Here is a 144179-nt window from a genome sequence, read left to right as displayed (position 1 = left end):
TGGATTACGTTGATGGATTTCCGTATATTGAACCATCCCTGCATCCCTGGGATGAAACCTACTTGGTCAGGATGGATGATTGTTTTGATGTGTTCTTGGATTCGGTTAGCAAGAACTTTATTGAGGATTTTTGCATCAATATTCATAAGGGATATTGGTCTGAAGTTTTCTATCTTTGTTGGGTCTTTTTGTGGTTTAGGTATCAGAGTAATTGTGGCTTCATAGAATGAGTTGGGTAGAGTACCTTCTGTTTCTATTTTGTGGAATAGTTTGTGAAGAACTGGGATTAGATCTTCTTTGAAGGTCTGATAGAACTCTGCACTAAACCCATCTGGTCCTGGGCTTTTTTTAGTTGGGAGACTATTAATGACTGCTTCTATTTCTTTGGGGGATATAGGGCTGTTTAGATCATTAACCTGATCTTGATTCAACTTTGGTACCTGGTATCTGTCTAGGAACTTCTCCATTTCATCCAGGTTCTCCAGTTTTGTTGAGTATAGCCTTTGGTAGAAGGATCTGATGGTGTTTTGGATGTCTTCAGGATCTGTTGTTGTGTCTCCTTTTTCATTTCTGATTTTGTTAATTAGGATGCTTTCCCTGTGCCCTCTAGTGAGTCTGGCTAAGGGTTTATCTATCTTGTTGATTTTCTCAAAGAACCAGCTCCTTGATTGGTTGATTCTTTGAATAGTTCTTCTTGTTTCCACTTGGTTGATTTCACCCCTGAGTTTGATTATTTCCTGCCATCTACTCCTCTTGGGTGAATTTGCTTCCTTTTGTTCTAGTGCTTTTAGGTATGTTGTCAAGCTGCTAATGTGTGCTCTCTCTAGTTTCCTTTTGGAGGCACTCAGAGCTATGAGTTTTCCTCTTAGAAATGCTTTCATTCCGTCCCATAAGTTTGGGTATGTTGTGGCTTCATTTTCATTGAACTCTAAAAAGTCCTTAATTTCTTTCTTTATTCCTTCCTTGACCAAGGTATCATTGAGAAGAGTGTTGTTCAGTTTCCACGTGAAGGTTGGCTTTCTATTATTTATTTTGTTATTGAAGATCAGCCTTAGTCCATGGTGATCTGATAGGATGCATGGGACAATTTCAATATTTTTGTATCTGTTGAGGCCTGTTTTGTGACCAATTATGTGGTCAATTTTGGAGAAAGTACCATGAGGTGCTGAGAAGAAGGTATATCCTTTTGTTTTAGGATAGAATGTTCTGTAGATATCTGCCAGATCCATTTGATTCATAACTTCTGTTAGTTTCACTGTGTCCCTGTTTAGTTTCTGTTTCCACGATCTGTCCATTGGTGAAAGTGGTGTGTTGAAGTCTCCCACTATTATTGTATGAGGTGCAATGTGTGCTTTGAGATTTACTAAAGTTTCTTTAATGAATGTGGCTGCCTTTGTATTTGGAGCATAGACATTCAGAATTGATAGTTCCTCTTGGAGGATTTTACCTTTGATGAGTATGAAGTGTCCCTCCCTGTCTTTTTTAATGACTTTGGGTTGGAAGTCAATCTTATCAGATATTAGAATGGCTACTCCAGCTTGTTTCTTCATACCATTTGCTTGGAAAATTGTTTTCCAGCCTTTCATTCTGAGGTAGTGTCTATCTTTTTCTCTGAGATGAGTTTCCTGTAAGCAGCAAAATGTTGGGTCTTGTTTGTGTAGCCAGTTTGTTAGTCTATGTCTTTTTATCGGGGAGTTGAGTCCATTGATATTAAGAGATATTAAGGAAAAGTAATTGTTGTTTCCTGTTATTTTTGTTGTTAAAGTCGGCATTCTGTTCTTGTGGCTATCTTCTTTTAGGTTTGTTGAGGGATTACCTTCTTGTAGTTTCTAGGGCGTGGTTCCTGTCCTTGTATTGGTTTTTTTCTGTTATTATCCTTTGAAGGGCTGGATTCGTGGAGAGATAATGTGTGAATTTGGTTTTGTCGTGGAATACTTTGGTTTCTCCATCTATGTTAATTGAGAGTTTGGCTGGGTATAGTAGCCTGGGCTGGAATTTGTGTTCTTTTAGTGTCTGTATAACATCCGTCCAGGATCTTCTGGCTTTCATAGTCTCTGGTGAAAAATCTGGTGTAATTCTGATAGGCTTGCCTTTATATGTTACTAGGCCTTTTTCTCTTACTGCTTTTAGTATTCTATCTTTATTTAGAGCATTTGTTGTTCTGATTATTATGTGTCAGGAGGTATTTCTTTTCTGGTCCAGTCTATTTGGAGTTCTGTAGGCTTCTTGTATGTTCATGGGCATCTCTTTCTTTAGATTTGGGAAGTTTTCTTCTATAATTTTGTTGAAGATGTTTGCTGGTCCTTTGAGTTGAAAATCTTCATTCTCATCCACTCCTATTATCAGTAGGTTTGGTCTTCTCATTGTGTCCTGTATTTCTTGGATGTTTTGAGTTAGGATCTTTTTGCATTTTACATTTTCCTTGATTGTTGTGCCGATGTTCTCTATGGAATCTTCTGCACCTGAGATTCTCTCTTCCATCTCTTGTATTCTGTTGCTGATGCTGGTATCTATGGTTCCAGATTTCTTTCCTAGGGTTTCTATCTCCAGTGTTGCCTCATTTTGGGTTTTCTTTATTGTGTCTACTTCCCTTTTTAGGTCTAGTATGGTTTTGTTCATTTCCATCATCTGTTTGGATGTGTTTTCCTGTTTTTCATTAAGGACTTCTACCTGTTTGATTAGGTTATCCTGTTTTTCTTTAAGGATTTGTAACTCTTTAGCAGTGTTCTCCTGCAATTCTTTAAGGGATTTTTGTGCTTCCTCTTTATTGTCTTCTACCTGTTTACCAGTGTTCCTTTGTATTTCTTTAAGTGTGTTATTAAAGTCCTTCTTGAAGTCCTCTACCATCATTAGGAGATATGCTTTTAGATCCGTGTCTAGCTTTTCCGGTGTGTTGGGGTGCCCTGGACTGGGCGAAGTGGGAGTGCTGGGTTCTGATGATGGTGAGTGGTCTTGGTTTCTGTTAGTAAGATTATTACGTTTACCTTTCGCCATCTGGTAATCTCTGGGGTTAGTTGTTGTCGTTGTCACTGTTTAAAGATTGGAGCAGAAGCTGTGTTCCACTCACCAGCAGTCTCAAAATCCTGTGGCGGGGGTCGTGGGTAGCTGGCGGGTGTCAGCTGACCCTGCGCTCTAGCTACACCGGTGCTGTTCTGGCCGGATGAGGCCTGTGGCCCTACTCAGGCCAGTTTCTGCTTCCCTAACTAATGCAGTCTCAGGTCCCGCGCGCAATTGGATTGGAGCAGAAGCTGTGTTCCACTCACCAGAAGTCTTAAGATCCTGTGGCGGGTGTTGTGGGTAGCTGGGGAGTGTCAGCTGACTCTGCGCCCTAGCTTCCCAGGTGCTTTTCTGACCAGAAGAGGCTTGTGGCCCTGCGTAGGCAGGATTTCTGCCTCCCCAACCAGAGCAGTCTCAGGTCCCGCGTGATTGGACTGGAGCAGAAGCTGTGTTCCACTCACCAGCAGTCCCAAAATCCTGCGGCGGGGGTCATGGGTAGCTGGCGGGTGTCAGCTGACCCTGCACTCTAGCTACACAGGTGCTGTTCTGGCCGGATGGGGCCTGTGGCCCTACTCAGGCCGGTTTCTGCTTCCCTAACTAATGCAGTCTCAGGTCCCGCGTGGAATTGGATTGGAGCAGTAAAGAAACATCTTTAAGAGAGTATCCCAAAGTGGGCAACTTCCTCTATGTAGTATGGAGTGGTATAATAGTTGGTATTAATTTAACAGACTCTAGAATCACACGGGAGATGGGCCTCTAGCTCCTTTGGGGTGTTATCATCTAAGCTAAGCAAAATATACACAGAACAGAAGAAAGTAAACATTTAAAAGTGTTTTCTTATCAAAACAAAAACACAGAAGAGGAGGAAGGATGACCTAAGATTCTTTGAGGGTAATTTTCTAAATAAATACTCATTTGCAGTCAATTTCAGAGGACAAATGCAAAATGGATGCCTTCATTTAGACAAAATGTTCTTAGGGTCATAACTTTTGCACAATTTCCTTCCTTCTCTGACAGGACAATTACTTTAGCTCAGTACATAAATCTACTTTAGCTAAATATAGTTCAAGTGGATAGTCCATTCTGTGGAGAAATTAAAAACCTATTTTATATACAATTATTACATATGCACTTATACTTTCTCCTTAGTAAATTTGGCATGTCTTAAAATCTCTACTAATACTTGTGAAGATTTTCACCTCTTCTCTGAGCCCAAACCTTGGAGGCAGTTCATTCATTCATTCATTCTTTCTTTCATGCTTGTGTTTTAATGATACAAATGTTATGAACCTGACACTGGGCATTTAAGAAACATTTAGAGAACTACTCAGCTCTTCTAATGGCACTGCAGGCTGAGACTCAGTTGTCCACTTAATTTTCAGAGTACCTGAAGAAATAGCATTTCCTATATCTAGATTCAGAATTTTCATTATCCTTTTATGTAACCTTAAGTCTACAAACTCTGCCCACAAGAATCTTCAAGACAGAGACTGTAATCACCTCACTACATCCTAAATGAACCGCCTCACATAATGAGAATGCAAGTCATAGTCCTTTGGTTTTATACCCATATGTAGAACCTATTATGCCCACTTATCTATGAGGCTTCCTCAGCCTCAGAACAACTCTTACTGTCCAAGCCATTCCATCCTAAATTCAACCATCCTTCCAGACATCAGAAGCCTTAGGTGTGTTGTGTAACAAGTCATTTGGGTATCTGCCCCAGGAATGTCCAGGATGTGATTTCCCTTCCAATCCTGAGATGGCATTTCTAAGAGCCATGCAATTTCCCCTCTTCAGAACCTGCTTCCAGGAACAGCACACTTTTATTTCTCTCTCAGAATGAATGGAAACTAGAAATTTGATGTTTGTACCCAAGAAATGCAAATTTCCACCCAGCACTTCTAGATGGTCAAGGTGCTGACTGAGAATGAGCTAGTATGCCCAGAAATAGAAGTTGCTATTACCCAGCTCAAAAAACCTAGGGATTCTGGATTAAAGGACTCTGTAGAGGTCCTAGAGTCTGGTGCCATAAGAGGCAAGTACAGTTGAGTTTTGACCATGCTGCAAACATCTGAAAGCTGGTAGAGCTAATAAAATTGTAGGCTAAGAATCTTCATTTGACCTTGACTGACAGCCAGTATATGGACCAGCTCCAGGCTTTTCTCCTTGTTGTAGGTGACAACATAGATCAGGTAGTTATCAGAAGCCAGGCTTAGGTTTTGATGCCATAAACAATGCTCTGCTTCTGGAAGTCTGCATCTACTGTTTGCTGAACCTGCTGGAGCTCTTCCTGTAGAGTTTCCATCAGACTGAGACTGGATAAATCCGTACCTCATCACAGCTCCCCAAGGCCGCTTGGTGGACACACTGAAAGAGGTACAAATCTGTTGTTAAGTACAAGTCAGCGTTCTATTCCTACCTGCCTCTGGAGGCTACCATATACATAGCAGGCATCGAAGAAGAAACAGCCCAGTGCCAGGAAGTTCCTGAAGTCCCTCCAGATCCAGGATGATTACCTTGACCTCAGTGAACTAAAGGGGAAGATTCAGTCATAGTGAAAAGCAGAAGGCAAAACTCCTGCATGTACACAAGCTAGGCTCTTCTTGAGCAGGTGCAGATATACCTGCTGTCATCTTCCAGACACCAGACCCTGACTCTCCAGCCCTTGAACATGGTTTCATACCACCAGTTACTCTCCAGGGGACTCCTGGGTTTTCAGCCTCAGAATGGGGTTGTATCGCTGGTCCCTCTGATTCTCTGGCTTCAAGCTTAGACTGGGTAACTGTTGTTTTCCCCCTTCACCAGACTGCAGGTGCCTATTATAAGACCACCCAGTCTATGAGTATATAAGTCGACCTAATACATTCCCCTTTTAATTGAGCATACTTTCTATGGATTTTGTGCCCTTGCAGGAGATATAAAGCCTGGCTTTTGACAAGGTTAGCTGGTTGTGTTAGAACCTAGTGGGGAAACCCCCACCCAATTCCTGATTCGGCTTACACCCAAAAAATCATGAAGGACCATCTTGATGTATTTACATGAGGACGTTTAATTACGGAGCTCCAGACCGACATGCATCCCACACAGAAGATAACAAATGTCGGCCATGAGGCTCGAAAGCTAGGGGTTTTTGTGGGGTAAGGGGCTTAGGGATGTGGAATTCAGCATAGCGATACACTATTGGCTTATTCAAACATCAGCAGAAAAATTACATGTACGTGCAGGGTGTCAGAGTTCTGTGAGTTGTTGACTCAGTTCAGATAGCCCTGTTATGTCTTCACATTCCCCTTTATCTTATGGTCAAGATGTTCCCAGGAATGTTTTAACTATGGGGCATACCCAGGTTTGTTTTTCTTTATTCTCAGCCCCAGGCAGCCTCTAGGCTCACAAACAACCAGCAATTTCTGAGTACTTTATATGACTTACAGGACTTGAAATTTCATCTTTCTTTCAGTTGCTCCTACTAGTGCTGGCCAAATGGGCAAAATGGATTCAAATCTCACCTTAAGAGCATTATAAATTACCTAAAATCTCTGCGGTTTCCTGTATCCTGGAGCTGAGAGTTGGCCCTTCTTAAAGAGAGATGGAGGTCTTTTATAACGGGCTGAGTTACAGCTCAAGTTGAACTCCCTGCCCATGAGAGGAAAGAATAAGATCCTCTAAAAAGGTGGGAACGTGTGTGAAAATCCTAAGAAAGCAATGACAACAAGGCCCTCAATTCTGATGAGTCCTCTCTGACAGCAGAAAGCACCTCTCCACAACCTTTGGGAGCAGAAATTCCTGCACTTTGGGAACTGTCCTTAGGATAAACAGTACAGTCTTGTTTGACAGCTGCCTCCATGGTAATCATTACTGTCTCTTCAGACAATGTAGAGCTAATTTGCTCAGACAGGAAAGATTTTTTTGGTACTTGCTAACTGGCACCACCAGCACCAATCTGCCTGCACACCTCCCTCTGGGCATATCAGCTCTCTAGCCTGGTATTCAGATCACAGGGATCTTGGTTACCCTTGTTTTATACAAGACATACATTGGCCCTTTGCACTAATTAGGTGATTAGACCTAGTGAACAAGAAATAGCAAACTCTGGACATAAATGTAAGTCATGTGTACTAAGAATAGAAATAGATCTAGCTAAATAGATCTCATATTAATACAGTGGATAATATTTTCTTTTTGCTGTCTCTGGCCACCACAATTCAATCTTTACAAGTATTGCAGATATTTATTGGGAGTTCATTGTGGGCTAGGTATTGTTACAGACATGAAGGTATTGAGTTGAACTAATAAATAAATGTGGTGCTTCTGCATTCTTTAGCATCAGTTTTCTTCCTGTGGCTTTTAGCACACTCTTCCCATTTTACTCTACCTAAACTGCTATGAACCCAATAAAAAGTTAGCCTAATATAAATTCTCAGAGATGTTTATCTCATGCTAGGTTAAATATGATTTTTTTCCTACTTCAGTAAAACAAGCAAAATAACCAAGACAAAATACAAGCTAGATTATTGCATAGTTTCAATTTAATTTAATTTGAATCATACAGGAATAGTCATACTTTTCAAAGTTGCTTAATTTTACATTTCGCTCTATGTCCCCTTGGTCTACATTTAATTTATCAGGCATCAATCATTCTGAGCTAATTAGCTATTTAAATGACTATAATCTCAATACTTCCATTGTCTTGTAAATTATTGTAAAGACAAATTTGTGATACATATAGAACAAAGTGTGTGTTAAAAATTAATTGTAGCCACCATGACTCACATAGTCAAATAATTTTCCTACATTCATAGAGCTATTTCTCAGAAGAGTCCAGGCCTCAAGCCTGGTCCTTCTTGCCTATATTTCTATAAAATGCAAGGTGAAATTTAAACCTTGCAATGTCTAATTTATATTTATGTTTGAGGTACTTTGTTTATTCCACTGAAGTTGGTGGGAAATCATATCAAATGTGACATGAAGTAAGCATCTCAAACAAAATTGATGTGTGTGTGTGTGTGTGTGTGTGTGTGTGTGTGTGTGTATGTATGTGTGTGTATGTGTGTGTGTGTGTCTGTTGTACACTGGGTGTCCATACACATGCAGATGCACCCACCCCTGGCAGCATGGCCCTGGACATCTGCTTACATCACTCTCCACTTTATTTCTTGAGTCAGGGTCTCTTGCTTAACCTGGAGCTCACCACTTGGGTTAAACTAGCTGACCAGGGATCCCCTGAGAGCCCCCTGTCTTTGCCTTTCTGGAGTTGGATTCACAGTCTCATACCTGCACTGACTTTTACATAGGTGCTGAAGATCAAATTCAATCCTTCATGCTTATATGACAAGTGCTTCAGCCACCAAGTCTTTTCTTTAGCCCTACAACTTTTATTAGATTATTAGACGCTATTTTTGTGAGCTATTATGTATCACTATATATCTCTAGAACCATCAGTATACACATCTAGACTAGTGCACTGTATTTTTCATTCTTAGAATCACTTCTAAGAAATAGTGGCAAACCTGATATACACCATGTGAAGCATTATATCACTTTGTAGTGGTACTTCCTATATCATACCAAAAGATGAAAATGTCTATGAAGGAACCAACACCACAATCAGTCATTAATCACATTATCTTGAATTATTCATATCAATATTATCAACCCCATAAAATCTCAACCCCATAAAATTTTCTCGGAAGGACTGAAGGAGCTGAAGGGGATTGCAACCACATGAGAAGAACAATATCAACTAACTGGACCACCCAGAGCTCCCAGGGACTAAACCACCAACCAAAGAAGTATACATGGAGGGAGCCAGGACTCCAGATACATATGTAGCAGAGGATGGCCTTATCTGACATCAATGGGAAAGGAGGGAGGCTTGATGTCCCAGCGTAAGGGGATGCTAAAGGGGTGAAGTGGGAGTGGATGAATGGGTGGAGAAACACTCTCATAGAGGCAAAACAGAGGGGGAAGAGGGATTATGGGATGGGAGGTTGGTGGAAGTGTAACCAGGAAGTTACAATATCATTTGAAATGTAAATGAGGGCTGGAGAGATGGCTCAGAGGTTAAGAGCACTGACTGCTTGAGGTCCTAAGTTCAAATCCCAGCAACCACATGGTGGCTCACAACCATCTGTAATGAGATCTGATGCCCTCTTCTGGTGTGTCTGAAGACAGCTACAGTGTACTTACATAAAAATAAATCTTAGGGCCAGAGCAAGCAGAGGTCCTGAAGTTCAATTCCCAGCAACTATATGATGGCTCACAACCATCTATACAGCTATAGTGTACTCATAAACATAAGATAAATAAGTAAATCTCTAATATATATATATATGAATAAAATGGTTAATAAAAATAAATAAATAAACATTAGTAGAATTATGAAAATGAAAAAAGAATATTATAGGAATAGATTAAGTATAAAATAAAAAAGTCCTAGTCTAATAAAATATAAAAATTCAGTGGTCTTTGTACATATAAAATGTTATCCAAGTATTCTCTAAAATTAAGTAAAAAATTATTTAAGTACTAATTTATTGAATTATTTCTTCTATGTGTATTAATGAATGAATGAATCAATGAATGTATCAATGTCACAGTAAGGAATAAAGCCAGAAGCTTCCTCTTGGAAGAGTTTGACCAAGAACCTATATTTGAAGCCTCTACTCTTGCTCTGTGTCTTCAGCCATGTGTAGTCTGTGGTCACAGGCCCAGCTTGGCTGTCTGTCCCTGTTGCTTACCTGCTGCACCTGTTATGTGTGTTGTGCCTGTCTGAAGCCTTGTGTCTCTCCCTAACAATGGGCGTTGCTCTGTATTTATTGCACAGCACAGAAAACACAGTATGGGAAAAAATGAAAAATACCTTTCTCTAGAAACCTCTAACAGAGTTTTACAAAGTAAGAAAATACTTTGCTGACCCCCACTGGCCCAGAATAGTACTCAAAACACAAACAAAATAAAAAACAAAACAAAAGCAGATGTTATCAACTGATGTCCACACATCGTCACCATCATTTATGAAATATTTGTTTCATTTAAGGTGCTTACTTTCAGTAAATGATTACCTTAACATTTGTACATTCTTCTGGGTTAAAGGGATGAAAGATCTGCTGCGTAATATTAAAGCTATGCATTAGTTAGGTTGTAAAAGCTGATGATATGGACAATCCAAGGCACCATAGGTTGGTTACATTGCCTTCTTAAAGGCAAGTTAAACGTTTAACAGTCTGAGTACACAGTAGGATAGTATGTTAAGTACATAATCTTAAATTACCTCCATGATTATTACTAGCTTGGACCAAAATCTGGTGGAAGTTCAGTCTCTTTAAAGGTGTAATGTATTTTCAGAAAAAAAAATGTATCATCAGATATTACAAGCATTATAGTTATGCCCATGTACATTGTAGAATTATCAAATTAAACTGATGAAGTAAAAACAGAAAAATAGGAGAACCAATATATAAATAAAATGTTGGCATTTGGGCAAAAATGTTGTTAAATATTAAATAATAACTTAATAAAGAATAATATAAACACAAAATAAGAAATGAAAATGATTCAAATAACCATACGGATAATTCTATCACTTGTATGTGTACATGTTTGTGTATGCAGTTACAGGTATACATGCCAATGTGAATGTGTGGTCATATGATTATCTTTAATGTGATCATTGCTTTCTGCCTTGTTTGAGACAAGGTTTCTGTTGTTTAACACTGTGCATGCCCAACTACCTGGCCCGCAGTCTCCTGTGAACTCTTCTACCCGTGTCTCTCACGGCATCACAAGAGCATCAGGGTTCCAGACACCAACTCAGGTTCCAGACGCCAACTCCCATGTCAGCTTTGTTTAACAGAAACTTGGTTGCAGTGATCCAAACTCAGGTCTTCACATTTGCCTAGCAAGTGCTTTAGCCACTGAGCCACCTCCCAACTTTAATTTAAAGTGTTAGCCTTAAGACTACTTTGCACAAGTATAAACAATAAATTTAAAAACTTGTGAAATGAAATTTACTCTAGTGCTATTACTATAATAGAACACAACTGCCAAAAGAAGAAATGAAAAATTCTAAAAAGACTAATATTCACCCCCAAAATAGACTACAGTCGTAAGATAACTACTCCGTAAAGAGCACAAAACCCTAATATTTGGGTGCATGGGAGATAGATTTCAACTAAACTCTTTTAATCATGCAATTCCAATGTCACTTAAATTTTTTCAAGGCATGTATAAAGGGAGAATAGACTAATTCAATTTCAAAGTGCAAGAAAAACATCAAAAACTAAATTCAGAAAGTTTGCATGGGAAGAAAAAAACACAAATTAATTTCACTTGTGATTATTCTAAATACATTTGAACAAGCAGCAGCTAGTAGTACATACAAAGAAATAAAAAACATGAAGACCAGGGGATGCAAAAATAATTATATGGATGCAAAAATGGTTCAACATTACAAAGTTGTTAATACTCAGTGGATGGGGAGGGAGTTATGCAATTACCTCCACAGGTACAGAAAAGGCACTTAGCAAAATGTAGCCAACTCTCTGGCTTCTAAAAAAGGAGAAAATGGTTTACAAAAACAAGCCTCCCTGGATGCTTCCTTAATTTGTTCTTATTCATAATGGGGGAACATAAAGTGAACTTCTGCACACCAGAAGTCAGGTTGTTTGCTTGTTAATACCATTCCCACTCAACATCTCATGGAAGTTGGATGACTCAACCTGCATCCCAAGGAGGAGTTACCAGCACTAATGAGGAGAAGCATTTGGAAGGAAGACAGAATTCTGTAGACCAAACGAAGACCTGGAGGCTACTGGAAAAATTCAGGTATGAAAAGGCAAGAGCCTAAACTAAAGTGGGGGCGGAATCAAACTGGAGAGACTCATACTTCCAGATTTAATAGAAGGCAATCCAGCTGGATTCATTTCTACGTAAAATAAAGCAAGGTGTCCAAAATTTCTGACTTGGAAAAATTGGCACAGCCTATAAAGAATGCAAGCCAGGTGTGGTGCCACCCACCTGTAATCCCAGCACTCAAAAGTCAGAGACAGGGGTGTTATTGGCACAATCCCAGCAGAGACAGACAAGAAAGACTCTGCCAAAAGATACAGAACACAAAACAATGTCCATGTGTGAAAATTATGATAAAAGAAATAGTGAAAATCAAAAGGGGTGTCTATGACGTGGCCAGATACACATAATCAGGACATATCCTAATACAGGAAATCTAGACTGCTTAATTACCTCCTCTCTTTATTGCTGTGACAACTTTGTGAGCTCAGTACTATGCCCCTACACATGCAAATGAGAAACCAATCAGGAAATTACACAACAACACTAGAACAAGGTTTGTAAAAGGTTTTCTCAATACTTCATCTTCCAGAGTATTGATGGGAAGAGTGGCCAAGAACATAAACTCTTTACCAGCGATAAGTGCCTGATCCTAAACGGATTAAGAACCAGAGAAATAACCATTAATTCAAGAGCTGATATGTCAATTTCAATTATCAATAGTTGCATATAATACAACTAACATAGCTGGAAAACCCCTAAAATATTTGCCAAGCATGCATACTTTGATATATATCATTTTATTTAATATTAGTGAAAATACCAGGCTTTATCATTTCTACCTTGCAGGACTGGAGAAGCTTAATGACAAGTTCTTTCTTAAACTATTGCTATTGTGTGTGTGTGTGTGTGTGTGTGTGTGTGTGTGTGTGTGTGTGTGTGTGTAAAACGGGAGTGAGCATTCGTGTACCCAGACACATTAGTGATATGCATAGAGGACAACTTTTTCAAGCTGGTTCTGTCTCTCTACCTTTACATGGGTCAACTAACTCAGACATGCTAAGTGCAGAGCTATTTCTCTGGCTGTTAATGGCAAGCTCTTAAGTCAGACTGTTGATACATCCTAGAACCAAATGCCTCTGACTTCAGTGTTCATTCTATGAAAATACACTACCTCTTCTATCAGTACATAGAGCAAACAGCACTAAATCTTTTAAATTCAACTCAATTTGGGCCAGTGACCTAAAGGGTTTTCTGTTAGAGATCAATGTGATGATGGAAAGAGTGTTTTCAACACTCAAAGAAAAAATAGCTCTGAAGTGAGCCAGGCCATCGTACAACACACGCCGGATACTGGCTCTCCGCTGCTGAATTAACATGAGAAATGACAGCACACAGTGGATTTTAACTTGAGCAACCTTGAAACCCTCGTAGGGAATGGAGAAGGCTAGGGCCACAGGTGGTGTTCCTCCTGCTTCTATCAAAGTTTGTGATTCTATAAATGAAAACTCAACAGCAGATATACAAACCTGTGCAAGAATAGGGCTTTGCCAAGTCATAAGCCCCATTGTGAGAGTCTTCCAGAGAGCACTGCGAGGGCAGAGAATGAAGAGGAAGAGTGGTGACATCCCAGATGATGTCATCCTGTCTAAAAACAGGCGTCTTAAAAAGAGTGACAATTCAGAATAAAGGCAAAACAGCAGTGCAAGGATTTCTGTTATGTGAGTGGCTACTAAAGCCAATTTTTTTTTTTTGAGAAACAATCATGCTTCCACCAAATTTATTGTCAGGATCCATTTTTCTGTTTCTTTGTGGGGGTCATGATAATATGGGGGGTCTTGATAATATCTTCATACATAAAATTAAAGATGTTTAACTGCATCCTCTACGAGGGCTTGAAGGTTGCTCAAGTTAAATTAACAGTTTTAGCCTAATCCTTTTAAAGTGCTTTGTAGTATAAACATGATAAATTAAGGTAGGAAATGACTTTATGATAGAAACAAATAATAGCAAAAGAAATACTGGCTCTTATAGTCAAATGCTGTCAAACTGTACATTTATAAATGTGCTGAGAGAAGAGATAATATAATAGAGTGGCTTACAATTTTTATATACAAACATCCCAGACCTTACTATATAAGGCCTTAAAACAGATCTAGAGAAGCTTAAGCACAGAATGGGCTGAAACAATGGAAAAACTGAAAACTACATAGGGAAGAGTTGTATCCTTTTTGAGGAAAGTATTAAACAAGAAGTAATGGTTTCTTGGCCGGAGGTGAGTGATGAATGCTATTGGATGATAAAGGGAGGCAGAATGATTCATTAAGCAATTTTATTTTCTTCTTCTCCAAGAAGTACAGTCCTTGTGAATATGCTACACCCTGAAGTTTACCTGCACCACTCAAATCCCAACTGGAAGGCAGTAAAGAGGACTTCTCCCAACAGGGGTGATACCCTAGGTCATTCCATTTCCCTCACACATACTTCAGCAGGATATCTGTGAAAGAACAGCATTCTCATTAAAAAATAAAGTCTCTAAAATATAACAAAAATCAATATTATCAAACATTTAGTCACTACTCAATCCAACTATTTTTGGTTTTTGTACTCTATAGAATTAATTTGTCTCTACAAGGAGCCAAGCTGGTCCAACACTTCTTGAGCAGGGTTGGGGGTTCTCTTTTACTGTTAACACCCCACCTCCTCTTTCTCCTTGAAAATATGGTTGTGATACTGGTGTTTGGGTGTTGTTATTGTTGTTGTTGTTTGAGACAGGGCAGGGTTTCTCTGTGTAGCCCTAGCTGTTATGGAACTCACTGTAGTAGACCAGACTGGTCTTGAACTCATGGAGATCTGTCTGCCTCTGCCTCCAAGAGCTGGGATCAAAGGCATGTGCTACCACTGCCAGACTGGAAAACTTTCATAATCGAAGAAAGAAAAGTTTTATTCATATGCAATTTTTTTTTTTTTTTTTTTTTTTTTTTGGTTTTTCGAGACAGGGTTTCTCTGTGTAGCCCTGGCTGTCCTGGCACTCACTTTGTAGACCAGGCTGGCCTCGAACTCAGAAATCCGCCTGCCTCTGCCTCCCGAGTGCTGGGATTAAAAGGCGTGCGCCACCACGCCCGGCTCATATGCAATTTTTATTACTTTCTAGAGTCCATGTTCTTTCTCCTATAAAGGGGTAAACAAATGCAGAGGTATGGCCAGCTTCCGGTCACTATTTTGGAAGACTAGGTCCCTGTTAGCTTTGTGTACTTCCATTAGGAAGTATAAAACGCCTACTGTGAGTTTAGGTGTTGTTAGCCTGATGATTTCACAAAATGTTTTGAGCAGCTAAATCTATTCATTTGGTATTTATTAAAAATGAAGAGTGGAGAGACAGCTAAGCGATGAAGTGCCCACACTGCTCATTCACAAGGCCGGAGTTCAGTTCCGAGCGCCCATGTCTCTCTCAGCTCACAACTGTAGTAACTCAGCTCCAGGAGCTCAAACGCCTGCGCCCTCCACGGATTCCCACCCTCAAGCACAAGCATAGCACAGATATACACACACCTGCACAAAATTGAATGGCATTTGGTTTGTTTGTTTTGTTTGTTTTCAGACAGGGTTCCTCTGTGAAGCCCTTGCTGTCCTGAAATTCGATCTGTAGACCAGCCTGGCCTGCCTTGAACTCAGAAATCTGTCTGCCTCTGAGTCCTGAGTGCTTGGATTACAGACATGTGCCACTGCTGCCCGGCAAAAATAAATTTTTAAAAAAGATTTTTTTTTTTATTTTGACATTTAATACAAAACATTTTAAGAACACATTAGCTTGGAAGCTGTGAAGAATTTTAAGTTATTTTAATAATTTTGAATAATTAAAAATGTAAAATGATATGTATGTGTGTATGTACACATGCCTGCAGGTGCCCAGAGGCCACCTGTGGAGCTAGAGTTGTCAATAATCATAACCCCGCAGTGTGTGCTGGCGATCAAATGTGGGTCTTCCAGAACAGCAAGCACTCAACCCGGGAGCCTTCTCTCCAGCCTTGGGGTATACGTTTTTAACTCCCTAAAATAATCGTAGGCTTTACATATACCAGACAAGAATCTCCATCCTTTTACTTTTTTTAAAAAAGATTTTTTAAGTGATGTTTTACACTTTCTTGTTTGGGTACTAGATGAGTTGGCATGAGTTCATTAAAAATATGTCTGCTAACTTCCTACATGGCTTTGCTAAATCTTCTAGAAAAGACAGATTAAATTATTTGGTATTTCTCCATACTTAGCAGGATTCAAAGCAGAGTTGGCTCTGCTGCATTCCCCATGGGAAATGAATGAGAGTCTTGCTAGCTCTTGTTGTAAACCCATGTTTGCTGTGTTTTAACCCAGTAAGGGTTGTTGATCTTTGTGTTGGCTTTTCTGTCATAATCCAGGCTGGCCCCTAGTAACGACCTGATTCCCCAGCATTAGATCTTTCCGGTTCCTTCTGTGCATTTTCTAACCAAGATTTTGAAGTCTTCATTCCTACAAGAAAGTTTTATTTCCCCCCCCCCCCATGGGAAGAAAAGTATTTTAGAGACCACAGTTTGGGTACTATGTGTCATTTTCTCAGGACCTTCTCAGCAGAAAGAGCTGGGAAACACTTGTTTTAAGAAAATTGTATCAGGCTGAAGCTATGGCTCAATGGTTACAAGTATTTCCTGCTCTCATGGAAGATCCAAATTAGGTTCCCAGTAGCCCATGCCACAACCACCCTGAGACTCTTGGCTTCTTTGCTGGCTTTGTGAGAACCTGAACTCACATGCACACACACTTACACACACACACACACACACACACACACACACTAAATAAATAAATAAATAAATAAATAAAATGAATCTTTTAAAAAAAGCATAAATTCATGTTAACATTTCCAGCCCAATTTACAGTGAGTTTTCACTTGACTTTTATTTTTATGCAAAATATGGGTTCCTAATTGCAACAGTTTAATTACTGATTGATTCGTTTTACTTTCTAGAATAATGTCAATATTGATTTTAGAATGCTGATATGAGAAAGAAGATGCCTTTGTAACCTTCTTACTTAGAGAATACTCACTACAGATATACAGTCAACTTACTTTTAAAGCCACTTGGAATTCTGTATGCCGTTAGCTCACTTGGTTTTTATTGTAATTTTTAGAAGCTTTTGGGGAGGATAATTTACTATACAATATGTAAAACATTTACAAAGTTCCAGATCATTCTACACAAAAATAATAATGACAGTGTGAAAATTTAATTTCTGTTTCCTCCCTCCACTAACTACAGTCATTTTCAAAAGAAGACAAATCTGTCCCCCAGGGGACATTTGACAATGGCTGGTTTTCACAACAGATGCTAGCTATACAAGGAGGTCTTAGATGTTGTCATCCATCCTCCCAGGCATTCTATGACAAAATACGATCCAGTCACAGCTACTGAGAAGCTATGCTGCCATGTACATTGAGAAGTCCTGGCATGTATGTAAGTCATGTCCTCTTAGATTTGGATACTCCTTCCTTTATCTTCTTTTTTTATACTAAGGGTATTTATTATAATGACTTACAGTCTGTAATTCAACCCAACAATGAGCAGCTGTGGATGGGAATTCCAGGGATCGAGTAGTTGCTCAGTTGTTTCAGCTGGTCTTCTTTCTTCCGATGTCCTTATGTAGGTCTCAGGCAGAAGCTGTGGCCCAGATTAAAGGTGTGTGCTACCACACCTGGATTTGGAATTTGCTTTGTTCCAGGCTGACCTTGAACTCAGAGATCTCTTTGCCTCAGTCTCCTAGTATTAAAGGTGTCATGGCCTCAAGATCTATGCCTCAAGATCTCCATGGCAAGATCCAGGTCAGAAACCTATCTTTCAGCCTCAAGATCTGGATCACAAGTATGCCTTTCAATTCTGGATTTTTTTTCTTTGTAGTCATGATCAAGTTTATTATTCTTAGTCTGTTTACAAAATCTTTATTAAAAGTTTATTGCCATGTGAAGCCTTGTGTCAACAGTGCTTTATAACCATCTGTTGAATTGGCCCAGCTAATGACTTTGTAGTAAATTTCTATTTATCGTATAATTATTTTTTCCTACAGTTTTAATTAGGTATCTTCTTCATTTACATTTCAAGCGCTATCCCAAAAGTCCCCTAGACCCTCCCCCCGCCCTGCTCCCCTACCCACCCACTCCCACTTCTTGGCCCTGGCATTCCCCTGTACTGGGGCATATAAAGTTTGCTAGAGCAAGGGGCCTCTCTTCCCAATTATGGCTGACTAGGCCATCTTCTGCAACATATGCAGCTAGAGACACAATTCTGGATTGCAGTTCTTTCTAGTCGTAGTCAAGGAGAGAGCCAGGAATAGCCACCACAATCCACCCCTTGTCTACTTGACATAAATCCTATCTCATGTCCAAATGAGACAATGAGCAGCTCATAAGTACGCCTAACATGATGGAGCTATTCCTCGTAAAACTGAAAGATCCTGACAGAATGTAAAAGGTCACAGAAGCCCTGAAATTGGCAAAATAGATTTCTTTGTTAGTAGAACTAGCTTCACTGGTTTAGAAAAATAGAGGTGCACAATGCTCTGGCGGCTCCTCTAACCTTTGTGTCTGCCAATGTTCTGACCGTTCCTTGAATCCAGGTGTGTGCCCACTGCTGCACCTCACTGCCAGGTGTTTGTGATATTGGTTGCTATATTGGTTGTTGGGATAGAGTCGGAAAATCTCCCCAGCAACCACAGTCGGGGCCAATCCAGAGTTGCTGCACCTTTATTAGACTCCTTCCTTGTTTCCCTCCCATACCCATTTCTTTTTTTTTTTAATTTTTAATATTTTTATTATGTATTTTCCTCAATTACATTTCCAATGCTATCCCAAAAGTCCCTCATACCCTCCCCCCCACTTCCCTACCCACCCACTCCCATTTTTTTGGCCCTGGCGTTCCCCTGTACTGGGGCATATAAAGTTTGTGTGTCCAATGGGCCTCTCTTTCTTTGATACATATGCAGCTAGAGTCAAGAGCTCCGGGGTACTGGTTAGTTCATAATGTTGTTGAGGAATCAATCATTTTAGAATAGACATTGTTTAGATCTGGAAATCCCCTACTCCCTCCTTCTCCTTTCCCCCTTAAGGACCTATAAAAACTGGGACCCCTTTTCCCTCAGGGTCTACTCCTCTACCCCTGCGTGGGATATGAATCATCCCCAGAACTCTGGCTCCCCCCCCCATAAAGTCTCATGTGATTTGCATCAAGCTTGGTCTCTCATGAGTTCTTGGGGGTCTGCTATTATCCCGAGGCCTGAGCCAGGGGCTCCTCATGGAGTCTTTCACAACCACAAACACATTGTAAACTTAGAATTGGCCAATGGCCCTTGAGAACATCATTATAGTATCTCAACTTAAATACCAATTGATATTCTCTTAATTGATGTTAAAGAAACCGGAAGAAAGTACATCTATACATCTTGCTAGCAACCAAAAACGTAGTCCTTCAAACAAAAAGCATCATACACACAGTTTTCTCCTTGATTGTTCTACTCAGTATCCAGAGAGCCTTTCAAAACTGTCAATGGATGTACACGTCAGTGCTTTTCTTCCGGAAGACAAGATGTCACTGTGCAGACGTATGATACTTTGTGGAACTCTTGGTTTGGTTTGGTTTGGTTTGGTTTGGTTTGGTTTAGTTTAGTTTTTCCAGACAGGGTGTCACAGAGTCCCTCTGGCTTTTCTGGAACTCACTGTCCTCAAACTCATAGAGATCTGCTTGCTACTGCCTTCCAAGTGCTGAGATTAAAGATGTGCTTCACCAATGCCTGCCGAACCTTTTCTTTCTTTGTGGATACATATCAAATTTTGTATCTTATTGTCTTCCATGTGGAAAAATAGTTCTACAGTGAAAAATCTTAGCATATATACCTTTTTGTATTTCTGCAATATGTATATGCTTTTGATGAATTTCTATAAATGGGGCTAGTGGGTTAAACAGAATACAACTACAACATGATAGGTTTAAGGGAATTGCAATGCCCTTTTGCTAAATGACCCTCATCGCTCTCCATAGGGCAACAACATTTTGTGCATTTTGACCTAACTGAGTGTACTGTTAAATATTAAGTTACTGCCATCCTGCTAACTGAGAAAATTGTATATTATATAATTTGAATTTGAATTTCTCTTATTTGTAAGTTTGGACTTTTATTTTATAGAGGAAATAAAAGTTCTTTAATCTGACTCTTTTTCTTCTGTTTTCAGAAGCTCTTTTTTACAGCAAAGCTATTAGGCTTTTAAGACAGAATTTACAATGTCTTTCCCGGGTATTTAACTGTAATTTTCTTGTCCTTTGTGCTTGTGTGAACAGTATGTGCTATTTCCGTGGTTTTGACTGGTTTGCCTTTACTTTTTTTTTTTTTTTTGGACTTCAAACTTTATTGAAAAAGCAAGCAGTAAGGGAATCAAACATTTATAAGATATATTTATTATTTTTTCTGACCAAAGTGCAATGATTTTTAAAATCTTTTAAAACAAGTAACCATGAAAAACATATTCCAGAAAATAAAATACAAATGGGAATTTTAACCATTAGATTGCTTTATCTAATTTACTCTAACCCTATATTTAGTCTAAGAAAACAAAACAAAAAAACTTTGAACTATTATTAAAACAAAAACTGAATCAAATTACCATAAACTAGTGAATGCGTGTCAAGGGTCTACTGGTAGGAACTCTTGTTACATCAGTTTATGATGACTAGTCCTGTGTCACAGGGCACAGGAATACAAGTCACTATTTGCGACCCTTGCGCCACAGACTATGTCAGCAGAAAGCTGACAATCCTGCCCAGGCTCTGAAGCCCCGTCCCCGACTCAAACCTTGGAAGCAAAGACTATGCCCTATCACACAACGTTGCACAAGCTGAAATAAATCAGTCTCTAAGTTTTAACTTTCAACAGGAAATGGTCAGTCATCTGATAAACAGAGCATTGCTGGAGTCCATTTTATGAGTATGTTTACTAAACACCTTGAGCAAGAGCCAGCTACACATAAAATTCCTTTAAATTTGGTCCACAAATTCACTTAGCAGGTTGAAAATATTAAATGTGCAGCAAGAGGAAGTGGAAATCCCAAATCCCAACACACTGCAATTACAAAAGGGATATACGTGCATACTAAAAAAAAATTAGCTCACCGAAGGCACAGACATAAAAGGGATAAAAGGGGTAACACAAACAAGAATTAGCTGATACCTTCTTCATTTTGTGAGCACCATAATACCTAAAATGATTTAAACCTGAATTCACTGTGTACTGTGACCACAAATTTAAAAAAAAAAACACATAATTTGTCTTACTATATATTTCTAGACATTAATTGAGATGTAATTTTGAAAGGTTAAAGCTGCCTTAAAAGGGGCTGTGATAGCAGCTATCAAAGCAATATTCGAGCATGATTTCAAAGATGTCTTCAGGGTTAGTTAGCCTTCTTTGTCAAAAATCTTCACAACTTCACCAAAAACTTCATCAACAGACTTAGAAGCATCTATCTTCTTGACTTTCCCCATTTCTTCATATAAGTCAATAATTGGTTTTGTTGATTCAAGGTAAGTCTGAATTCTCTTTTCCAAGCTCTCTCTGTTGTCGTCACTCCTACCACTACTTTATCCCCTTTGAAGACATCGTTCAATACAGATCTCATTATTACAGTCAAAAAAACAGAACATAAGATACATCTGCTTTTCCACCCATGGTTTTGTTCCAACCTTGAAGGTTGTCTTGAGTTCTTGGAAATTCATCAAGAATTTATTCTTCTGAGCATTGGCAGCCATTGTTTGGTCCATTTCCCTCTTTAATAAACTGATGGTTATCTCAACTGGTATAATCTTTCCTTCTTTAATGTACTTTTCAATAAGTTCACCATACTGTGAGTCTGGATTCTTCCTTTCATCACGAAGAAGTGCTCCTGTAGAAAGGTGTGTGTAGCCATATTTCTCGACAATGCGCGCATACTGGGTCCCCTTGCTCGCACCGGGCCCGCCCAAAACGAACACGACCAAGGGCTTCATGAGGTGGAGAAGGAAGAACCGCAGTCCGCGGGTCAGCGGCGGGCGGCTCGGAACCAGGACGTGCGGCAGCAGGCGACAACAGCTGCTCAGCATACAACGCGCCTCTGACAGAGGCCAGCTCTTTTTTAAAGATTGTCCATTTGTTTACACGTGGTCTAACTTTGCAGTCCTGATAGGCCTGGGAGTGACTTTGGAGCCTGGGTGACCTTGAATTCATGGCAATCCTACACCGTTACATCACAAATGTTAGTGTTGTAGGCATGAGATACCAGGCTGGTTGGTTGATTGCTGCTCCTGTTTTTGTTGGTTGGTTGGTTTTTGTTTTCTAAATTTTTTTTTTTTTTTTTTTTTTTTTTTTTTTTTTTGCCTTTTTTGAGACAGGGTTTCTCTGCAGTCCTGGCTGTCCTGGAACTCACTCTGTAGAGCAGGCTGGCCTTGAACTCAAATATCTGCCTGCCTCTGTCTCCCAAGTGCTGGGATTAAAGGCATGCGCCACCTCTGCCCAGCTTGTTTTCTAAATTTTTAAATCCTTGTCAAGAAAGTGCTCCTGAGCTGGGCGAGAAACCCTGTCTCAAAAAAAACAAAAAAAAAAAAAAAGAAAGTACTCCTGAAAAGTTATAAAGGAATTATACCAGATTTTTCCAGATAATAGCATGACTTCGTTTTTAAGTTTCTGATCCATTTACAATACTATCGACAAGGACTAACATCCCAATGATTTCTTTTCATGTGGTTTTCCTGTCTATTTTTTTTTAATTTTAATAAAGTACTTATTTTTTATTTCATACAGAAGAACCTGAAGTCTGCATTTTGACTGAATACGCAGTGGTTTACAATGTGTCCATCTCAACAGTGGGGTGTTGGACTCTGGGTTCCACACAAACACAGGCACGAGTATTGGGGAACAGAGGCCACAACAGCAATGCAACTCAATCATTTCTCAACGAAAAGGCAGCAGAGCATCCTGAGTCACTGAAAATTTGTGCAAATGGGCTACTAAAATAAACACCAGGCCACGAACTCTTAAGGAATAATGAAATGTATAGAGATTGTTTTACCTGAAATTTTAGTTAATATGTATTGGAAACAAAATAAAAGGGGGGCCCTGGGGAAAAGTGGGGGAGGAAAGGGGGCCTAACGTCCAGCCAGAGTTCCTGTGCTCTGGGCAGGCAGATGAAGGCAGAGCTGCCGGATGCTTTTCCACGCTGCCGGGGTGAGCATGCCTGACCCACACGGCGGGGGTGGAAAGGGCAGCCCCTGACCGGGGACCCCAGAGCTACCTTGCTAAAACCCCAGGGTTGTAGGAAAGAGGTAATAGGGAAGAAGATCCTAACACTGGTGAGAGTGGCGCAGCGGACCTAGATGGAGCAGAGACACTCTATGGTTTAAGAGCTTTATTATAGAAATGCTGGGGAAAGAGAGAAGAGAGAAGAGAAGAGAAGAGAAGAGAAGAGAAGAGAAGAGAAGAGAAGAGAAGAGAAGAGAAGAGAAGAGAAGAGGGGGAGGGAAGAAGAGGGGAGGGGAGGGGAGAAGACAAAGAGAAAGGGAAGAGGAGAGAGAAGTGAGAGAAGTGAGAGGTAAGAGGACAAAGGAGTAAGAGTAAGAGAGCGAGGTGGGGGCTTAACAGCCCCTTTTATGGTCTTCACTGCTAGGTAACTGGGGAGGCGTTTAGCCTGAAGGTCGGAAGTTTGGGCCATTGCCTACATGACTACTGACCATGCTTCTCTTGTGGGGGCTGTGGGAAGTGGTACCTTAGGCAGGGGCTAGAGTTACAGGAGCATGAGGGAACACTTACCCCATGTCATGAAGGTGAATTATGACCATCAGACCTCAGCTCGACTGGATTCCAGCCTTCAATTCCCCACAAATATGAACCATTTGAACAAAAATAATTTGCCTGTAGAGGCCATAACCTAGTACTTGAAGTTCTGGCTTTTGATAGAGGGTGAATATGGGTAGACATCATCCAAAAAGGAAAAGTGAGTTCAGCATACTGAAGTTGTTTTAAAAGCTGTGCTTGTAAGAAATAGTCACACATAACATTTTTGTGTGCCACCCTACCTATTTTAAAAAAGAAAGGGGTAGATAGCAATGCACTACAGTTTTAAGGACAACACATCTATTCTTCAGTATGCATCCTTTGCTGCCGTACTCTAAAAGATAAACCAATATTCCCATATTTATTTGTTTCAAGATGTCTTTGTTGTATACCCCAACTGCACACAGGCCATTCATCACCAAGCAGTCTGGGAAAAGTTAATATTCATGGTATTTAAAAACAAAACTGGACAGCCAGCAGAGGTGAGTTATGAGCTCCATTGTCAGCCCTAGGGCTTGGTCTGCCTCCCCAAGGAGTCCTGCCAGGATCAAGAACATCCAGCCAACACCGGGGATAAACAGATGGCTAAAGCCAACATGAGAATACAGCCAACAAGAGCTAGGGTAATATGAGCCTACCAGAGCCCAACTATTCTACTTCATCAGGCCCTGGATGTCATAAAGCAGCCAACACACAAGAATATGACCTTAAATAGAGTCTCATAAAGATTATAGAGTCCTTTTAAAAGGAAATGAATAAACCCCTTAAAGAAATACAGGAAAATACAATCAAAGAGGTAAAAAAAAAGTGAATAAAACTGTGCAAGATATGAAAATGAAAATAGGAGAAATAAAGAAAACACAAACTAAGGAAATCTTGGAGATCAAAAACCTAGGAAAGAAAACAGGAACTACAGACAGAAGCCTCACCAACAGAATACAAAGATGGAAGAGAAAATCTCAGGCATAGAAGATAAGTTGAAGTAACTGATACATCATTCCAAGAAAATGCTAAATCTAAAAACTTCCTGACAAAAATCATACAAGAAATCAGGGACACTAAGAAAAGACCAAGCCTAAAAATAATGGGAATAGAAGAAGAAGACTCCCAACTCCAAGACCCAGAAAACATCTTCAACAAAATCATAGGAAAAAAATTTCCCCAACCTAAAAAAAAGAGATACCTATAAACATATAAAAAAGCTTACAGAACACCAAAGTCATTGTTCCAAAAAAGAAAATCCTCACCACATAATAATCAAAACACTAAATGTACAGATCAAAGAATGTTCAAAGCTGCAAAGGAAAAAGCCCAAGTAATATATAAAAGCAGACCTATCAGAATTACACCTACCTTCTCAACAGAGACTCTGAAATCAGCCTGGGCAGATGACTTGTGGGCTCTAAGAGACCAGAGATGTCAGCCCAGGCTACTATACCCAGCAAAACTTTCACTCACCATAGACAGAGAAAACAAGATATTTTATGACAAAACCAAATTTTAACAATTTCAACTCACAAATACAGCTCATGGATTGGTAGGGTTATCAAAGTAAAAATGGACTGAGATTACTTGTATTAATTTAAGAATTCTATAAAATCATTATCAGGAATTATGAAATCATTGATTCATCTACATAGCATTACTATATGAACCTACATCTTCCTATTGATTCATCAGGAGATCTGCCCAATAGAAATCATTAGACTATGTAATAGTGGCAAAAAAGGCATATCAGCAACAAAAAGCAATCCTGGGATAAAGTCTCTGAGGACCCTGCATCTCAGAGTGCACCCGTTACAGCCAGGCAACATGTTGGGCCATCTCCAGAAAATTCACTTGCTTGCCATAGCATTTCCTAGATGTTTTCTGAAAGATCCATATTTATCAACCTACACAAAACACAAGACCAAGTGGATCAAAGACCTCAACAAAAAAATCAAATACACTAAATCTAATAGGAGAGAAAGTAGAGAATAGCCTTGAATGCATTGGTTCAGGAGACAACTTCCAAAACAGAACACTGAAAGCTCAGGCACTAAGGCCAATAATTAATAAATGGGGTCTCGTGAGGCTGGAAGCTTCTGTAATGCAAAGGACACCATCAATAGGACAAAACAGCAGCCTACAGAATGGGAAATTTTCTTCCCCAACCCTACATCTGACAGAGAGCTGATATCCAAAATATATAAAGAACTTAAGAAAATTGATACCAGCAAGCCAAACAACCCAATTTTTAAAATGGAATACAAAGCTAAGCAGAGAAATCTCAACAGAGGAATCTCAAATGGCCAAGACGCACTTAAAGAAGTGTTCAACATCCTTAGTCATCAGGAACATATAAATCAAAACTACTCTGAGATTTTATCTTATACCCAACACAATGGTTAAGATCAAAAACTCAAGTGGCTAGGAACTGGATGGGAGAGGGGATGGAAAGGGGAATGGGGGAATCAGAGAAAGTGCCGGGAGAGTGAATAGAAATGAGGGTAGGACCCTCTCTAGGATGTGCCAGAGACCTGAAATGGGGAGGCTGCCCAAGAGTCTATGGAGGTGACTCTAGCTGAGACTCCTAGCAGTGGGGGATAGGGAACCAGAAGTTCCATATAGGAGAGAGCCAACCCCTGACACTATTAATGATACTCTGCTATTCTTGCAGATAGGAGCCTGTCTTCACCCAGAAGTGGATGAAGACAGATGCAGAGACCCAAGGCCAAACATTGGATGGGGCTCAGGGAGTCTTGTGGAAGAGTTGGGAGAGAGCTGGAAGGGTCAGGTACACCACAGGAAGACCTACAGAATCAACCAACCTGGCCCATCAGGACTTATAGAGTCCTAACTACCAACCAGAAAGTATACAGGGGCTAGACCTAGGTTCCCTCATATGGTCAGCTTGGTCCTCATATGGGTCCCCTAACAATTGGAGCTGGAGCTTTCTCTGGCTCTATTGCCTGCCTTTGGATCCCTTTCCCCTAGCTGGGCTGCCTTGTTTCGTCTAAGTAGGAGAGAATTTGCTTACTCCTGCTACTACTTGATGTGCCAGGGTGGGTTGGAACCCGTGGGGGTAGGGCTCCCCTTCTCTGTGGAGAAAAAGTGGGGCAGAATAGGAAGAGGGAGTTTAAGGATGGAACTGGAAGGAGAGAAGGGAGGGGAGCCGTGAATAAATAAACAGGATGTAAAGTGAATAAATAAATAGATAGATAGTTAGAGGGATAGATAGTTGGCAGGCTATGGACATCTGGATTTCCATAATAACCAGGGAATATTGCTATCCTTTCATGGAGTAACATCACAGATAACACACATCCACCAACATATAAAGCTATACCCTATGACAAAATATTATCCTGCCCAACACTTGAGTAAAGAATGTTGAAAAACACTCATTCAAACCACAGGTATGCTCATGGCACTTTCAAATACTGAAATAGTTTCACATTCAAAGAAATGTCATTGTAGCTACCTATTACTACAGTATCCCTTACATGGTTCTCGGCATTATTTTGCTGTTTATATGGCTCTACTATCTTGACTCTCATCCCATAAACTCACGTGTGCAAGTTCTTGCATGCTCAACTAAACATGTCTTTAGCTCCAGCTTACTGACACACACCACCTCTCACTGCAGCTTGTAGAGTCCCACTCTTGACCATGTCTCTGCCTCACCCCACCTCCACCTTTCTTCAGACTTGATTGACTTCACCACATCCTGTGACACCACAGACTCTCTGTGCCAGACATCCCCCAAATGGTTTCATTTCCCAGTTGTGCCCAAATCCCTTATTTACATTAGGAAAGGGTCCGCAGACTACATAGCTGAGGAGACCAACTGGAAGTAAACAACAAGCCCACTGTTGTGTTTCAACTTCTCCAGGCTCACAGAGATCATCTCAGCCTCGTCGTTTTCACATGCTATGACTTCCTGTAATAATTTTACCAAATGAACATATCCCTTCATCAGTAGGATAATAAACCATGAGCCTTAAATTTCTGATGCTGCTGCTGCTGTTGTTGATACCTGCATTTTTTTTTCCTAAAAGAATGTTGTCTTGTCAACAGTGCCACCTCCCAATCAGCTCTGCCTTCTATTTCTTCTTCCATTTCTCACACCCACAGCTAAAAAGACTTGATTAGTTTGTGGGGCTAATTAAACTCCTTTTGGGTAACAGGTGGTTCAACAGCTGTTGACATTTAATGAATCATTTGTTCTCATTCCAGACCATTTTGTGTATTCTTATTAAATGCAAAGAAGAAGGATGAGGGGGAATCCAGAAGAAAAACACTGCATGAAATTGTTCTTCAAAGGACTTTTTAGCCTATGGACAATGAAACTAGTAGTGTATGCAGAAGCATAAAATTCTACTATTTAAAGAGCTTAACAAGATAGGCGTAGAGTAGAGATACACAAGTTATTGACATAAACTGTAAACGGACTTTCTAAATTGCTAAGATTTATGGGCCAAATACAGTCTGCCACCTATCTTTACATGGCCCAGAAACTAATAACTGTTGTTTACATTGTCGAATATTGCAAAAAAAAAAAAAAAAAGCAAAAGGACAATAATATTGTGCAGTACATAAAAATAATAGACAATTCAAGTCTTGTTTTACTCAAGTTTTATTGGGACAGTATCAAGACTATTCATTTGTCTACAGCTCTTTCTGGACTTTATGACCAGTCTGGTATAGCTGCAACAGAGATTATCTGGCCCTCCAAGCCTAGATCATGGTCATGTGCTACAAGTCCACAAGCCTGTCATCCCAGCTCTTGGGAGGATGAGGTAGCAAGACCAAGAATCTAGACCAAAGTAGGCTATGTGACAACGCAAGACTCAGCCTCAAATAATAAAGCAAGTAAATAATCAATTAAAAAAGGATATCTAAGCCAGTTATTATACAATCTTTAAAGTAATAGAAAGAGTGAAAAACAGTTTAATCATCAAATAGATGCTAAGTATTTCCATCTGAAAGCAGCAGCAACAGCAACAGCATGACAGAAGCTCTCAATTCACACTTCATTGCTGACTTGACAGAAAATGTCTTCTAAGTTCAGTTTGCTTAACCATAAAACAAAGATTCAAACACGACTGGTCTTTAAAAAAAAAATTAGTGTCACTGAATCATAATACAGATAATATACAGAGCACAAGGATACAGTTAGTATCCTTAATCATCAGAGAAATGCAAATTAAAACAACCCTGAGATTCCATCTCACACCAGTCAGAATGGCTAAGATCAAAAATTCTGGTGACAGCAGATGCTGTCGAGGATGTGGAGAAAGAGGAACACTCCTTCATTGTTGGTGGGATTGCAAGCTGGTACAACCACTCTGGAAATCAGTCTGGCGGTTCCTCAGAAAATTGGACATAGTACTACCGGAGGATCCCGCAATACCTCTCCTGGGCATATATCCAGAAGATGTTCCAACCGGTAAGAAGGACACATGCTCCACTATGTTCATAGCAGCCTTATTTATAATAGCCAGAAGCTGGAAAGAACCCAGATGCCCCTCAACAGAGGAATGGATACAAAAAATGTGGTACATTTACACAATGGAGTACTACTCAGCTATTAAAAAGAATGAATTTATGAAATTCCTAGGCAAATGGTTGGACCTGGAGGGCATCATCCTGAGTGAGTTAACACAATCACAAAAGAACTCAAATGAAATGTACTCACTGATAAGTGGATATTAGCCCAGAAACTTAGTATACCAAGATATAAGATACAATTTGCAAAACACATGAAACTCAAGAAGAACAAAGACCAAAATGTGGACACTTTGCCCCTTCTTAGAATTGGGAACAAAACACCCATGGAAGGAGTTACAGAGACAAAGTTTGGAGCTGAAACAAAAGGATGGACCATCTAGAGACTGCCATATCCAGGGATCCATCCCATAATTAGCCTCCAAACGATGACACCATTGCATACACTAGCAAGTGTTTGCTGAAAGAACCCTGATATAGCTGTCTCTTGTGAGACTATGCCGGTGCCTGGCAAACACAGAAGTGGATGTTCACAGTCAGCTATTGAATGGATCACAGGGCCCCCAATGGAGGAGCTAGAGAAAGTACCCAAGGAGGTAAAGAGATCTGCAACCCTGTAGGTGGAACAACATTATGAACTAACCAGTACCTCGGAGCTCTTGACTCTAGCTGCATATGTATCAAAAGATGGCCTAGTCGGCCATCAGTGGAAAGAGAGGCCCATTGGACATGCAAACTTTATATGCCCCAGTACAGGGGAACGCCAGGGCCAAAAAATGGGAATGGGTGGGTAGGGAAGTGTGGGGGGAGAGTATGGGGGACTTTTGGGATAACATTGGAAATGTAATTGAGGAAAATACGTAATAAAAAAAATATTTTAATAATAAAAAAAAAAAGGATACAGCTAGTGAGCATTCACAAAGTGGCATACTGTCGTAACTCCGAGACTATCAGGAACTTTTCCCAAAAGAAGCAACCATCCTGCTTCTAGACCTATGGATGTGCTTCTTTGCTTGACATCATTTAAGATGACATCAGCCATCTGTAGGTCTGTGCTTGGCTTCTGCTCAGCACTGCTCAGGTCCCTCTGGTCAACTCACTGTGGGGAGTATCAGTTCTCCTGTGTTTCAGGGAAGACCCCATTTTCTCTGATTACTACTGATATGTTTGATTCCAATATGATATTCAACCTTTCAAAACATTTTTATGTAATATATAAATGTATATGTATGTACATGTATATTTGCGTATATGTATAAGTGTGTGTGTGTGTGTGTGTGTGTGTGTGTGGTACATGCTGTATGTGCAGCAAGTGCTGAATGAATACAAGCCACCAGTGCATAGGAATCTCTAAGACAAGGGGCAGCCGCTCAGTGTTTCACATCCTCTCTCCTACAGAAGCCACTTGGAGTAAAACTCAATAGCATAATCTTACGAATATGTAAAATGTGCTCCTGAAAAATAAAAATCTCCAGTAAATCAAGCTTGATAATTGTAGTGTTTAACTTTTTCACTTTTAATAAAACTTTCCACAGAATTCATCTTTCTCATTTAAAATTCTATCACTTTGTTTTCTATATTTCTGATCTATTAATTCTAGTCAAATTATAATTCTAGTCAAATTAAAAATAGTTAAATAATTTTTACTACTTCCTTCAGAACCATAGGATGCACCTTCATGAGCCTATTAATACTTTTGTCATAAATTGTAGTTTGTTGGATATTGATACTGTTCTATGATTGACTATTGCCAACTAATATGCCGTATAGGATAAGGAAACTATGTTCATCACTGTATGACAAAATTTGATTTTATTGTTCTGTGATTATAAAAATAAAATGATGCAAATAATGATTCCAAAAAGGAGAAAGTAGATGTGAGACATAAAATCAAAACCTTATAAAAGGTGACTTAGCTTTTGCTACCTAATAGTTAAGAACATCTCCTAGAACATAACATCCTAGGAGAAATGACAAGCAAGCACAAGTATTTTAAAACGATTTAAACTTGGCCTTTACAAAAGAAAAAAAAAAAACAAAAACAAAAACTAAAAGCATAAAGCAATCAGATTACAAACGCATTCCTATTTCAGCATTACCTGGTCCAAATTTTAAATGTGTGTCCATATGTATGCTCATGAGCGTGTGCAGATACATACACACTACAGGCAATAAAATTATAAATCAAACCTCTTAGTCCAGTCTGTTATTAAACGTAAAGGAAGAAAAAAAAGAATTCTTTTCTTTATGCAGTAGTGGGATAATGGGATTTGAACTTGGGGAAGATGACGGCCCTTCACTTAACTTTAGGCAAGAGCTCTGTATCTCCACCCTCCTCTTAAATTTTTACTTTTATTATTTTTAACCTATGATTATTAACTTTTATATTTCTATTAATTCTTTGATAATTTCATAAAATTTGATAATATTCACACTCCCTCCCTACCTCCCCTCCTGCCAACTTTGTTTCTTAAGAAACAGGCATCACTCAGTAGCCCTGGCAAACACGGCATTTGTTGCATAGTAATATGTGATCTGCCTGCCTCAGAAACATCTGAAAACACAGGCCTGCACCTCTGAGCACAGCTGAGCAAGCTCTCTGTCTGGGCTACATTCATCTTTGAATTTGGTAAGGATTTGTTGTGTACACTAGGCTGATGCTGGGCACAGAGCTGGCCACAATGACATCGTGGTTTACAGCGAGAAGAGTTAATGGCTTGTCTTTTCGTTCAAATACATGGCTCCTGTTGCTCAGGTGGGCTTTATGTGGTCGGCGAAATTCAGCTCGACTTCTTCAACGAATTTATCAAGGAAAGCAGCTAAAGAATTAGGTCTGACAACAGCATGATTAGATATTTCATGATTTTTATTAGTGTATTGATGTGACCTTGAAGGAAAATAAAAATATAATAACCGTTTCAACCAACTTGGTTCTGGAAAAGACTGGACCAACGGAAACTGCTTTATCCATCTAGAGCTGACTTCTCTAGCAGCAGGCGGCCCCTACACACATAGCAGGGGAGCCACACTCCGTTTTTGTTTTTGTTTTTGTTTTTGTTTTTTTGGTTTTTTTTGTTTTTTTGGTTTTTTTTTTTTTTCATTTTCTCCTGTCGGCAGACCTCTTCTGTGTTGTCTGCCAAGAGATGTGATTGCTCAGAGCTCAGCCTCCACAAGGCAGAGATTCATAGAACGTCACTCCATGTGATGGACAGGAGGGATTTATTCTTGTCCTCCTTTCTGACATCTCTCACCGTAAACCATGATGAAATTGGGGCTAGCTTCCTGCCCCGCACCAGCCTAGTGTACACAACAAAGTCTGACCAAAGTCAAAAGATGGGTAGGAAGAGAAGGTAGCCCAGACAGAAATCATTCTGGCTTGTTTTTAGTGAATCGTATTCCTGTTGTGATCACAGAGGCAAAACGGGGTTCAGAGACAATTCCACACATAAGAGAACCTGAGAAATCCTCGCTTTCTACGTTCATTCTTCTAAACAGAGAGCTTTCCAGTCTGCCACACTGGTTTTTAGAAGCAAAATGGGGGAGATCTGCTTGAGGAAGCAGCTGTATTAACTCTTTTATTTCTATTTTATCAACTTTATGCTGTTTGAGATCTGCCCTCACCCCCATTTTCTTCAGACAAGTTATGCCTACCCCCAGGTGTTAGCTTACAGCTGACTGTACCCCGGTTACTATGGCCATGCGTTTCCCGGCTCTCTGGGATCCCTTTGCTCCACGATGGTTGTAGGCAAGCCCTGCTCAGATGGTTCTCTTGTAGTAGCTCTCCATCTATTCGATAGACAGCCACGCAGGCATCAGTGCACAGCTTGGCTATTTGTGGATTCATTTTATAAATGAGGTTCTGTGTTAATGAGATGTTGCATGTTCCGAGTACAGATCAAGTAGTGTTTAAAATCTTAAAACAGAAACTAGCCACCTCTCCTTCAAGCTTCTTCCTAATCTTTCACACACTCCCACCCCTCAGGGGAACCCACTTTTAAGTCTCCTAATGTTGTAGTGAGATTAGTTCACTTTATATTGGATTCATAAACACCTAAATAGCACTCTTACTAATCTTTATTTCTTATATAAAGAAAAAGGATCCGTGGGAGCTTAGGGGTGAGTTATGTTTTCAGAGGTTCTTTGGATCGCCTTTCGGTTTCAGATAGCACCCCAATAGTTTCTCACAAGGAGTCAGGTAGCTCAGAAGCAATGAGAAAGCCCAAATTACCAACCTGCTGAGAAGCTGAGTAAACAACCTGTTTACAAACAAACAGCAACAACAAAGAACCAGGCAGTGAACTCCAAGAATTCAGTGTTTGCTACAGCAACGTGTACTATGGGTTCCCAAATAAATCTACATCGTTATTCTGAGTACCAAGCAATTTCTGCTGTCTTCACAAGTATGTTTGGAAGTGTTCAGAAAGCGACTTTCAAATTCCTAACCAAACATGTAAAATTAGAGCAATATACGTAACGGTGACATTAAACCCAGACGCTTCACTGCTGAGTAGACCTCATAATTCAACAAATGTAATTTTTATTATAAAGGTTTAATGTATAGTCACACAGTAGGGTATTGTCTTAATTGGGGTTTTACTGCTGTGACCAGACACCATGACCGAAGCAACTCTTATAAGAACAACATTTAATTGGGTCTGGCTCACAGGTGCAGAGGTTCAGTCCATTATCATCAAGTGGGCAACGTGGCAGCCTCCAGGCATGGCATGGTGCAGGAGGAGCTGAGAGTTCTACATCTTCATCTGAGGGCTGCTAGCAGAATACTGGCTTCCAGGCAGCTAGAATATGGGTCTTAAAGCCCACACCCAGAGTGACACACCTACTCCAACAAGGCCACACCTACTCCAACAGGGCCACACCTTCTAATAGTGCCACTCCCTGGGCCAAGCATATACAAACTATCACAGGTATGTACATTTATAGTTGTCAGTTGAATCTCTCTCTTTTTCTGCCCCCCTCACAGGGGAAACACTATAGTCATTCTTACCCACCATAGACAATGGAACGTACATGTCCTGATTGTCAATATGCTCTGCCAATTACACATAGAACACCCTTCATGGATCCTAAAAACTATATGGCTGTCGATATAATCATACATGTATCTCAGAGATGTCATAGTACCTACTCATGCTAATTACTCTTACATAGCTGTTACCAAAATACCTAACAGAAATTTAAATTTAAGGTGAGGGGTGTATTTTAGCTGACAGTTTTAGAAATTTCAGTACATATCCTTGTGTCCATGAGTTCTGACCCATAACAAGGTAGACCATCATGTCAGTGAGAACCTAACAGTATAGTTTCTTCACCTCCTGTCAAACAGGAAACACGGGAGTAGTAGCAAAAGGGGGCTAAGAAAGGCACATGCTGCAAGGACGCATCTCAAATGACATTCTTCCTCCATTCATACTCCATCTTCCACGGAGCCTCCACATCCAAATAATGAATAAGGTTCTGATTCCATGAATGGATTAGACAATTTATTATGTCCCAGCCCTCAAGCTCTAACCATCTCTGAAAACAGCATCATACATACATGTAGATATACTTCACTAGTCTTTTAAGCATTTTTTTTTTCAATCAAATCAAGCATACAGTGAAGATTGGATATCACAAATATCATAATGCTTTTAGAGTTTTACATATTAGAGCCACTTCAACAATTACCATTTTCAGGAAGTGACTTCATGGATATTTTGGCTAATTTTGTCTGTATAGGAACTTCAGTGGAGAACAAGCTTCAAGAATTTACAAGTATTTCACTTGTTCTGTTTCTTGTTATAGCATCAAGATCTCAAGAGCAAGATCCCTACAGCCAGCTGATGCATCAAAAGATGCACATTTAAGCATTTTAAGAATTTAAGGAAACTATGATTTAAGGGAAATGAGAATCCTACATTCAAAGAGCTCACTGCTGACCAGGTCCACGGGTCAGTCAATGGGGTCTACAAGGAAAAGAGTGGGGATGGAGGGGCAAGAGACTCGAAGGATGGAGACAAGACAGTCTATCTGACCAAGTTCTTTTATTGAAAGGCAACTATGGGTATATAAGCACAAGCTGGGGAGTGCAGCTGGAGACACTTAACCAAAAATCCAGGATGTGTAGGAGAAAAACAAAATGTTATCACAGTGTGTTCAGCTGTGGTGGGCTTCTTTCAAAAACATCATTCTGGGAAAACAAGTCTCTCGTCAGGGTGGAAAAGTGCCAACCTGTAAATAAACAGCCCGAGATGGCTGCAGAGATGATGGCCGCTATCTGCTAAGAGTTGGCTCCCAACACACTGCACAAAAGAAAAGCTTTCCATTGCTTGAAGTCATAAAAATAGCAAAGCATGAAGCTATGAGTACTCAAAGGATAAACATGAAAGCTTTGGGGAATGATATTTGAAATGATTCTTTTTAAAAAAAAAAGATTAGATTTCTCAGTTGGCAAACATTTGGAATGCAAGCAAGCAGACACAAGTTCAATTCCCAAGCCACAATTTTTACAGCCAGGTGAGATGAAGAGAGGTGCATCCCTGGGGTTTGCTGACCAACTAACCCTGCACTACTTAATGAGCTCCAGGACAGTAAGAGGGCCTGCCACAAAGTGGATGACTCTTGAGAAAGGACACCTATGGTTGACCTCTGACCTTGCATACATGAATACAAACACAAACATACACACACATGCTCACACAAATGCATACACATAAACACACACTCAAAAAGGAATTACAAAAGAATAAATGGAAATATATCTATCATATACATCATGCAGGGGAACACAAAGGTTCAAAAATATTTAGGGGATAGATTTTAACGATGCGATTAGTTAGTTAGTTGTAGGCACTGGGTTAGGTATTAAAAATAATCTCAATCCAGTTGTAATGGCATATACCTTTAATCCTGAAGGTAGAGTCAAGCAGATCTTTGTGAGTTCAAGGCCATCCTGGTCTACATAATGATTTCAAGGACAGTCAGGGCTACAGTTGAACTATAACCTGAAATAGACACCTTAGGAATTCAAGTTTTCTTTTGTTTTGTTTTGTTTTATTTTTTCAGCAAAGACTTTTTATTTATTTGCTCATTAAATCAACAATGTTCAGCTTTCATTCAGCATCTGTGGTTTCTCTTTTTATATTTTTATATATGTATGTGTTGGAGAGGGCATACATGTACATATGTGTGCTTGTATGTATGAACAACCTTGACTGTGACATCTCAGGGACTATCCTCCTTGGTTTTTTGAGACAGAGTTGCTCACTAGGACACAGGGCTCACTCATTTGATCAGGCTGGCTGGCCTGCAAGCCCCCAGGGATCTTCCTGTCTCTGTGTCCTCAGTATTGGGCTTACAGGTGCACAACCCCTTCCTTACCTGGCTTTTTTACATGGGATCTGGGGCTCACACTCAGACTGCAAGCACTTTACAGACTGAGACATTTCCCTGTCTTCACGGCTTCTCTTTGGCACCTATGAGTTGTCAGCGTACACTCTTACACACCATGACTAGGATTAATAAAATGAAGCATCATTTAAACACTGTGGTAACCATCTTGAGTAACCTGACAACCAAAACAGCTACTAAATGACTTACTGGAAGATAGCATCTATAGGGTATATTCACTGGATAGACAGACAACTCACACTCTGGCAAGTACAGAACAAGTGGTGAGAGGTTCATCACGTTCCTTGGAAATGTACACAATTTAAAACTTACGGATTGTTTCTGGAATTTTCCACTTAATATTTTCAGACCAGAATCCATCCTTTTAGCTGTAGCTGACAATGAAACTGTGGAAATCTACACTGTATCATAGGAGAAATACTGTACATTTGATCAAGATGGATTCTGTAGGGAGAATCATGACTCTCAGAGAGTTGCCACCTCCCCTCAGCCACCTAGCCTGGGACAGCAGATAGCCAGAGGAAGAGATGCTCTCAGACAATCTCAGCTCATCTGGCTGCCTGTTCTGGGATCAAAGAATGGTGGTCTTCTTTCAGTGTAAGCAAATATCCTGTTCCAGTAGCTGAAGGATGCCCAGGCCTTGACCAGGTCTCCAGTAACACATCTGTCTATACCTTTGATCCTTGATTGCGACTTGTCTGCCCTATAGCAACCCATCTTAAGAGGAACGCCAATGGCTTATGCTCTAAGATCAAGAATCGACAAATGGGACCTTATAAAATTGCAAAGGCAAAGGACCCTGTCAACAGGACAAAACAACCAACAGATTGGCAAAAGTTCTTTACCAATCCTACATCTGATAGAGGGCTAATATCCAATAAATGCAGAGAACTCAAGTTTCCTTTTGTAATAAAGATTATGTCAGCTAACTGAAGCTGAAAGAGGCCTTGGAATCCTTCTGATCTGTCTTAGTTTGTTACCAAAGCTATGAGAAAACACCATGACTAAAAGCAACCTGGGGAGGGAAGGGTTGATTTCGCTCATGGTTCCATACAGCAGTTCAGCATCAAAAGCAGTGAAGGCAGGAACCTAGAGGCAGGAACTGATGCAGAGGCCATGAAAGAATGTTGCTTATTGGCTTGCTCTTTATGTCATGCTCAGCCTGCTTTCTTATAGAACCCTGGACCACTAGCCCAGGGATGACACCACCCACAAGTTGGACCCTGCTCTATCAATCACCAAAAAGAAAAAAAAAAAAGAAACTTGCCAGTACAACTGACCCCTTGTCAATTTGACACACAACATATCACCATTAAACCCACAACCTTTCCTTTATTATTCACCCTCCATATCACACATTAATATAAACATCACAATGCAAAACACTTTACGAACTTAAAACATCCCACAGTCACTGGGCGTGGTGGTGTACAAAGTGAGTTCCAGGACAACATCCAGGGCTATACAGAGAAACCCTGTCTCAAAAAAAAAAAAAAAATCCCATAGTCTTACAAATTCCAACATTTTAAATTTTCTGTCTCTTTAAAAATGTCAAAATCTGTTTTAAAATATGAATGTCTCTTAAAATTGGAAGACTCTCAACCACGGACTCCTAGAAAGTCAAAAATAAGTAAAATACTTCCTTATTTCAAGAGAGTAGAACCAGGGCACAGTCACAATCAAAGCAAAGCAAAAATTAAATTCTAACTGTGTAAATAACTCAGTGTCCATGTCCAGTGTCTGGGACCCACTCATGATCTTCTGGGCTTTGGTTCTTTTTTTTTTTTTTTGGTTTTTCGAGACAGGGTTTCTCTGTGTGTAGCCCTGGCTGTCCTGGAACTCACTTTGTAGACCAGGCTGGCCTCGAACTCAGAAATTGGTAAGTTCTCTAGCGCCACATCTTCAGCACACATAGCTTGTCTTTTAGGCTCCAGATGATACTACGCAATTGCTGCTGCTGTTCTTAGTAGGCATCTCCAAAATACTGGACTCTCTTGCTGCACCTGCTACACTTTCACCAGTATCCTCTCTTGGCTATATTCAGGCACTCCAACCATGCCACACAATGCCAAGCGTCAGCTATTCTCCATAACCCCTTCAAGCCTTCGAAACTAGTACCACCAGGGTGACTCTTACTACCAAGTTCAGCTGCCAGCAGGAGGTATGTTCGAACACAGCTTCTGTGAGCTGAGCCTGAGGAAACACTTCCCAGAAGACTTCACTTCAGTGATGATGGCTTCTTCTTAATCACAGCTGATTCTTCAGCCCCAGCTGACCAGCATCCGTTGTCCCAGCAAAGCAAGCTTTTCAGTTTAGTGATCCAGGTCTCTTGTTAATCACAGCTGATTCTTCAGGTCCAGATAACCAGATACCACAGACTCTACACACAAATTGTATAGTAGAGTCTTCCCTCTGAAACTTCACAAGCCAGGCCTCCACTATCTGTACTGCCCACAACATTCTCTTTTGTAAAATTTTTAACATGTACATGAGTACACTGTAGTTGTCTTCAGATGCACCAGAAGAGGGAGTTTGATCCCATTACAGATGGTTGGGAGCAACCATGTGGTTGCTGGGAATTGAACTCAGGACCTCTGGAAGAGCAGTTAGTGCTCTTACCCGCTGAACCATCTCTCCAGCCTCCACCACCACCACCACCACCCCTTTAACAACAAAACATAACAAATAACAAAATAAAATACTACACTATAAAATGAAAACCATCAAATAGAAGTTGGACAAGACAAGCCATCAGAGAAATAAAAGAGCCCAAGGGCAGACACAAGAATTAGACTCTCAGCCGGGCGTGGTGGCACACACCTTTAATCCCAGCACTCGGGAGGCAGAGGCAGGTGGATTTCTGAGTTTGAGGCTAGCCTGGTCTACAAAGTGAGTTCCAGGACAGCCAGGGCTATACAGAGAAACCCTGTCTCAAAAAACCAAAATAAAAAAAAAAAAAAAAGAATCAGCCTCTCGCTCTCTCACACACATTCAGGATTTCCATCGATGTAAGCTGAGGGCTATAGTATATATACTGGTGCCCTCGTGCAGACCCAGGTAGATCCTGTGGTTCCTGCTTCTGTCTCTGTGAGCTCATATGAGCTTTGCTCAGTTAATTTAGAGGGCCTTGTTCTCCTGGTCCCTTCCATCCCCTCTGTCTCCCCACTCCTTCTGCTTCCTCTTCCCTGAGCTCTGAGGGAAGGGAAGACATCTCATTTAGAATCATGTGTTCCAAGGTCTTTCTCTCTGCTCTCAACTTCCTTACCTTCCAAGCTCCCATAAAGCAGCCTACTGAGCTCTCAACACTCAATGGCTTTTCTAGCCCAAAGTTCCAAAGATCTTCTACATCCTGCCCAAAACCGCACGGTCAGGTCTGTCACAGCATCCAGCATGCCCCTCTCCACTTTGTTGATGAAAACAATGAGGCCTGGCAGAGATCAATGATTTTCCAGTTTGTGAAATGGACAAGCCAAACACTGGCTAGGATCACAGAAACATGTTTAATCATGCCCAAAACGAAAGCGATATCACACCTGTGATCATAACAAATGGATATCTCCTGGCTAGACAAGACTTTTGCTTTGGAAATTAGGAATGATAACTTATAACCAACATCACTCCTATTCAAGGTGCTGGAATGTTATACATACATACAACGATGAAATTTATATACAATGTATAATATACATGAGCACAAATAATGTGAATTGATATGTATCTTGATACAGTAAGCTTCTCCACATCCTTAGACTGGTGCCACAACAAGGACTTCCGGGCGCTGCCCACATGTGTCATGGTGGTTCTGGAAGGACTGCAGTGCCCTCTGCAGTTTCAGCAAAAGAAAACAACTTGCTTGGGAAAAGAAATGAAGTAAGACATCAACTAGTCTCAGAAATTCACTTTCCCTTCTCAGAGGGGATGAAAGTGCCCATCGAGCACCGCTCATTTTCAGCACAGAACACCACAGAAGAATCTATTTATATGAAAATAAGTGAAACATTACATACATGCATGTAAAGTACTTCAGATTGTTTTGAAAACTGCACAGCTGCCTATGGTGGGCAAACTAATAATACCTTTAAGCATCAGATTCAGGAATATTTCTCACTTTGACTCTTTTGGAATTTGAATTGTATTTATATACATGCATTAATCTTATGACAAAGGTTAATAGCAATTACCTATTAAGAAAATAGCATGTATGCACATTTTACGGATCTCTTTCCAGAAAGAGTGGATCTGGAGAGGAGAGAGGGTGTGGAGGAACTGGGAGGAGGAGAGGGAGAGAAACTGTAATTAGGATATATGGTATGAGAAAAAAATATATTTTAAATAAAAGAGAAAAAATAAAACCCGGTGGTTATTTTCAAATATAATAATATAAACTTATATAAAGGAAAAAGGGTCTCTTTCTAGCCGCATAACATCACGTGCATTATTAGTTAATCTCTTTGCCTCGCCTGACCACTGCCTTCTGTTTTACAGTTTAGCAAAGAAAGCGGAAGAGTACAGACAAGCTCACAATATGACAACCAAAATAAATCTACAATTAATAGATTCCACTTCATATACTATTTTTATCCATTAACCAGTATCTTCAGCCTGTGGAAAACTAAGATTCATGTATTTTTAATCATATGAATGAGCAACATTGTAAAACTCCTGGTACAGAGAACAAGGGGTAAAAAGCTACTTGGGGAATTCATTGAGCTGATATTCTAGAATGAGGACACCAATTTTATAAATTTTTTGAATGTTATTTCTGAAGGTTATAAATAAAATGTATAAAGAAGAACATAAAACAGAAGCAGGAGACAAGGGAGCTGTTGTTTTGTACAGAGAATAAGCTCCAAGAAGGTATGTTTGTGGAGAGCCTAGACTCACATGGAAGCAGCCTATCTGGGCAGCAGCCTGTCTGCCACATAGAACAGCCAGTGAAGAGGATAGGGGGTCTGTTCTCCAGTGTGTACCAAAAGGAGAGATACAAGAGAGTAATAGGAAGTAAGGCCAGGGCATAGCCAGGAGCCAACATTGAGGACTGCAGATGTAGCTTAGGCCATGTGGCATGTGTCTATCATGGTGTGAGGCCCTAGGTCCAATGTTCCACACAAACACCCCCAAAAAGAAAGAAAGACGGAGAGAGAGAAGGGAAGGGATCAGGATCTGGGCACCACTAGAAGAGTCTTAGTTTCATCCTCAAGGGAATGAGAGTAAAGAGGGGACACTGGGTGTCTTGAGACAGTGACATGACTGACATGTTTTTTTTTTTAATATTTTTTTATTACGTATTTTCCTCAATTACATTTCCAATGCTATCCCAAAAGTCCCCCATACCCTCCCCCCCCCCACTTCCCTACCCACCCATTCCCATTTTTTTGGCCCTAGCATTCCCCTGTACTGGGGCATATAAAGTTTGTGTGTCCAATGGGCCTCTCTTTCCAGTGATGGCCGACTAGGCCATCTTTTGATACATATGCAGCTAGAGTCAAGAGCTCCGGGGTACTGGTTAGTTCATAATGTTGTTCCACCTATAAGGTTGCAGATCCCTTTAGCTCCTTGGATACTTTCTCTAGCTCCTCCATTGGGAGCCCTGTGATCCATCCAATAGCTGACTGTGAGCATCCACTTCTGTGTTTGTTAGGCCCCGGCATAGTCTCACAAGAGACAGCTATATCTGGGACCTTTCAGCAAAATCTTGCTAGTGTATGCAATGGTGTCAGCGTTTGGAAGCTGATTATGGGGTGGATCCCTGGATATGGCAGTCTCTAGATGGTCCATTCTTTCGGACTGACATGTTTTTAAAGTCACTGAAGTTGTTTCACTGAGAGTAGACCAACAGTGGAAATGGGTAGGAGTCAATACATAGAGACATCCAAGGACCAGTCATCAGTAGAAGTCAGAAATGGTTATGTTCTGGAGTATCTGTGGCAACCCTTAAAGAATGCCAGGTATGTTGATCATAGACGTTAATAGCAAAGAGTATGAGCTGCACACCACTACACCATAGTTGTCCTAGATAACAAGAAGGATGGGCTTGCCATCAACTGGGAGCCTGGCAACCGCTTAACAAGCACATTTTCAAGAGAAAAATTGTTTTTAAGCTTTGAATCAAAAGTTTCCTCACAAGATCACAATTTGACTACTTGGTATCTGGCTGGGGGCACAGTTTTGGGAAGTTTCAGAGCCTGTAGGAGCTGAGTCTTAAATGTCAAATGTAAGTCTTGCGAGTGAGGCCCCTGATGGTTGTACCGTTCCTGTGTCTAACCTCCCTCCCTGCCATGTGATCGGCCATGATGTGAGTAGCCCCTGCTACATTCTTCTTCTGCATCAACGTTGCTTTGCTCTTCCCACCCGATGAACGGAGACTCTGAAAGTATGAGCCAACACAAATCTTCTTTCCCATAAGCTGCTGCTGGCAGCTAGTTTAGTTACAACAACATAAACTGAGCTTTTCTACCTCAGCCTTCAACTCCACAGCCACTATGGTGTTGTTGTCCAGAAAGAACCAGATTACCATCTATGGACTCCTTTTTCATCAGGAAGTGATGGGAGCCAAGAAGGGTGTCCACGTGTCCAAACATCAGAAGCTAGCAGACAAGGATAGGTCAAGCCTTCTTGTCATGAAGGCCATGCAACTCCTTCAGCCTCAAGGCTCGGTGAAAGAAGAGTTTGCCTGGGAACATTTCTAGTGCACCTTCCAACCAAGGTCTCTGAGATTTACGTCCACGTGCCTCAGGGGTGGGGAGGGTCATGCTATGCTTTAGCCCTCCTTCAGGCTCCGCCTTTGAGAGGTCCAGAGGGTGAGAAACCTGCTAGACTCACAAGAAGGAAGCCTTACAGAGACACCTATGTGTCCCAGGTACTCAAGGAAGCTGAGTCTGGGGCTGGGTTAGCAACTGATTCCAGTTCAGCAGTCAAGGTGGTCATGGGTGGGGTTCCTCTATGTAACCCAGGCAGTCCTGGAACTAGCTCAGTAGACCAGGCTGTCCTTGAACTCACAGAGACCCACCTGCCTCTGCCTCCCAAGGGGTGGGATTAAAGGTATGAGCCACCACATTCAGACAGGTTTTATCTGTCTAGCTTTAGCTGTCCTGTTCTGGAACTAGCTCTATAGACCAGGCTATTCTGAAATGCACAAAGATCCACTGCCTCTTTCTCTGAGGTACTGGTATTAAAGGTGTGCCGTGTCAACATCAGGCACTTTGATAAAATTTTTCTAACACTGAGCCGGGCGTGGTGGCGCACGCCTTTAATCCCAGCACTCCGGAGGCAGAGGCAGGTGGATTTCTGAGTTCAAGGCCAGCCTGGTCTACAAAGTGAGTTCCAGGACAGCCAGGGCTATACAGAGAAACCCTGTCTCAAAAAAAAAAAAAAAATCTAACACTGAAGCAAAATTAAGCTCCTTTCATAAAGCAACAGCAGCAAGAGAGAACGAATGCTCAAATGTCTCTTCTGTCCTTGTTATCCAGATGACGCTGGAAAAAAAAAAATAACTTGGACCTTGTCTTAGTCAGGGTTTTTATTCCTGCACAAACATCATGACCAAGAAGCAAGTTGGGAAAGAAAGGGTTTATTCAGCTTACACTTCCATACTGCTGTTCATCACCAAGGAAGTAAGGACTGGAACTCAAGCAGGTCAGGAAGCAGGAGCTGATGCAGAGGCCATGGAGGGATGTTCTTTACTGACTTGCCTCCCTGGCTTGCTCAGCCTGCTCTCTTATAGAACCCAAGACTACCAGCCCAGAGATGGCGCCACCCACAAGGGGCCTTTCCCCCTTGATCACTAATTGAGACAATGCCTTACAGTTGTATCTTATACAGTTGTATCTTATATGAGGCATTTCCTCAACTGAAGCTCCTTTCTCTGTGATAACTCCAGCTGTGTCAAGTTGACACAAAACCAGCCAGTACAGACCTACACAACATGATACAATTACAACACTAGCTAAGATCGTGTCTTTGGAGTAGAAAGTCTAGTTTAAACTATGATATCTAATGATTATCCACTTGTTTGAGTGCAGCCCCTCTGTTCTTGTTAACTTCTAAGTAAACCCCAATGGTTCTGACTAGCAGCTATTCCAATGTATCAAGCTTTCAGCTCCTTAGTTATAACAGAGAATTTTTCCCCCCGCTCTCATATCCATAAAGATGATTTCTAAAGAATGCAATTGTTATGTTGCTATTTATTATGCACTGCCTGCTTCTTCCACAAGAGTGCCTTCCATGAGAAGCTTGCATGCTCACTAACATCTTTTGTTCTCTGTACCCTGGGAGAGACAGAGATACTTGTGCGTATTACTACCTCTCCTAAAAGAATAGTAGCCACACGTACTCTACTGTACTCATGCTTGTTGTTTTCTAAGCGTGGAAAAATATCCAACATTGTTGCAGGACATTTGATCACACTGAGAACCCCAAGATTGGGTTATTTACTGGAAAACAGCTGTTTGTAGTTGTGGTGTGGGTCAGCCCTAGCACACACCTTTGATCACAGCCATTTGGATTTACTTAGAACAGGAATATTAATGGAAAATAAGAGGAAGTCAGGAGGACGAATAGAGAGAAGCACAGGAAATAGAAGGGAAATTGGGGGGTTTTTGAGAAGGAGAGCTTCCTTTTGGAACATCAGCTGAGGAGGAAGGTCAGCGGGGTGCTTCCTCTGACTCTCTGAGCTAGCAGGCTTTTATACCCAGCATCTGGTTCCCTAGGCTTCTTTGGTAAAATCAAACAATTGGTATCTGGGTTAAAAAAAAAAAAAAAAGCACAACATAAAACAGTTTCACAATGACTATCTCTTTTTCTGTACTGTTAGGGATTGAACAGAATGATGCAGGATCCCCAGCTCCGGCCCCCTTTTCAGTTATTTTGAGACTGATTAAACGGCCCCATTGGCCTTGAACCATCAAGCACCATCTCTTTCTCATAAGTGTATATTAATTGTACAAGACGTTTCGTTTTGTTATGACATTTTCATACCCGAATATTACATCCTTTTGTCAAATTCACCTCCTCTGCTACCCTCTCAGTCCCTCTCTTTTTCCTTCTAATAATTATCTCTTGATGAACAGCATAGAGCATATAGTGGAATCTAGTCAATCTTTAATAAATACTGCGTACTATATAATGTTAGCAAAGCCAGTGAGACAAAATCACAGCTGTGAAAATAATACTCTTGCTTTCAAGAATCCCTTCCTTGCCTCTGAGCCTTTAATGCCATAACGTTTCTTCCCCTTCATGGGTTCGTTCCCTGCAGCTAAATATCTTTGCCCAGTTTAAAAAAAAAAAAAAAAAAGTTAAAACAGGGCAGGGAAGATGGCTCAGTGAGTAAAGTCACTGGCTGCCAAGCTGAAGTTGAATCCCTGGAACCCACGTGGTAGGAGAGAACTGACATCCCCAAAGTGTCCTTGGTTGCCTCCCTGAGGCTGAAGGTTAAGTCATTGTTGCCTGGAGACACCACGTACTTCAGACTTGTCGGGAATTGGAAAATTCTAGCTGTTTCTGAGGTGGAAGCCTCGTCCCTAAGGTGTAGCTTTATTATTCTGGGAGTCTTTTGGATTACTCTAACCAACAACATGAAAATAAGTGTTCCATGCCTAGTACTGGGGATTTCTCGGGTAGTCCATGCTCTAGTATGCAGTACTGTCATGTCCCCACAACATTTTCCCAGTTGTCAATGATTCTCTCCCCTACATCAGGCTCTTAGACTCACCGTCCAGAGAAATGAAAGTTAAAGAAAGGAAACGACAACGCCTCAAAGTAGTTCCAAAAGAAAAGAAAATCTTCCTTTCCTGGCTGGGCAGTGAATTCCCATTGGAGGCTTTAAAACAAAAGCTTTTTTTTGTTTTTTTGGTTTTCTTTTTTTTTTTTTTTTTTTTGGTTTGGTCTGGTCTGGTCTGGGGTTCTTGTTTGTTTGCTTTTTAAGATTATAATTCTTTTGTTCTGCAGGTGTGACTCTAACACAAAACCTCTCTCCAGCTGAGTTCTGAGGCTCCCAGTTCCGGGATCTCTGAGTCTCCCCCGCTCTCCCCATCCATGGACTCGCCCCGCCTTCCCCCCCGCAACCCCCTCTCGCCGCAGCACTTGGACTGCCCCGTGACGTCATGACGCTGCGCCGCCCAATCCGCTGCGACCTTGAAGACATTTTAAACTTAAAGGCGGGGCGGCCCGGGAGCTCGGTCGGCGCCGTTGCTCTACCCCTTTTCCCTTAGTCTGCAGCGGACAGGATGGCCGAGGAGGCTTCAGTGGCTGTCTGTGTTCGTGTGCGACCCCTCAACAGCAGGTAGGCGGCCTGGGGACCTGCGTCCCTGCCCCAGGTCACACCGACACCCAGGAGCAGGACTCCCTGTTTCCCCGAAAACAGGGTCCGACTGCAGCTCTGCTCAGGCGACACTGCTGTCCTCGCCTGATGGACAGAGACAGTGAATGTTCACTAGTGGAAAAGGGTCGGGAATGCCAGAAAGAAAAGACAAGAGGGGGTTGATGAAGTCTACTGGGTTTGCTGGCTTCTGGCCTTCAGCTAGAGATGCTATAGCTTAAGACGTTCATGAAATTGGTATTAAACGGGTGGTCGATAGGCGAGATTCTCAGAATTGGTTATTTCTTGCATTTAAGTTCCTTCCCTAAATTTGGGAAAAGCTGGCTCCTAGTTAGCATTAGCTGTCGACTTGACAGCCAGCTATATCTAAGGGAGTCTCAACTGGAAGACTACCTAGATGAAGTTGGCCAGTGGGCATGTCCTTGTGGTGGAATCTTGGTTCCTGGTTGATATGGGCAGTGCTTAGGCCACTCTGGGTGGTTCCATTCTTACTCATGGGATTCAAGGCTGTCTAAGAAAGCTACGTAGGCAAAAACCAGAGAGAGCGAGACCATAAACAGTGTGCTTCATGAATTCTGCCTCCACTCCTGCTTGAGACCCTACCCTGACTTTCCCTGGGGCTGGAAGTATAGGCTGATATAAACCTTCCCAGCTCCAAGTTGCTTTTGATATAAACCTTTTCCACTCCAATTTGCTTTTGGTCATGATATTTTATCACAGCAGCACAAAGCAAACTAAAACAATATATCTACAGACATAAGCCGTTAACGATACACAGAAAAAAACAGTGTGGAGACTGTTGAAAGAGCCACTGGGCCTTCAGAGACATGGCATACCTGGTGTCAGGAAAACGCCAACACTACAGAATAGGTGGTTCGTTGATGGGTAGATCACAGAGATTCGACTTCCAGATTGCTTGACTGATGTGGTGTTTGGTACATGTAGGAATTTAGAGGAAGATGGCACTGAAGAGATTAGTGGTGTCTGTCATGGTGGCACAGGCCTTTAACCCCAGCACTCAGAAGGCAGAGGGAGGTGTATCTTAGTTGTAGACCAGCCTGGGCTACCTAGTGAGTTCCAGGCTAACAAGGTGAGACAATGTCTCAAAATAAAGAACAGAAAGAGATTAGTGACATAGTTCAGGTGATTTAGGGCATGTTAAGTATTCCAGAAGGTTCCAGAAGTGTTTTGTTTTTTTTTTTTTAAGATTTCAGAGAGGAAGTAGAGCCCATGCAGCCAAAGATAGTTATGAATATATAGTTAAACATAAAATTATATTACTTAAAACTTCATTTTGCAAGAGGTTTGGGTTTTTTTAATTTTATTTTTTGTTTATTTGGTTTGGGGGGGGTGGTTGGTTTTGGTTGGATGGTGGAGGTGTTTTGAGATGGGGTTTCACTGTGTAGCCCTGGCTATCCAGGAACTCAGTTCCATAGACCAGGCTATCCTCCAATTCATAGAGATCCACCTGCCTCTGCCTCTGCCTCCCTAGTGCTTGAATGAAAGGTGTGTGCCACCACTACCTAGATTTTTGAAAGTCTGTATTGCAAGGTTCTCCAGTAATACAAGATCTTTCCCCTGCTCAGTAGCTCTCAGTTTCCCAGTCTCTGTGCCACACTCAGAGCACTGCCAGCCCTCTCTGCATGTGGACTGTCTGGTGACATCATCACTCTGCACCTCTGCAAGGCTCAGTCAGCTGTGAAGTTGACATTTCAAATAAGGGGGAAGGCACTGGGCTTGGTAGGCACCTTGGGTCTTCTGCATTTTCCTGGGCAGGTGGGATGTCAGAGGAGGTGGTGGCCACTAAACTGCACCCTACTCTCTCAGAGCTGGCAGTTTGCAGAACAAAAGAATTATAATCTTTAAGAAATAAATCAAACCAGACCAAACCAAACAACAACAAAAAAAGCTTTTGTTTTGTTTTAAAGCCTCCAGTGGGAACTCACTTTCCTGCCAGGAAAGGAAGATTTTTGTTTTCTTTTCAAACTGACTTGAGGTGTTTTCCATTTCCATCCTTTGTAGATGACAAAATTATGTCTTATGTGAAAAGTCAGACACCCCTAGAAAAAGGTCCTAATACATAATGAGAGTCGCACCCTGAACTGTTCTTCCAGTGCTGGGTGCTTAGAGTGGAGGGCTTCAGTAGGGAACTGGCGAGAAGCAGACCTTGAACCCCATTTAGGAGAGTTGAGTCCCAACCTTTCCAAAGTAGACACTGTATGTTACTGCTATTCTTTAGAACATGAAATGTTGTAAATTACCCCTACTGTTATATGACCACCAGAATCACTTACTAAAATGTAGCATTCCATTCTTCCAGAGAAGAAGAACTTGGAGAAGCCACCCACATTTACTGGAAAACAGATAAAAACACTATTTATCAGAGCGATGGGGGTAAATCTTTCCAATTTGGTAAGTTTATGATGGCATCCGTTGCTTCCTAGCCTGGTGGTGGTGACCTCTAATCCCTGCACTCTATAATCTGAACATAAGGGGTCAGGAGTTCAAGGCCAACCTGAACTGCAAAGGTGTTCTAAATTGAGCTATTTTCCCAGACCCTAGGTTGTCATCTTATTAAAACTAGGAAGACAACATTTTGAGCACAGAAGTATAGAAAATAAAATGCTTCCTAGTAAACAACTGTTTTAATATACTAATATATTTTTTAAAGGTAAAACAGTATGTTTAAGAGATTATAAAAGCAAGATTAAAAGTTTCCCAAGCATTTGGACTCTATACTATATAGGTTTTGGTGGCCCTATCTGTATATAGAAGATTTGAACTCATCAATTGCCTGAGATTGATGGTATTACAGTACAAACATCTACCAACTCTGCTTAATCTGAAATCCTAACTGCTCAGCCTCTACGTGGCGCTTGGTTTTCCCGTTTTACCTGAGGACAAGTGTGTGGTTCTGATAGAAGCAGAACGATTGCTGGGTTTCTTTGCCATCACATTTTCCTATTTTAAAGATCACCATAGAAAGTGTCCCATTTTTTTAGTTTACTAACAAAAGCAAAGACTGGCAAACTTAGCAATGCAGATGCCTAAGTATCACAGGTAGGTGACTATTTCCTGTGTAACTTTTTTTTTTTTTTTTTTGGATTAGGTGTCTTTCTGATTCAGTTTAAGCTAGGCTCTTAAAACACAAGATACATTATAAAACAAAATTTCTCAGAAATTAATAACAGCTCACATTTCCTATGTATTAATATGCTGGCAGTAATTCTATAGAGATGATAATGTACCTGAGTTACACATTAGAGGCAGGGGCCCAACATTTCTCAGTCTAATCAGGATTGGTACTAACATGGTCTAGAACCCATCTCAGCCACTATGCCCTGCTGACCCTGAAAATACATAGGGTTGTTGAGACAGGGTTTTCTATGTGAAGACCATTGCATTTTCCCTGTGAGAAGGGTGTTTTCTGAAAAGACGGAAAGTAAGGAAATGCTGTCCTAAATAGTTTACCATTCTAGGTTCTGACAGTTTATTTCTTTGGGTAATTACTAATTCTTTGAAAATGCAATTGGTGTGTTGGATTGAATTTCCGTGTTCTCTTTAGATCGTGTCTTTGACAGTAATGAAACCACTAAGAATGTGTATGAAGAGATCGCGGTGCCGATCATCAGCTCCGCCATACAAGGCTACAATGGTTTGTATTCACTTCAAGTCGCAGCACCCATTCCTTAGTGGTGATAGCTTGACTCACTGTAAGTGTGTTTTGAATCTTCTCAACTTTATCTCTAATGTATCTATGTCTTTTGCTTATTTTTACAGGTACTATATTTGCCTATGGACAAACTGCATCAGGAAAAACACACACGATGATGGGTTCTGAAGATTGTTTGGGAGTTATACCCAGGGCAATTCATGACATTTTCCAAAGGATTAAGAAGGTAGTAACCTCAGGCTTCCTAGCACACAGAGTCAAGTGGTGTCAGCTGAGTAGCAGCTGCTGTTCTCTTTGTGTAACAACAAAAGAGAGGAGGAGATTCATGCTCGGCTCCTGATTTCCATAGGAGAAGGAGAAAAGCAGAGCACTGACTCACACACTTTATAGAACTTGAGCCCGAAACAGTCTTTCCAACAAAAAGTAAACTAAGTTAAGCCTTAGGGAATCCTATCAGAAGGGCTATTAGTTCCACACTAGCCTTGTCAAGTTACTAGTAATTCTTAGGAAGTAGATATGAGCTACAGAGGATGAAAGCTGTGGGCCACAACCTATGTCTGTTGGGTGAGCTTGCTTTTAGATGAGCATTTTCACTAAGGTAAAAGCACCTAGCTTCAGAGCTTTGTAGCCTAGGCAGTGGGCCTGGGCGCCTTCTTCTTCCTCGCTGTAGTGTCTTTTTCATTATCCTGAAATACTGCTTTTTTGCCTGCTGTCAGAATAGCACCGTGGGTCCTGTTGGCTTTACAGCTAACTTTTTCCTGGGCTCTTTACTCTCGATGTGAATGGACTGCACTGCTTTATAAATGGGGTACTTTCTGATGTTTGACACATGCTGTTTTCTCCTAGTTTCCTGAAAGAGAATTTCTCCTACGAGTTTCATACATGGAGATCTACAATGAAACCATTACAGATTTACTCTGTAATGCTCAAAAAATGAAACCTTTGATAATTCGGGAAGACACCAACGTGAGTAAAAGATCTGGATGACTGCATTGGGTCAGCCCAAGAATGGGTCTATCAGCAGTCACGTGGGGCCAGAGATGGCATTCGGGGGCCCACAAGCAGGGAGAGCAGTCACTGATTGCTTTCCTGTGTGTCTAGCTCCAGCGGACCAAATTTATATTCAGTATCCACACAGATGGCCCAAATTAACTAAATGAGTCAGTCACCTTACTAAGTCATGTTGGAACAGTGATGGGGTTGATAGTGATGTGGGGGCAGATAAAGCAAGGGGGAGGAAGAGTGTCCAGTGATATGACAGGGTCGTGTAGCAAATGGATGGATTTATTAAAACCTTGGTGAATTAAGGTGACTAAGGGTATAAAGTGTGTTTGATACAGAAAGTATAAACTAAAAAGATTCTGATCCAAATGCCTGTTCTAAGTGTATGAAAGTTCACAGATTTGGGGCCTGATTAATTTTGGTGTGTAATGTTTATATTTATTTGCAAGGGTTTTTAAATGATGAAGTGTATAAAGAGAAAATAATGTTGTGTCCAATGTACACAGGAAGTGGTGAATAAGCTGCTGTTTCTACAGAGTAATGGTTCCAGTTTCTCACTTTGCCAGATTCTACAGTGGATTGTGAACTTTGGAAGTAAACTTTCTTTCTCTAATCTTTTTATGATTATACTGTTTTCAGAGGACTGTATATGTTTCTGATCTCACAGAAGAAGTGGTTTATACAGCAGAAATGGCTTTGAAATGGCTCGCAACAGGAGAAAGTAAGACTGCTGAATTTTTAAAGTCATACCAAAACTATAAAGTCACATTTTTATTGAACTAAAATAAGATAGTCTTCAAGTTAGACTTGAGCTAAAGTAAACCTCATGGTTTGTCTTGGATTTTAAATGAATGCAATTGATATAACTCGTTTTTACAGAAAACAGACATTATGGAATAACCAAAATGAATCAAAGAAGCAGTCGTTCTCATACGATTTTTAGGATGGTAGGTAATTCTGTTTCTCCCTGTATTTGGTCGTTCCAAAGAAGAATTTGCCCATTTTTGACAAATTGGCTTTTCTGTCTAGATTCTGGAAAGTAGAGAAAAGGCTGAGCCTTCTAACTGCGATGGCTCCGTCAAAGTGTCTCATCTGGTGAGTGTTTGTTTAGAAATCATAACTTTCTGTGTGGGCCCAAAAAGATGGGTTGTCTATTAAATGATTGCTTTACTAAGAACAGTTCACTAAGTAGGAAGAGAGGGAGGGTCAGTAGTTGGCAGCGAGTGGTCATAGGCCAGCCTCAGGCTAAGGGTTAGAGCGACTTTATTTCTGAACGTGATAGCTACAGGATTTCACTAAGTCTCCTTCCAGCCACCCACAAAGTCAGAGCTTTGTTTCTCTTTCCTGAGAGCTGAATTTTAGAATTTGGATGTTTCTTAAATCCTAGTCAGAGTAATATAGAATTGTCTGATAAAATAACAAAAAAACTAGGTGGAAAAATATTATTTGTTTGCAACAGGGAGAAAGCATGTTGATAAATGATGGGGACTTTGTTTTACTATCTAATGGTCAGCCTTGGGACCTTCTACATGCTAGGCAATGTTCTACCACTGAATGCCACCCCCAACTTCCAGCCCATGAGCAGTATTTTAGACCATGAATCTCTTAAACAGAAAAGATATAATGTTCGTTGTTTAAAAACACATTGCACAGCCTCTGCTTATTACACAGTCACTGAATATGAGCAATATGCAAACATTGCTTTTTGCCTGCCGCATGAGTAAACCTCCATTAACCTCCTTCTTTATCAGGGATCACCATGTAGCCCAGGAGTGCTTTAAAGTCATAATTTGTCTGCCTCAGCCTCCCAAGTGTTGAGATTGTAGGTACTGCCAAGCTCTGAGAAAGCAGGTGCTAACATGGAGTCCTAACTTCACTTTACTAACAGAACCTCTACCTAGCCCGTGTCTTTTCCAAGTCTGACTTGTGATATCAACATTTCTTAGTTGAAATAACTCTTTTTTTTTTATGAATATTTTTTTTTAATTATCTTTAATCTTTTCTTACAGTCTAGTCATTATCCCCCTCCTGGTCTGACCTGACAGTTTCTCATCCCATTTCCCTGCCCCTCCCATCTCCAAGGATGTACCCACCCCACCTACCCCGCCAGGCCTTCCCACTCCCTGGGGCCTCAAGTCTCTCAAGGGTCAGGTGCATCTTCTCTGAGTCCTCTGCTGTTTATGTGTCAGGGCCTCGTATCATCTGGTGTATGCTTGGTGTATGCTGCCTAGTTGGTGGCTCAGGGTCTGAGAGATCCTGGGGGTCTAGGTCAGTTGAGACTGCTGGTCTTCCTATAGGGTTGTCCTCCTAATACTCTTAGCCTGCTTACTTTGTTTGTTCCTGGCTGACTTGCCATGTGCGTGTGTCTTAGGATCCAGCCTGTCTGTCTGCCTCCTGTGAAACTCGGTAGGAAAGAAGTGTTTCTTTTTGGAGCTATCTTCTGGCTCTGTGGATAGCTGCTTTCTGATTGTCTCATGGCCTGGGGGAATGTCCCTCTACAGCTTCAACAGCTCTGCATTGTGTATATTGTCTGTATTGTCTTCTCTTACCCAGCTGTCGAAATTGAGAGAGTTCTGTAGCTTTCCAGGTTCGTCTGTATTGATGAACAGCAAAGCTTTACTTTAGTAAAGGTTTCTGAGTTCTAATCCATGTCTCCCTCAAGATTTCTATGTTAGTGTACACTACCTGTATCTGAAATCTCAGTGTATCCAAAACCAGTCCTTCCTTCCACAGTTTACTGTGCTTCTTAGAGTTGTTTTTTTTTTTTTCCAGAAAAAAAAAAAAACCAACTTTCTACACAAAGGCAGGAAACCTAAGTCTTGGCGAACTCTTTCTGAAGTTGTCCCATTTCCTAGTTGATTCCATCTTGGTATAGTTCTGTATACATTGTACTCTAAATTACTATGTCTCTTGAGTCACTACAGTGGTCTAGCATGTGGCCTACATGGCTCCAGTCTTCCTTTCTTCAGTGCATCATACAGATTTGTAAGAATACTAAATACTGGGCTGCAGAGATGGCTCAGCAGTTAAGAGCACTGAGTGGTCTTCCAGAGGTCCTGAGTTCAATTCCCAGCAACCACATGGTGACTCAGGACCACCTGTAATGGGATCTGATGCCCTCTTCTGAGGTATCTGAAGACAGCTACAGTGTATTCATATACATACATACATACATACAATCTTTAAAAAAAAAAAAAGAGTACTAAATACTATTGTGTTGGGTCATTTCATTGGGCAAGCGCTGGCCACTCCCAGCTGATGTCCCTTAACTTCCTTCCAAAGCCCTACCATCTCCAGTCTCAAAATGCCTGGAGACAAACACTCATTTTCACTCTACTCGTCGCTACACTGCCTCCGTGTGCACTGAGCTGTGTGCTCTCCGTAAATACTCTGTCTGTAGTAGGCACTGTGAAAGGGACATTAGAAAGAGTATTGGGCTTAGACCATAGAACAAGAGTATACGCCGTAACTCCCTGTAAACCCATGAAAATCTCCACCGAGAAAGGAAGCCTCTCTTCTGTTTTAGGGCATTTAGGAAAATGTCTATAGCATGAGCGTGGTGCTGGACTCACACAGAAGATGCCTCTCCTCTGCTACTGCGTCTCGGGTCATTGTACTTGTGCTGTGCTGACCTAGGCTGCGCCCTTCATTTCTGCATCCCTACACCTGCATTCTGCCTGGGCATCAGCACAGCTCTTGACTCCTCGGCCACTCTGCACTCAGGCCACACATGTGCCTGTAGGAAGTTGAATCACTCTCTATTACTCTCGTGCATAAATCTCTCTAGTAGCTTCCCTTTCATTTAGGAACTGGCATGTTCTCAGTCTTGCTTACAAGACACTGTACACCCTGGCCCCTGCCTACAGCCATCCATTCACCACTGGTGCCGCAGTGTCCTTTCTTGGTTTTGGTGGATGTTTGCTTTGGCTTACTAGGACAGGGTGGCCTAGAACTCTGCATAGTCTGGGCTAGCCTGGAACTCACTCGGGAAGCAAGGCTGGCTCGCAACTCATAGCACCCCTCCCTTTACTTCCCAGGCTCTGGGATTACAGATGAGCAGCTAGATCCTTTCTGGGTTGGTAGCAAATACCCTACGGGGGTCTGCGCTGGGAACCAGCATGCTGACCTTTCTGTATATACAGTGCTGTTGCTGTTGCAGTCTTCATCTGACTCCCTCTTTGTCGTTCACATGGCCTAGTCTCATGCCTTCCCTGTCCCCTATTCCAGAAAACATATTGTGTCCCTCTTTGCCCTTTGCCAGCTGCCTCTTTGAATATTCTCATCTATTTATATATCCCTTCCCTCTTCTCAAATATCTTCTCTGTAGAATGTAAGGTCTGTGAGAGCAGAGCATTTGCATGGCTCTCTGCTGTTGTTCCCACACCTCATACACTGCCCAGAGTGTAACAGATAACCTGTTTTTCAGTGTCACTTATAAAATTAAATAGAGACCAATGCTTTAACCATGCTAGAGTGCAGTATGGTACACACATAACCCAGCAAAGTGAGTACTATAAGAAGCCTGACCTCCGACCAGCTTGCACATGCAGTTAAGGACTTAGTCATCTTAGGTGTGCGAGAAGATGGGTTAAGATGGCAAGGCTCCATTGAGAAGAGTGTTTAGTGTCCCCCTTGGTTCTTGAATACTGAATAAGGATGGACTAAAACAGTAGAAGTAAAAGGAACAACAAAAACTACAGCAGAGGCCAGGTTGCAAAGATCCCGTTCTCCTTGGTAAAGATTTGGATGATAGGACATCCCTCCATCACACAGCGTGTTTATAAAGAAAGAAGGAGCAAGGTGTGGAGGCCAGTGTGGCTCAGTGAAAAAAGGAGAGGCATAAACAGAGTAGGCTGGGAATGAGGATTCAGAGGGACATTCCAGTATAGCATGTCTTTAAAGTATTCCTTTACTGCATTAGAATTTATTCTTTGTAGTTACACCTCCTAAGCTATTTTCATCTGTCCTACAGAATTTGGTTGATCTTGCAGGCAGTGAAAGAGCTGCTCAAACAGGAGCTGAAGGTAATAACTTAATATCTGACTACTTCTGCTAAAAGTTCTGATAATGTAATGATTGCCGTATGAAAGTCTTTATTATAAAAATCAAACTTCATTACTTTGACCTACAGCACCAACTTAGTTGATAGTGCTTTGTAGCTGGGAAGCCCAAGGATGTACTGTGAGAACCATCTAAGCTTACTTAGTTAGAAAATTAGGAAAGGGTGTGGGAGGCAGCCTTCTAGGACTAACAGACTGAGTCTGCACTTTGCTATTTACCTTGACACCATACTTCAGAGGGCTTCCCTTCCCAAGAAGACGAAGAACAATAATGAACGCCATTCCCAGAAGACTCGAGTTAGTGTCTGAACTGCCAAGCTCCCAGCTGTGTCCACAGGAAGAGCTGCAACATGAGGCCAGATGTAACTAGATGGGTTCTAAATTTTCATGATATGGTTAACCATTTGGTTCATCCCATTCTCCTTGTATGAGGGATAAAACCTAAGGAAGTCCAAATAAAAGGTCGTAAGGTTCAAATGAACTGCTAATGATAACTCTCATAAGCAAGAACCAGATTGAATATTTTAGTGGAAAAAAGACTAGACCGTTTTAATGCGTTACCTAGGAAAATACTCAAAGGGTGTATAAAACTAATGTAAAGTTTTTGAAATTCAGAGGTGTAAAGACTTAATGAAAAAGCACACCTGTAAAAATGGCATTTATATGTGTTCTAGATTTAAAATCTTTCTAATTAAATCAAATGTACGTTTTTGTGTTTAAACTCGATACATTGATTTGAAATGTGTGTGGGAAGCAGGCAAGACTATCTGAGGATAGTGATGGAGCTTCGGCCCCCCCAGTCTAGTAGAGTGGAGCTCCAGTCACTAGACTTGTGTCATACTGAGTGGGTGGTCAGCCCAGGTCCACACCTGTAACCCCAGCACTCAGGAAGCTAAGCAGGGAGGGCTGCAGTTGGAGGAGATACTGTCTCAAGGAAAGGGAGGAAAATGAGTGTTTCAGATTAAAGTTCAGTCCACAGTGGGCAAGGCTGACTGTCTACTACACAAGTCTAGAAGTGGAAAAGAATGGCTGGCAAACAGTAAGTCCTGATGGAAAGGAGTAACTGGGCCTCTATACTGCACAGCTTAGCTTACACCACACAGGTAACTAATGTGGCAGAAATAACATTGGCCTCTAGTTATTTGTCACAGTGGTTTTGTAGAAGCTGTGCATTGTAAACCTGTGTCTTTCAGTGGGCCCATGAAACTGGGTCAACACGCCTGGAGTTAGATGATGTAAAATGAAGAAGGCCAGCCTTTACTGATAGGGAATTTTACATTTTCAAGGGAAAAGGCAAAGTACAAAGAAACATAAATAGACCATATAGGAAGGGGAAGGAAGATGAGTTTATATGGGTGTGACTGAGTCTGAAAGACAAAGCAAGGGAGTGCTAGGCTTCTAGTGGGGAGAACTGTCTGAACTGGGGAAGTGGGCGTGTGCCTTTTCCAGGTTTGCATTTTCCTTTAACTGTTAAAAAGTCCTGGCATTCGGTTGGAAGTCTGTGATTACCTTTATTTAAAGGTTTATAAAAAGTAGATTTGAACTGAGCAGTTAGAAGAGGACCTTGGGAAACAGGCCGGTTTTCCTCCTCTTAGTCACTTGTTTGATGTTGATTTCTCTCAGCTGATGACATTTCTGCTTGACTGGATATGTAAGCAGCCTAGGGAGAGAGGATTGCTTAGGTTAAACGTGAGTTCAGGCGGAGCCCGCAGCGTAGGCTTCAGCATCCATGGTAGCATCTGAGTCCTCACAGCTCCCAATCCAGCTTTGTCTAGTACGGAGGTTAATTTTTGCATGTTTGATTCAGGTGTGCGATTGAAGGAGGGCTGTTTTATAAATCGGAACTTGTTTATTTTGGGACAAGTGATTAAGAAACTCAGTGATGGACAGGTCGGGTAAGTTTCATTATATACTTCTTAAAGGTTTTCTATTAGATTGAAAATATTTTAGTCATAATCAAGTGTGTTGATTTCTTCTACACTTTCAAAAGGTTTTGGATTTCTGTAAGCTAAATTTTTTAAGCATGTGTGTTCCTTTGAAATGTGGTAACTGTGCATATTTACAGAATGCAGTGACATTTTAGTGCACATGTGCTGTGCAAGGTCATTGCTGGGATAGTTTCAGTTGTACAGCTTCACATGTCTGCATGTTCCTAAGAATGTGGGAACCCTGGCTGATTTGGCCTGCTGCCCTAGCCATCTTTCCCAAGGCCCTTCCACGGGTGATGTAGTGCACACTGCATGAGTAAAGAGTCCAGGCAACAAAGACCTCTGCCCACACCTCAGGCTCACCACGGTCTGCATCCCTGTCCCACTCTGAACTGTCTGCCTAGAGAGCCCTTGGCCTACAGTTATGTTTTATTTTTTAATTTTGCACACACAGTTGGTCATCAGAGGACAGCTGTTGGGAATCACTTCTCTCCTGTCACCTTGTAGGCCCCAAGGGTCTGACTCAAGGCTTCAGACCTTAGCATGGGTGCCTCTAGCCACCGAGCCATCTCACCAGTCTAAAGAGCCCTTTTCTTCTTTTGTCTTTTATTAGAATATGTTATACACAGTTTATGAGCATAGTTTCTTCTGCATATAAATCTAACTTGAGTTTATTTCCTACCTTAAGTATTTTAGTTAGCAGTGTGATCTGCCCTATACAACCTGTAAAAATAATTTAATTTATAAAATTATGACTGAATGTTCTCCATACATTCTCAACCTTTTTCTTCCCACACTTGTTTCTTACTAAGGGGTTTCATAAATTACCGAGATAGCAAATTGACACGAATTCTTCAGAATTCCTTGGGAGGAAATGCCAAGACGCGCATCATCTGCACGATCACCCCAGCATCACTGGATGAAACCCTGACCACGCTCCAGGTGAGCTCTCATATCAGTGCTGTGGGGATGGGCAGCCTTACGGAGAAAAGGTCATCCCTCGCACTGGCAGGTCATTTTCTACCATTGATGTAACATCTGTAATAAAGTTAATGTACAGCCTAATAAATAGCATTCTTAATTTAATTTTCCAAGGCTTCAGTAATTTGTATCCCATCTCTAGTTTGGGGCACAGCCAATACTTTGAACTGAACTGCTTGATATTTTCTTTAAATAACTCATGTCTTTTCTGTTGATACATGGTAATGAGAAGCTTTTTATCAGATTTATAAACAACAACAACAAAAAGTGTTACCTGCCACAAATAAGAATCTAAAAATATATAATGTGTGTGTAACCAAACATTTAGTGAATTTCTACTAACTGAAGGCTGCATATGAACTGAAGGCGTGAATTTTCTATTTTAAAAAGAAAATAGCAAACAAGTTACTCTACCAGCTTTCTTGGTGAGGGAGTCAGTGTCCACTCTAAGATTGGCTCCTGCCCTCACTGAGCTGTTGCAGGGTTGGGGAAATGTTTGGTAGAATGCTACATAGCATGCACAGACCCCGAGTTTCCCCACTGTGGGAAAACTTTTTTAATGCTTTAAAGCTGGGCTGGGTGGCGCATGCCCCAAATCCCAGTATTTAAGACGCTAAAGCAGAGAGACCAGCCTCAGTAACATAAAACACTCTTTGTAAAATAGAAAATAAATTAAGCCAGGGATTGGGAAGCAAACAAGATCATTCCCCTGAGTTTGAGGCTAGCTTCATCTACCTATCAAGGCTTGGGCAAATCTGAGACATATAACAAGCCTCTGCCTAGAAAAGGGAAAAATGATAACCAATGAGAACTGGGTCAGGGTGCTGCCAGCCGCACAGAGTTTATAAAGTAGATGAGACTTGGCTTCCAACATGACTACCTTGAGTTAGTGTATTGACCAATAAGAATCATGTCCTGGAGCTAAAGAGATGCTCAAAGGACAAAGCACTTCCTTCACTAGTGTGAGGACTAGAGTTCAGAGTCCCAGCACGCAAGCTCTCTCCTGCAGTCCTGCGCTCAGATGAGCAAGCTCCAGGCTCTAAGAATCCTTGCTCTGTAAAGGTCTACACAATTGTGAGTCAGTTGAATGTTGGCACCGAGGGGAAACAGTTTGTAATAGGTGATGGCCTTGATTTTCAGTTCAGTTCCATCAGTCACTTGTAGCTCAGTGCAGTTTCCCATCTAGGTCTCTCGTTTTTAAGTTCATTACATGCCTATATATATTTTGAAATTAATTTTAACCTGAGTATTTGGCACATGATGGCTTTCACTTTCAATAATCTGAGAGAAAAAAAAAAGAATCCTTGCCTCAGTAAAGAAGGTGAGGCAATGGAGGGAGATACTGAGCAACCCTTGTCTTTTATACACACACACACACACGCACGCACACATGTGTACCTACACACATGAACACATCACATATACACTTCACCACCCCCACCAAAAGAGAGACAGACTAGAGTAAAAGAAAGGGTGTGTCCTTTCAGCCAGGTATGCTGTGTCTTTTTGCAATGAAAGTTGGTTGCAAGAAACAAGTATTATTAATAATAGGAATTATTTTAGCATTGAACATCTTATACTTTTATGTTTTGTCCCAGTTTGCCAGCACTGCTAAGTATATGAAGAATACTCCTTACGTTAATGAAGTGTCAAATGATGAAGCTCTCTTGAAAAGATACAGAAGAGAAATAGCGGATCTTAGAAAACAATTAGAGGAGGTACGTATGGTTTTTATTTTGGTAAAGGACTAAGAGCCAATACAGGGTAATGGAGATTTGCCTAAGAAACTATAAATTTATAAATATCTGAATTTCTGTAACTTAATTTTAAAACAAGCAGGTTTTAACTTAAAATAATTGAGTTCATAAAACTTTAGCTTTAGAAATAGGATGATAGAATGTCACCTTGCGTGCACAAGACCCTGGGTCCATCTCCAGCAACAACAAAAGAAATTCACTACAAAATACCTTGTTTCTGACAGTTGGAGATGTCATTAAATTGATGGGGTGACTGCCTGGTGTATACAAAGCCCTGAGCTCAGTGCCCAGCACCTCAGAGGAAGCCTGTGGTGGGTGTCTGTAACATTAGGGCCTGGAAGTTGGAGGGAGAAAAATCAGGGAGTTGAGGATTATCCTTTGCTGTGTACCAATTTCTAGACCAGCTGAGATGACATCCGCTCTAAATAAATAAATAGGAGGGTGGGTTCTTAAAATTATTAGGTTTCTCGAAATTCTTAAGCTCTGTTAAGGGACCGTATGTCTATATATGTGTAATGTACAGTGAGCTAAAGCTACCTGTGTATTTTGACACTCTCCTGAATGCCTCCGACGCTGAGGGCAGGCGTAGCCCTCTAAACGTAGACTGATCAACCTGCCTTCCACCTCAGGCATAACCATCACATTCCCACAGCTCATAAAACCTTTCACTTTACTAATATTTTTTAATGAGCTGAAATGTCAAATGAAACAAGACCATCTCTTCTTTTACAGTCAGTTTCAAAGTTTAGTTTCTATGATTCTCCTACCTATTCATATCTTCATAGGTAATTAATAAAATTAACATTACCCTCACATGACACACAGTAGCATAATGAGAAGAAACGTATGTATTTTATCTCTTAAATTTGAGAAATTATTGGCTTTGGTAACTATGTGTTGGGGTCTTGCAGGTAGATAATATCTAGTCTATAATAAAGTTATGTATACAATATTATATAGTAATGTAATTTTTTTAATTGTGTATTTATTTCATTTACATTTCCAATGCTATCCCAAAAGTCCGCCACACCCTCCCACACCCACTCCACCCCCTAACCCCCACCCACTTCCACCTCTTGGCCCTGGCATTCCCCTGTACTGAGGCATATAAAGTCTGTACAAACAATGGGCCTCTCTTTCCATGATGGCCGACCAGGCCATCTTCTGATACGTATACAGCTAGAGACATGAACTGGGGGGAGGTGGGCAGGGGTGGGGGGTAGGTACTGGTTAGTTCATATTGTTGTTCCACCTTTAAGGTTGCAGATCCCTCCAGCTCCTCCATTGGGGGCCCTGTGATCCATCCAAAAGCTGACTGTGAGCATCCACTTCTGTGTTTGCTAGGCCCTGGCATAGTCTCACAAGAGACAGCTATATCAGGGTCCTTTCAGCAAAATCTTGCTAGTGTATGCAATGGTGTCAGTGTTTGGAGGCTGATTATGGAATGGATCCCCAGATATGGCAGTCTCTACATGGTCGGTCCTTTCGTCACAGCTCCAAACTTTGTCTCTGTAACTCCTTCCATGGGTGTTTTGTTCCCAATTCTAAGAAGGGGCAAAGTGTCCACACTTTGGTCTTCGTTCTTCTTGAGTTTCATGCGTTTAGCAAATTGTATCTTACATCTTGGGTATCCTAAGTTTTGGGCTAATATCCACTTATCAGTGAATATATATTGTGTGAGTTCCTTTGTGATTGGGTTACCTCACTCCATGATGATGCCCTCCAGGTCCATCCATTTGCCTAGGAATTTCATTAAATTAATTCTTTTTAATAGCTGAGTAGTATTCCATTGTGTAAAATGTACCACATTTTCTGTATCCATTCCTCTGTTGAGGGGCATCTGGGTTCTTTCCAGCTTCTGGCTATTATAATAAGGCTGCTATGAACATAGTGGAGCATGTGTCCTTCTTACCGGTTGGAACATCTTCTGGATATATGCCCAGGAGAGGCATTGCAGGATCCTCCAATAGTACTATGTCCAATATTCTTAGGAACCGCCAGACTGATTTCCAGAATGGTTGTACAAGCTTGCAATCCCACCAACAATGGAGGAGTGTTCCTCTTTCTTCACATCCTCGCCAGCATCTGCTGTTACCTGAATTTTTGATCTTAGCCATTCTGACTGGTGTGAGGTGGAATCTCAGGGTTGTTTTGATTTGCATTTCCCTGATGATTAAGGATGCTGAACATTTTTTCAGGTGCTTCTCAACCATTCGGTATTTCTCAGGGGAGAATTCTTTGTTTAGCTCTGAGCCCCATTTTTTAATGGGGTTATTTGAATTTCTGGAGTCCAGCTTCTTGAGCTCTTTATATATATTGGATATTATTCCCCTATCTAATTTAGGATAGGTAAAGATCCTTTCCCAATCTGTTGGTGGCCTTTTTGTCTTATTGACTGTGTCTTTTGCCTTGCAGAAGCTTTGCAATTTTATGAGGTCCCATTTGTCAATTCTCAATCTTACAGCACAAGCCATTGCTATTCTATTCAGAAATTTTTCCCCTGTGCCCATATCATCGAGGCTTTTCCCCACTTTCTCCTCTATAAGTTTCAGTGTCTCTGGTTTTATGTGGAGTTCCTTAATCCACTTAGATTTGACCTTAGTACAAGGAGATAGGAATGGGTCAATTCTCATTCTTCTACATGATAACCGCCAGTTGTGCCAGCACCATTTGTTGAAAATGCTGTCTTTCTTCCACCGGATGGTTTTAGCTCCCTTGTCGAAGATCAAGTGACCATAGGTGTGTGGGTTCATTTCTGGGTCTTCAATTCTATTCCATTGGTCTACTTGTCTGTCGCTATACTAGGCTGCACACTTTCTCGCTGTCTATTCAACATTGTACTAAAAGTCCTAGCCAGAGCAATTCGACAACAAAAGGAGATCAAGGGGATACAAATTGGAAAGGAAGAAGTCAAAATATCACTTTTTGTAGATGATATGATAGCATATATAAGTGACCCTAAAAATTCCACCAGAGAACTCCTAAACCTGATAAACAGCTTCAATGAAGTATCTGGATATAATATTAACTCAAACAAGTCAATGGCCTTTCTCTACAAAAAGGATAAACAGACTGAGAAAGAAATTAGGGAAATAACACCCTTCTCAATAGTCACAAATAATATAAAATACCTTGGCGTGACTCTAACTAAGGAAGTGAAAGATCTGTGTGACAAGAACTTCAAATCCCTGAAGAAAGAAATTAAAGAAGATCTCAGAAGATGGAAAGATCTCCCATGCTCATAGATTAGCAGAATCAATATAGTAAAAATGGCTATCTTGCCAAAAGCAATCTACAGATTCAATGCAATCCCCATCAAAATTCCAACTCATTTCTTCAACAAATTGGAAAGGGCAATCTCCAAATTCATCTGGAATAACAAAAAACCTAGGATAGCAAAAACTCTTCTCAAGGATAAAAGTACTTCTGGTGGAATTACCACGCCTGACCTAAAGCTGTACCACAGAGAAATTGTGATAAAAACAACTGCATGGTAATGTAATTTTTTATATAAATTTATATGTATATTTATTTATACTTTGCTAAATATATTTTAATAAAATTAAAGTTCTCATACTTACATACAAATGTAATTTTCTGTTGTTGAAGCTACTTTCAAGGACTCAAGTTTGCTGCATTTATGGTTAATATAACCCAATATTTCTTAGGTAAATACAAAGACTCGGGCACAGGAAATGGAAAAGGATCAACTGGCCCAGCTTCTGGATGAAAAAGACTTGCTTCAGAAAGTTCAGGATGAGAAAATTAATAACCTGAAGCGGATGCTGGTGACGTCATCTTCTATTGCATTGCAGCAGGAGCTAGAGGTATGTGCAAGATGGCAGTTTGCATATGGGAATAGAAAACAACAGGCCCTTTCTGTCTGCTTAAGGTTTAGTACTTTTTCTCCATTGCTGTGGGATCTTGAGAAAACCTCGAGCATTCTGTGTATTTGCAGTCTATCATCCCTACCTGAGAAGTGAGTTACAATTACCACTCTCCAACTCTCTAGGCTGTCGGTAAAGACTGTCTGAACTAAAATTCTTAGAAAAGGCTAATAACATTTGTAAGATGACTTATAAACTAAAATCTCTAGTGTGAGTCACTAGGTTAGAAGATCTGTAGACATTGAAGAGCTATTGAATAGCAAGAGATGAATAGGGAACCGCTCAATAGAAGATGCTTGAAGAGAAAGTACACATGACCAAAAGCTTAGAGGGCTGCAATTACAGGATAGACGTACTTGGACCTTAATTAATGCACAGTGGCCAGGGCATAGCAAAGCACGTTGAGGAATTTGAATGTGGCAATGTGTTAAGGACAACAGAGCCTTATAGGTGACATCAAAATTGCAGTTTAGAAAGGCGTAGCTACTGTCTGTATCTATCAGATAAGCTGACAACCTCTGAGAACTAGGACTCTGGAAGGGCAGTAAACTGGAAAATTAGAGAAATAATTGAGAGAGAAACTAAGCAGGACTTAAATGTTTGGGGTTGTTCCTTGGCAGTGGAAACAGTGCAGCAGTGACTTGTTTGCAAGAGCAATCTTAGGTTATGTGGTAAGGGCGAAAACTGCTTTACAGAGTCAGGGTGAACTTTTGGATATAACAGAGGGGCACAGTCTGGGTAGGAGGAAAGAGATGAACTTAATTTTAGAATCAGTACTTAATCCTATAATTGACAAACTCGCTTAAATTTCTTTCTTGTTTAGCTTCCTGGAATTTAACCCAGGGTGGTCTGTACAGTGTAAGTGTGAGCTCTGTGACTGAGTTCAATGTGTTCTCTTGGAATCCTCAAATAAACCTGACTTTTATTTCTATCATGGTGTTTAAAATAAGTAAAAATATAAAAAATAAGAACTAGTTTCCTTGTTTTATTTTGTCTGACTTTAGGTCTGTTTGAAATAATTTTGATTTCTTTAGTTATTTTTTGTTTTTTAAGATTAAAAGGAAACGAAGAGTTACTTGGTGCTATGGCAAAATGAAGGATTCAAACTATGAAAAGGAATTTAAAGTCCCGACAAGCATAACAACAAGAAAACGTAAAACTTCTGTGACTTCTTTGAGAGAAAATTCTATCATGAGGTTGGGAGAGAGTGGTGAGTACTGTGTAAGAGGAGCCACGTGACATCATATTTCTGTTAATAGACCCTAAGGGCACTAATAGACACGTGGTTCAGTAAAGCATGCATGTCAGATGTGGCTACAGTGGTGAGCATTCATAAGCTTCTGTTAATTCCAAATCTCTTAAGAATGATGCGTTGTCAGTCAAGTGTAGTACCTTCAGTTTATAACACCACTTCGAGACGAAGGCAGGACTGCCAGGAATTCAGAGCTAGCCTGAGTTACAGTAAGACCCTGTTAAAAGCAAAATAATAGGCTGTAGTTTAAACATACAAGTCAGGAGTTTGGGGTGATTTTTGCTCTTATGTTCAGTTAAAATGGTCCAGTGTTTGTGTAACATCCAGCTAAGCTTATTCTAGTTTTCAGACTGTTATTTATATCAGATACATAGGACAGTGTTTCAAAATTATATCTCCAGCATTGTAGTCATCTTCAGGGACATTTTAAATGTACCAATAATGGTCAAATCTCAGATGTAGAATTTGTCATTTTTATCTATATTGTTTCAAAGATCTTTATCACAAATTCCAGCTAACTCTCTTTTATATATATATATTTTTTTTTATTAGATATTTTCTTTATATACATTTCAAATGCTATCCCGAAAGTTCCCTATACCCTCCCTCCGCTCTGCTCCCCTACCCACCCACTCCTGCTTCTTGGCCCTGGCATTCCCTTGTACTGGGACATATAAAGTTTGCAACACCAAGGGGCCTCTTTTTCCTGTGATGGCCTTCTTCTGCTACAAATGCAGCTAGAGATATGAGCTCTGGGGGTACTGGTTAGTTCATATTGTTGTTCCACCTATAGGGTTGCAGACCCCTTCAGCTCCTTGGGTGCTTTCTCTAGCTTCTCCATTGGGGGCCCTGTGTTCCGTCTTATAGATGACTGTGAGCATCCACTTCTGTATTTGCCAGGCACTGGCATAGCCTCATACGAGACTCCAGCTAACTTTCTTAATTCATACAATAATAATAAGACCCATGGTCACATCTGTTGTTGACATGTTCTTGGCATTCATACCTGAGTATGTTAATATGAGTTTACATCTGGTCAGAATTCTTTATTAATCTCATTTTTATTTTAAGCAAAACTTATAGTAAATCTAGTGATGACGTTCATCTTTTCTACTTACAGCAGCCTCTTCCGAGTTTGAAATGTTGAATAACACTCTTGAGTCGTTGGCTGAGGTAGAGTGGAGCTCGGCAACAACACTCCTAAGCGAGGTAACGTTAACAGTCCATAGAGCGTCTGCCCTTAGGCTTGTGTTATTTGGGGCTTTTTTCTTTTCTTTTTTAAGAACTTTACATGTGTGCATGTTTTGCCTCTGTGTTTATGTGTACCACAGCACATCTGGTGCCTGCAGACTCAGCAGAGGACCTCACATCCTCTGGAACCAGAATTATAGATGGTTTTAAGCTGCCTTTTGAGTGTTGGGAACAGAACCCGGAGTCACTGGAAAAGTGGCATGTAGTCTTACTGAGCCATCTCTTCAGCCGCTGCATGTAGATCTCTTGCTAGATGTGCTAACAACTATATCATTGTTAACAGGTCACCCTGCCTGACTCAATATCAGAGACAAATTTAATCCTAGGGAAGACAGTTCTCCTTTTATATCTGATTGACAGCTGTGTGATATCTAGAGCTAGACTTAGCATTGTGGAAAGCAGGTGTGGGCTAATCGGTGGCAACCTGCTTATGACTCTTACTGTCAAATCTTAGGATCTGTAAATAGTTTTAAGTTATATATTTTGAGAAATTTCTTGAGAGTAAGACTGATTTAAAAGTGACAAGAGTCTCAGGTGTACAGTAAAGTTGTCTAAATGTGTGCAGAAAAGAGGTTTTTGCTTTTATTTTGGATGCATCACCAGTGCTTCCTGGAGTTCTGGCAACCACAGCAGGGCGTCTGCATTCCTCACACATTCTAGGGTTTGTTACTTTAAACAATAGATAAGAGGGTTTGGAGAGACAACTCAGCAGCTAGAGCACTGACTGTGCTTGCAGAGGACCCAGGCTCAGTTCCAGGGCAACCAACTCCATCTCTGACCTCCACAGGCACATGCAGTGTGTGCTTACGTATGTGCTGACAAAGTACTCAGACACCGTTAAACTAAAAACTTAAAAAGTGACTCAAGAAAAATAACAAAGTACTAAAAATCCTATATTAAGTTGTTTTCCCCCTCTGTTATAGTTTTTATCAAAGTAGCATAGAAAATAGAAATGAGCTTCCGTTCCCTAGGGATAGCATGGTTAAACATGGTAACCATTACAACCTTAGAAGTTAGTCCATGACATTTCTGTTTCTTTCCAGCCCTCTCAGAAACAAGTCAGACAAGCAGGCAAGTGAAGGGTTACTGTGACGATCAGGTGGACTTTTCCGTCATTCCTGTTTTCACAGCTAATTGGCCTTTCCCTGTCTCTCACAGGCAGATTTATTACTTAATGATCTTCAGTTAATCTACCTGTTTCAAGTTAGGGAGATTTCACAGATGTTAAAGAAGATAATGGCTTATATCAACTGGGTCAAAGTTGAGTTGATTTTCAGTTAGTCTACATTTTAGTTAAGTAAGCAATTAAAAAATATATCTGCATTTTTTCTGACTGGAAATTTGTTTCTGTTTCTAATAGGAAAATGTAGAAAGTGAGTTGAACTCACTTAATGCTCAATATAATGATCTGGTATTAGACTATGAACAGCTAAGAAGAGAAAATGAAGACTTAAAATTGAAATTAAAAGAAAAAAATGAGTTAGAGGAATTTGAGCTTCTAGAACAAAAAGAAGAAAGAGATCAAGAGGTAAGAGAAATAGAAATACTGAATTTAAAACATGTTTGTCAAAAGTATCATTCTCATAAGACATTGATTTCTAAGATTTAGGTATTGCTGGTTTTCATGTGCCTATACAACTTAGAGAATTTGAACAAGAAGTAAGTTAATTTAAATTCTTTGTAAAATAGCCAGATTTGTTTTCTGTTGCACTTGTAACTTGTCTTTGTGGGTTTGGCTTTGTCTAGATGGTACTTTTTGGGTTGTTTTACTATCATGTTAGTATATGAGTGCGGCTGCTCAGAAGCATCAGATCTAGTAGAGCTGCAGTTCCAAGTGACAATGGGGGATGCAGGGAACCAAACTTAGGTTCTCTGGAAGGAGAGCGAATCCTCCTGACTGCTGAGCCAACTCTCCAGTCCCGACTTCCTGGAGTTTTAGATTCAGGGGTGCCCTGTGACAGTAGTTTTAGATTCAGGGGTGCCCTGTGACAGTAGTTTGAACAGGTAATTCCCGATCCCTTTATGCTGGGTGTCCTAAAGCAGTAAAGAGTGCTTTCTCTGGTTTTCCTTCTCTCTTTTTTCTTTTGTTCTTTTTTTTTTTTTTCTGTGTTAACAATTAATTGATCTGCTGTTTCCTGTTCATGTGCTCTCACAGATGCAACTAATGCATGAAGTTTCCAACTTAAAGAACTTAATTAAACATGCAGAAGAATATAATCAAGACCTTGAGGTAAACATTTATCTTAGCATTTCTCTTGTAAGTAACTACAACTTAAACTGCATGTAATTAAACATGACTACAGAAAATAGAGGGATTATATTTTAAATACAAGTATTTCTTATTCTAAATTCAAATCGTGTACTAAATTGAGTTTCACTGTTCTTTGATTCTTTTAGAATGACCTAAGTTCAAAAGTGAAGCTTCTTAAAGAAAAGGAGGAGCAGATTAAGAGCCTGCAGGAGTACATAGATGCCCAGAAGTCAGAAAAGATGAAGATAGACCTGTCATACACATCGGTAAAATCTAGTTTTCTTTTGATGTGTGATCAATTGGGCATTTCTAGTATAGGATTATAACCATCCTAGTAAACGGTTCTGTTGTAGAGCCAGCTATGCACCAGGCTTCATTATAGTCAATTTAAAGATATTTACTATGAGCATAATTCTTGCATTGATTAATGAACTTAGTGTCATCTACCTTTTACCAAGAGAGAGAGTTGAAGTAGTTACTTCAATAGTTTTGCTTTTTTCTCCTCTAGGTTGGTGGGTTGGTTGGTTGGTGGTTTGTAGGTGGGTCGATTGGTTGGTGGCCTGGTTAGTAGTTTGATTGATTGGTTTGTTGATTAGTGGGTGGGTGAATGGTTGGTTGGTTCAGTGGTTGGTTGGTTTGAAACAGGGTCTCACTGTATAGCTCTGGCTGGCTTGAAATTCAGTATGTTGGATAGCTTGCCTTTTAACTAACTCAGACATCCACCTGCCTGTGTCTCCCAAGGTCTGGGATTAAAGGCATGTGCCACCATACCTGTCTTCAGTTTTCTAATAAGCACTAACCAGCTTCTTAAATGTATGTCCAGATGTGCTGTCACGATATAGGAAAGTATGGCCAGAATTTCTTATCCTAATTTCATTTGTTTGATTAGTAGCATAACTTCATATTTGATCATCTAGGAATAACATGTATATATGTTCTCCAGCATAATTTGCAAATTTACCAAACCTGGGTCTCCTAAGGATCCCTTTTATCATTTGCCTAGGATGCCACTGAAGACCTGAAACAGGCGATGCGCACTCTGTCTGATTTGGACACCGTGGCCCTTGACGCTAAGAAAGAGTCAGCCTTCCTTAGAAGTGAAAATCTGGAGCTGAAGGAGAAAATTGTAGGTAACTTTTCAGAGTTTATGACAATAGAGTTGTAGTACCACAGTATAGTACTCTATAGTCCTGGGGATCAGTACAATGTTGCCAATTTTTAATGTTTTTCCAATAGAATGAACTTTCAGATTCCTGTAAGCAAATGGAAAGTGACATTCAGATGTATCAACGCCAACTGGAAGCAAAAAAGAAAATGCAAACTGATCTGGATAAGGAATTACAGTTGGCTTTTCAAGAAATATCAAAACTCAACGCCCTGGTAAATGGCAAAGGTATTACACAAATTCAGACATCTGCACACTGACTTAAAAACTTACCTAAAGGAATTGAGAATGTTCCCAAAATTAAGTGGATGCTAAGTTTTGAGTTAATATTCACAAAGGTTTCCATGGGCACCATGAAAGGGTTTAAAAATACTTTTCAAATGCAGTAGACATGCCTTGAGAAAAGTTTAAATCTATTAAAGGTTTATATCTATTAAAAATTAGGTCACTTTTGTCAACATAGGTTTATTGTCTAATTTGGAATTGGAGAAAAGGATTACTGATCTCCAAAGAGAACTAAATAAAGAAGCTGAAGAAAAACAAACTTTGCAAGAAGAAGTTAACTTGCTGTCGGAGTTGAAATCTTTACCGTCTGAGGTGGAAACGCTGAGGAGAGAGGTGAGCAGACGAGAGGCACTGTAAACAGTGTGTGATGGGAAGGAATGGAATTCGTATTCTCCCGGCCCTTACAGGACGGGGTGGGAGAGAAAAGCAGTGTTGCCAGGGTATAGTTGACAAAGTGCTTTGTAGCACATTCTATGCAGCAGCTATGTTTGGTCTTCTAATATATTTACACAGCTTTAGCTTAGTCTTCCCCCCACTTCTTGATACTAGTCATATCACTGTGTTGAAGACAAAAGACTTTAGAAGATAAGAATGCCCATGATCTGAGCATCCAAGAGACTGAAGTGGGCTCACTTAGCGTTACTATGACAAAACAAACTGTAATGCAAATAAACAATTGTCTGCACATGCTTAGCTGTACATGGAACATATTTTATCTGCCCTCCCAGGGCTCAGGGACCATCAGGAAGGAAAGGATGGAAGGATTGGTAAGGTTGCAATGCAACATCACAACTAACAACTCCTGTTAACTCCAGCTCCGAGGACATTTGAAGCCTTTTTCTGGCTTTCCATGGACACTGCAGTACACGGTGCATAGACATACATGCAGGGAAAACACCCAAACACATAATAAATAAATCTCAAAAAAATAGCAGGTTGACAGTTAACAGTGACCATTTTTGGAGATACTACAAGATTTACAGGTCAGTAAATGAGCCCGCAAACTCATGGCCTGTCGACTTCTTTCTCTCTCTACCTTTTTAAAAGAAATGAAAGGGCCAAGGATTTGAGTGCTTACTATAGCAAACATCTTGCTAAGGAATTTGCAGACATTCTTTCATTTATACTATAAGCCAATGGCTCTCCAGACCCTTCGGGAGTCAACCAACCGTTTCATGGGAATCAACTAAGACAATCTACATGTCACATATTTACATTATGATTCATAACAGTTAACAAAATTACAGTTATGAAGTAGAAACATAATTTTATGGTTGGAAGGGTCTTCACACAAGAGGAGATATATTACAGGGCAGGGTCACAGAATTCGGAAAGGCTGTGAACCACTGCTGTAAGTGTTTAACAACTAAGTCCCTTTACTACTACTTAGTACACAGGAAGAACAGTGGATTCTATTTTCAATTCCCATAAAACAGTTGTCAAGCCAGTCACTGAGCAATACAGACCTGCCTCCTAAGCCAGCAGCCATACTCTGTGCTGCTGCCCTTCTGTTTTGGGGCTTTTTAGCTCTTTCATCTTTCCCTTTCAAAGTGATTAAGCTATCCATAAATCTGTTGTGGATTGTTTAATTGTTTAAATGATGCCTCTTAAATAATTTTTAAAAGCATAGTTTATCCATAGGCTAAATTTTTAGAAATTTGAATTGCAATCAGTAACTTTTATTGGGGGGAGTAGGTCAGACGTTGAGGAAAACCACGAAGTACCTACCACATGGTCATATTAGAAAATATCCCAGCACTCAGGAGGCAGAGCCAGGCAGAGTTTTGGGATTTCAAGGCCAGTCTGGTCTACAGAGTAAGTTCCAGGACACCCAAGGCTACACAGAGAATCTCTATCTCAAACAAAGAAGGAACTTTGAAAGGCCAGCTAAGGAGATAGTTACCTGATCTGTAATCTGAGTCAGCTGTCTCTACTGACGCTTCCTCAATGGGCTCATTCTTTAACTGGATCCCAAAGGCATGAGAAAGATAATGATGTGCTTATACATGCTAAGGGAGAGTCCATGGCAAGAACACTGCCGTCTACTGTAGAGCTGAATGGTCACATGCTTGCCTAGTTTGCAAGGCTCTGAGTTCCATTCTCAGAGCGCAAATTAAAAATAGCCACCATTCCTTAATCAAATTTTCACTTAAGTTAAAATTTTCCTGAAACTTGCTTCAGGGTATCTGTTTATATTTGGTAACAGCCCTAAATTTTACTTCTCTCCCTAGCTTCATGAGAAATCTGAAGAGCTCCATATAATAACCACAGAAAGAGAAAAACTGTTTTCCGAAATGGCTCATAAAGACAGTAGAATTCAAGGTTTACTTGAGGAAATTGGAAACACTAAAGATGACCTTGCCACTTCCCAGCTGAGTCAGAGGAGCAGTGATGAAGAATGGCAAGCCCTGAAAAGTCTGCACGCAGAGCTGGAGCACAGACATGCGGGGGTCCTGGAGGAGAGCGAGAGACTGAAGCAGGAGATAGGGACTCTCTCCAAAGAAGCAGAAAGCCTAGCTTTCAGTTTGGATTCCATGAAGGCCGAGGTTGGTACAATCTCTTGACAAGAGGAATGTCTGCATGTGTGTGTGTGTGTGTGTGTGTGTGTGTGTGTGTGATACAACGTTTGGCTTTTACTCTATCACACTTTTTCTTGAAAGCTTTCTCACAAGACTCAAGAGCTTGAGCAAAAAACAGTCGAGGGTCAAGAAAGGCTAAATAAAATGGAGGCGCTGAGAGAAGAGTTAGCAAACAGAGACTCCAGCCTGCAGTCTGTAGAGAAGGAGAAAGCTCTGCTCACTGAGAAGCTGCAGCAAACCTTGGAGGAAGTAAAAGCCTTAACCCAAGAAAAGAAAGACCTGAAGCAGCTCCAGGAGAGCCTGCAAACTGAGAGAGACCAACTCAGAAGTGACATTCAGGACACTGTGAACATGGTAAGGTTCAGATGGTGAGAACTGCAGGAGGTCTCATTAAGTATGACCAAGTAGTCACTGTAAGATTAGTTAGTGTGCTTCACAGTCTAATGAAGTGGTTTTCTCTGTCTCTTACACAGAACATAGATACTCAGGAGCAGTTACTAAATGCTCTGGAGTCTCTGAAACAACACCAAGAAACAATTAACATGCTGAAAATGAAAGCTGCTGAGGAGCTATCCGATAATTTGCATGTAAAGGACGGGGGAGGAGCTAGAGATGAAGCTCAGGAAAAGGTAAAGAAGAGCCAATAGCGTGGGCTTCCAACAGGCTTCTCCCAGCTCTCCCTGGAACAGCCTTGGTTTCCCCCACAGTGATGGACATAACCTGTAAGATGAGATAAACTCCCAGGTTGCCTCTGATCTGTTTCTTCACAGCAACAGAAACCTAAGTAGGACAATACCCAAATGAAGGATGAAAGTAGAGGAGTAGAAAATACAAGAAATTAGGATAGCAAAATATTTCCAGGAAAAAGTATGATTGATATAAAAGCCTGAGGTAACAGTAATCTTTAAAGGTATTTATAAAACCTCTCAGTGGATAGGAAGATAGAATTGGAGACTAGACGACACAGGAGAGTTGAATACGAACAAGATCATGAACAATCTATCAAAACCCCTAGAAGCCTGGACCTTTTACAGAAGCCCCCTTTTAACCTTGAAGAGGCTGCGAAGCCACTCCACCCTGTTGACTCAGTTGCCTAGGGAATCATTTTATCAAAACACATGTATTACTTCTAACACACGTATTACTTACGTCACTTTCTTGCTGCTATCACAAAACAGTGTAACAAAGCAGTTTAAGGCGAGATCTGTTATTTCGCCTCACAGTATAAAAGGTATAACCCACCATGTTAGGGAAGTTATGGCAGCACAAATGTGAGGTCTCATCCTGTTCCTATTCAGGAAGCAAAGACAGATGAGGCTCGGTTCCCTCTCTCCTTTTAATCGGTGCAAGGCCAGCTCGCTCACTCTAGGCCACATTCCCCACTTTGGAATAAAGTATTTTTTTCTTATTCCAACCGTCAGCACTCGGGGAAGTAAGTGATGTCTTCAACATCCCTTTCGTAGCACAAAATACTATCATAGAGCTTGGGAAGTGTTTAAGAAAGATACATAGACAAGAAAGGCGCATGTCTTGATTATCTAATCAGTTTGAATAAATGAGTGAACACCAAGTCAGTTTCCCTCACACACATGAAAACTGCAGTGTGAGCTGCCACCTGCCACTTCTGGCCAGCGAACAGCTCTAAGAATACCAGCTCTGGCACCAGACACTTGAACCCAAATCTAGCTGTCTATATGCTCTCTGCATGATCTTACATAAATGAATTTACTTCTCTCAAATTTAAGTTCCATCATTACCAAATATGGATAATAATAATACCCACTTCCTAACGGTTGCTGAAGAGAGTCAGTGTGTTGATATGAGACTAGTACTTTGTACAGAATATAAGTGATAGATACTTTACTAATATTAAAGTAGTTGTTAACTACTTAAGAACTTCTTCAATGCATTCCTGTTTTAGCTGGATGGCATAGATGAGCAGAATGAGAGTGCCCACACATTGCTTGGTGGTGGTAAGGACAATGAGGTAACTGAGGAACAGAGGAAAATCAACTCTCTAATGCAGGAGAATAGCGGACTCCAACAGACACTGGAAAGTATTAGAGCAGAAAAGGAACAACTGAAGATGGACCTAAAGGAAAATATCGAAATGGTAGGATCTAGCTCTCTTTAGTTAGCCATAGATATGTATCTTTATTTTAGATCTTAGTAGCATTATTTGGGTATAATCTGTATAAAGTAAATATATCATGGAAATGGATGGTTATATGACTTGACAGATGTCTCTGCCTAAGTTAGAGCTACTAGGTGTTCTGTTTTAACCTAGTAATAACTTGCCAGATTGATTTCCAGCTCAGTGCTATCATTTGATATTCCTACCAACAAGGAGAATTCTGGTATGTCCCCTTCCCAGCACTTTATATTTATTCAGTGTTCATTTTAGCCGGTCTCTGGGTGATGCAGTCTGTGTCTGGGTGGTGAACCTATTTTACTTTACCTTTCCCTGGTAACAGAAGATACTGAACATGTTTCATAAGCTAAGTAGCCATTGAAATCCTAAATGATTTATTCCCTTAATGTTGTATTATAGTTGATGGGTATAAGTATGTTCCTGAATGTTTCTCTTTACTATTGTAGCTTCTAGTTTTGTTTTAAATCATTGATGTTTGTCAGTATTCCCATATCTGGCTCAGTTTTGTATCTGTTACAAGGCCCTATAAATCTGTATGGGTTGAAATTAATAATTTTGGAAATTCACTGTGGATATGGTACCACCTGACACTTTATGCTATTTTAATTTTCTGTATTTAGAATTGTCTGGTTTATCAACAAACTGAATGAAAATTAACATGCAAACACAAAGTATATTCTTTCCCTAATTTGATATGTTTTGTTGACCTTCATATACAAGCATGGTGCTATATGATCTTAATAATGAATTAAACCACATCTGCCAGAAAAGAGTGGGAACCATCTTGAGCTCACTGATCATTGATCAGTGCTTGAATCCAGTCATGAAAGCATCAGAGGAAAAATGTGACTTTAGTCACTTTGGCCACTGACAGCAGACTGACGTCTCTGTGCGGCTGCCTTTTGCTCTGTAGTTGCACTTGGATTTCTTCATTTTTGAGTCAAAAGTCATTTCTGAGTATTTTTTTAACTCTAGAGTATTGAAAACCAAGAAGAGTTAAGAATTCTTAGAGATGAACTGAAAAGACAACAAGAGGTAGCTGCACAGGAAAAGGATCATGCCACAGAGAAGACCCAGGAGCTCTCCAGGACGCAGGAAAGACTGGCAAAAACAGAAGAGAAGTTAGAGGAAAAGGTGAACTCCCACACTCTCCTCCTGACTGTTTGTTCTGACTGCATATTTTGCTAATAAATTCTGATTCCTCTAATCTTAATATCTCCAACTTGGAGAATGCTAACAGTTTGATATATATTATGGGAAGCTAGGCATGGTGACTCAGTTTGGAGGCTGAGGCAGGGGGATCTCTATAAGTATGATATTAGCCTGGGCTTCTTACTGTGTTCTAAGTCAGCCTGAGCTATAGACTGAGACTCTGTCTCTAAATAAATTATATTTGTATATTTTTCATTTATTTATATCATAGGGGATTGTAATTGTTTGGAACCTGTGTTTATATACTTAGCTAGTCTCTTGGCTTTTTAGTTTAATTTTTTCATTTCACCTTGCTCCATTGATCAAACTATGTAAGTTTCCAAGGTAACACCAGAATTACCATAAAGTGGCTTACAAGACAGAAATGCATTCTGTTACTGTTTGTTGTTCTGTTACTGTTTCTTGTTTGTTGTGTCTGTTCTTTGAGACAGGGTCTCACTATGTAGTTCTGTCTGTCCTGGAACTTATTACCCAGACCAAGCTGGCCCCCGACTCCCAGAATCTTTGAGTTTAAAAGTTGAAGTGTCAGTGTCATTCCTTTTGATGGCTTAGGGTATAGTCCCTTTTTTTTGCTTTGACTGGTATCTGGTATCTCCAAGCTGCCCTGGAACTCCACTAGTCCACTGTAATCCAAAAGAGTGTAGCCTCGCTATTTAACCTAATGATATCTGTAAGAGTCCCATTTCCAAACAGGTTTACATTCTGAGTTTCTAGATAAGTCTTGAATTGTTTAACCCACCATAAGCATTATGTCTAAGGGCTAGTTACTGCTAATGCTGTGTATCCATTTCCATTATGGTAGACAATGCTCTGTTAATGGTATTACATAAAAATCTGACCAAATATCAGCAACATGATAATTATAAAAAATTGTTCCTCTTAAGAACCAGAAACTCCAAGAGACACAGCAGCAACTTCTTAGTATACAAGAAGCTATGAGTAAGCTGCAGGCAAAGGTGACTGACATGGAAAGCTTACAGAATGCATTCAGGAACCAAGGATTGGCATTGGAGCGTGTGGAGACAGAGAGACTGGAGTTAGCTCAGAGACTTCATGAAAATTATGAGGAGTTGAAATCTATAACCAAAGAAAGAAATGATCTAAAGGAATTGCAGGAGTCATTTGAAATAGAGAAGAAGCAACTTAAAGAATATGCAAGGGAAATAGAAGCTGCGGTAAGTAGTATCAGCCATTTCTTTATCTGGTAAATGTTTCTTTAATAACCTATTCTACTGGAAAGAGGGAGGCAGTATTGGGTGAATACTACAAAATTCCTTAAATTTCACTTACTGAACAAGGGCCTACAAACAAAAGAAGAACTAAACATTGCCCACGCGGATCTAAAAGAGTACCAGGAAATCATCACAGAGCTAAGAGGAAGCATTTCTAAAAACGAAGCACAAGGAGCAAGCACCCAGGACACGGCAAAAAGCGCCCCTGAGCTACAAGGAGAGGTAATGATGTCTTCATGGCCTTCTCCACTTGTGTCTTCTTTCTCCTTGGAAGGAAAATAGATGATGCGTAGTTACAATTTATTCACTGGGTAAGACTTCAGCAGCTGTCTACTGTGGCAGACACAGTCTGAGCTGGTGCAACGTACACTCTCAGAACTGAAGGGTAAAGCAGGAGAATCAGGAGGCCAAGACGAGCCTGGACTCCACAGAAAGTTTGAGGCTCGCCTGAGCTATGGAAGACCCTGTCCCTAAAAAGAAAAACCGTGATAACAGAGGGACAAAGAAAGACCCATATTGGTTGTAGTAGAAGGAAATAGCGATAAGTAGGCAGTCGGACGAGTAAGCCACCGTGAGGGAATTGTAAATGCTGTGGAAGACGACACTGGGATAACTGAGCCAGTCCAGTTTTAAAAACTACTTTCTGCCCAGCATTGAAACTTATATAATAAAATGGTTCTTTTTCTCAATGTGTATACACATCTAAACAATTCCTCAATTCTAATGTCGTGCCTATAGAAATATGCAAAGTTACATGGTTCCATTAGCAACCAGGGTGAATGGGGAGTCAGTGTGCACACACAGAAAACTTGGATTCAGCAAAACATGGGGAGTGTATGTGTACACACATATACACACAATACATATATAAAGTATACTATATATACTGCATATATTCACAAAGACCTATGACAACTTTTATTTGCTTATAATTTGGGAACCAGTTAGAAATTAAGCCTGTAACTCACTGAGTTAATAGTGTGATGATATATAAGGATTGGTCCACTTTGGGTCTAAGCTGACGAGAAAATATGACATACTAGATGTTAGGGAGAATCAAAAGGGATTAAGAGTGGGTGCAGAAGAGAGGCTGTGATCCAAGGGAGACTGTAAGGTTCAAGGGCACTGTCCTTGCTGATAAAATTTTCCTGGCCTTTTCCATCTAAAAGATATAATCCCTAGATAGTAACCTTGTGCTTTGTGAATATTACAAGATCCCAGTGCTTGGAGAGCAAGAGCTACTTCCTGTTGTGAAAGAAGCCAGGGACAGTGCAGAAAAAGTGAATGAACTGGAGCCAGTGGAAGAACATTCCAGAACAGTGCATTCCATGACAATGGAGGGCATAGAAATGGAAAACCTCAGGCTGACCAAGAAACTTGAAGAAAGTCAGATGGAGATCAGCTGTCTCACTAGAGAGAGAGAAGACCTGAGAAGGACACAGGAAACACTTCAGGTCGAATGTACCCAGCTGAAAGAAGATGCCAGAAGAACTTTGGCTAATGTGAGTTTTTTGTTTACTTTTGATTTTTTTTGTTTTTTGGATTTTTTAGTTTTGTTTCTTTTGGGGTTGGGACGGGGTGGTTGTCAAGACAGTGTTTCTCTGTATAGCCCTGACTATCCTGGAACTCACTCTGTAGACCAGGCTGGCCTTGAACTTAGAAATCCACCTGCCTTTGCCTCTCAAGTGCTGGGATTAAAGGCGTACACCACCACTACCCAGTTACTTTTGGTTTTTGAGACAGAGTCTCATGTGACCAAACTTGGTCTTAAACTGATAATTCTTTGGCCTCCCCTTCCCCAGTCCTAGGATACAGTCATGTGTACCACTTTGCTCGGACAAAATGAGTTCTTCTTCCTACTTAACTAGTGCTATTTCAGAAACACATTGCTGTGCCACAGTTAAAATCTCACTATTAACTTTCTGCAAATATTACTTAATCATAGAGTAACTAGAAACAGAATAATTAAAAATGCAACTGAATATAAAGAAACAATGAAACAACAGAATCTTTTTTTTTTCTTGAGTATTCAAAATTGACTTAGAAGGATCAGTGCTTTAATCACAGAAAAAATAAACCAGAAAAAATGTTTTTTCTTTGAAAACACCTTCCCACCCCGCCCCACTGCCTGCCATTCCTCGAGGTAGGGAGCTCTGATCTGCGCAATGAGGCAGGGTTTGTCAGACTGAGCACTGAGGCAGGGGTATTAGACTGGAGCCGAGACAGCACTGTATTACTGGTAGCCCAGGACAAGTTGTCAGACCCTTTTCTCTGTAAGGTATTACTGTCGTCTCCATGGCGGCTGTTGGAAACAGGAAACCATTTTTGTTCTGACTCTGTCTTCCCTTCACTCACTCTATAATGCACTTTCCAAACCTGGGGGCGGAGGGGTGTACACGTACATGTATGTGGTGTGTACACGGACATGTATGTGTGTGACCGACAATAAACCTCTCCCGTTTTTTATCTATATTACCAATGCCCTAATGCACCATTTTCTCTTCCTAGCTCCCCACATTCATTTTGTTGTAGATTTTGTTTCATGCATATGTGTGTTTTGCCTGCTTGTTTACCTCGTATGTGCCTGATACCCAGAGAAGTGATGAGCATCCATGTGAGTGCTAGGCCTTGAGCCCAGGACCTAAACACATGCTTTCTTCCACTGAGCCACCTCTCCAGCACCAATATGTTCATTCTTACACATGTCTAGCAAAGTTCCCATCTGAGCATAAAGTGATTTCCTTTTTAATTTGTTTACTATATACTGTGGCTCTTTAAAAAACTAGAAGCTACTGCATGGGCCGTGCGTTCCCAGGAGCAATGCCGGCCCTGCTGGTTGCTCCCCTGCCGCAGCCCTGCCATCCTGTGATGCTTTTCCCTGATCCTATGTGCTGTTTAGCTTTTAATGCTCTGACCATCTGCCCGCCTGCCTGCAGCATTCACATGCACACCTTTATGGAGCCCATGTTTTTCTTCTTCAGCTGCTTTCTGACCCCTAGGAAGCCTTTCCTAGTGATCCATGATGGTAAGTTTACATCAATGTCCTGAATAGCCTCTCTCCTCTGTCTGGTGAGATTTAGCATAGTATCTGTCTGGTTTTCTAAAAATATGATTATGGTTGAAGTCATGGGCGCAGGAAACAAAAAGACTATTTTATCTCCAGCCTTTATCTAGTGAGATAAAGTGACAATAAACTGACTCTTAGTTAAAACATGAACTGGGGCTGGAGAGATGGCTCAGGAACACTGGCTGTTCTTGGATAGGACCCAAGTTCAATTTCCAGCATACACAGTGACTCACAACCATCTATTCTCCAGTTCCGGGGGCTTTGATATCCTCTTCTGGCAGGCACAGTTGTGGTACACAGACAAAATACCTGTACATGTAAGTTTAAAAAATATATGTGGGTGGGTGGGTGTAGGTGTAAACATAGGAAAACATAATAACTGGGGAATGAGAGAGTGTGGAAAAATTAGTCTGTATTGAGCCATTGGATCCTATCTGTTATATTTAGTCATCAGATGTATTGTCGTGGAATTCCCTTAAGATGCAAGAAGGTCTACACAAACAGAAACAGCCCCACAATGTGGAAAGGAAGGACAGTGCATCTACTAAAGTAATGGATGAGTGAGGTTGGACAGCCAAGGAACAGTGCAAAGGCAGGGAGAAGGAAGAGAAATGCTCAAGTTAGTAAAAGAACAAATATTTAGGATGCAGCTAGAAATTATGCTAGTTTAGTAAAGATACATTTATAGATTATCCTCCAAGATCTATGACATCACTAGCCCTAAATAGTTAACTTAGGTTTCCAGTACCAGATATTATTTCCCTCTTGTTGAGCAGGTCTTAAGTCTAATTAGAGAGCTGTTGGTCACCACTACCAGGGTGCAGTAGTGGTTGCATGCCACTACTGCACCCTGGGGTTATTGTGCTATAAGGAGAAAGGTGAATTACTGTGCCTGCAACAGGTTCTCCAGGCAGAACATGGGCAGTCACAGCATCTCAGAAGTCACAGATAAAATAGTTTCTTTCCTCTTTGCACTGTATTTCTCAAGATCTTTTATAAGCAAACCTTTTTCATATGACTAAGTCTTTTCAAAAAGGAGTTAGTTATAATATGATGGTTATATTTCTATAAACATCTTATAATTTTCTCTAATACTAAAGCATCTAGAAACTGAAGAGGAACTTAACCTTGCTCGTTGTTGCCTGAAAGAGCAGGAGAATAAGATTGACACCCTAATACTGAGCCTCTCGCAGAAGGAAACTGAGCTGTCCAGTGTGCGAGGACAACTAGAGCTGACCACTGCTGAACTGGAGAGAAAGGTAAGTTGAAGGGGAGAAGCCATGGGGGGAAACCGGAAGGAGAGTGCCGACTTGAAGACTGTGTTTGAATACTGAATTATGGTGAAACCTATTTTGTATTTTGCCTTAAAATGGGGGGAGGGGTGGAATATGAGAATATACCTGTATATGTTGTGCTGATAACTTATTTATCCTTGGTTGAAGGTTCAAGAACTCTGTGAGAAACAGGAAGAACTTACTAGGAAAGAAACTAGCGAGGCTCAAGGAAAGATGAGTGAACTAGAGCAACTCAGGGAGCTGCTCCTTGCCCAGGCCTCGGCACTGCAGAATGCAGAGAGTGCCAGGCTGCGGCTGAATACACAACTGGAAGAAAGTCAAGAGGAAATACAAACTCTAAGGAAGGAAAGAGAAGAGCTGAGAAGAATACAAGAGGCTCTTCACGTGGAAAGTGAGCGGCAGAAAGAAAGCATGAAGGAAATCAGCTCGAAGGTGAGTCTCTGCTGCTGCTACTGACTTGGGGGAACAGAGTGCCACCTATTACATTTTTGAGACGATAAAGAAAAAGGAATTTAAAACTATTCACGTGCACCTGGATGGCTACATAAAAACTTTTGCCTTGATTTAGGAACATTTCTTCCTTTCTCTTAAAAAAGACAAAACCCATTTCTGTATGCCTCGGACCTAACTTGTCATATTTTCTCAGCTCCAAGAACTTCAGAACAAAGAGTATGAATGTCTTGAAATGAAGACTGTTAATGAGACTCAAGGAAACAGATGTGAAATGGACCACTTGAACCAGCAGCTGGAGGCCCAGAAGTCAAGTCTGGAAAAGGTGGAGATGGAGAATGTAAACTTGACTCAAAGACTTCATGAGACCCTTGAAGAAATGAGATCTGTAGCAAAAGAAAGAGATGAGCTTTGGAGTGTGAAGGAGCGCCTCACAGTAGAGAGAGACCAACTGAAGAAGAGCCTTGAAGAAACAGTAACTAAAGTGAGTGCCATCTTTCTGGCATGGTGCAACCTTAATGTCCTGGAGACCACGGGGCTTCAGAGTGGGCAGGAGTATAGACTTGGTCCTGAAGAGTTTAGATGTAACTTTTTACATTGTACACATTCACACAATTGTACAAAGATAGTTGCAGATATTTACTGTTCATTAGTAGGGACTGGTAAAATAAGCACAGCAGATTTGAGTCATGGAACTCAATACCTTAGCTAACAAAGTAGGCGTGACACGGCACGGCAGTGTCTCAGCCTGGGAAAAATAGGCTGACAGTGGTTTATTGAGATTTTGGGGTCACATCTACAGCAACTCAAGAGAGTGGAGCCTTGGGTGGCCTTAGAGAGGAAGGATGATAGAACTTTCCTTCCTTTTGTTTACCTTTCTGTCTGAAATGTATTTCTATCAGTGTCTTCTTTCTTTCTCTAATTAAGGGTATGGAAAAAGAGGAAGCGCTAAGAGTTGCGCGTGTGCATCTGGAAGAGCACCAGGAAACTATCAACAAGCTCAGAAAGATGGTGTCTGACTACACAGATGAAATTTCACATACTCAAGGGGACCTAAAGCGCACAAATGCTGTTGTAGAAGCTCAGGTATTCTTTAACCTGAATAATTAATCTCCATGATGAAACGGGCTGTGCTCATGTCTAAATCTGACAGCTCACATGTGCTGATTCAGTTTTAAGACTGTTGTTTGTATTTTTTGTCCATTTGTCCAGCACTCTAACTTATTATATGATTATCTTAAGAACCAAGATCTCCAGGAAAAAGAATATCAACTTTCTCAAGTAAAAGCTGATCTCAGAGAAACCGTGGATCAAATGGAGCAACTGAAGAAGAAGCTCGAAGCCCAGAGTTCGACTCTAGAAAGCAGAGAAATAGAGAAGTTAGAATTGACTCAGCAACTTAACGAAAACCTTAAAAAAATAACACTTGTCACAAGGGAAAATGATAGCCTAAAAATTATGGATGAAGCCCTCAGGGAAGAGCGAGAGCAACTACGGAAAAGTCTTCAGCAAACAGAGGCAAGGGTAAGTCCCTGCTCTTCTCTGGCAGGCCTCTGAGTCTCCGCCCAGGAATAATAAGTCATTTAGATAGGCACTTTGATATTAAACTTTTTGAATTCAGCACTTTTTTATAGAATTTTATTCTAGATATATCTAGATTCTGTTGTTAGATATATATGCACATGAGTGTGTACATAAACATATGCACGAATAGACCCTAAAGTTGATGTTGAAAATAGGAAGTGGCCTAAATGTATCTTAGGAAGAAACTAGTAAATACAAGCAGTGCCAGAACAGAATATGTACAAAATATGTACAAAAATCACCTATCTCAGTATCGTGTTCTGCAACTCAGAAAAATATTACGCAGGAAGCAGTTTGGTGAGTAAATTATGTGCAGTGTGTTGGCTTCTTAAAGTAGGAGTCTGGGAAAATGGGAAGAAAAGGACTGAATTTAACAGTGAGGATTCCTAAGGTGTAAAAGCAGGCCCCATGATGGGCTTTATCAGGCAAAGCATTCGCTGCACAAGCCTGATGATCTGAGCTCAGTCTCAGGAACCTGTCTGTGGGCAGGAAGGAAGGAAGGAAGGAGGGCAGGTAGATACCATAGACTGTCCACTGACGTCAGTGGTGCTGGCGGGGCTGGTGGTGACTTTAGGTAAATATTTTGAAAGACAAGCAGACTGATAGTAACACTCAGTAGTATCTGCTTGCTTGTACAGTGGTCCTGAGTTCAATCCCCAGGTCCACAACAACAACACAAAAAGAACTTAAAAACAGGGTTATTTTTACTAAGGAAATATATCACTTAATTCTTAAAATGATTCTTAATGTTAAAATATGTCCCTTTTTTTAAGGATCTGGAAAATCAAGAGAAACTAAGAATTGCTCACATGAATCTAAAAGAGCACCAAGAAACTATTGACCGACTCATGGAGACGATGTCTAAGAAGACAGAGGAAATATCAAATATGAAAATGGAGTTAGAAAATGTAAACATGAAATTACAAGAAAAGGTATTGACTGGGCATCTCATTTGTTCATGCCTTAAAGCCTTTGGGGGCATAAAGGTTCAGCCACACTGAACAGTTGGACGGTGTTCACTGTAAGCCTGGTGTTTCTGCTCCTTGGGTGTGTACAGAAAAAGACAAAGAAAATTCTTCTAAACAGTCTACAAGAATATTCATAGCAGCTTCATTTGCAAATGTGGGAAAATACCAGCAGGTGAATGGATGGCTACGTTGTCATCTTAAGTTCAAAGAAAACAACTGATGAGGGAAGCTGCAGGTCAGAGTCGTTACCTTGAGGGAAGCACATACAGATGGTTGTGCGGTGAGAGAAAGGCTGTCCAGTTTACTCTGGGTTATAGTTTTATAGGGAGGGTGTGTGTGTGTGTGTGTGTGTGTGTGTGTGCGCGCACGCGCGTGGAATAACTGCGCTGGGCAGTACTGGCACACATCTTTAGTCCCAGCATTTGAGAGGCAGAGGCAGATGGATCTCTGAGGTCGAGGCCAGCCTGGTCTACAGAACAAGTTCCAGGACAGCCAGGGCTACACAGGGAAAGCCTGCCTAGGAAACAAAGAACAAACTGAGCTTTACATTAAGATTAGTGTACTTTTATGTGTTATACCTCAAAAGAGAACTGCTGCCTTTAGCAGAACATTGATATGAATGGTCACTGTCTCAGTCAGTTTAGAAACTTCTCTCTCCCACCTCTTGTGCATATAGTGAGAGTAAAGGCAGGTGTGACCACTCTCAGCAAAAAGGGTTCTTTATCTTTCCTTTAAAATAGTCCATGACCTGGTCTGGAGAGATGGCTCAGCAGCTAAGCGACCCAGTATCCACTTCAGGTGACTCAAAACCTGGCCCTCCAGCTCCAGACACTCCTTATAGTGAGCGCCTCACCTACACACACACAATGGAAAATGAATTAAGGTTTCTGAGCTGGAGACATGGCTCAGTAATCCTCTTTAGAGAATGCTGGTTTGATTCTTACAACCTGTGTGGCAGCTCACTTTGCCCTCCATTTCTGGAAGACTTCCATGGGTACATGTATCCATGCGGTATATAGACTAACAAGTAGGCCAAAATCCCTAAAATAAATCCATAAAATAAAGCAATAATAAAAAATTAAGTCTAAAAAAATCAAAACTCAAGGTTTCTTTTAAAAGAATCTGAAACCTAACATGATTTCATGTCTTCAGGTTCAAGAACTTAAGACAAGTGAGCGTCAACGTGCTAAGCTAAAAGCAGATGCCAGTGAAGCCAAGAAGGAGCTCAAGGAGCAGGGCTTAACTCTGAGTAAGATAGAGATGGAGAACTTAAATCTCGCTCAGAAGATTCACGAGAACCTTGAAGAAATGAAATCTGTAAGAAAAGAAAGAGATGATCTAAAGAAACTTGAGGAGACACTCAGAATGGAGAGAGACCAGCTCAAGGACAGCCTGAGAGGAGCCATGCTTACGGTGAGTGTGCTTCCTGTTTAGACACCACTCTTGAAGATGCAGGGTCCATTGGTGCGCTCTCGCGCTCGCTCTGTCTGTCTGTCTGTCTGTCTGTCTGTGTATCTGGTACCTGCACTGGCTAGAATCGGGTGTTGGATCTCTTGGAACTGGAAACAGCTAGCTCTCTCCTGCTGAGCCAGCATCTTTCCAGCTCAGCAGTGTCTCTGTGCATTCCGTATGTTTGGTTCAGCAGTGTCGCTTCCAAGATTTACCTTACCAGTGTATTCTCTGATTGGGCAAGAATAGAACCTTGTTGAGAGTAGAGTGATTTGTGGTGACCAAAATCTAGAAGCAAGACAAGCATCCAACTGTAGGGCATATGGGGTTCATCCATATGTTGGAATTCTAAGCCTAGCATTATTTATGTGGTACTGACCTTAAAAGACAGTGATAGAGAAAAACAAGTCCTAGAATTGAGTGGGTGCAGCCCCGAGAGGAAAGGTAGGGTCAGAGCTGGGACTCTGGGTCCTTTGGCCGTCTTGTACCCAGGCATGCTGTAGAGCTTGTTTCTGAGCGTGGATTTTTCTTCGAGTGTATTAAAAGTAATTACTCATTAAGAAGAGATAATGAAATACATATACGTGCTGAGGATTTTGGTATCAGAAGTGGTTGGTTTTAGAAAGGTTTTGGGTAGAGTAAAGCTCAAAAACTTGAATTTGAGAGAATTTCAGATTATGGATTTTTAACCAATAAAGTCAAGACTACAAACACTGTAAAATCTGAAACGCTGTGAGCATTTCAGATAAAGATACCTGGTATATGTATATATGTGTATGTATATACATACGTATGTACATATGTGTATGTATGTATATACACACAAACACACACAAACTACCCTTTCTTGAAAATCTTTGATCTATTTTATAATTATGTCAATCAAGATCCAAGAACTTCAGAAAGAAGAGCCTCAGCTTCTTAGAGGAAGATGTCAGTAAAGTTTATTTAAATAAGCATTTGAAGCAGTTTGAGGCCCGGAATTTGCAAATGCAAAGTGTTGGTGAAAAACAAGTTACATTTAATTAAGAAAGTTTACAAAAACCTTAAAGCAATAAGAAAACAGTGAGCTAAACAGGATAAAAGATAAAGGAGTCTCTCAAAATGGAAAAAGGATGCCGAGGAATCATAAACCTAACAGTAAGAGTAAGATCAGATCATCCTCTGCTTAGTAGCTGTAAGACTGGGCTCTTAAGGGTAATTACCAGTGCGTTATATATGTCTGGATTGGGGGGTTGTTGGTCTCCCCTCTTGTCTGCTACCCTCCTTTTCTTTTCTGGAAACTTCTGTTGATAGTAAAAAATTCTCACACACAAAAGAAACACAAAGGCCACAGTGTGTCCCGGAAAACTCTTTTCATTCCTAAGAAAAGATTTATTAGATACACTGTTTCCCTTCTAAGTTTCTGACAGCAAAGAGAAGCTAACATTATTTTAAGTGAAAAAGGATATTTCAAAGACTGCATTTGCCAAAGATTAAATGCCTCCATTTCCTCTATTAATAGACTTCTAGAAATCAACAGGCTTTCACTGCTGAAGTTAGAAAGAACAAAGCAAAGTAAACATGAAAAGGAAGGTTTTCTTTCACAATATTTCTTTCACAATAACCTCTTTTTCCCTTTGACTTAAGTTTTTATTGCATTATGATATAAAAAGTTAAATAATTTCAATTTATCTGAATTTGTTAACATTTAAAAACATATTTTGAGTAAATAGCCTTACATCACATTCTTCTTTCCCTTTTGTACCCCAACTTCTCCGGAGAGCCCTCTCCCCCTTCAAAACCTTCAATACCTTTCGTTTTTTATTCTTTAAATTTTATAAAACATTGTAACAATAAAAAAGTATTATAAAAGTTGTTTTGATATAAAACAAAAATCAATTGAACAGTCTTATGTAGATGTTTGTCTACAGCAATACTGGAAATACATGTTTTTCTCTAAATTTTAAATAACTCCAAATATATTAACTGTATATTTTAAAATAATATATCACTATTAGTTTTTTTAATAAACATAAATGAAAATAAATAACATAAGTCTTTTTGTTTTGTTTTTAATAGAGTTTAAAATCTTGGCTCTTACTGTAATACAAACACAAAATAAGAACAGTTTTTGGACATTGAGTTCATTATAATAAGGCTGTACTTGAATGTCCCTCATATCACCAAAGGATTTGACCTCCATAGTAGATAAGCTAAGAGTTGACAGTTCTGCTGCGCCAAGGAATGAATTGCAGTCACAATTTTTGGATGCAGATTTTCTGCTATGGTCAAAGCTATTTTACTTGAGTGATTGTCGTCATTCTCAGCCCGCAGGGAACAGGTTACATTCATTTAAGAAATGGTGTGTGTATTAAGATGGTCTATCCATGAAGTCATTCATCAACTGTTTCAAAGAACAGTGGTTCTGCTTGGAGGGTGGCACAGACATTAGGCGAGGGTAAGATTCTGGTTCATTGGCTGTGATGATTTTGAAAAGCATTCATCTCAGAAAAAGAGTAACTTATAAAGTCCTCTTCTTCAAAACTGATACAATAATTATAAGTATTAAGCAAAGCCTTCAGTCTCATGCTTTGCTGTTCTCTTACAAGCCACTTCCCAAATTAATTGTCTACATTTCTTTTGGCTGTATAAATAATTTTGGAATATGTAAGCTGTTCTGAAAACCATAGTATAGTGTAAGAACATCAAATAAACAATCCTACTAATAGAGAGGCTAAGATAGGAGAAGCATGATTTCAAGACCATTATGTGATACACAGCGAGGCCCTGTCATGTACAAACAAGCAGAAAGTGTATATGGATTGTACAATATTGGACCTATTTCTCCTATTACCAAATTAGACCACAGGATGACAGCTGACAAATTTCTAATTCCTCATATTTTTGAATTTCAATTGATTAGGATATGTTGGTAATATTAATTTTTATATTAAGAGATATTAAGGATAAGTGATTGTTACTTCCTCTTAATTTTCTTGTTAGAGGAAGGAATTTTCTTGTTTGTGTGGGTATTTTCTTTTGGGTTTGTTGAAAGATTGCTTTCTTGCTTCTTCTAGGGTGTAGTTTCACTCCTTGTGTTGGTGTTTTCCATCTATTATCCTTTGTAGGGCTGGATTTCATAATAATCTTTAAAAGTTTAATCCAGTCCTCTAAAAAGAAGAAAATTTAGACAAATAGGTATATAAAGTAAATCTATAGCTTTTTATTTTTCATGTTTGAAAGGTGAAGTAGAAAGCCTTGTGTGCAGTGTTGCCAGAAACCTTAGATGCTTGGGAGTCTAGTGCATGTGGGGGCTGTCTAAATGTACACACAGACTTAATTTATTTGTATCCAGCAGATAGTCTAGGTGCTACAGTGGCCAAGCTAAACAATGGTCAAGAATGAGGAGGGAGGTCTGTTCTGAACTTTTTAGTTATGCAGAAAAAATATGAATGAAATTTGAATTTTCCAGCCCAAGGTCCTGGGAAAAAATATAAAGTGCTTGGGTTTTCTAGTAAGTACAATTGATGACAATAATTCTAATGTCCATGTTTGTGAGAATATGAACCGGAATAATCAGCACAGCTTCTCTAGGAACCATGTGCTTCTCCTGTGTGTTCCTTCAGTGAGTTTGACTTGACAGTGATGCCACTCCCTTTGTTACTGTTATTACTGTGATCTAATACTGGTATTAGATCACAATGAAATATTTAATTCCTTTACGGAAACATGATGTAAAGTGTAAGCGTGTTTGATTGCTGTGAATGTAGTTATTGATATGTATTCCTTTGAACCAGGCCCACCAGAACCATGAAGAGACAATGAAATGTGGAAAGGGGTTACTGTGTGCTGGAGAATACTGTACAGGAAGACTTCGAGAAAAGTGCTTCAGGATAGAAGTAAGGGCCCTGCCGCAGCTTCATGACATTGTTGCTACTGTTCCAAAGGCATCCTGTGCAGCCCACGGTGAAATTAAAGGGAATAGTGAATAGATGGTAGCAAATGTTTCCCCAAACATTATAATGTTTATATAGCCTAGCACAAGTACATGTGCATGTACACATATGTATAAATGACACAGTGGCAGTTTGTGGTTTGGTTTTTAAGGCCTGTGTGGGAAAGTGATACTGAGCAAATCTCTAATTACACTGAAGGGCTCAGTTCACTCAAGGGAAGACAGCTGTGGACAGGACAGACTATGAGTACAAAGGTCCTGAGGCAGACTTCCCAGAGAGAAAGCTACTGAGATAGTGAAGGTATTGGCTGGGGAGCCACAAGAGGATTCACAGCTTGCTCTTGAGAGGAGGAGGTCCGCTGAAGAGTTTAACCTTGTGAGACACAATCTGACCTACATTTAGAAAGATCTAAGGATTGAAAGTTGAGTATAAGCTGAGAGCTCATTTGAAAGGTGGATTGTAATCCATGAGCAGAGACAGCAGAGCAGCAGCAGTCTGAGCAGCAGCAGCAGCAGCAGATCATAGAAGTGTATGGGACGGCTGCACCGCAGGGCCAGGGGCAGGGGCCGCTGAGGTACCGCAGGCTCTGCATTTTATAAACGCAAGCCAGCTCAGGCATGGGGTATGGTCCACAGTCAGTTTATTCAAAAGAGTAAAACAAGTGTTGGCTTTCTTTATTGGCCTCTGGTTAATTTTCACACTATTATACATTATTTCTAAAATCTAAAGATCACTGTTTCTTTTATCTTTTAAACACAAAGGTTTTAATTTCTTTTTTCCAATGTTACAATTCTAGCATTCATTACAATGAATTCTAATTTCCTTTAGAAACTCCTGAAAAGATACTCAGTTATGGCTAATGATTATGAGTGCTTGAATAAAGTCTCTCTTGACTTGGAGAGAGAAACTAAAACCCAAAAAGAGCTGTCAATTACTGTAAGAACAAAGCTCTCACTTCCGCACACACAAACCAAAGAGATTGAAAAGCTTCTGACTGCAAACCAGAGATGTTCCTTGGAGTTCCACAGAGTCCTCAAGAGACTTAAGGTACCAACTTTGTTTTTAATATTAGCCTCATATTGATGTAATTATAATTTCAGTTACACATTTCAATGTACTTTTAAGTCCTTTAGGAGTTACCATATACTATTTATATTAGGCACAAATTAAAGATTGTATAGGTGTGAAGATAGGAGTCATTCAACAAAACCTGAACTCTGCGCACGGGTGCCCAGAGCCCTGCCCGTGGGTGCTCAGAGTTCCGATGTAACGTGTGTCTATCCACCTCACATAGGGACTCCGTGACAGACCAAAATAAGAATTGCACTGAAGTCCGGCTCAGTAGGCCAGTGAGTTCACTGGGGTCACAGTGAACCAATTAGTTTCTGGGGTCGTGGCTTATGAGAGGTCACTTAGGCTGACTCAGAACAGCTGTATTGGCCAAAAGCTCATCCCAAAGGGGCGGTGACTCAGGAAACTGCGTCCCTGCATCCCTGCAGCCTGACTGGCCATCTTCTCCTCCTCCAGCGGCTGATTTCTGCTCTGGAACCCTGCAAGTGCTCCTTGGAAACCTTGTCATTTTCTAGGGCATGTAAGCTGAGACTGGAAGCCAGGCTCAGCAGTAAGGCTTGACGTTCACTGTGGAGATTATACAGAGCCAGTGGGTGTTTGTTTAAGTTGTTGCAGGAACCAAGTTGGGTTACCATCTTAATAAAACAACTTTGAGGGATTGACAGGAAAAAAAACAAACAATAAAGTGGTCCAGTGAGATACTGTATGACACAGACTGGAAGAGATCCCAGCAGCTGAGAAAGTAGGACCAAATGGTAGACAGTGGAGGGAAGAAAGAACTATGGGTGAAGTCCTGAGACGTGTGGCCAGGTTTGTGGTGACTCTTCTTAGAGAGAGTGACCAGGCAGGTGACGAATGGGCAGACATCAGTTTAGATTGAGGTGCATTGAAGTTGGAGTTTTCATGTTGTGCCACTCCAGAAGAAAGACAAAGAAAGCCTCTAGCTGGGCCTGAAGTTTGTCAGAAAAGGCAAGCATGCAGGTGTCAGACAGTGCAGCATGTGTAGAGTCATTCAGAAAGCCTCTAGAGGAATGGGAACACTAGGGTAAGAGGAAACTCGGACGTGTCCAGGACAGGCAGAGAAGAGCAAACACGAGGGCTGCTTTTGGAAACCCCTTGCAATGAGGTCAGGGGCCTGGAAATGATCCAGTCAGTACAAGCCTTCGGACCTGAGTTTGGATCCCCAGCACTCAGGTTAAAAGCCAGTTTGACAGGGCACACCTGTGATTTCAGAGCTGCAGAGAAGGTGACAGGGGGATCTGGGACCTCCTAACCAACTGAATTGATGAGCTCAGAGCACAGTGAGAAATCTGCCTCAACAAATAGGGTGGAAAGTGTCTGAGGAAGAGACCCAACATCAGCCTCAGTCCTTAACACAGACACAAACACACACACAAAGGATGGTGTAGCCTGGAGTGGCACACACCTCAGCTGGAATATGAGATGGAGGTAGCCCTCACTTTGGTGACGAAAATGGACTCATCAGTGGCCATAGTCAAAGCAGTTTACTTGGTACTTAGAGAAAAGGTCAAATCACAAAGTTGAGGGTTGGTTCTATAACTTGGAAAATTGTCCCCAATGTTCTGATAATCCTCTAATAGATCCTGACAGTCAGATACGCAAAATTTATGAGGACAAGGGAACATGATAACATTAAAATTATCATTACCTTCAAACCAGACCGCTAACTATGCTTGACAAGGAAATCCTGAAGCATGTGACATTTGGGGGCCAGTCAAACAAGAATGTTAGAATATTTTGAAAATCTAAAATGGGTTGGAGAGGTGGCTGAGCAACTAAGAGTATTTACTGTTTGTACAGAGAGCCCAGGTCAGCTCCTAACACCCTGGTCAAGGCAGCTTACCACCTGTAGCTGCAGCTCTCGGCTTCTGCTGCTTTCCTCAGCCTATGGACCCCTGAACTCAGATGACACCCGCACATAGCTTTATATAAAATGAAATAGGATAGCATTTTTACTAATCTCAAATGTGTGATGGTAGGATTGGCAGTTTAACCAAAATTTATATAATAAGGCTACAAAGATGGCTCAGTGGCTGAGATTCCTGGCTGCTCTTCTAGGAGACTTGAGGTTCGCGCTCAGCATGATACTGTGACTCATAGGCATCTGGAACTCCAGTTCTATGAGATCCAATGCTCTCTTCTGTCCCCCCATGGACACTATACACACATGTGGAATGCAAATACGCATATAAGCAAAACACCCTCACACATAATTAAAAATCTGAGATAATAGAAAAGGGAACTTACAGAAAGGACCGTGTTTCATTTGCAAACCACCAGATACGAGCTCTATCCAGTAGGAAGTCACTTGGGAAAGCAGCATCTGGTGGGGTTACTTCCCAGGGAGCGTCCTCCTTTACCATCTGTCATGCTGTAAGTCAGCAAGACCTCACCATCTCAGACACCGAGCTAGCTCCTAAATACAATGCTCACTTGATTTCTCTTTTTCCTCAAGTACGTGTTAAGCTCCATTGCGAGGATAAAGGAAGAGCAGCATGAGTCCATCAATAAGCGGGAACTGGCTTTTATTCAGGAAGTGGAAAAGCAGAATGAACTGCAGATTCAAATCCAGAGCCTTTCACAGACTTACCGTATTCCAGCCAGAGACTTACAGATCAAACTGAGCCAGGAGATGGACCTCCATATTGAGGTATGCTTTATTTTTAATGCATTTAATAAGGTTTTAAGCCTTTCATCAACAGCCTTTGTATGTGTTTAAAGTCTTTTTCATTCATCAGAAATCATTAGTGACTTGCAGAGTGACAGGTGGCCAAGAGATGGCTTGGACACTGTCAGACCTGCATAGACTTAGAAGACAGAGTTACCATCAGCCAGTGAGAATTTATACAATGTTAGGTTTCCTGGTGTGGCCTTACACTCATGATGGAAATGGGAGTCAGACTTCTTGCCCTGCATCAGCTCCACAAGGACTTTGTGGCTCTCGCATCAATGTAAAGTGGGCGTGCAGTTCCCAACCTGCATGTCAGGCCTGCCTGCCAAGGCCACAGCAAAACAGTGACCAGTGCCTGTTAAGTGGAATCCCTGTCATGTAGAGTATATCGCCAGTGTTCTCTTAGGCAAGCAATTGGAATCAAGTTTTAAATTAGAATTCATTTTCTTTAGTATCTTAATAGGTAGAGTCCAGTAGGTATTTCTCCCCCTTAGAATGTTTTTATAGTTTATATGTATCTGGGTAAAGTTTTTCCTAGTGCTTATATAATTTGGTGCCTATTTTTCACACAGGAAATGCTCAAAGATTTTTCAGAAAATGACTTCCTCACCATAAAAACTGAAGTCCAACAAGTATTAAGTAATAGGAAAGAAATAACTGAGTTTTTGGGAAAATGGCTAAATACTCTTTTTGATACAGAAAATCTTAAGAGCACCATCCAGAAGGAAAACAAAACCATTGGGCTCGTGAATAACTTCTATCACAGCAGAATCACTGTGAGTACGGCAGTCCAGTCCTGCTCTTTGAGGCTTTGATTTTTCTACTCGTTCCTAAGGGGTTAGACTAGCTTATATATATTTCTGTAGTTTGTGTGTAGGTGCTCTCTGAAAAGTTTTGGTTGTCCAAACTTTATTCTTTCATTGTATCATGCTTCTTCAAGATGATTAACCCAGTTTGTACTTGGGAGGGCAGCAGGCTGTTTGCTGAGGGAACACCGAATTCCCACTTGGGTGGTTTTGCGGCTGCTCATTGTCGTCTCCCTGTTCTCCTCTGTCTGTGAGGACTGCCATTGCCCCCTGGCCTCAGAGAAGCTGGGGCTTACATCTGTTCCAGGGTCCTGGCTTCAGGGGACCTGTGTGTCAGTAGCTTCCCTGTCACACGCTCTAATCCTACACTATACACCAAATGTGCCTACTGTTACTTTGTTTTTAGCATGCATGTGTCAGTAATTTTTTGGTTAGGTTTGTGGAAAAATTAGCCCAATAGTACAGAAAATTCTCATATAATCCCTCCCTACAGATAATCTTTCCTATTACCAAGATCCTGCACCAGAAAATTCCACACCTGACAGTCGGAGAATTTCTAGCTCATTCTTGGTGTTGATCCTGTCAGCTTCCTAAACTATTATGATGTCAGCCCATCACACAAGTGACATAAGCCAGCCTTCAGCGTAAAAGAGAACAATGACTTTGACTGTTATTATCTACACAGGAATAGATTTATAGACTAGTTAGCAAACTTCAGTAAATTGGAGCAAGAGAAATGGCGCACCTTTAGAGCACTACCTACTCCTCCAGAGGACCTGGGTTCAAGTCCCAGCGCCCACATGGTGCCTCACAGCTGTGTGTAACTCCAGTTCCAGGAGATCTTACAGCCTTTTGTGGCCTCCAAAGGCACCAGACACAAATATATTGCACAGACAGAGATGCAGGCAAAATACCCAAACCTATAAAAAGGGTTTAGACTCAGGAAATTACTTTCTCTGTGAGCTGAGGTTTGGAATGGAATGGGGACATAGAGAGTTGTTAGGTTTACTGTGTGTGCTCACCTCTTGATGACTTTAGCCTACTCAGTTCTTCAGTCCTTTCCCTGTATTCCTGTAACCGTAGCGAAGTGAAATAATCTTGCAGGTCAGTATAGATTCCCATCCTTCTTTTATTCATGGCAGTCTTAACATTTAACATGTTGAAAGAGAAATGTGCGTTCAGTGTCTTGAGCACTGTTTTAAGATGTTCTAAACAATAAATTTCAGCATGCACACTCTTAGAATTCATAATGTAATTTTAAAACATCAATTATTTTAAAGCTGTAGTGGTCTCTCACTGTTTTTAGGCCATGATAAATGAATCAACGGAGTTTGAGGAAAGAAGTGCTACCAGATCCAAAGAATTGGAACACTACCTGAAGTCACTGAAAGAAACAACTGAGCAACTGTCTGAAGTCTACCAGACACTGACTGCCTCCCAGTCTGTTGTGCATCTCCATCCTACCGTGCAGCCTTCCACACGGGACAGTGAGGGTCCTCAGGCTGCATCAGGAGCTGAACCACTGACCTCAAAGGTAGGAAACTTCCTGGTGGTGAGAGCGAATGCAGCCAAACCCTCACTAAGGGTGAGTGCGCTGTCGTCCATGTGTGTGCTGAGTTGGGTCAGCCCTGACTCCAGCAGTTACAGACACAACAGTTCATATTGACCTTTAATTTGATGGGTCCTACCTGAGACTTATAGTTGTGGAATTTCTTAAGATTAACAAATCTCTTTCATACAGAACATAACAGGGTATGTGGGCATCAATGACCCTGCTCTGAGTCAAGTGATTTTTCTGTGTCAATGACTAGCAGGCATGTTACAGCAACAATATGAAACAGCCAACAGGCATGGAACAAAATGCTACAGCTTTGCTGGCAGGGTAGGCCTCAACAGAAACAGGATTTTTCTATGTGGCCTTGGCTGTTCTGGAACTTTCCCTACAGACCTGGCCTTGAACTCAGAGACCCGCCTCTGAGTTACCATCACCCAGCAAAGTGGTTAATTTTATTGTACCAGAAAAAAGAATTTCAAAATAGAATAAGCAACACATGTCAGTTTGGACTTCCAGCCATGGGCATCAGGGATGTGTATGGTATTGCTTGCTATTCTGAAGAGGTGCATAAACTCTCCATAGTTTGACTTTTTAAAATTGTTACTGTGAATCCTATTTTTAAACTTGTAGTATCTAAAAATACTTATTTTAGAATTTACTCCCAAGGATATTAATTTTGTCCTCTGAATACAATGTCTAATAGAGCATTTTTAACTAAAAATGAAATGTAATTTGGACAAAATCTTGGTAAATTTCTTCTTGTAATATTACAAATTGTTCATGTCAGATGGCAGTGAACTTGCTCTCCCTGATGTGAGCTGGGAAGCAAACTCAGGTGTTCTCTAAGAGCAGATGTGTCTTACTTGGTGAGCCATCTCCCAGCCCCGTCCATAGTGAACTTCTAAGTCCAGTATGATGCATATCAAAAGCACAGGAGACTGTGTTTCTAGTATAAGAGCAGTTAACAGAATCCACTTAGTCGGCAGGGGGAAGCAAGTCATCTTAACCAGGACTTTCTAGTTCAGTCTTTCTGATTCATTAGTAAGAACACCTGGCACCTAGCAGGTTTTTGGGGTTTTGGTTTTTGTTTTTGTTTTCCAAGTGTCCCTTTGAGCACAGGTGACATGGTGACAGGTGACATGGTGACAGGTGACATGGTGCCTGTGCCCAGTTCTTCCTGTCACTCATTTCTAGATCAGCTTTTCTAGTTCTGAGTCCCCCGAGAATTACTAGGACAGTGTTTTATGTGAGTTCTTTCTTTGTATCATAGACAAAGAATACCTGCATAAGTTCTACACTGTCAGCCTATGTTGAAATTTTCTTGTTGGTTTATTTGAACTTTTAAAACAGTATGTAGACAAACAGATCAGAGGGAGAACTGAGAGCCTAGAGACAGGCACTCAAAGGCAGCCCTGGGATCTTTTTAAAAGGACAAAGGTACCTCACTGGGGAAAAGAGAAGTCATTAAATATTGAGGCCAGCCACCTGGACACGCACCAGCATTCATGATGGGAGTAACAAGGCCCATGTGTTGTTCAGGAGGCTGAGGTGGAGGGTGGCACGGTTTCTCCAGCCTAGGACCTGTCTGACCCACTTAGTAAGAGACAAGATACATCTCTTAAGATAAACATAAATGTAAACCAGAACGAAGAAGACAACACAGGAGAAGCGTGTGTCCCATTAGGTAGGCAATGGCTTTTTACAGACAAACCAAAAGTGCAGCCACAGGATTAAACAGACATAGACTCCTACTGCTCAGTTCTGCTCTCCAGAGACCCTGGCCAGAAGAATAATGTAAACAGACAGGGAGAAAATATATAAAATATCTTTATCTGATAAGACCCTTAAATACAATACACAAAAAGAACTTCTAGAATATCATAGGAAGGATATTAAGCAATCTGATATGAAATGGGAAGATTAGAAGGAACTCCACTCAAAACAAGATACATCCAGAGTGCATCCTCGTATCTTGTTTTGAGTGGACTGTGCACTATTCCTGCATTGTTATGTAATGATAGCGCTAAGGACGTAGCACAGTTGGGATGTGTGCTTGCCTGCCATGCTGGAAGCTCAAAGTAGGCCTGGAATCCCAGCAGATGGGAGGTTGGATGGGGGTCAGGAGTCATGTGCTTGTCCAGTGCTGGAGTTATCGACAGTTGTGGGTAGTCATGTGGGTGCTGGAAGTTAAAGCCATGGAGGCCATAAGAGCAGCCAGTGCTTGCTCAGAACCACTGAGCCTTGTGCAAGCCCTCATTTGATTTCTTTCAGCCTTTCTGTTTCATTTGGTAAAGCGCATCACATTTTTCATTGAGAAGAGTGTTTTCTTAAAGAAAAATATTAGTTTATAGCTTTAGATATACTTCATATCAAGTATTGGGATATTACTCAATTAAAGTTAGTGCCTTTCTTAGCTTTCACGCCTCGGGAGTTGTAAGCAGGTTTCCGACACTCCTGCTACGGTGTGGCGACCAAACAATTGGCAAAATTGAAACTAATCACTGTTTTTCCTTTCCTTTTTTTTCTATGAAAGAACAAAATTGCTTTAGGAGCTGTGCCCTATAAAGATGAAATTGAGGATCTCAAAATGCAGCTGGTGAAGAGTGACCTAGAGAAGAAGGCGACCGCCAAGGAATTCGATAAGAAGTACGCCTGTCCTCGCTCTCTTAGCATGGCTTCAGTCACACAACATTCCTCTATTCTCTTAGCATGGCTTCAGTCACACAACATTCCTCTATTCTCTTAGCATGGCTTCAGTCACAGAACATTCCTCTATTCTCTTAGCATGGCTTCAGTCACACAACATTCCTCTATTCTCTTAGCATGGCTTCAGTCACAGAACATTCCTCTACAGACTACACAGACATCTCTGAAGTAGTTTATCTTTCAGAAAGTAATTTATTAAAATATTTAATTTTTAAAAAATATGTAAGCACCCACAGGTTTTAAGCTCATTAAATTGAGATTCCATATGCAACATTAAAAAGTCAGCCCAGCCGCAGCTATGGCAAAGCTTCTGGCAGGCTGCGAGCCTAGCATGGACCAGGCCCTGCTCCATCCCCAGCAGTGAGAACGTTGAGCCTGACTCTCAGCATTTGCAGGGTGCCTTTGACTGCTTCTTCCTCAGTGACACATGAAGACAACTTAAAAGTGGACTGTGACCTTCAGAGTGACTGCTGAGAGCCTTTGCTTTGCTGTGCGTGAACGTGGGCGTGGGGTGAAGACTGCTTGGTTATGCTGGTTCCCTTCCCCTCCGGTTGGGTTTTGTGTAGCGATTATTTTCTTTGGGTACTTGGGATCCCTCAGCATATCCACTTCTTATCACTTACCTGTGTGTGCTGTTACACATTAGAGTACACCAAAAGTTGTGTCTGTGTGGAGCACAGTGAGACGACCATTGGACAGTCAGAAGGACTGAATTCCAAGTCTGCCCATCACCGTAAACAGATGTTAGTCTCATCCAGTCCTGGCATTTAAACAAAAGTAGGCCTAGTGTAAGAAGAGACGGTCCCAGGATGTAGCCCAGCTCTGTAGAAGTTCTTCCTCCTCAGGAATGTCAGTTAACTCTGCCTGGGAAATAGAAATGCAAGCAGGCAGTGTCCCCTGTGAAGTCAGTCAGCACTTGTTTTCATAGTTGCTGGGTTTTGAGACAGGGTTTCTCTGGGTAGCCCTAGCTGTCCTGAAGAGTGCTTTGTAGACCAGGTTGACCTCAGGTTCAGAGATCTGCCTCCATAGAGGGACTACAGGCATGTCACAACCATTGGCACCACTTTCATAGCTTTTAAGAACAGTATAATTTCTGAGGGAGCTAATTAATGCTTGCATTGCCGACTGACAATTCATAAAGTATCTCTTCCGCCTGGTAAGCAGTGTCAAGTCTGAGCTTTGACTCTGCCATAAATCAGCGCTGCAGTAAGGATTTGCTGGCCTGACATTATGGAAATTAAGGGTTTGGTTTGGTTTTCTTTGTTTTTGTTTTGTTTCTTTTCATTCTCTGGTGGGTTTTTTGTTTATATTGCCCTGTGGTAATAGTTTATAGTGTCTCCAAAAATAATTTTGTTCAGCTATAATAACATAGCCTATTATGTTTCCACAAGTTTTAAATGAATTAGTCTCTCAGTAATAAAGCTGGGCTGTTCCTACAGCTGAACCGAATATGGCTGTTATGTCAGTGTGACTGACATCCAGTTAGAAAGTTCTGCAACATTTCTAGTTACTCTCCCATGTAAAATCACTTGAATAGTTACACATTTTTATTATTTTATTCTTGTTAGAATTCTCTCTCTAAAAGCCACTGTTGAACATCAAGAAGAAATGATAAGGCTACTGAGAGAAAATCTTAGAGGACATCAACAGGCCCAGGATACCTCAAGTAAGTGGAAGAGTACAGACAAATGATGCTGATGCTGGTGATGGTGCTGATGGTGGTGGTGATGGTGCTGATGGTGGTGATGGTGGTGGTGATGGTGGTGGTGATGGTGGTGGTGATGGTGGTGGTGATGGTGCATACCAACTGCAGTTTCCCCTCCCTCCACTCCTAGTTCACCCCACCAACAACAACCCCTCTCCCCCAGATCTTCTCCTCCATTTTCCTTCAGGAAAATACAAGCTTCCCAGGGCTATCAACCATAACAAGATACAATAAGACTAGGCACAATTCCTCATAACAAGGCTGGATGAAGCAGCCCAATAGGAAGAAGAAAGGTCTGACTGGCGTAGTGCGGAATATCAAAGTTTCAATTTGCATTTCTCTGATAGCTAAGAATTTGAATATTTCTTTTAAGTCAGTAATTCTCACCCTATGGGTCATGACCCAACAAGGGTCACATCAGATAGTCTGCATATCAGATACTTTAATTATGAGTCATAACAGTAGCAAAATAACAGCTATGAGGTAGCAACGAAATCATTTTATGGTTCTCACCACATGAGGAACTGTATTAAAGGGCGGCGGCGTTAAGAAGGCTGAGCGCCACTGCTTTAAGTGTTTCTTGGTCTCTAGGGTTTCACACTTCTGAGACCTCTGTTTAGTGTGTGACTTCCACTCCTCCTTCATTTTAAATGTGCATTTGTGTTTTGCCTGTATGTATTCTAGTATGAGGGTATCGGCTCCCCAGGAACTGGAGACACGGGCAGTTGTGATCTGCCCTATGGGTGTGGGAATTGAACCCAGGTCCTCTGGAAGAGCAGCCAGTGCTCTTAACTGCTGAGCTATCTCTCTAGTCCCCTGTATCACATTTTTAAGTTATTTATTTTCTTGATCAGTTGGGTGTTTTTTTTTGGGGGGGGGGTCTTTTATATTCTAGATACTGTCCATCAGATGTATAGTTGGTATAATTATATTTTTTTCCAGTTATAAGTTGATGGTGTTCTTTGCTGTTTTTAGCAAAGACTTTTCGCTTGCTAAGGTCCCAGTTATTGTTGGTCTTCATACCTTTGCTATCGGGGTCCTCTCCAGAAGGTCTTTTTGGATGCCAGCCTATTCCCTCCTTTCTCTTAGATCACATTCAGGGTGTCTGGCCTTCGGGGAGGTCCTTGATCCATCTGAGTTTGCTTTGTGCAGGGTGACAGGGAGAGATCTGTTTTTACTCTTCTACATGGAGCCCCTCAGTTTGGCCAGAACCATTTGTTGAAGAGGTTCTCTTTTTCCAGTATGTAGTTTTGTTTATCAAGTATCAGGTGTCCATAGGTTTGGGGACTTACATCTGGGTCTTCAGTTCAATTCATCGTGTCTGATTTTATTCCGATACCATACCATTTTTATTACTATATATAGCTCTATGCTATAATTTTTAATTTGGGATGGTAATAACTCCAGTTCTTTTATTATTCATGATTGTTTTAGGTACATTGTGTGTGTGTGTGTGTGTGTGTGTGTGTGTGTGTGTGTGTTTCCATATACATTTAAGACTTTTTTTTCAATTTCAGTGAAGAATTGTGTTGGAATTTTGATGGAGATTGCTTTTGGTAGGATGGCCTTTTTCAAAATATTAATCCTACCAATCCATGAACATGGGAGATTTTTCCATCTTCTGATGTCATCTTCAATTTCTTTAATATCTTAAAATGTTATTGTACAAGTCTTTTATTTGCTTGCTTAGAGTTAGTCCAAGATATTTGTTTTTAGGAAGCCTACTGACTTTTGAATGCTGACTTTTGTATCCTACTACTTTGCTGAAAGTGATCATCATCTATAGGCGTTTTCTAGTGAATATTAAAGTCTTTTATGTATAAAATCATGTCATCCGCAAATAAGGATGCTTTCACTTTTTCCTTGCCTATTCATATCCCCTTGATCTCCTTCAGTTGTCTTATTTTCTTAGTAAGACTTGGACCACTATATTAAACTGGAGGGGAGAGGATGAACATTCTTGTCTTGTTCCTGATCTCAGTAATAGTACCCAGGGTTTTCTCTATTTATCACGACTATGATGAGGGCTTGCTGTAGACTTTTATACTAGGATATATCCCTCCTGTTCACGTCTTTATCATGAATAAAGGTTGGGTTTTGTCAAGGCCCTTTTCTGTATTTAATGAGATGTTCATCTCTCATCCACTGGGGTATGAGAACAGTTGTGGTTTTCAGAGATGCCTGGCCTGTATTGTACCTGAATGCTAAAATTGCATATCACTAATCTCCTTACATATGTTCTGTCTCTAATGACCTGCTAGTGACCTAATGGGTAATTGAAATAAATGACAGTTCCATTTTCACAGTTTTATGCACAGTGCGATCATGTTTTAATGTCATTTGGAGGTATGTTTAGTTAGCATGTAGCTGTTGGGCAATCTCAGGGTACCAAGTGACTTGGGGGCAGTCTCTGTGTAACCTGCAGTAAGGTAGCAGCTGACAAGCCCCACGGTGATCAGAGCATAGATCAACACATAATGGCTCTGATTATAAACGGCTAAATAATAATAATAATAATAAATGGAGGAAATGAGGGGGGGGAATCACAGGAGATGTTCAGGAAATGGGTTTCATAGAGGCCTCTTACAATTTTTAATATTTCTATTATTTTGAACACGAGCTATTTAAGGTTATCTGCCTGACTGGACATGGTGACATATGCCTGTATCCACACTCCAGAGGCCTCTGCAGGGGATCAGTACCAGATCAGAGTCAGCCTGGGCAACACAGAAGACACCCTGTCGATTCTGTTTTATTTACAAAAGAAATCATATCAACCTGTATGTATGTTTGCCTCCTACAGTGATATCAGAACAAGACTCTCCGCTTCTGAGTAAACCTCTAACCTGTGGAGGTGGCAGTGGAATTGTACAAAGCACAAAAGCTCTTATTTTGAAAAGTGAATATAAAAGGATGGGAAGTGAGATTTCTAAGTTAAAGCAGCAAAATGAGCAGCTAAGAAAGCAAAATAATCAACTATTAAGGTAAGTTCTAAACCCAGGTGTGCTGGGTCACCCCGTTAACCCCAGCACTCCAGAGGCAGAGGCAGAGGCAGAGGCAGGCAGATCTCTCAGTTCATGGACAGCCAGAGATACCTAATAGAGAGAACTTGTCTCAAAAAAAAAACCTGAGCAGACGAAAAAGGAAAGTTCTGACTGCATGATGGATCCTGTGTTTATGGTACTTCATATGTTGTAGTGATTTGTATATATTTTCTGCAGTTGTCACCCTTTTACTAACTTTGGGAAAGGAGATTTGTAACGAGTATGAAGTGTGTGCTTGTTTATATTAGAAGACGTGGGGATTTGGTGCTCCGTTTCACATTTGCAGTCAGTCATTAGCTGCAAACTTGTGCGTGGGGGGCGAGGTCTGCTCACTTTCCCAGCTTGTTTTGAGACTGACTGAGGGACTGAGCCTGCAGCTCTCTGGATCAGCAGACCTGGGGAGCCAGCAAACTCCAGGGAGACTCCTGCCCCCAGCTCCGCAGCCCTGAGGGACAGGCATGGACTGTGCACCCGTAGCGTTGTGTTTACGTGGGTTCTAGGGATCAAACTGGACCATCTCCCAGCTGCTCTGAACTGTCTTTAACCAGGCCAAGTACTAGGGAATGAACGCTGGGCAGAGAGCTGCCCCAGGCCTATAGAGAGGCAGAGAAGCTGCCCCCGACCCCGAGTCCCACTGGACCTGTTGACAGACAGACGGCTTAGAGCACCATCATTTGGCCCCTCCCACCACGGAAGTGTACAGCTTTTGTACCAAACACTATGTGAACAGAACGGTGGGAAAAAATTACTCATCGAGGGTAAAGAGCTCGCAGGATAGCTCCATGGCAGTGCGGACCTAGTGTGGACTAGGCCCTGGATCCATCCCCCCCAGCACTGCAGAGATAAGTAACTGAGTCCACACCCCCGAGTAACCGTTCCCATAGAGCAACATAAGCAAAAGCAAAGGCCAGACAGTGGAGGGGAGAGCTGTAGGCGCAGACTCGGGAGCAAAGAGGAAAGTCGAGAGGCTGAGGCTGTCAGAGCTCTGTTGAGACCCTGGCCCACCAAAACATAGTATGGGTGTCCTAAGAAGTTACATTTTAAAGAGGAATCTGATCATGTCTAGAGAGATTCAGAGAGGTGGCGAAACAGCGACCAAAAAAATGTGAAGAGAAATTAGGAAAGGCGAAAATATACTTCTGTAAAGGTTTAATAAACATTCTATAAATCTGATTTATCCAATTATTACAGTAGTGCATAAACTGCTCTGGGTGTCGTGGATTCATTAAATATGATGTCTAACTTTGAATGTTTTCAAAACTCCATAATCAAAAATTTTTAGTTTAATTCAATTGATGTAGCTCCTCTTCTGAACCATGCAAGTGGTCCAAACAGAAGGGTTAACGGTGAAATTAAAATACAAATGTAATAAAATGGTAAATTTCATGTTAAGTATTTCAGCAGGCTAGGGTTCTTTTTAAATTTTTCTCCATGCCCACATTGAAGAATTGAGTTGTCTGATCTAACTCTCTTTCTGCTTCCATTCAAGTGATAACTCTCAACTCTCCAATGAGGTTAAAACCTGGGAGGAAAGAACTCTTAAAAGAGACAGTTACAGAGAAACAACTTGTGAGAAGTCTCCGAAGTCTCCTGGGACAGATTCTAAAAGGAGACAGAACACAACTTCTCAGTGCAGGGCACGAAATCTCCAGGATCCTGTGCCAAAAGATTCCCCAAAATCATGGTTTTTTGATAACCGGTCAAAGTCTCTTCCAGCACCTCACCCGGTCCGCTATTTTGACAACTCCAGTTTAGGGCTGTGCCCAGGTAGGTAGCTGCTCAGGTTGTGGGTGTCACTGGGAATAAGAGATGAATGCTGTGTGTTTGCTTCATCTGCTCAGCTGTGAGAACTCACGGTCCTGTTGTCGCGGTGCGGTTACTTCACAGTTACATGATGTGCACCCGATTCCATTTCATTGTGTTGCCCAGCCTCTGCAGGTATCTCAGTCCTCCACCTGCTGTCAGGGGAGGAAGTCATTTACACACTTACAGAAGCACACACCTGACTCTTCACCCACTCAAGTCTGCGCTCAGCTCAAAGCTTCTCAAAGACAACTATATGTCCTGTGACATATTTTTGAAGTCCTTCCTTTATCTGTGAGAGAGTCATTCCCAGACCTCCAGGGAACTAAAAATCCTGGAGGGCATAAAGTCCTATGCACTATTTTTTCCTGTGCATACAAACTATAGTTACATTTCCCCTATTTACTTACAACATTAGCTTGTTCAGATTGCCAGCGTCACTAGTGGTATATTATGGGTTACTAAGTGAATCAGAGTTCGTTGGATGCAAGCTCTACCCCAGGACTGCAACCATATACTACTCCCATTCTACAGTTGATTACCAAACAATGTAGTATTTTTAAAAACTAGTTCAAAACTTGAGAGGCAGCAAGCACTTGCTACTCTTGCAAGAAGACCAGGGTTGGCCGGGCGTGGTGGCACACGCCTTTAATCCCAGCACTCGGGAGGCAGGGGCAGGCGGATTCGAGGCCAGCTTGGTCTACAGAGTGAGTTCCATGACAGCCAGGGCTACACAGAGAAACCCTGTCTCAGAAAAACAAAGATGGCAATGACGGCCAGGGTTACATCCCTAGCCCCACATGGCAGCTCACTGCTGTGTAACTGTGATTCCAGAGGGTCTTCTGGCTCCTGAGGGCACCCTGTGTGAGTGGTGCACATGCATACATGCAGGCACACACCTGGCAAACAAAGCCTATGTATGGCCCACCTCCTCCTCTTTAACCCTTGCTGCTAGCAGTACATATGAAGAGAAAGCCAGCTCTTTCACTGTTGCCTGCATGTGCGCTTCCAGGCTGACCACATGGCGCTTTAGTCAGGAAGCTCAGCCCTGTAGAAGGAAGATTCATCCTCATACACTCACTCACTCACTCACACACACACACTCACTCACACACACACTCTCTCTCTCTCTCTCTCTCTCTCTCTCTCTCTCTCTCTCTCTCTCTCTCTCTCTCTCTCTGCCAGTATTAATTGCTTGTAGCCTCCTTCCCTCCTCAATGGGGTGCTGTGAGATTTCTCCCATCTAGTTACTATTACTGTGATTGTTTAAGAAGCCATGTTGAGATTTGATGGGTATAGTGTTCCTATCATAGCTAGAAGCCACCGTCTCACAGCAGACTCCCTGGCCCTCTGGCTCTTACAGTCTTTCCAACCCTCTTCTGCCTGGGCCTTGGGAGTAGGAGTTACACTCCAGATGTATCAATTGAGTCTGTATCCCACCGTCCATTGTCTGCATTTTGCCTAGCTGTGACATTCTATAATGGCGTCCTCTAACGTGCTGGGGGGAAAACTTTCTTTGAGGAGGAGTGAGACCTACCCTTACCATGGGGCCAAAAGTGAGTGTTTAGAATAGTTAGCATCACTGGTTTAAGAAAGTGGTGGTAGTCGGTTCTCCTGGGGTCTGTGATCTCTCCAGCTGTGAATAGCTACTTAGGCTTCCAGTTCAGGAATGAGCTATTTCATGTTAACAGCTGTCTAACTGGAGTCAAGGCCTGCTATTAGCCCCAAGGTAAAAGTGCCACACTTTAGCCACTGTGGCTATATTGCAGATGCAGTCACTGGTCCGTAGGCTTCGCAGCTAGTTAGAACCCCAATGTGTCGCTCCCATCCTCTCCCTTGGCAGCGTGCCAGGCAGCTGCTGATGCTGTGTGAGCCACTCCTGCCAGGAGGCCAACACACTGTGCTTCCAACATGCAACAAAGGGAAATCAGATGAGGTTCATAGTCAATGCACATTAAACCTCAAGTTAACTGACTACGTATACCTAGTCCTTAGCTTTATGCACAGTATCCTTTCCTAACACTGACAGAGTGGGGCCTCCAGTTCTGATGGGGAAGTGGACTCGCTGCGTCCTCACGACCTTGCTCCCGTGTGTGTTTGAGTTAGGATTGATTTGCTTTCTATTTTCTTTCTCAAAAGAAACAGATGACGTAGAGAATGTGGAGCCTAAGACAGACCTCTGCCACGCCTCCTTGGAAAAAGATGTGTCCCAGTGCAAAGCGCAGTAGATGGATGCCCCCGTCAGTCAGAGCAGAGCGCCCTTGGATGGCTTTCCTCGTGTGTCCACACTGACAAAGATGATGCAATCCAACTTAGTTTCAGTCTGATTTCCACTTTAGAAGATGGAGGAACAAGAAACGGATTGATTGCAGTGACTTAGGATGCTGGTGGCAGTTCCTTCTGCTTGCATCCGTGACGTTCCAGACGCTGAACTGTTAATTATTTATTTTTATACATTGCGAAGAATAAAGGTCTTGAAGGAAATTTTTAGTCTTTCCAGATGGGTATAACATGTATACATTTCATTAAAGTTACTTTATATATGACTTAAAAAATTCTGGAACATAGCACATAAGATAAGCCTTGTTGTGTGACAAAACTTTTCCTGGGAAGACAAAACACACATGTCTGCTCAGCCCATACAGGGAGCCCATGGCAGACTAAGTACAAATGACACCCGTGACTTCCCAGCCACAAGGTTGGTTCTGGCTTACAGTGTCAGGCATGGTAGACAAGCCACTGGTACATAAGCAGGTCCATCCTGCTGCTATGGTGTTATTCTTTTTATATATATATATTTTTTTTTTTAATTAGGTATTTTCCTCATTTACATTTCCAATGCTATCCCAAAAGTCCCCCATACCCTCCACCCACTCCCCTACCCACCCACTCCCACTTTTTGGCCCTGGCGTTCCCCTGTACTGGTGCATATAAAGTTTGCGAGTCCAATGGGCCTCTCTTTCCATTGATGGCCGACTAGGCTATCTTTTGATACATATGCAGCTAGAGTCAAGAGCTCTGGGGTACTGGTTAGTTCATAATGTTGTTCTACTTATAGGGTTGCAGATCCCTTTAGCTCCTTGGGTACTTTCTCTAGCTCCTCCATTGGGGGCCCTGTGATCCATCCAATAGCTGACTGTGAGCATCCACATCTGTGTTTGCTAGGCCCCGGCATAGTCTCCCAAGAGACAGCTCTATCTGTGTCCTTTCAGCAAAATCTTGCTAGTGTATGCAATGGTGTCAGCGTTTGGAAGCTGATTATGGGATGGATCCCCGGATATGGCAGTCTCTAGATGGTCCATCCTTTCGTCACAGCTCCAAACTTCGTCTCTGTAACACCTTCCATGGGTGTTTTGTTCCCAATTCTAAGAAGGGGCAAAGTGTCCACACTTTGGTCTTCGTTCTTCTTGAGTTTCATGACACACAGAATCCATAGAACGTTGGTGTCTCACCACCAACCCATACAGCCAGCAGGGTGGGACTTCCCAGTTCTCCAGTACAGTCTCAGCTTAGTTTCCCCATGTCCGGCAGTCACAGCAGGCACATGCAGTGACTAACAGATCCGTTGTGACATACAAGGAAAGCAGTAGCCTTTATGACTGGTGGGACCTGGAGGGCTTCTCTGGCCAGCAATTCACAGGGAGGTCACCCACCCCAGGCACTGCGATTTTCACTCAATAACCTTAGGACTTCTGGGATATTGTTTTCCACCCATCAGAGAACTGTTTGGATTTTCTTTTTCTCTAGATTAACCCAGTTGCAGCAGGGTCGTCGGGTAGATCACACTTGGGATTGCCATTGTACCTAGTAGTCTCTGGTGGCTTTCTGAATTTGAGAAATACTCAGGTTAGCATTATGTCATCTGTGTAATGACACCCTTTTCTAGGCGATGGCAGCATCCCAAACCTTTGTCCCATAATGGTACAAAGGTGGAGTTACAAAGCTGACTTTGGTGAAGCACTCTGAAAGTCTGTGGTCATCTGTTATCAGCAAGTGTCAGGGGAGCCCAGAAGGTCACAAGTAAGAAGATACTAAAAACAGCATGGATGCCCCATCGCTAGCATTGCGCTAGCATGGTGTCTTCTGTGAACTGCTCGGGATTTAAAGCAGCAGTTCACAGCCCTCCTAATTAATTCTGTGACCCTTTGATACAGTTCCTCACACTGTAGGGACCCCCAACCATAATCTGTGGCTACTTCATAACTGACTTTGCTGCTGTTATGAATCGTAATGCAAATATCTGGTACCCCGGGGAATCTGATGGGTGACCCCCAGGTTGAGAACAGTGCTAAAGCCTTCCAGAAGCCCCTTAGCACACAGTTGCCTTTGTATCTGTTTTTACCTTAGGAATTACACGAATTTTGCCACATTCGCCTTTAAAGAACCCAGACAGACCTCTTCTTTACCATGTTCCTATCTCCTCCAAGTTGCTCCCTCCCTTCACAAATGCTTCACATGAGATCTAAGATACTAAGATCTGCCAAGGCCTTTCCTGCTTTACAAAGATCTTGCCCCACCAAAGGCCTCAGCCTTTTCCTTAACTCCTCTGTGAACTCTGCGCCCCTGGGGTTCAAACACAGCTTCCCTCATTCCTAACCCCTTCACTCATGTCCACTTCTCTATGAACCTCTGGCCCCTATGTGTGATGACATCTGATGGGGATAACCAAGTGTCCTAATGGCTCTGCCATCAGGGACTGATTCCCCTCATACTGTTGCAGTTTATTTAGCCTTTGCCTTAAAGAAAAATAGCTACATTACTCAGTATTTCTTCCTCCACAGCAGTCAGGTGGATCCCAAGCGCCCCCTTGACCCACAACCTCACAAGCCAAGCCGTGCTGCAACAGGCTCGTTCGTTGTTTGTACCAACAGGTATAAGTACTGGATATTTCCTGGTCACTCTAGTGTGCTGGGCCATCGTTAATGCCCCATCTGCATGCTGGGTTACAGACTTACCTTTTTGTAATCCCTTAAAGGATGAACTACTTTATCTTACGCTTTTAGTATGTTCTCCCCCTCCTCCCCCTTCTCTTCCTCTCTCTGGGTCATTTTTTCCATGGGTTCCAAGCACCATGAGGGGCTTCTGAGCACAGATCTAACGTGGCCTCTCTTTTCCTTCTGGCCCCCAAGCAGCATGCAGCAAGCCAGCACCTCCATCTCATCCTCTCCCTTCGGCAGTGTTCTTAGCAAATCAGACGCTGACACAGAGGCTGCTGCTGCTGCGTCTCCCTTTCCTGGTTCCTTTATACAAACAAGTCCCTGATAGGCCCCCATCATGGCCTCAGATACATTCTGAACTATACACATCAGAAGCCAGACAACATCTGCCGCTGCTTGCCGATAATCTCGATCCTTATGCACTAATCTTAAAGGCTGCAAAATTTCCAGTAAACCAGTAGTTCTCAGCCTGAGGGTTGCAACCCCTTTGGGAGTACACATCGGATATCCTGCATATCGAATATTTACAATATGGTTGGGGTCACCACAACCTGAGGAGCTGTATTATAAAGGTTGAGAGCCACTGCAAACCTTTAACTGAGAGCATCTCTGTATTCTGGTGTGCCCCACTCATCATGCCGCCCAGTACCAACCACATGAAGATGAGACTGCCAACCTGAGATTCCTCCCCGACACTCCTAACCTTGATGGCTCAGCCGTAGTTATTTCCTTAGCCAAGCAGGAACCATGCAACCACGGTCATAGCACAAAAGGCCATCAACACACACAGAAGGGACTCTGGCCAGAAGAATGTGGTGAGCATGGTTCTAGCAGGCTTTGCCCTTCTCCCGAATTCCCTCTGCCTTGCTAAAAAAACAAAACAAAACAAAACAAAACACATTCGATTACATTCCTAAAGGTCTGTTCCCTTGTTTGACCACTTCCTCCAAAGGCTGGAGTTCCTATACCAAATCCCAGCTATAAAAGTATACAGCTTCAGTCATCAAAAGCCATTGGCTCACCTAATTAACATGACTGAGGAAACACTTTATCCTAACTCAGGGTTTCCCCTTTTGCCTTTGTAAGCTGCCATTTTCCTTTGTGCCACATTTCTCTCTATATCCAGTGGCAGTCCTCTGTCAATACCCCCTCTTTTTCAAACACCCCTCTCCCTTGTTGCTTTCCCCTTCTCCTTCATCCTCAATCCTCTGTCTTTGTCTCTGTCTCCCTGCCCTCTGTCCCTCTGGGGCAAATATATCTTTGTGCTGAGAACTTGGTCTTGGGGTCCTGAGCCAGTACTTTTTCTTGCATACATCATACAGAATAGGGTGGCTACTGGATTTCCCTCCGTGGATGCTCTCCACCCAGGGTACAGAACATCTGTGAGCCTTGCCAACCAGAGTCAGGACTGCACTTAGCCTCCCTAACTCACCTTCAGCTCTGCTGCGACTGTCTGCGTGCCAATTATGTTGTGTAACAAGACTTTTCCTGGGGAGAGATGACACAGACAATTAGGGTCCGAGGATGCGGGAATAATCCACCATGAAAGCCAAGTTCGAGCCAACAAAAGTATCTTTATTCAAAAATTGATCCATCAAAGAGACAGCTGGGTTTGGTTGGGATTCAAACCAAGACAGCCTGGGGAGTGAGTGGGGTTAAGGAGTAGGCTGGATAGAGAACCCTTTTTTTTCTTCCTTCTCTCTCTCTCTCTCTCTCTCTCTCTCTCTCTCTCTCTCTCTCTCTCTCTCTCTTTCTTTCCTAGCTATTTTCTTAACTTATATTTCAAATGTTATCCCCCCCTCTCCCCGTTTGCCCTCCAAAAACCCCCTATCCCATCCCGCCTCCCCCTGCTCACCAACCCACCCACTCCAGCTTCCCTGTCCTGATATTCCCCAACACTGGAGCATAGAACCTTCACAGGATCAAGGCCTCTCCTCCCATTGATGCAAGACAAGGCCATCCTCTGCTACGTATGCAACTGGAGCCACGGGTCCCTCCATGTGTACTCTTTGGTTGTTGGTTTTGTCCCTGGGAGCTCTGGGGGTACTGGTTGGTTCATACTATTGTTCCTCCTATGAGGTTGCAAGCTCCTTCAGCTCCTTGGGTCCTTTCTCTAGTAGAGCAACCTTTTAAAACAAAAGCAAAAAAAAAAAAAAACAACAACACCCAAATTAGGTAGGGTAGGGGAAGCCAACCAGATACATGCATTGTACATTTCTAACTGTCTTTCACACCTGGCATCTTAAGTGGGTTACTACCTATAAAATACCTCAGATGGCTTCCCTGGTCATTTAACCTGGCTTGACACCAGCCAATCTGCCTCTTTTACAGCTACTGAGTTTCACTCCTGACTGGGTGCTAATCAACAAAACCTTAGTCTTACATTTATTGGGGGCACCTGGGGCCAGAAATTGTTTCTGGGAATTTAGCTGCTCCTTATAATTTAGTCTAGTACAAGATGGAGGTTATATACAAGATGGGGTCAGGACTGCACTTAGCCTAAGTGCAGTCTAAGGCTAAGTGTCTAAGTGTCTAAGGCTAAAGTGGCTTCCCACATCTACTCACCCCTGACAGGAAGTCCATGACAACCCAAAATATAGTTATCACCAAAGTATAGCCCAGTGAACCATGAATATGACCTGGGGTTACTTATACAGATATGGGTGAGAAGTTCCTTACAGGAGCAGAGATGGCTTGAAGGCAGTTGGATCCCCAAGGCTTACCCCAACCTCAGCACAGATGGCAGCTCACAAAAAGGTGGGAACCTGGAACACATTGAATGGTCTACAGGCTACACAGTAGGCTGGAAGGTGTCTCTTCCAAGTGACTAGTCTAAGCCTCCTCCAGTATTTTGGCTAGGTTTTGCTTCTTCTAGGCACCAGGTCTGGTCTTAGAATCTCCTTTTCAGCTTGTCTTTTCTGAGTCTTATTCACAGCTTGACTTGTCTAAGTGTTGTCTTGATGAGTTAACTACTCTTGTGAGAGGGACTCAAGCTTTTATTGCTCACTCTGGCAGGGTGCCTAGTGAATCTTGTTGGTTTCAGGGACTTCCTGGAGCTACTTTGAATTGTTTGCCTTCCTGTTTAAGGAGCTTCCTTGCAGGGTGGAATGTTTCAATCTCAGAGGAAACTGTTACACAACAAACTGTGTTAACAAAATGACAGGCTTTGTTTCTTACCTTTAAAATGTCAATTTAGGGTTGGAGAAAGGGCTCAGTGAGTTGAGTGACTGTCCACAAACATGAGGACGTTCTGATCCCCAGCACCTGCATAAAAACCCAAGCATGTGCCATGTGGCACACTACTCAAGTGCTACTGAGGTCTGACAAGCTCATCCCTGGGGCTGGCTCTCCTGCCACCCCAACCTACTAGGTGAGTTCAAACCATTGAGATCCTGTGTGAAAAAGCAAGGTGGGTAGCTTCCACAGAACAATACCAACTGCCCTCTGCCTTCCATGTTTACCTAAACACATACACAATTTTAAATGTTTACGTTAATTCTAAGTCATAACTCCTTGTAAAACAGTTTGAGTTTGGGGCAGGGGTCCTGCTTTTGTTCAGGATTGAAACCACATACTTCTGGAAGTGAATCTTCTTCCTTTGTCCTCGTAATCTCCTACCTCAGCCTCCCAAGTACAGGGACTACAGACAGGTCCCTTATTTGGGGGAGAGAGGCAGAGACAGAGACAGAAGTTAATCCTGGAGCACTCTCATAGTCATTAAAAGCAAACACCTTTCAAAGCCCTGGCAAGTTGAGGGAAAGACAAGTCTATTAAAGCAAGGAGCACAGACAGAAGTGTCTGCTGTAATAAGCTGCCGTTTATCCTGCAGGTGTGTGGCAGACGCTAGGCTGCACCTGCACACCATGCCCCTCCTCACCACATCCCTGGCAGAGCTGCTGTTTCCTTCTCCTTCATATAAGAACGCTGTAGGTTGGCCAGTTTACAGGTCCTGCTTACTCAGCTACTGTGGGGAGACATAGGACTTATGTCTTTTTATTTTTAAACTGGGCTCTTTTTTCCCCTTTGAGGGGGTCGGTTGTTCTGAATGAGGGTCTTCTGTAGTCCAGGCTGGCTGTGAAGTTCTAAGCAAACTTTGTGATGCTCTTACATCTATTTGCGCTCAGTGCCAGCACACTGGGCTTTATACCGCGCTAGAGACTGAAGCCAGGGCCTGAGGCAGGAGCTTGAGGGAGGAACAGAAAGCACCCACACCCTGAGCAGCACGGGAATCCACCCTGTGCTTGCCTTAAAGGACCAGCTCTCTGTCTTGCTCTGCTCTGTCCAACCCATGTACATCCAACTGACTGACTGTGAAACCCACACTTCAGGAGCCTCTCAGAAAGAGGAGCAGAATCCAGAACCTTCTGGGAGGCATCACTTTTCTTTTCAAGAAGGAAGCCCTCAGAAAGTACAGCCTGCGTCCCCACCAGACCTGCATGGCTGGCCAGCCCAGGTGACAAAGGAGGCTAGCAATCTGATAGCTTTGTTTTGTAGCCTTTGCAGTGCCAGAGCCCATGGCAAAGTGGGCCAAATGTGTCGAGCCCCTGGATTTATGCAGGACATTCACACATGACCTACATGATCACTGTGCCTAGTGACACTAGCCAGGTTAACTCACAAGTCTCTGACCCAGCCAAGACCTAGTCCTTTCCTCGTAGCTCCTGTAGTCTTCAACCAACTTGATTGTTTGATATTTTGCTCTGTTCATTTCAAGACTCCCATCCTAGCTGGGTGTGTGTTCTCCACGGCTCCAGGCCCGGTGCAGTCAGGATGCCAGCATTCTGCAGCTGAGAGATTAACGGCAGAAACAAGACTTTAGCCCCAAGGAAGTTTTCTTTTCCCCCGCTCAAAGCAATCTGGGTTAAGAGCTAGGATGACTAGAGTATTTAGTGCCTCGGGTCCCTTGTGTGTTTTCCAGCAGCCTTCCACCTTCCTGGCCATTCAATCTGGCCTGCTAAGTAAGTTGCACAAACAAAAGACAGGCCTTTGTTTGGCGTTCACAGTTCCACATTCTGATCACTAGATGGCAGTATAGACACATCTAAAGTGCACGGCTGTGGCAAACACTTCTTAAAAGCTTACTTAACCGGAATTAGCAAAAAAAAAAAAAAAAAGGACTGGAAGGGGACCTGAACTCCACCTCCCAGCATGCATTAATCAGCATGTGACTTCTCCTGTGCAGAGATCTGAAGTCTGTCTCCTGAAGGAATCTGGAAGACTGTGTGGACTCGCTCTTCTAAAGTAAGATTTTTTTTTTTTTCTAATCATTTTCAACAAAACTTTTGGGGACTGAGAGTTGTAGCTTGTGTTGCCATCTTCTCCACATCACCGAGTTGAAGATGCATCTTCAGTTAGTGTGGGAGTTGGGAATCCTCTTGTATTTATTAGAGTTTGAAAATAGCCAAAGAAAGACAACTGTTCCAGTATCTGTCCTAAGTAAACTGGCTCGTGAAAATATTTGGAATTCCAGAAAATACTCTGAGCCTTTTCTAATAAAAAGAAATTTAGGGTCTTAGTACAATCTTTAGAAGTAGGAAAGTCATCATGTTAAGAGTGGGTTAAGTTTACAATTTCTGGACGTATTCCCACTCCAAACCCCACCCTGCTACCCCCTTCCCCCCAAAACAACAACAACAACAACCATGTTGCCTTGAGACTGCTTGGAGGTCAGCCGGAGAAAGGTTTTGAAGTAAACAGAAACTAAATTTTGTGCCTGGTTGCTTCTGGGTGGTCTCAGGGGCATGGAGGTGCTTAAGGGAGCACTGCGCAGGTGCCTTCACTGGTTCTCAACCTGTGGGTTGCGACCCCCATGCCTAGGTCCTAATTAGATATCTTGAATATCAGGTGTTTACATTATGGCTCATAACAGCACCAAAATTACAGTTGTGAAGTAGCAACAAAAATATGGGTCACCACAACATGAAGAACTGCACTAAAGGGTCGCAGCATTAGGACGGTTGAGAACCAGGGCTTCGGCGGGCGAATGCCCAGGGTCCCTTAGTGAAGGCCCTGGACAGTGAGTTTCTTATGCTGTGCTCAGGGTCGGGGGAGGCAGGGACTGCTCGTCCCTTCCTAAAAGCACAAATTAGCTTTCTCTCAACTCCTACCACACTCTAAGTGAAATTTTCTCTCTGCGTGCTACTGGTAAAAAGCAAAGCAAAGCGTACTGCATCAGACTTGGGGAGACGCCATGAAGCCAGATCCTGTTACCCAGCATGTGCGCATGATTGGATCACAGAGTGTGGGTCATCGGTTGGCTTCAGAAGCCCCTCTTACCGTGTGACTGTGTCGGGCTGGATCTTAGAGGAAGGCTCTAATAGGAACCTAACAGGATGGCTTTTATTAGGGGAGACACTGTTGTTGTGGGAGAAAATGACAAGGAACCAGGTGAGGATGGGAAAGACTTCAGAGCCTGGATCGAGGCAGGGAGAAGGCAGAAGTGGATTTGGGGTGGGGGCGCCCTGAATGCTTCCTTCAGCAGGGTGGGGCAGGGGACCCTAAGGAGGCCAGGGAGAAAGAGTTCTGTACGTCATCCATCCATCAAGGTCTGCCCCAGGGTGGGAACAAAGAACAAAGGTGTCCTCTGGGTCAATGGAACCTCAGCCCTGTTGGAGGTGGGAGACTGCAGCATTCTCTTGAACCTGCGATTGGAAGGCATTGTATTGATATGATGATGATAGCTCTGACTTAGCCTCACCCTCACAGGAGACCAGGCTCTGTCTGCCATCTGTGAAGCACTGCCCACCCCCACCCCCTCCCCCATCCCTGCTTCCTTGCCAGCTACTTCTAGACAACTGTACCCATTTCCTGATCCCAATCCCTAATGGCCACTGCCAGCCCCGTTCTGGCAAATCTGAAAATCTCCCATGCTTTCCCCAACTCTTTCAGTGCCAGCTGTGGACATGAAGACCTAGCGCTACAAGCCCTGGAGTTAGGACCAAGTATGGAGGACTAGAAAGATGAAAGGGTACAGTGGGGATGCGGGGGGGGGGGGGGGGGGCGGGAGCACAGCTATGGGAGGAGCAAAAGCAAAAACACCTAACAACTTACCTAGAGAGCAGGTCAAGTCAAAGGAGAGGACAAAGGGGGTGCTGGAGAGAAGGCCCATCAGTTAAGATCTCTAACTGCTCTGCCAAAGGACCTGGGTTCAATTCCCATCATCCACGTGCTGCTCACAACTGTCAGTATTCCAGGGGCAGGAGATCTGACACCCTTACACAGACACACCTGCAGGCAGAACACAAAGGACTTGCTAGCTGTCAACCCCAGGCACCCCGTCCAGCCAAGATGGCGCCCCGGGTGCTTTATTGAGAGTGGATGGGCAGAAGGAATGTCAGGACTCCACACTCACCGACATATTTCCCTCCTGCCTCTCCCTGTATGGAGGCTGCAGCAAACCAACTGTCACAGGTCCCTGAGAAGGACAGAACAGCCGTCGTGTGACACCGTTTCTTGTTACCTATTCCTCTGTTCCTAAGGTGTGCATCCCAGCCTCTGCTAAGTGGCTCTTACAGGATGTGGTGTTTGGGGTTCTCGGCCCTCTCTTTCAGCATGTATCCATCACATATCCCGATTAGTTTTATGTCAACTCGACATGAGCCAGTTGTCTGAAACGAGGATACTACAATCGAGAAAATGCCTTCCTAAGATCCAGCTGTAAGGCATTTTCTTAATTGGTGATCAACGAGGGAGGGCCCTGCCCAGTGTGGCTGGTGGCCCTGGGCTCTGTAAGAAAGCAGACCGAACAAGCCATGGGGAGCAAGCCAGTAAGCAGCACCCCTCCGTGACTTCTGCATCAGCTCCTGCCTCCAAGTTTCTGACCTGACTTCCTTCAGTGATTAAAAGCAGTATGAAAAAAAAGAAATGTAAGCTAAATAAATCCTTTCCTCCCCAGCTTGCTGTTCGGTCATGGTGTTTTATCACAGCAATGGAAATCCTAAGACACAAGTATTCAAATGTTTCTAAGGCATGCTGAAATGTTAGAAAATGACCAGCACTTTGGTGGGGATGGAGCGTCCTCAGAACAAGAGTAAGGAAGCCTGACCTAATGGCCTCTGCCACTGACTGTGATGGCAGACAGGTCCCCTGTGCTTGCCAATCCCATAATTGTGAGCCAAATTTGAAGCAAGCTTGATTGTTAGTTATTGGGGTGCACCCGAGAGCTGGCCAGCACTGGGTTAAAGAGAACAGTCCTGCGTCTGTTTCTTAGGACCCTTTTAAGGAGTAAAAGCATTGTAGTTGCAAAGCAGGTTAACAGAAGACAATGGAGCAGTAAGGAAGAAAAAAAAAAAAAACCTCAAAAACACAACAGGCATCACCCAGTGGTCACCATGCAATTAAGGAGGGTTAGCTAGGGGAGGGAGTAAGGATGGTCTGTATTCCCAAAAACAAGTCAAAGCATGGGATGGAGTAGGTCAATTTCCAAGAAACAAGGACAGAAAGGTATTTTTAACAACTCAGTATAATGGCTCCTGCCTTCACAATGGAGCCGGTCTGGTTCCTTATCCTCTTCAAAAACAAGGCATGGAGCCAGGCAGGGGTGGCGCACGCCTTTCATCCGAGCACTTGGGAGGCAGGGGCAGGTGGATTTCTGAGTTCAAGGCCAGCCTGGTCTACAGAGTGAGTTCCAGGACACCCAGGGCTACACAGAGAAACCCTGTCTCGAAAAACAAACAAACAAACAAAGGTATGGGCTATGGTTTGATTTCTCAACCCTTCTGGTCAATGAATCTTAAGTCCCACTATGAAATCTTTTCAAGGGAGAAGGAAAACTGCTATTGTAACTCAGCAGCAGTTTACAGACAAGGGAACAGGTGACTTAAGACAGTGGAGGCTTCTGTTTTCAGGGCCCACCCTCCCTCCATGAGGTAGAGGTAGGAGTGTGTTTGTACCTTTGCTAACAGCAACCACATAATGGTGAGAAGTGAGGGGAAGAATTTGGTGATGGACGGATAAGTGTGCCCTTGGCCAGCAGTCATCAGCCAACCGGGTCTGTGGGGGTATGGGGTAGTGGGTAGACAGTGAGAGGAACAGAGAGAAGCAAGTGACTTTAATTCTGGAGTGTTGACTACTGAAACTTCAGGAAATGAGGGAGAGAGGTCAGGCAGCGAGGGAGAGGGACGCCTCCTCTCCCCGTCTCAGCATTAGGATGCGACTGAGTGGAAAGTTGGAGTCCACCTTGGTGTCCCTGACCAGCCATCACCTCCATGGGCTGTGCTGACTATGCGCTTTTGACTTACGCACTCAGGTATTCTAGAAGAAGCAGCCCTGAGCAACTGAGTGGAGGGGCAGTTTGCCAAGGCCCTTTCTCCATGAACTTAAAGGAGCAACTTGATTTTGTTCATTTCAGGCGTTACCACCTGCTCAACTGGTTTTCTACAACTTGAGCCATTAAGGGTCTATGTCTTTGGATTGCACCGCAGGATCCACCATGGGCCGACTGGACGGCAAAGTTATTGTCCTGACAGCTGCCGCTCAAGGGATTGGACGAGCATCCGCGTTAGTGAGTTCATCCCTGCTCTTGTTTATCTCCCAAATACTGAGACGTGCTGTCCGCTGCCAGGGTTTTCAGTTCTCCTTTGCTGTTTACTGTTCCTTTTCCCCTTCCTTTCTTCTTCCTTTGGTTTCTTCCTCCTCTTCTCCCTCTCCCTCTCCTTCCCCTTCCTCCTCCTCTTCTTCTCTTTCTTTATGCAGCTTGGAATTGAACCAAGGATCTCAAGTGTGCTAAGCACACACTCCTGCCACTGAGCTGTATTCACAGTGGCTGTGCACTTAAGTGTTTACCTTTTATACTTCTGATGTCTTTTTCAATGTATTCATATGTGTTTATGTGTGTATGTATATATGCATATGTGTATGTATATGCATATGTGAGTTTGTATGTGCATATGTGTGTATGTCTGTGTGTGTATGTGCACGTGTGTTTATGTATGTGAGTGTGGTTTTTTCTTTTTTTTTTAATTAGGTATTTTCTTCATTTACATTTCCAATGCTATCCCAAAAGTCCCCCATACCCTTCCTCCCACCCCCCGTGAGTGTGTTTTTATTTGTGTGTGTGTATGTGCATGTGTGTGTATGTAGTGAGTGTGTATGTGCATGTGTGTGTGTAAGTGCACGTGTGTGTATGTATGTGAGTGTGTGTGTGCATGTGTGTGTATGTGAGTGTGCATGTGTGTGTATGTATGTGAGTGTGTTTTTATTTGTGTGTGTGTGCATGTGTGTGTATATGCATGTGTGTGGTGTTTGTGTGTGCTTGTGTGTGCGGAGCACATACAGTAAAGGTCATAGAGGTTAAAGTACAACCCTGTAGACCTGCTTCTCTCCTTTCTCTTTGACGTGGATTCCAGGGATTGAACCCAGGTCTCTAGGCTTATAAGATGAGTGTCTTTATCCACTGAGCCATCTTGCCAGCCCACTTATCTTAAGTTCAAAAGAAAACTCACTATTCCTGAGAGAGAGGAAAGAAGGAATTTCTTGCACTTATGTGGCATCACATGGCCTTTGACAGTGAGACCCAGACTTCTCTTCCTCAGTTTACCTGCCCCATTAGTGACCTGACCTGACTGCAGGGCTCTGGAGGGTGCAAGCTCTCTAGGACTATGTCAGTTCAAGGTCAAGACCCCAGAGGTTAAAACTCTCGCCATTTGTTTGCTGAGGTGCCTCAGTTTCCCCCTCATTGCACCGATACTGACTAATAACGCACTAGAATAAGATGCAGAGGGCGAGCTGGCGTTTATGTGATTGCTGCCACGGTCCTCACAGGGAAACGCCCATTTTTCTCTTACATGTTCACTCATGCTAAAAAACGCTCATGGAGGCCCTAGAGAGGGCTCAGCAGGTAAAGGCACTGCCATCCAAGCCCTGAGACCTACGTTTGACCCCTGGGAAGAGGAAGGCGAAAATGACTCCAAAAAGTTGTCCTCTTACCTCCAAACTCACACCGTGGCACAGACCCATACTGTACAAACACATACATGATAAATGAATACATGTAAACAAAGGGGTAAAGCATAGATAGATCTCGCCACAGAATAACATAACATGACTGCAGAGAGCTAGAGGCGCTAATAATGTGACTGCAGAGAGCTAGAGGCGCTAGGGGATTGTTTGTTTGTTTGTTTGTTTGTTGAATCAGCGTCTCACCACATACTCCTGAATGTCTCTGTGTAGAGACCAAGTTGGCCTCAAAGTCACAGATATGCAAGTGCGTCTGCATCTCGAGCTCTGGGATGAAAGGCTCGCGCCAGCATACCCAGCTCGGAGATAGAGCGTTTGCTTTGGGGTTGCTTTTTTACTATTGATTATTTTTATTTCTATTTATTTTATGTACATGGATATTTTGCCTACGTGTATATATGTATACCAAGCACATACCCTCAGATCTCCTGGAGTTGAAGATACAATTGTGAGCTGCCATGTGGGTGTTAGGACCAAACCCACGTGCTCTGAAAGAGTAGCCCATGCTTTTAACCACTGAGCATCTCTCCAGTTTCGAGTTAGAGGGTTGGTTTTATTTTTTGAGACAGCGTTTCTCTGTGTAGCCCCGGCTGTCCTAGAACTCTCTATAACCAGACTGGCCTCGAACTCACAAAGGTCTGCCTTCCTCTGCCTCCCAAGTGCTGGGATTAACATTTTAAAAAAATATACTGTACTCTTTAATAGTAAGAGGTTAAATTAAGATGGAAAATATAATCCCTGTTGCTCCAATGACTGACAAAAATAACCACAATGCAGTAAAGGGGAGCAAGACAAGATAAGGAAATACCACTTATTTTATACAAAAAAACAGCAAAAATGCCATGAAAGGAAACAAAAATGCTTTCCATTTTTGAGAGCAATAAGCAAAGGATTGATTTGTGTTTGTTTCTGGCAGGCTTTTGCAAGAGAAGGAGCCAAAGTCATAGCCACAGATATCAACGAGTCCAAACTCCAGGAGCTGGAAAGTTACCGAGGTGAACCATTTGCCTCCAGGTTCACGGTCAGCCTGGTATGGGAAGCAGAGGCACGGAGCGAGCATTCAGAGGGAAACTCCAGCTGGTCCAGACACCTCCTCTCCCAGCCCTGCTCCTTCATATGCTATCAAATCTGTATTCTAGGGCCTACGGGAAACAGTGTGTACAGTCACACGTGTCAGGGGGAGTGTGAAGGCACATGCTTAAGGTCTTCTGTTACACAATGTGCTGAGGGATTTCGCTCTCAATTACAAAGTTCTGTGAGAATTAACAGTTGCCAGGTTAACTATTAATGACTCTTTCACTGCTGCCCAAGACTCCTTGGGAGCAGCCTTGTCCCAGGTAACAGGTAATATGATCCTCTTGTATTCTTGCAAACCTTTCTGTAGCCCCATTAAAAGCTAAACGGTAGCGGTAGGGGGAAAGTCAGTTGGTCATTTATTTAGTTGGTTGGTTTGGATTTTTTTTTTTTTGCATTTTATCAATACTTTTATTTTATTGGAAGGAAAATTGAGACATTTCATGAAAAGTGAAATCCATTTTATACCACAGGGATTTTTTTTAATATTGTCTAATTTTGATCTTATGTGTATGAATGGCTTGCCTGCAGTAAGTGCGTGCAATACCCATGGCAGCCAGAAGAGTGTGGCAGAGCCTCTGGAACTGGAGTTACAGGCAGCTATTAACCAGCGTGGCGTGCTAAGAATCCAACTCAGATATTCTAGAAAAGCAGACCATGTTCTTCACTGCTGAGCTAACTCTGCAGACCCTAACAGAGAGCTTATTGAGGGGGTGGAAGAGGACACTTTAAAATTTGTATATCTTTAGAAGAGATTTTTTAAAAAGATCTATTTCATTTTTATTTAGGTATGTTTGAGCCTGTGTATATGTGAGAACCCACAGAGGCCAGATGGGACATCAGATCCCTGTGAGGAGGTTGCAGGCCTCTGTGAGTCACCTGGTGTGACAGCTGGGATGGGTGCGCCAGTCCTCTGATAGGCCAGTGCGTGCCACATCTCCAGCCTGAGATGTGTGCATTTTAATGATTCTCTTGTAATTGCTAAATGCCAGTGGTGGACATGAGTCATGGACAACCTAAGTAGAAATGCTACATTCTTCACACTGCACACCGCTAAACAGCCACATCTTCACAGTTACATATTTTATGAGTTCTCGGTAAACACTCTCTTTTACTCTATTCGCCAGGTATTCAAACTCGAGTCCTTGATGTCACAAAGAAGAGACAGATTGATCACTTCGCCTCAGAAATCGAGAGAATTGATGTTCTCTTTAATGTTGCTGGGTAATTGTAAACTTTTTATTTCACTGAGAAATTGTTTTATGATTTTATTAAATGAATATTGATAGTATAAAAAATGATCAATTAACAGAACATAGCCTATTCCTTGGGAAGTTGGGATAAATGTCACATAGCCCTGTACAATTCAGCAAGTGAAACAGCTATGTCACTTGCTATAAACCTGGAGCCCATAGGCAGTTAAAGCTAACAAAAGGGGTGGGCGCTGATGTAAAGTCTGGCAATTAAACAAAGCAGTGGTTTCTGAAGTTTCATTTTATAAGTGATCTGCTTGTCTTTCTGCAAGTCTGTATCTATAGCCTCTGCAAGGCTGTATCTATAATGGAGACATAGTAATTGAGCATCCATTCAGTCTTCGGCATTGTGGAGGATGCAGGAGGCAATTTGTGACTCTTGCTACAGGAGGCTGGTCAAGTGACTAACCTGTGGTATATGAGAAACACTCCCAACCACATCTTATAATTGACTACACAATCTCAGTCCAGAGGACCAAGTCAGTAAGGTTGCCATGTTCAAGAGACTTCTCTGAGGAAGAGTGACTTGTAAGGGGGCAAGGTTGTTGGGGTTTTTTGTTTGTTTGTTTTTTGATTTTTGTTTTTTGTTTGTTCTTCCTGGCTTGCGTACTGCTAGATGCTAACATCCACAATGTTACTTCACCACACTGATATTATATGGAAGTTTGCCTGCTGTGCTAGAGGCAAACAGCCACAATGTTACTTTACTACCGAGAGAGAGAGAGAGAGAGAGAGAGAGAGAGAGAGAGAGAGAGAGAGAGAGAGAGAGAGAGAGAGAGAGAGAGAGAGAGAGAGAGAGAGAGAGAGAGAGACTGGTTTTTCTTCCAGTTTTGATTTCCCTGCAGAACCTTAGCCTGTGCCACTTGAGGGCACTGTTGCCCTGGAAACAGAAATGAAATGAACAGCCTTTTGAAAGCACTGATGTTCCCAGTGCACTGTGTGAGAGACAGTGTGTGAGTTCTGCAACAGGTATGTGGAGGTCAGAGGTCAGAGGACAACTTACAGGAGTCAGTTCTCTTCTACAGTCCGGGGATTGAATCAAGTCCTTAGGCTTGCCAGCAAGAGCTACAGTGGAAGCCTATCTTTCATTTTTATTTAGACAGGTTCTCACATGCCTCTCTGGCTGGCCTGGAACTCACTCTGTAGACCAACCTAGCCTCATAGTTAGAGAGATCCGCCTGCCTCTGCCTCTGCCTCTGCCTCTGCCTCTGCCTCTGCCTCTGCCTCTGCCTCTGCCTCTGCCTCTGCCTCTGCCTCTGCCTCTGCCTCTGCCTCTGCCTCTGCCTCTGCCTCTGCCTCTGCCTCTGCCTCTGCCTCTGCCTCTGCCTCTGCCTCTGCCTCTGCCTCTGCCTCTGCCTCTGCCTCTGCCTCTGCCTCTGCCTCTGCCTCCTGAGTGTTGAGACTGAAGGCACGGATCTTAATTGCAGGAGTGTGTGTGTTTGTGTGTGTGTGTGTGTTGCTGCTGCTGCTGCCGCCACCGCCGCTGTTGTTATTGTATTGTTTTGCTCCTATGATCCTAGAGATTATACCCAGAGCATGCTGGCACGTAATTGCCTACTGATTCTTTAATTGCATTTCTCCCTCTGTTGAATCACTCAGTTTTGTCCACCACGGAACCATCTTGGATTGCGAGGAAAAAGACTGGGACTTCTCAATGAATCTCAACGTCCGCAGCATGTACCTGATGATCAAAGCATTCCTTCCCAAAGTAAGTAAGGGGACTGGCAGTCTGAGGAGGGTGTCTGCTTTCATCCTGGGCACACGGAGAACACGCATGTGTATTGTGTGTATTTGAGTGTGATTGTAGCTAGCAGGTTGACTAATGAACATTTGTAGCAAGGCAATTTATAGAGATTAATCCATTTAACCCTCCAGCTCCTACATTCAAGGAACATTTATTAAGCATTTTCAACACTGAGGAGAGCCTCCAGTGAACTTAACAAAGTTCTTTTTTGAAGAGAGTTTCTATTAGGACAGGGTGAGGAACTCAATTGACACATAAATATGTCATGTAATATAACTTGGGGTGGTTCCGAGTATAATGCAGACACAGTTCCTAGGGTAAATGGGAGGCCCTCTTGGACCTCACTGGCAAACTGGGATTCTCAGAGAAAACAAAATGAAGGAAGGGGTATCTGGGGAGATGGACCGGCTTCTTGCTGCAGGAGAATCCTCTTGTGGAGTGAATGATATTTCATCACATCAGCTGACTACATAGGGCACATCTGACGGGGAGGAAAAAGCTCACGTAACTAGCAAGTGATTAGAGTCAGCTATGGAGCCCTACAGCCAACCTTCTGGGCCCAGGCACTGGCTGTCATGGTGCTGGTGCCCTGGGGCTTTTTTTCCCTACAAAGAGTTACTCAGTTTTGGTTTATTATGATTATGATTTGTGTCAGTGTTTTGCCTGTGTGTGTATCTGTTTACTCCCAGAGGCCAGAAAAAGGCATCCTATCCCCTGGGACTGGAGTTACAGACTAGAAGAGCAACCAATGCTCTTAACCCTGAGCCGTCTCTCCAGCCCCTTTCTCTTGTTTGAGACAGAGTCTCACTATGAGCCCTAGCTGGCCTGGAACTTGATATAGACAGAGATCTACTTGTGTGTCTCCTCCGTGAAGGGGTTAAAGGTATACACCACGATGCCCAGCCTACATCTTACTGTTTAAACACAGCATCAATGCCTTAGAGAGCTGAGCTCTTCTGGGTGCTCTGGAAAGGTGTAAATGAGAGCATGTACCCCTGGCCTGCAGGAGTGTTTAATGCAAGAGTGGCAAGGAGTGAGTGGGAAAGAGGGAGCAGGGCCAGATCAGCTGCCATAGAGAGACACACTTTCTCTGTTTGTTTTGGTTTTTCCAAGACCTGGTCTCCCTATGTAGCTCTGGCTGTCCTGGAACTCACTATGTAGACCAAGCTGATTTTGAACTCACAGAGATTCCTCTACATTTGTCTCCTGAGTGCTGGAATTAACAGCATGCACCACTACATGTACCACTACTGGCTCTAAAGTATGCTTTTTAAGTACTTGATTTGTGCTTAAAAGGGATCTTTGGTCAGCCCACATAACATTGGACTAGCTATCCCTTTTACAAGTTTGTTTCCAGGCTGGAGGACGACTCAAGAGGTTAAGGGCACCTGCTGCTCTTCCAGAGGACCTGAGTTCAGTTCCCTGCATAACTGCCTATAACGACTGCGGTTCACAGCATTCACCACCCTGTGCTGGCCTCTGGAGCTGGAATATTTACACATGCAGCATACACTCATAGAGACACCATCACTTGAATAAAAATGATACCTTTTGCCCTTTTATAGCTTATAGACGTTGTTTGGGGCCTTAATGTATCTGTTGAAGACCAGTACTTTTTGTATAGGACTTGGGGGAGGGGCTGAAGGAGATTTCAGAGGACAAGATGGTGACACAGATATGCAACACATTTGTAAGCACAGATCTGAAGCAGAGGCTTAGGGAGTGGCTCTGAGGTACAGTACAAGTGGAACTTAGGCTCCTAAGGGAATGTTAGTTCTTGATACACCTAGGCCCGATCAAAAGTTCATGATTCTAACAATGATAAAATACCTTTCTGCTTTTGGAAGAAAAAAAAATCAGTGACTGTGACAGAACCGGAAGGCCTCGGCACTGGTTGTTTAAAGTGGCTTTTCCACAGAAGCAGGGGAATCGCACACCACAATCTCAGCCCTTGGGAGCTTCGGGCAAAGCATAGTCTTAGTGGGAAAGACGACACTGGCATCTCGATTTCTGCTCTCAGACACTGGCCTTCGAGTCCCTAAGCACTCTGAGCCCCAGGTCACATGTCCTAGGAGATGGCACGTGCACCCTCTCATTGTCTGTCTCTTCCATCCGAGAATGAGGAAGACACATTTCGAATCACTTCCAGCCCTAGCCGTCCCCGGGTTTTCTGTATCATTAACTGTGATGCACAGTTGCCAGGCTAAACTTTTCCAGGATGGAAAACCAACAGAGATCTGCAAGGTCATTTGGCCAAAAACATAGGAACTGACAGAATTGGTTCTCAGATAAATGCACAGCAAACCATCCCCACATTGCAAGGTCAGTCAAGAGGCAGAGACCAAGTCAAAAATACCATAAGAAGAGTAATTACAGAATGCTGGTTGGCCTGGAGAGAAAGAAGATCAGAAAAAAAAAGGAGATATCTTTGTTCTATGAATATACTTTTTATTTACTTTTTCCCCTTGCTGTGCCTTATCAGGGTTGAACACAGAATGATTCAGAAAACCCTGGCTAAATGAGTCAAACGTCTTGTTCCATAGGATGGCCAACCATTGAACCTAGTGGCTTAGAATGCCAAGAAATGCCAAGGAGCTTGGCTGAGCTCTGGCAATGGGGGCAGAAGGGCTGTGTCTGGGGTGCTCCAGAGAGATGCTCTGCTTGAGGCTCCTGGAAATCAGTTGTTCTGGGTCCCTCACTTCACAGGCATCCTGTGCTGGGAGCCAAGAGGAACAGCGCAAGTGACAGCTGGCAAAGAGCTGTCCCCCGAGACAGGCTGGAGACAGAGCAAAGAAGGCAATGGGAGGACTGAGTGGGCGGTGTGAGTGGTAGGCTTATGACTTACATCTCTGAGGTGACTGAGGCCTGAGCTTTGCCCTGGAAATTACTAAATTTCAGAAGACTGGAGACAACTTGTATCATAGCCAGTCTCCATACTAAACTGAGCTTTTCGTGATGGTTATATCAGAAAAGAAAAAATGATAAACCAGATTTTTTTTTTTTGGAGTCTTACTACAGAGCACTGGCTGGCTTAAACTCACCATGTGTATATCAGGGTGGTCTTCAGCTCACAACCATCTGCCTTCCTCTGCTTCCTGAGGGCTAGGATTAAAGGGGGCAAGGCAGGGGGGATTATGTCTGGCATTAAGATCCCCCTTATCATGTACAGAGGCACTTTGCAGGCAGGCATGGTGGTGTACACCTTTAGTTCCAGCCCTCGGGATGAAGAGGCAGGTGGATTTCTATGAGCTCCAGGCCAGCCTGGTCAACAAATCGAGTTCAGGACAGCCAGGGCTTCCCAGACAAACCCTGTCTCAAAATAAGAAAACAACAAAACAACAACAACAAGCAAACAAAAGACAACAAAGGCTCATTTACGTAACGTTGCTTCCCCTCTACTGTGTCCCTCAGCATGGCTGTCACCTCAGCCTTGCCTGTGTGCTTTTTGTCCATGCAGCCCCATCCCTTGCGGTTTGTCCTGTATTTTCAGATCTCGGGTATAAAAGCCCCAAGTATTAATATGGAGAGTAAGAAAAGTGCCACAAGGAAGTGGACCTTCTTGGCCACCCCAGCTCTGGAGCCTCCATTCACAAATCCCTACATTCCTTCTAAGCACTGGTAAAGAAACTTGGCCAGCAGGACATATATTTTTCCCTAAGTCCCTTACACCAAGTGCCAAGATCAGTGTCTGGAAAGAACCGTCTTTATTTGATTTACAGGATGTCACAGCCATGTCAGGCATCCTGCTCTCTGGCTTGTGTCCTGTCCCCAGCAGCTCTCTGGGCTCTGCCACTCCCCACTGACTCTGCTTTCTTTGCTGTGCCCTCCACCTGACAAGTGGTTTCATGGAGAAGCTGGTACCCTGGGCTGATGTGGTGGTGTGGGCCTGTCATCCCAGCAGTCATGAGGCAGAAGTTTGAGGATCCTGAAGGCCAGTCTAGGCTGTAGTTTAAGAGCCTGGCTCCAAAAAGAAAGAGAAAACTAAAGAAAGAAAAGGGTCTAGGTGGCTAGGAGTCGATGTAAATGTGCCAGTGAACGAGTATTTCAGCCAGCAGAATGCAGATGACTGTTCCTTGTCTTGGCAGATGCTTGCTCAGAAGTCAGGCAACATTATCAACATGTCGTCTGTGGCCTCCAGCATCAAAGGTAGTAGTCCCTTCCTCAGAGTGGGGGTTGGAGTGAGTACACACACACACACACATACACACACAGACACAGAGAGAGACACACACACACAGACAAACACAGAGACACACACACAGACACACTCATACACACACATATAACACATACATATACACACACACAGAGACACACACATATACACACATAGACATACTCATACACATACACAGAGAGACACACACAGACACACTCATACACACACACATAACACATACACACACACATACACACACATAACACATACACACACACATACACACACATACACACACAGAGACACAGAGAGAGACACACACAAACACAGAGACACCCACAGAGATACACACGCAGACACACTCATACACACACACATACACAGACACACACAGACACACACAGACACACAGAGAGAGACACACACAAACACAGAGACATACACAGAGATACACACACAGACACACTCATACACACACAGACATACAGATAGAGAGACACACACAGACATACTCATACACACACACATAACACATACATATACACACATACAGACACACACATATATACACACACAGACACACACACAGACACACTCACACACACACACATACACACACACATGGTTCTTTCATGAGCTGTGGATTTTAGAACTAAACTAAACAAGTTAATGAAACCCACATGAAAATTCAAAATGGCTTTAAAAAAAAAAAGAAAGAAAGATCATAAGTGGCTTATGTCATCAGGCCTATTGTTATAGCTGTTCCACTCATCAAATTAAATTTAAAAATTACTGTCTTTGCCTTTCCTTTTATCCCTTCTCTATGTATGGGAGTGAAAATTGAATTAAGAGAAGAAAAGATTTATCACTGAAGTAATACGAAGTGACATATTGACTGCAAGCTGAGCTGAAAGCTCCTTGGGACCAAGAAAATTTTTTTTTCTTTTCACAGTACAAAAGGGGACAGATTCCATCTTGTGCTTCTTATAGTCTCAGGGAGCTCTTGGCCTCAGATTCCTAACTGAAGCCAAGGCTGGCTTGGATTCCTCCTGATCTTCCAACCTCTGCTTCTGAAGTGCCAGGTTATAGGTGTGCCGTGTGCAGTACCAGACTCGGCTTCAGAGTCTGTGTTCTGCACTCTAGCAGAAGCTTGCACAAAGTGCTCCATACACAAGCAGGCCTTGAGGTTACAACTCAAACAAGAAAGAATCTGGACCCTCAAAGAGAAGGCAAGGCTAGGACTAAACAGAGAGCTGTCAGAGCCTGGCATTGACGGGCTTGTGAGTTTGATACGGGGTGTGGGGTGTGAGGGGCTCTGTATGAGGAGGTACTGGGAGGAGGGGGAGCTGATACTGGGCTGGAGAGGGAATAAATACATATATTTTTTAAAAAATGAAATCACTGCCAAGACAGCATTCTCTCTCTTATAAAATATGAAACATACATGAGCGGAATGTAGGTGAGGTGGCCTTTATACTTCTTCACTTACGAAGTTTCTTAAAAGGAATGAGGGTTTCCTACCTGATGCAGTGAAACCCCATGACTGTGACCAGCAGGCGACGGCTACAAAGCGCTAGCAGCATCTCAACACCAAAGTCCAAATTAGGTTCCGCTACACCGGTAGCACTTTCTGCACTCAGAAACCGTCTCTATCCCTAATATAGGAGGAGGCCCTAAGTCACTCACTCTTCAAAGGGAAAGCTGATTTCAAAATGGTTTTTCTTTTAATTCAAACAATAAAAATAAAAAGGAGGGTGATGGGAAGAAGTGAGAAACTGTGAATGGGGCACTCTTCTGTGCTCCTTTCCGAAGAAACAATGTCCCTGGTTCCCTCTCACCCAGGGGTGGAGAACAGATGTGTGTACAGTGCTACCAAGGCAGCTGTGATCGGCCTCACCAAGTCCGTGGCTGCAGACTTCATCCAACAGGGCATCAGATGCAACTGTGTGTGTCCAGGTGAGCCTGGGGTGAGAGGGTGGGAGCCTGGCCTTTCTTACATGCTGTTTGGCACCATAAAACATTTTCATCAGCTTATTTACCATATTGCTTTCCACCACTGACAGACATCGAAACTAAAGGTTTGACTTTGTTAAGAGAGCAGTGTAGCTTTCGTTGGACAGAGGTCCCAAGCCAATTGGAAGAAGCCTCGACATGAGGATTTAAAACAGCAGGGCAATGGTGGTGCTCGCCTTTAATCCCAGCACTAGGAGGCAGAGGCAGGCGGATCTCTGAGTTCGAGGCCAGCCTGGTCTACAGAGTGAGTTCCAGGACAGCCAGGGCTACACAGAGAAACCCTGTCTCGAAAAGAAGAGAGCAAGAGAGCAAGACTGTGAGAGTGCAAGAGAGCGAGGGGTTTAAAACCCAGCACGTGCAAGATGGTTTAGACTGAGTTTGAGAAACAAAACTTGCTAGAACCTGTTGACCGTGGTGATGTTGTCCTTGGTGAGTAGAAAAGCAGAACATTTCCATGGGACATCAGGGGACAGCAGGGACAGCAGGGGACAGCAGGCAGACAACAGGCAGAAGGTCAAGGGAGCCTTTGGAAACACAGGGGTCCACCAAACTCCCAAACGACCAGAGTGGCTCCGAAATCAAAAGGATGCTGTGGCCTGTTCTGCAAGTAAAACTTCCTGGAGACACTCCCACCTGGATGGCTCACGCCTTCTTGCCAGAGTGGAGAGGTTTCAACAGATCACGTGACTCAAAGCAAAGCATAACTACCGTTATGAAAAAAGGAAAAAAAGTGTGATCACTCTATGAAGAAGCAGAGAAAACCGCTTTGCTTTTTATGTGTTGCTCCTTTGTTTTCGGCCTGCCTGGAACTCACTGTGTGAACCTGACTGGTCTACACCTCGCAGGGATCAGCCTGTTTCTGCCTGCTTGCTGCTGGGGTTGAAGGTGTGCATCACTATACCCAGCAAAACCACTTTTCTTAATAACTGTGGATATGACATAGGTTCTAAGTAACCAGGTATGTTTTGTTCTGGTTCCACCCACCCAAAACAAACACAGGGTACCTAACAAGGGTGATTAATGTCTTCTGAAAGGAATAGTGTCTGTCTAGGACTAAGGTTTTCTTTTCTTTTTGTTTTGCTTTTTCACTTGTTTGTTTGGTTTTGTTTTGGGTTTTTTTTTTTTTTTTTGATTGGTCAGTTTTTCTTTTTACTGTTGTTTTCAGAAAGGATTTCTCCATGTAGCCTTGGCAGTCCTGGAAACTGCTCTATAGACCAGGCTGGCCTTGAACTCACAAAGATCTGCCTGCCTCTGCTTCTAGAGTGCTGGGATTAAGGTCATGGACCACCATTGCCTAGTTCTACTAAGGTGTTCAATAGTCCACTGCCAGAGTTGGGGTGATCTACCAGATGGGCATGCCAGCATTGAGGGGATGTGTTAATAGGAAGCTTTGTGTCCTTTGTGAAGTCCTATAGAAGATTCTATTTGATTCTCAGGTTGAGAACCACAGACTTACACAGGAGAAGCCATTAACTATCAGCCAGGCCTGCACTGCAGAGATTGGGATGCTCTGTCCCATTTCTCTTTGGGTGGAGATTCAGCCTCAAGTGATATTGAGAAAAAGGACATTCACTGTCTACACTTGACGACACCTGACCTTTGTGGCACTGGCCATCAGGAAAAAAAAGGCAAAAGATCTAGAATATGTGGTTGTTTCCACAGCTAGAATTTTCATAGGACTTGGAAAATCAAACTCTAGAACGAGGAACTAGCTGTGAGTCACAGAGGCCATCCCTGATGCAGAGGAGTGAGTGAATGAGTGTCTGGGTTAGTGCCATGGTTGTGAGTCACCATCTCCAGCCAGACGTGTAGACGTGGCACAGCAGACACCAGGACATGGGCTCACACTAGCTTTCATTTAGTATTTACCACTGCCAGCCACATGTAAACTGTGACACCCACTCAGCACTTACAGTGGTAGGATTTTGAGGACTGCTATGGTCAGCTCAAGGTGAACATGGGCTGAAAAACATTTGGACTTTTAGTAGGCTATTGACAAGCAAAATGGGGGAGCAAAGTTTTGTAAATTGGGTAAGTGGATGTCTCTTCTGCAGTAATGGGGAGGTTCAGACTGTTGCTGACAGGGAGAGTGTATCAGCTGAAGTGCTGCCTGTGTGTGGCAGGATGTGTGTGTGTGTGTGTGTGTGTGTGTGTGTGTGTGTGTGTGTGTGTGTGTATGATGGAGAACCTAAGAAAAAGATTCTACACGGGGCAGGGTCTGATACGGAAGATTCTCCATCTCCAGAAAAATGACAAATGATAACAAAATTAGGAAACATTTTCAGAACAGAGACAAGATCTATGTGTGGCTTTCTCAATTGTGTGGTCTACCAACAAAGGTAAGAGGTTCTTAAAAAGTTTGTTTTACCTCTTATTCTCCCTTCCCTGACCCCTTTCTCCCTCTCCCTCTCCCTCTCCTTGTCCCTGTCCCTGTCCCTCCCCTCCCTCCCCCCTCCCCTTCCCCCCGTATGTTCCTGGCCAGCCCCCCCCTTCTCTGTCTCTATTCCCTTCTCACCTCCCCTTTCCATGTCCTAAATAAACTCTATTCTGTACTTAAAAAAATTATTTTACACCCACAGAGAGACCAATCGATTCCCCAGAGCACTGTTATCCTGCAAACAAGACAAAAAGCCAGTGTTCTACAGAGATCTTACAGATTACATGAGTTAGGGGGAAAGTCCAGACAACTATATAGGCTTGGGTACTTAATGGGTTTTAACTTTTTAATCCTGCTTATTTTTCTTCCTTAAAAAAAATTGATTGATTGTTTGATTTTATGTATATGAGTACACTGTAGCTGTACAGATGGTTGTGAGCCATCATGGGGTTGCTGGTAATTGAACTCAAGACTTCTGCTCCCTCCGGCCCCACTCACTCCTACACTGCTGGCTCCTGCCCAAAGATTTATTTATTATATATAAGTACACTGTCTCTGTCTTCAGACACACCAGAAGAGGGTGTCAGATCCCATTACAGATGGTTGTGAGCCACCATGTGGTTGCTGGGATTTGAACTCAGGACCTCTGGAAGAGCAGTCAGTGCTCTTAGCCGCTGAGCCATCTTTCCAGCCCTTATTTTTCCTTCTTAAGAAAAAAAATTATGTTTTTATTAGAACTTTTAACAATAGTTTAAAACTGAAACCAGTGGAAGCATGCAGATAGGTTAAGTCTATGGCAACCATGAACTTGAGACCAGGATCCCCGTGGTGAACTTGGCAACAGAGCAGAATGGTTTGCAATCCTCACGGCAAACTGCTGAAGCTCAGAGGTGCTGTTTTCTGCTTCTCTGGGCTCCCATGGGGTCTAGCTGAGATAAGGCAAAGATACTTATCTATAAATCATCAAGCAAACATAGCATGACTGGGCGTCACTGAGAGAGCGGGTTAATTCACCCAGAGTCCCAGCCTGCTATCACAGAACCACTGGTGTGTGTGTGTGTGTGTGTGTGTGTGTGTGTGTGTGTGTGTGTGTGTTTTGATGACCCTTAGTGGTCAGGCAGGTAGAGCTCAGAGTGTCATTTAAGAGAATGGACAAAGATTTCACTGCTTGCTTATCGTCTGGAAAAGGAGTTGAAGGTTTAATTCCCCTTTCAATTGAAGTAACCACAGTGAATGTCATCTTTGGTTTAGGAACGGTTGACACCCCATCTCTGCAAGAAAGAATACAAGCCAGAGACAATCCCAAAGAGGTACATACATCTAGCAGTTTGAAAGTGTTCCAACCTTTTGGCTAAAATTAAAAAAAAAAATTTTTTTTAAATGCCCTGTTCCTTATCCAGATAGATTCATAGATCTATGAATCTAGAGAGAAAAGAAAGAGGTGGCTACCAAGGCCTGGGGGAGAGGGAAGTTGCTGCTTTCCCGGTGGAGATTTTCATTTTGCAAGATGAGAAGCAGTACCAAGGAGCTTGCAGCTTACAGCACTAAGTGTTTTGTACTTCTTACCCCTGAGCTGTGCACTTAGAATGGCCGAGATGGTCAGTTTAATATCATATGTCTGTGAGTCCATTGCTTGTCGGAGATAGAGAGACGTCTTCTTTAGCCCACATCGGCTGTGATTTGTCTCCCCCCTCAGCTCCCCATGTCTGTATTACAATCATGCACTGGCTCTGACCACAATGGGCATTCCTAGTGGCTTTCTGGTTTTGTTTATTTTGTTCTTGTTTTGGTTTTTGGCTTTCCAATATGGGATATCTCTGTGTAGCTCTCGCTGTCCTGGAATGTACTCTGTAGACCAGGCTGACCTCAGACTCACAGATCCACTGCCTCTGCCTTCCAAGCACTGGAACTAAAACTGTGCGACCCCACACCCAGCCCTCGAGGCTTTCTTACCTATCACAGTATCCATGGATGTCAGTGTATCATGACTAGTTCGGGTAACATGGCTGGAAATTTCAAAGCAACCTTGGATGATGGCCCTAGTCCCTCCGTAGGTTCCTCTGACCCCAAGCCCCTTGACGATGTTACAAGGGCACACGTGTGCCAGCTGACATCTCTTGTATGGAACTGTCTCTGGTCACAGGCACTGAAAACTTTCCTAAACAGACAAAAGACGGGAAGGTTTGCATCGGCTGAAGAGGTTGCTCTGCTCTGCGTATACCTGGCCTCAGACGAGGTGAGTGCTGCTCTTCCAGTTTGTAAATACAAATTAGCCCATCACACTGGGCTAGCCCAGATTTGCTCATCCTCTTCACAGTTTTGTGAGTCTATGTTCTATATCACTAAAGTGCCCCGTTTACGCGATAGGAATAAGCGCTGGTTTCACTTACTCAAAAGCCACCGTTGTCTGTGACAGCGGCTCTTCTTCATTCAGCTTTCCATGACTGGAATCACAGCACAGATGAAAAATAGAGGAAAACATTAAAGCATACCACCTTCCGAGAGATTTGCTTTATAAAAGGACAGTTGTGGGCATACTGGTTACATATAAAAACCTCCTGGGCTGGCAAGATAACTCATGAGTAAAGACCCTTTACTGCCAAACATGGTGACATAAATTCAACCCCTGGCATCCACGTGGTGAATGGGAGAACAGATTCCCAAAAAGTGGTCTTCTGACCTTCTCTAGAGTGTCACACACTCACGCACACACACACACACACACACACACACATACACAATAAAGTGTAATTTAAAAAGCCTCTCGATCGTGAGAGTTGAAGGAGAGACATGAGCAGGCTTACCAGCTTTAACTGTATTTGGGGGTAGTAACTTAGGTACTGCATTAGAGCTATTCCACTCTGGTTGGTATGTGCCCCTTTAATTTACTAGTGACCTAGTGACCCATTCGGGGGAAGTCCATGATCTTTCCTAATCTTGTTTCGTCATCGTGTAGAAATTGCCTAATTTGGTCTCTTTGACTTCACACCTATTTAATAACCAATTTCTTCCCGAGTGACTAGTGTGAACTCAGTGGCTGGTAAAGCGCAAACCAAGGTGCAGGGCATAAAAGCTCTTTTGTTTTGAACCCACAACAGACAGAAGCAACAACTGCACCATGGCTTACCTTGGTGACCCAGTGTGGTTTGCTGGGCTTGTTAACCAGAGCTGGATAGCGCGAATGCAGAGGCATTGTGGGAAAAGTCCACCTTAGAGTGGTGATCTCCTACGGCATGTCCACCTCCATAAAGCCAAGGCAGAGAGAGCCTTTGGGAATCTCCCATGCTTTAGCTTCCCCAAGTGTGTGAAGTTTGTTTAGCTCTGGGGTCCCGTGAGCCTCCATCCCTCCCCATAGGTTGGGTGGGGTGGGGTTTACTTTTGTACTGGTTCCTCTTTACCATAACTTGGTGCAGCCCACACAGTTGGTGATTCGGATGGACACAAAGGTGAAAAGTTTAGTTACTGCTCCTCAGGACTGTTAGCCACAGTTTGTAGGAGCTACGGAATCGCTAGGTAAATTATTACTGAATTATCAGTTTTCGTGGATTTAATTTTAAAAAAAAGTGTCCTCATATTATGACATCTTTGCTTCTGCCTCTTTCAATGACCGCAGCTATAGATCAATGTCAAATTGAGGACACAACCATGAGAGTTAATTATCCATTTTAAGTGAAAAGAGTTTTTTTAATTTTTTAGTTCTTTGACAATGTCATACATCCCAATGAGCATATTTATCCCTCATGAGTCTCTCCCCCATCACTCCTCTTGAGCCCTTTCTTCCCAACAGGTCCCTCCTCCCCTCATTTCATGGATTTTCTTTTTTTTTAAGTGGCCCCCTGAATGTACTTAGGGCTGCTTTCAAGAGCAGGAGTGTGGGGTTATTCACATGTGTGTAGACTGACTACCAGTAGCTACCTCACCGAGGAAGACTCCTTTTTCCTGCAGCCATTCATTAGCTACCAATAGCTCTTTGCTGACAGTGCGGCTCTATGAGCCCCTCCCTCATCCAGGACGGAGTGTGAATGGTCTCAGTCCCTGTTGGGTAGCCACAGCTGCTATGAATTCACGAGTTCAATGACCTTGTCACGTCCAGAAAGCAAGTTAAAATAGTTTTAACTTCTACTACAACTTCAGAATTAGTCCTCTGCAAAAAAAATGTTTATAAACATAAGCCAATAATCAATTTTAAATACAAAGTTGGGCATCTGATTCTAGTGTGAACTGCTATTTGACATGTTAATGGATTGCAAGAATGATTGCCTATATAATTTTTTAAAACAGTCTGTGAGCTTCCCTGAGTTGATCAGTTAATAGGCACTGTCTGTCTTCGCATTGTTAACATGATGTCAGTCGACACACATTCTAAGCCCTTACTAGTGGTCTGAAAGTTAGCTAGCTCCGAATGATTCTGAGTTTCAAAAGGAAAATGTGTTGTTTTAGCATGTACTTTATTTCATCTCTCCTTAATTTTGTGACTCTGAAGCCACACACCTAACAGACCGTTAGTGGAGCGTGACATGCGCATAGGCCTGAGAAAGGCCTTGTGCTCCATCCAGGTCCTGGGAAGCTCAGCTGTTCCAAATCATCCAAACTTGCTTTTGGTTTGTTTGTTGGTTGGTTTATTGGTTTGTTCCTACATTCAATTAAGGTTTCTTGTTAGAATGAGAATCAAAAGATTTGTTATCTCACATAAGAAATGTTCAAAATGCTCCCGGGGTCCAGGGCGATTAACTGTTCCCGCTTGTGCTTGTCACTGCAGTCAGCCTATGTAACTGGCAACCCTGTCATCATCGATGGGGGCTGGAGCCTGTGACCGAGTGGATCCCTGCTGGGAAGACAGGCCCTTCCTAGCCACAGAGAAAAGCAAGCTGACTGGGTGATCATCTCTTCTAAGAGTGACATTCATGAAAATAAGCCCTTTAGTGATTGTTCCCGAGAGTGTAACTCTTTAATAGTCTCTCGTCTCTTCCGAAACTGTGGTAAATAAATCAAATAAAATGTATTGATTTTGTGGCAAAGGAGTAGTTTTTTTCTTAAGATTTATTTATTTTATGTATATGAGTACACTGTAGCTGTCTTCAGACACACCAGAAGAGGACATCAGATCCTATTTCAGATGGTTTTAAGCCACCATGTTGTTGCTGGGAATTGAACTACGACCTCTGGAAGAGCAGCCATCTCACCAGCGCCAGGAGTAGTTTTTAAAATAAGCAAAGATTAGTGAGATTTTTACTGGCATAGCAGATAACTATTACAAAAGACCACGGGTTTTAAAGGGGGAGGAGGGATTTGCTTCTCTGTGTAAAGGCTAAAAGGCGGGGCCAAGGTGCTGAGAGACACTGTGTCTAGTGAGGGTCCTTTGCAGAGGGAAGCAGTATTGTGGCCTCACTTGAGAAGAGCAGAATAAAAAGGAGCTCTTTGTAAGGCATTCATCCCAAACGTGAGAGAACTTTCTGTCACCTAATTACTTCCCAGAAGCCCTAGCTCAGACCATGTCACAGGGAGGATTCATGCTTTAACACAGGAGATTTGGAAGGCCACCTTAGTTTATAGCAACAAATAAAATTAAAACATGAATACAAAAGAAGTGGTTAAAGAAAAAAAAATATTCCTTTCCTGTTTCACTTTGGCTTTCAAAGCGGCATGTTTTTGTAAAGTTTTGCCTTGTTCTCTAAGCTGACACTAAGTTGAGATTTTTTTATATATATACAATCATAAATGCACACCACAGATAAAGACGAGATGGCTTTAATGTCACAACCGGAGAATCTAGATTCACAGCTACATTTTTGTCTTGTTATATAAAAGAAACATGATCAAGTGTTTAGCACATATTAAGTGCTGTTTTCTTAGTCTAGACACTGCTTATTAAAATCAGCAATTATATCCAATATGGAGCTAAGAATATATAATTAACGTGCAATACAGTCAATTTGAGAGGATTTTTGGAGATTAAATTCAGAGATGTTTTTTCACTAGTTTCCAGGATAACAACAGCACATGAATTAGAAAATAGGCTCTGCATAAATGTAAGTCAGTAACCTGAGACAAGTGAAATCAAAAAAACTCTTCTAGAAGTTTATGTGAATTTGTGAATGATAACTCTATAGCATTCTTTACAAGTGGCTTCTTCCAGCTTTAAGGTTGTGTGTGGAAGCTGTTTGTCGTTACCTCAAAAGATCACATTGAAACCAGTTCCTTACTCTCTGCCTTTTCTCAGAGAGACTGCATTAGCCAGGATAACTGTAGGCTCACAGTGAAGGGCTAACTCCACGGATGAAGATGGGGCAGGTGATGGATTTGAGTCGAAACTCACAACAAATGGGTGCTTGGACTGGCTCTGCCAACGACTCCCATGATAAGGTCGTTAGCGCTCCGGTCAGGTGTTCCACGAGCAAGTGACGGACTGACCCAGCCACCCAGCTTGCCCTGTCCTTTTTTCTTTAGTTGTCTGGTCTTTGTTTTTAGAAGTCAGCTTCTTACTAGGTAGCTCACACTGGCTTTTATCTCACCATTCCCCGCCTCAGGATTGCTGAGGTGCTGAGGCACAATATAAACTGTGCCACCATGCCTAGTTCTTCAGTTTACGAAATTAGGGATTTGGGCTAAATGCCTTGACTTTTGTTTGTTTTGTCTTGGGTTTTTTTGTTTGTTTGTTTGTTTTTTGTTGTTGTTGTTATTGTTGTTGTATTATGATCAAAATGCTGTAACTTCTTACCTAGTGAATGAATGAATGGAACAGTGGAGTTCCTAGAAAAAGTATCTGCTCAGGACCTCTAGGACCAAGTACCCAGCACAAAGATTTATTTGCTCCAGAGAAACAGAGGGCAGTGAGTAAGACTCAAAGACAGGAGATAAAAGACAAAGGAGATGGGGCAGGGATATTTATCCCAGAAGGGGATCAAGGACTGCCTCTGGATAGAGAGGTGACAGATGTGGCATACAGGAAAATGGCAGTTTAAGGTACAAGGGGAAACCTCATGTTAGGATGAAGTGTTTAATTTTAATCAGGCATGTTAATTAGATGAACCGAAGGGGCTTTCAATTGCTGGACTTTAATCCTTTGATAGCTGGACCTTGGTAGTCAGCCTCAGGAGAAAGAAGTGGCCCAATAAGGGAATGAACCTAGGTGGCTAGCTTTAGGAATGGAATCTAACGCTTTTTAGCAGAGCAGAGGGAAATGGGGGAGAAGGGCAAGGCAGGCCTGCCTGAGCCATGCTTGCCACCTCAAGCTGGCCAGAGTCCCTTTAGGAGTAGAGCATCATATGTGTTGTGAGCAGGAACACACATAGTTAAAAACAAACGAATTCTTTAAACACAGTGACCTCTGCAACAGAGAGATGTTCTGTTACTTCTGTCAGAGCTCAGATGTTACAAGCAATGAAACCAGAATGAATCTAGCCAAAAAGTTCAATGTTTTTCACTCACGCCAATAAAATCAAGGCATATCAAATGAACATCATATGACCAAGGGTTGGGGGAGGAAAATATGTCTTAGTTCTCCAGGAAGAGGAAGCCAATGAGAATGGAAATTTTTGCAAGTTTTAGAAAATGAGTTCGTTTTAGGAAAAGAATCATTTCATTTCTTCTGAGAAAGGGTACTGGATGGAGCCTAGGTTCATTCAGAGGATTTCTGTCTGGAATAGAAATGTGCTTAATACACCTGCATGCTTGAAATCCAAGACTGAACTTAGCACTTGCTCAAAGAGTAAGACCAGGTAATGGATGAGAGCAACTCCTTTGAGATGCCCATAAACCCCCACTTGGACTTGGATGTATCTTTCTGCTTGGGAGAATTTCATCCCCTTACCCCTAATATTTAAAATCTATGTTAAAATCTCCTAACAAACTCCAACTCCGATTTAAACGGGGAGGGGGGAGGGAGGAAGACACCAAACTGGAAGTCAGAAATAAAAAATTAAATGGCTGATGGGAGGGAGCAGTACAGTAAAACAACATAGCAAGAGGCTCACAGTGACAGACACTGCCCCAAGGTTTCACTCCGCCATTTGTCACCTGAAGGAAAGCACCCTGCCTGTGAGAAGACACTGAGAGTCCTGGAATTTGCGTCGGATTGCAGAATTTAGGATATTCAGGAACAGTGAGAGAGCCTGCTGCTCTTAGCCTTGAGAGGTGGCCAGAGGCTGCTGGAAGCTGGGGCTCATGGGCCGGGTCTCCCTCTGGCTGAATGAGCAGAGCCCTGAACTGAGAGTGTGCCCCGCCCTGCCCCTCCCTGCCCCGCCCCGCGCCGCTGGACCTCCCGGTTTTCCGCGGGCCTCCAGCCACAGCACCGCCCTAACCTAGCACGCCTTGGTAAACCTAGGCTCAGCTCCCACTCAACAGAAGCCAGGAGGCCTGCGCAGACTGCCAGCAATGAGGTGAGTAGCACCGAGCAAACAACCGATGCGCATAGCTGGTGCGGGTGTGTGTGTGTGTTTTTACGATTATAGGTAGTTCGAGCGGGGGTTTTCCTTATTTTTGTTTTAGCTCTCAGTTTTTGGACTGAGTGCTGAGAATCTTCAAGTCTAGACCCTGGACAGTGTGATGTCTGCTCAGAGCACGTGAGCTGTAGCTCTCTTACTTGCCAGGCATCAGCTTCTTGTCTCACACTTGCTCCAGACTCTGGTGAGATTGATTTCACCAAAACATTAACGGCAGGGAGCTTTAAGCTCCCAGCAAGTAAGATGGACCGTGGAGCAGATGCCTGGCGCAGGTCTACTCTGTTTTCCCTCTGAGATGGCCCCGCCCCTTAGCAGATACAGGTGCTGCATCGTGGGTGGGTGCTGGATTACCGATTCATAGGTCTGAAGGTTCAGCGGACGCCTGCATGTCTTCTCTGAGCTAAGCAGGCACAGGAGATAATCACATGTGGATTGCATACGGTTTCCACCCTCCAGGAGTTCAGAACTCAGCTCTGGGATCAGAGTATGCCTAAACAAGACGTTAGATCCTGAGCATGCACGCTGCTCTGGGGGCGTGGGCAAAGT

General features: G+C 42.2%; 2 protein-coding genes and 1 pseudogene across 3 annotated transcripts; 2 read left to right on the top strand and 1 right to left on the bottom strand.

The window, feature by feature from the left end:
- Nucleotides 1-21035: 21035 nt before the first annotated feature.
- LOC110291988 (UMP-CMP kinase pseudogene) lies at nt 21036-21938 on the bottom strand (annotated as a pseudogene).
- A 24796-nt stretch (nt 21939-46734) lies between these two features.
- Nucleotides 46735-109144, top strand: Cenpe (centromere protein E). Its single transcript, XM_021158316.2, has 46 exons — nt 46735-46843; nt 49200-49291; nt 50445-50534; nt 50660-50778; nt 51399-51518; nt 52194-52275; nt 52434-52501; nt 52584-52649; nt 56527-56578; nt 58422-58509; nt 59355-59484; nt 61122-61241; nt 64949-65107; nt 66221-66377; nt 67540-67628; nt 69031-69198; nt 69826-69900; nt 70068-70187; nt 70925-71047; nt 71158-71314; nt 71550-71704; nt 73603-73917; nt 74032-74304; nt 74424-74579; nt 75872-76063; nt 77078-77236; nt 78199-78489; nt 78613-78768; nt 79761-80048; nt 82714-82872; nt 83056-83340; nt 83555-83842; nt 84286-84444; nt 84601-84882; nt 85716-85874; nt 87063-87323; nt 91139-91240; nt 92126-92344; nt 94845-95039; nt 95633-95836; nt 97173-97400; nt 99955-100067; nt 101696-101793; nt 104636-104816; nt 106366-106643; nt 108819-109144. Exons 1-46 carry the CDS (start codon nt 46788-46790, stop codon nt 108905-108907), a joined length of 7416 nt encoding a protein of 2471 aa, XP_021013975.1. The 5' UTR covers nt 46735-46787; the 3' UTR covers nt 108908-109144.
- Nucleotides 109145-116739: 7595 nt separating this feature from the next.
- Nucleotides 116740-140210, top strand: Bdh2 (3-hydroxybutyrate dehydrogenase 2). Of its 2 annotated transcripts, none has more exons than XM_021158360.2 (10): nt 116740-116857; nt 120966-121118; nt 123489-123567; nt 124774-124870; nt 126499-126607; nt 130729-130789; nt 132645-132758; nt 136444-136502; nt 137336-137428; nt 139952-140210. In XM_021158360.2, the coding sequence occupies exons 2-10, from the start codon at nt 121017-121019 to the stop codon at nt 140003-140005; spliced, it is 768 nt and encodes a 255-aa protein (XP_021014019.1). In that variant the 5' UTR covers nt 116740-116857; nt 120966-121016; the 3' UTR covers nt 140006-140210. The 2 variants fall into 2 exon arrangements, with proteins under 2 accessions (XP_021014019.1, XP_029331506.1); XM_029475646.2 differs by having other exon boundaries at nt 116748-116857; nt 121039-121118.
- The last annotated feature ends 3969 nt before the right edge of the window (nt 140211-144179 follow it).

Source organism: Mus caroli, unplaced genomic scaffold (assembly GCF_978045245.1).
Source record: "Mus caroli unplaced genomic scaffold, Mus_caroli_1 scaffold_3, whole genome shotgun sequence".
Lineage (NCBI taxonomy): Eukaryota > Metazoa > Chordata > Mammalia > Rodentia > Muridae > Mus > Mus caroli.
Note: the sequence above shows the minus strand (reverse complement) of the source record. Positions and strands in the feature narration are given on the sequence as shown.

Bases quoted from the DNA above. Each gene is read 5' to 3' on its own strand.
- Cenpe (XM_021158316.2), top strand. From the start codon at position 46,788: ATGGCCGAGGAGGCTTCAGTGGCTGTCTGTGTTCGTGTGCGACCCCTC. The intron at 52,502-52,583 runs GTAGGTAATTCT...TTTTCTGTCTAG, and splicing joins CTCATACGATTTTTAGGATG to ATTCTGGAAAGTAGAGAAAA. The intron at 78,490-78,612 runs GTAAGTAGTATC...TTACTGAACAAG, and splicing joins CAAGGGAAATAGAAGCTGCG to GGCCTACAAACAAAAGAAGA.
- Bdh2 (XM_021158360.2), top strand. From the start codon at position 121,017: ATGTCTTTGGATTGCACCGCAGGATCCACCATGGGCCGACTGGACGGC. The intron at 130,790-132,644 runs GTAGTAGTCCCT...CCTCTCACCCAG, and splicing joins TGTGGCCTCCAGCATCAAAG to GGGTGGAGAACAGATGTGTG. The intron at 137,429-139,951 runs GTGAGTGCTGCT...TTGTCACTGCAG, and splicing joins TATACCTGGCCTCAGACGAG to TCAGCCTATGTAACTGGCAA.